The sequence below is a fragment of the Schistocerca americana genome, chromosome 5 (assembly GCF_021461395.2).
Source record: "Schistocerca americana isolate TAMUIC-IGC-003095 chromosome 5, iqSchAmer2.1, whole genome shotgun sequence".
In the NCBI taxonomy this organism is placed as follows: domain Eukaryota; kingdom Metazoa; phylum Arthropoda; class Insecta; order Orthoptera; family Acrididae; genus Schistocerca; species Schistocerca americana.
The window spans coordinates 472466182-472610360 of record NC_060123.1 but is presented as its reverse complement, the minus strand read 5'-3'; the positions used below and the strand labels follow the sequence as shown (position 1 = coordinate 472610360).

Below are 144179 nucleotides of genomic sequence, written 5' to 3'. Positions count from 1 at the left end.
TCTACATATTTCTAGCACATCGATCGTAGTGCGTAATTTACGATTACGATTTCCCATCTTACTCTATGTGGATGTGAGTCGTAGAGCATTCTCGCAGTCTTAGGATAAAGTTAGAAATTGAAAGATCTCCTTGCGTTGTCTTTGCCCAATCCTCCCTGCAGCACTGACACCGATTTAATTATCAGTAGACCGCTACATTTCACATTTCGTGAAGGAACAGAGTGAAGCGAGTACGTAACTGCCGTCTTGCTCCCATCCAAGTGCATAGGATGTCTCCAGATGCGCGAATGTTGAGGAAGTTAGCTCCCCTTATCGGTGTATAGTAGATACGAAAGTGATGTGATGATATAATAGACGGTTAAGAACAAGAAACAGGTGGTTTTTATGCGTGATGGAGCTGCAGACGGACGGAGTTTGAAGCATTTTACGTAAATCGACTGCGCTATCAATTCTAAAATATTGTAGCGTCTGGGTTTAGTACCAAGAAGGTATTGGTAAGAGAGAACATGCATTCCTACGGCTACACGGTTCTGCATTTAAAACTTGCTGTAATGTTAGATCGTTGCGGTTTCCGACCTACTAGTCGTGTGGAATGCAACACTGTTACTATCCCAACGTAAGAGCTATATTTCCAGTGCATGACATACATTCTCCTCGCAGGTTTCTCTACGATAAACTGCGGTGAAAAACTGTAAAATGAAAAAACTGCTTCCTTAACACATTGGTCTTTTTGATACATGCACAATATAGCTTTCCAGAGGTGTACAGCGCCCACTGTTCACATACGATCACTGTTCAGAAATTATACTATAATTGCATTAATCCTATAAAAAATTATCAACGTATGAAATTACACGTCTTGCCGCCACTAACTCCGAAAATAGGACATCTCTCAAGCAGATGTACACACAGGGATTGCAGTACCTCACAAACACCTGCCGCTAACTTAGAATCACCACAGTTATGAAACTGAAGACTTGATTTTCCGCCCAAGATGCGGCAGGAGAATGGAGTACATCGCTTGTTTCATCACACATGAGACGGAAGTGCCCTGATGACTCAGACGTTTGCTGTTAACGACAGCAAGTAGACATTGCTCTAAGTCACACACAGACCCATAGTTGTATAAGGTTCGAAAGCATGTTATGTCACACAGCTGATGCATCCCGACAGGACAACGGAAAAAGTGGTCAAATAATCTTCAGCAATATCTCCCTCTCTCTCTCCCTCTCTCTCTCTAGAATGCATCATCAGTCTACTATTAAATCCTACCTCGTTACACCTCCATCCCAACCGATCACTCCATCCATTCTCTGTCATCCTTTAACGCACATGCAAGTAAGTTTAAAGGCAGATGGTTCTCTTGTTTCCAGTATAGCGTTAAAGACAGCTGTCGACTCGCGTGTACCACTTTTACCTCAATAGACATTCAGTAGAATGTTGCCTCGACGAAAAATGACCGTTTCTCTGGTTCCCTGAGCTTCCATGTCAACTTTTTCTCGTATTCCTCTTGCTATCGCATACTCTTTCCCGTGTACAAGAATTATTGTGCACCAATCAGAAGACATGCAAGCACTCCCTCAATTTCCCCGCATTTTGTCGTTTTTTTCCTCACTTTACACGTATTTTCCGTCATTTTTCGTAATTTGATCGATTTTATGTCACTTCTACCCATACGATCATGACATCACTTCTCGTTTAGTATTCTAAAATTGCTTGTAAATGTAATACATTTGCCAACACCTAGCGAAAATGCAGTATTTTTCTGGTTGGGTGGCATAGTATAGCACTGTATTCGAATGTATCCAGTCACTTCCAACCACATATTCTACAGTTGCAGTGCGTTTGCTCTGTTTTCTGCGTGTCTGTGTTTGTGCATGAGTGGCGTATGGCTCCCATGACGCAGAGAAAACCTGGGTTAGTGTTCAAGTGTGGATCTGCCGCACGTTATATCCGGAGCGATTTTGGGATGCGGATCCACAATATTCCATGTCTTAGATAGGGTTTGAAGATGGATCCGCCACAACTAATATCCAGAGCAATGCTGGGATGCAGATCCACAATGCACCACATCTGGGATTTCAAGGTGGATGTACCAGAGTTATGTTCAGTGGTGGAACCATAACATGTCACATCTGGGATAGGACCCGAAGGTGGACCAACCATGTGTTACGTTTGGAGATGTGTTCTATGTCTGAAGTTGGATCCACCAGCGGGAGGACCAGGTCATGCGAGCCTTCAAACTCCGTCCGTCTGGAGCTCCATCATGCATAAAAATCACCCTTTCTTGTTTAACAGTCTATTATATCATCACAACACTTTCATATCTACTATACACCGATCAGAGGTGCTAATCTCCTTGATATGAGTGCATCTGGAGAATTCTGTGCTCTTGGATGGATGCAGGACAGCAGTTACGGACTCAGTTTGCTCTGTTCCTTCACAAAACGTGGAATGTAGCGGTTTACTTCTGGTCATCTGCAGATTAAATCGGTGACGGTGTTGCAGGGATCATTGGTCCAAGACAATGGGAGGGGATTTTTCAGTTCCTAACTTTGTGCTGAGAATGTGAGAATGTTCAGTGACTCCCATCCGCATCTGTAAAATTGCTAAAATTGATCACACTCTCAAGTGTGATGCTTATTACAGTACATCGCTGGTGTCTTTTCCATCCCATTCATCCACTGGTACACTGTTGATTTCCACATAATGATTGATTGACATCGCTTGTTTAAGATGGAGAAAGAATCTTGGTGGAGGGGCAATGCCTTCTGAGGATGGCTAAAATCGAAACGGTGATCGCGCACACAACTGCAACATGAGGGATCAATCGATGCAGAACAGTTGGCAGAACTAGGACAACATGTTCCAATTTCTACCGAGTGGTCAAAAGACGGTCCTGTCGTATTAACTCAGCTCAGCCTATTTCTACATGGGTTGCGGAAAGTGGTGGATACAGCACTCTCCGACTTCCGTTCAGTTTCGACTTAAATTGGAACGACCATATGGACGAAGCTGCAAAGAGGCCGGGGTAGAGACTGAGGAACAGTTATAAGATGCAGAGGAACCGACGTTGGAGCTTTGCTGTAGGAGATAGGTTCGAAAAAGGAGACTCGTTTCGAGATATGAGATGGCGCGAATATTATTCACCAGTAACTGTAATCATTAAAAGATGTCCCCATAGGATCCAACGCAAGTATGTGGTTGAGAGGAGAGACTTAATTCCAAATTGTAGAGAGAATTTCTACCAGAAAGTGTCACAATATTAACGACTCTTGAGTGTGCCTGTAGATCAAGACCACTTTTAATGCAGGGTGACGGTAGCATAGTCGCAGTGATCGTGCTTTTAATAGCGCGGTCCTTACGTTTAATGTCTGTTACCGGCAGTAGAATCCGTCTGTGGTCAGCTTCAAATGATAGTTCTCAGTAGTGTCACTCGGAAAGAACATCGTCTTCCCTCCAGGGATTCCCATTTGAACTACCTGGTGAGTGCAATCCGACTACTGATAAAGAAACATTACTCGTCATGCAAACTGACTGTCATGATCAGTTTAATTAATTTGCCTGTCAACTTGATATCAGTAGCATGCCACCTGCGAGGTGCAGGCGATGGCTAGGGCACCACGATCATGATTCTTCACTTAGCCCTTTTTTTCTACGCTGCGACGATATCTTTTAACGATATTTCAGTCATCCACCTACACAGGAGAGACAACCAACGAAATAAAACCAGATGGGTTATCGAATTTGTGATGTGATACATAGTATAAAACTTATATTTACAGCTTCTCTATGCTGTTACCTTAAGAGACTTCTTATGTGGGGAGACATTTGATTACCTTAAGAGAGAGTTCGAAAGTGATGAGGCGTCCTGTGACAGTGGTAGGCCTTAGCATTCCGTCATAAGCCAAAAATGAGTTTAATCGTCTACACCTGTGTTGCATGACGTGACAGATAAGACAAGATATTTTTCTACCGAATGAGGTTCAAAAATGGCTCTGAGTACTATGGGACTTAATTTCTGAGGTCATCAGTCCCCTAGAACTTAGAACTACTTAAACCTAACTAACCTAAGGACATCACCCAGATCCATGCCCGAGGCAGGATTCGAACCTGCGACCGCAGCGGTCGCGCGGTTCCAGACTGTAGCGCCTAGAACCGCTTGGCCACTCCGGCCGGCCTGAATGAGGGAATACTTAAGAGGAAATATAGCGTGTGCTATAGTCCTGTACAGAATTTGCACAAGTAACGATAGTTTAGCGACGTGATAACGGGTGTATTGTCCGATTTCTTCTATCTTCGAAAAAAACTCGTATAAACGGGATCAATCTATATTTCGCATGAGATTTCGAGGTATATGGTCAACAACATCGTTGCTTCGGAGTCTGTAAGTAGATTTTTAATTTGTTGGGTCTATGTCGGGGTGGAATTGTTTAGAACTACTGCATATGTCCTAAGCTGCAGCTGCTTATTCCACAGTGCACTGCGGTTGCATGCAATGGTGGTCTCGAGGAGTCGGCAGCCGGAAGTAACGGATTAGCTCAGCCTGTGATGTCTGCAAAGAATGCGCCTACCTGTCTGATCTTGCTCACAGTAGCGAGGGCTGGTGAAGTGGCCAGTGTGCTAGGTGAGTGCGAGTGAAGAGGACGTGTATGAGTTGCGTGACAGAATTGAAAATGATAGACGTTAGCGCTGGACGTATTTATAACATCCGAATTCCTGCCACTTCAATCACCCCTGCATGCCCCCCATGGCGGGGGGTGATGCACTGTGACTTATAAAAGTGTCCACTGACCTCTTTACGTCGGCAGTGACGGTGTACGATAGGGACGGGCGCGTTGTATGTGGACGTCTAAAAAAAATGGTTCAAATGGCTCTGAGCACTATGGGACTCAACTGCTGAGGTCATTAGTCCCCTAGAACTTAGAACTAGTTAAACCTAACCAACCTAAGGACATCACAAACATCCATGCCCGAGGCAGGATTCGAACCTGCGACCGTAGCGGTCTTGCGGTTCCAGACTGCAGCGCCTTTAACCGCACGGCCACTTCGGCCGGCTGTGGACGTCTAGCAGGCGAGTGCATGTGATATGCGAGTGTTCTCTGCCGTCTCCGACAGCTAGCCATCACAGCTTATTGCTACCGACTGGATCGTGGTTTAAGTGTGTCTTGTTTAGTGCTTCTCAATACATCGCAGTGGACTCTGTCTTGGAGTGGTATTTACTGTTGTGTCTCTTCCGTCGTGCAGTAGAACCTTCCTCCCTCTTTCCCAATGTAGAGGAGTGAGCCGATTGAGGAAATCTACAGAACTTTTAACAACCCAATAGCGACGTCAGATTCCCAAGTGATCAATTTATTCTTTCCGATAGTTATATTGCGAGTACGCATGCGTGCGGTACGGGCGGGCATGGCAAACGCTGGTGTGGGTTTCTTTTTCCCAGCCGGTGCGGATGGGGCTACCCTGCTGTCGGCGGATGGCGCGCTTCGTGATCGCGAGTTTGTCTGATCGTCAGGATTTATTTTCACCAAATATGTTTAGTGCAAACGTTGTGGTGGAGAAGAGCGCGCACAAGACCTCGGATATATCTAGCGCTACGATATATGCCTGATGGAAATTTCATTACTTGGTTTACATAATTTTTGCGTGTGGTACTCAAACGTTGAAAGTATGTTTTATTATGAAGAAGGATCATTGTAAAGTGAGTGTTTTAAGCGATCTATTTGGCTCCTGTAGATTTTTAAACAATTAATTTGACAGGGTAGTGCAAATAAATTATTCCACTCCAATTTTTATATCGAAATTGCGTCAGCTTTCCCTTCGTTTCCAGCAGAAACCTCCATCTTTGTGTTTGGAGACATTGGTTCACACAGACAATCAGAGAATGGCTTAATGAGAGCGACAGAGAAAGTGAGTCTGGAATTTCTCAATCATCAGAATGCCGCCACTTGATTCTTTGTTTGGGGGCCGCAAGATCAAAGGAGGCCGCTATCCCGTTCGTGTTCGATGATATTTAGTAAGGTGATCTATAATTAGGACATTGGGCTGTTTTGACCTTTGTGGCGGCGTCTTGAAGATGGACACACACGCGGGAGAACCCAAACACTGGCTACTATACCGCACTTCATTCCATTCCCTTGTGATTACAGTTATTACGTCATGGGGAGTAAGGGTGCGGGGGTGCAGTCGTGATGTCTACCCAAGTGGAGGAACCCCATCTCCCGCAAACTGATTAAATGAAGAATATGTATGAATATATTATTGGCTTTGATTTGAATTTCGTGTCTTGAGATGGTCTGAGCTCGCATGACAAGTTAGTGCTGGTCTGGGCAGCTACAGTTTTCGTGCGCTTGTGGATTCGGCCGGAAAATCCCTGCTTCCGGTGTGGACTTCACTCTGTGGTGATCTGCGGCCGCTGCCGTCGCGCCGACACGTAGCAGGTCCCCGAGTTACGACCATGCGTCGAGTAGCAAACTACTGTGATGCAGCATCGTCTTCAGAGTTTCGACGCAGTGAATTTGCGGTCATTTATTTTAGCGAGGTTTTTTGTTTCGAGTTTATTTTGCCGCAATGTATTTCCGTTCCATGGGCACCTGGGTAGACAGTGCAGCGTTTTGTGTGAGAGTGTATTTGAAACAAATTGTTTAAAGCAACATTTGCAAATGTATTGAGGCGCTAAACAGTTTACCTAATTTGTTTATACACGCAAATATTCCGGAGTAGAGGAGGAAGACTGAGAGGTTTCACAAGTGTGCAGCAATCTGTTTTTAATGTCAGTGGCGGTATACATCATAAAATTGAAGAAAACTGATATGCAGCGATCTTATTGAAAGTGCATTTAGAGACATATTCAATTGTATTTAGAACTCCTGACGCAACTCTTGCTGAAAGGCAAGGGTATTTCTCATAAAAACGCGTGAAGTGTCTCACTGATGGTATCACAAGTGTGTCACGAGAGTACGTGTTCAAGTGTGGCGGTGGTGGAATTCCTCGGATAAAATTGTTTAAATATTCTCATGTCATCTTCAAAGTGTCTAACAACCCTACCACAACAAAGGTCAAAAATTCATTATGATTGTAGTGTTGCTCACGCTGCTAAATATTGCATTTTCGGGCAACAACAAAGTTATATTATGTGGCAGGTGTCATTAGAGCACAGTTAATAAAGTCATTTCTTGAAATAACGGATAAAGTAGGCACTCATCTTTTCGTGTTTCCCACGTTGGTCTCGTTGTGAACTCATGGCTCAATCGTCGAAAATCTAGGTAGTGATGATTCCAAGCTCGGATGCAAAGAGGCCTAGGTGTTACTCTGCGATATTCAAAAGTTTTATAGATGTGTTTCATAAACCATTCTTGAAGATTAAAATTTTGCAAGTTAGGACAATGGTGATGTAAAAAAGTAATCAGCACTCCGAATTTAAGTTACACTTCTTTCTTATTACTTTTGTTGCAATATCACGTAACTCGTTCCAAAACATCACTTCACAATATAAAACATACTTGAAAATATCTTCCTCACCGTTAAAGTTCACATTTCATAAATTGACTACAATTTGCGTCTTTTTTAACATAACGACCAAAGCTTGACTCTCCAATAACCGCTTACGCGCCCAAAAAGTTACAAGTACGTCAAAGATCATAGTGATAACGGAAAAAATACACGTAAGAATAATATCATTGCAATATATACATATCGATGTATCGAAGTACCTCTACATTAATCAAATCTGAATGTTGTCACAGAAATATATTAACTATTTTACAGAAACACAGTAGAATATTGCTGGTATCGAGAGGTTGAGGTGAGGTGCCGTAATGGTTACGTAATTCAAGTACCATTACAAATGTTACATTTAATTCCTGTGACGTCTTCGAGTTTGTGACAACATTCTGCAACACCAGATGTAATAATTTCCAAAACAGTTCGTGAAATGCAACACAAGAAAGTGCACCAGGAGGGTAGGGGCAGTTTAGAGTCCATGGTGGAATCCATTCTCAGACAGGAATTTGCCTTGCAAGGAGTTCTTGTATGCGTCGGTATTCTGCAGGGGCTTACGGGGTAAACACTACTTTGTTTGCAGTTCGGTCCAACCGCGACCAGCAGCACGTGCAGGCTCAGCAGTAGGACGCTGTAGGAGGAGAAACAGAGAAAGACACGTGTTTCGACACGAATTTCTCGGGTACCTTTGTTCAGGAATTAGTGTGACAGTCATCCTTTCGCTCACAGGGCCCAAGCGGTCACCTCTTGGACACCAGCGCGAGGCGCGGCCGCTGACGGATCTGTTTAATTAAAAGTAGATTTTCAACTTCCCGCGGCGTAATGAATTGTCCATTACGTTTCGGGCATGCAGCCGAGAAAATAAAATTTCCTCCACTGATATTTCGGCCGCGTATCGTCCGGCCATCCTCAGAGTGAGTCACAAGACTGAAGACAAGCTTTTTTTTTTCCTTTATTGTATTTCAATGCTCCATCTGGGGCTGGTTGGCAGCAGCATATGCACTGCTCTTCAGCCGGAAGGCAATAATTATGCAAAGAAGACATTTAAAATAACAGAATGGAGAAAATATGGCGTACATAGATATTAAAAAATGGGGAACATTACGGAACAGAACAAACAAAAAGGGGGAGGGGACTGTAAAATGGGCCCTGTGAGCGAAAGGATGACTGTCACACTAATTCCCGAACAAATGTACCTGAGAAATTCGTGTCGTAACACGTGCTCTTTCTGTAAAATCGAGCGCACACGAAACAAAACCACACTCTGGATCATAAAGGTATCGACGAACGGCGTAGCACATAACAATCACTGATAAAATCACAGCTCTTGACACACAGGAGAACAACACCAAACACAACACTGACGTAGTACACTGATGACGATGAGCAAACACAGAGGATCAGCCAGGGGCACACAGACGAGGGAAGAGGGAAGAAGGGAGGGAGGGGAACAGATGTGGGGGAGATGGGCAGGGGGTGCGCCGAAGAGGGCCAGGGAGGGAAGGACGTGGGAGGGAAGCAGTCGAGGAGGGGGTGCAGGGACTAAGGGAGGTAAGGAGAGAAATCAGCTCTCGGAGAAGGAGGGGAGAGGAAAAAAAGGGGGCCTGGAGAGGGGGGGGGGGGTACAAGGCCAGGTTACAGTTGGAAAGAAGGGTAGATATCACAGCAAAGTTCAACATCTGGGGGGGGGGGGGGGGGGGAGGGGCTGTAAATTGCCCTGATGAAGGCGACATGGAGAGAGGGAGGGATACAGTGGTAGAGGTGTGGCAATGGTTGGGGGGTGGAGAGGAAGGAGGAAACCAGGGGGTGGGGAGGATCAAGCCTGCAGACAGTGTAAAGGATGTGGAGATGTTGGAGGAAAAGGAGGAGGTGGGGGGGATGAGGTCATACAGGAGCTGTGTTGAGGAAGGAAGGTGGATACCGAAGGCAAGGTGGAGCGCATGGCATTCGAGGATTTGGAGGGCCTTGTAAAAGTGGGTGGGTGCAGAGATCCAGGCAACGCTGGCATAACAGGGGATAGGACAGATGAGGGATTTGTAGGTGTGGAGGAGGGTGGAAGGGTGCAATCCCTGTGTCCAGCCAGACAGGAGTTTCAGGAGGCAGAGGTGGGAATGGGCTTTCTGCTGGATGGTCAAGAGGTGAGGGGTCCAGGTGATGTGACGGTCGAAAGTGAGGCCAAGGTATCTTATGGTGGAGGTGAGCTGTATGGGACGACCATAAATGGCGAGGTAGAAATCATGGAGATGGAAGGATGCGTGGTGAGGCATATTTCGGTTTTGGAAGAATGGCTCTGAGCACTATGGGACTTAACATCTGTGGTCATCAGTCCCCTAGAACTTAGAACTACTTAAACCTAACTAACCTAAGGACATCACACACATCCATGCCCGAGGCAGGATTCGAACCTGTGACCGTAGCAGTCGCGCGGTTCCGAACTGAGCGCCTAGAGCCGCTAGACCACCGCGGCTGGCGTTTTGGAAGAGTTGAGACAAAGGAACCACTGGTTGCACAAAGTGGTGAACTGGTCAAGGTGGGTTTGGAGGCTGCTTTGGGACCGTTAAAGGGTAGGATGGAGAGCCAGGCATATTGGAGAAGGTAGACAGGTGGGGTGGCTTCGTGAACCCAGCCAGGTTGCTTCACTTTGTTAAGAACGCTGCAGTAAATCGAATTTTACATAGGGCTGATTCTGCTATTGTCAAAGAAAGAATTCGTTTTACTGCTTGGACGTTGGACATTGTTTCTGAATACCTGTATCATCTGCATTTGAAGGTAGCAGCTGTTTTATCTCCTGACTCGTGGGATTGGATTGATGGCACGACATGGGCTATGTCTGTCTGGATTCGCAAAGTGACTACAGAAAGACAAATTGCCAATTACAGCCGACTAGACCAGCCTTCTCAGGTGGACTCTATATTCGACGTCCTGTCATAAATTTGATGGGTAAGGATCTGGACGAAGCTATGTTATCTATCTTAAGTAAAGGGCTAAATTTTGCACCTACTCCAAAGACTTTGCCGGTATCATCTTTCATCATTGTCATTGAAGAAGCTGTCCAACCACTATCAGAGGATTCTGCTGAAGAAATCAGACGAGAAACCTGTCGAGCAATTACGAAATATCGTCCACAAAGAAGCAATGTTTCCAAGGAAGAATGATATGCGATATGAAAGCTTTGTGAAGATACTGACACAGTTGTCCTGCGTGCTGATAAAGGTAATGCTACCGTCCTTTAGCCTCAGGAAGTCTACAAGGAAAAGATATGTGATCTACTTAGTTCAGGTGCATACCAGAAGACTAACAAAGATCCTACTAACAAGGTGACAATAAGGACTTCTGCCTTGCTGAAGGCTTCGTCACTACCAAAGGAAGTCATAAGAAATTTAAAAGTGCGATCTGCAGTACCACCGAGATTTTATGGTCTTCCTAAAGTTCACAAGATGGATAAGGATGGGCGTCTAGAGGACTTCTCTATGAGACCTATAACGACCACTATTGGTTCACCAACGTATTTTTCTGCCAAATGTTTAGCTTTCTTATTAAAACCATTCGTAGGAAAATGTAGTCACCACATTCGTAATTCTATGGATTTTATTCAGAGACTTAGCAGTGTCAGGCTAAATAGTATGGATGTGCTTGTTAGTTTTTACATGGTATCATTATACACCAAGGTACCTTTAAAGGACTCTTTATCTGTTATCGGCGAACGTTTTGATAAGAACATTGTGGCCTTATTTGAACATGTGCTTTAATCATCTTATTTTCAGTTTAATAGTGAATTTTGTGAGCAGATTGATGGCGTTGCTATGGGAAGCCCCCTCTCCCCTCTGGTAGCTAATTTATTCATGGAAAAGGCATTACACTCAGCAAGTTTTAAACCAATGGTCTTCTGGAGGTACGTGGATGACACATTTGTGATCTGGCCACACGGGATGGATGAATTACATCGACTTCTTGAGCATTTGAATTCTATCCATGCTAGTATCAAAATTACTACGGAAATAGAAAAGACGGCTGCCTCCCCTGTTTGGATGTTGTCGTTCGCTGTAAAGTTGATGGCACATCAGGACATGCCATATATCAGAAACCAACACACACAAATCTTTATCTACATCCCAGTAGCTGCCATCACCCTTCCTTAAGACCTTAGTGCATAGGGCGCACTATATATACGATAAAGATGATTTGCAAGTAGAGCTCAAATACCTCGGGAGCATATTTAAATCGAATGGATTTTCTCCACAACAAATTCATAGAGCATTCAATGCAAAACCTAGAATGCAGGTATATGATGGGCAAGAAGATAGTAATTTCTTCAGATCTAGTGTGTTTTTGCCCTATGTGGGTGCTCTTTCCTCGACGATAGGCTGTATTCTTGAGAAACACTGTGTTAAGGTGATCTTCCAGCCCCACATGAAGATTGCAGCTTCACTCAGCTCTGTGAAGGACGATTTACAGCTTCATAAAGAGGGTGTGTATCAGATTCCTTGCAGAAATTATGAGAAGTCATACTTAGGTTAAACAACATGCACCATTCATTAGAGGTGTGTGGAGCATCAAAGATACACACGTTTGTTACAGCCAGACAAGTCAGCTGTGACTGAACATTGTATTGATGAAGGTCATTCCATGAATCACAGTGATGTGAAGGTTTTAACATCCACCTCTTCCTTTTGGGAATCTGTCTTCAAGGAAGCTATAGAGATTAGATTAGCCAATAATTTAATAAACAGAGATAATGGTTTTAATTTGGACAAAGCATGGGGTAATTAAACTGCACAGAAGTCGTCATGGTGTCACCACAGCTGATCATACATCGATAAGCGAATCGAATGTCTGTATGCCATCGCCACAGGCAGTGCATGTGTAAGCACATTTCTTTGCTGCTGACCAGCATCTGTGACACACATGCGCAGTACTGTCACGGTGGAGCATATAAGGCCATACTTGTCATCTTGTTGGCAGTCTTGTGACTCACTCTGAGGATGGCCAGACGATACGTGGCCGAAATATCAGTGGAGGAAATTTCATTTGCGCGGCTACATGCCCGAAATTTAATGAACCATTTAATTAGATAGTCAGTCAAATTGTAGGAGGCGGCTATTCCAATAACTCAAGTCTGAAAGTCTACCTGTATCAGTGAGGAGGAGGGGGGAAGGTTGGAGGTTTCCTGAGGGGTGGGTGGAGGAGAGGGGCGGGTTGAGGAACAAGAGATTAAGGAGCTGTCAATGCAAAAAAAGGGTTATCCCCAGGGGATCTTAATCGTCATAGCAGAGCAATAGGTTTAGGACCTGTCGATCAAAAGGGAACAAAAAGTTTACACCTGGGTCCATACTTGCCCCTGAATGTAGGCAACATGCACAAACAAACTATTTCAGAACATACATTGCTTTACTACTGCTTACTGGTGTCCTAACAGTCGTGTGAAGTTAGTACCCTTTTTTCGAGAAATGTACATTTTTTTCATAGTTTTTGATAGATGTGCCATAGTTCTAGAGTTCTTTATACAAAATTTCAATAGTTCTGCAGAATTTAACGAAGAAAACAACAATTCTCGAAAAAAATTTCGTATCGAAAATGTTCTTTCTCAGTTTTCGCAAAATGTTAATTCATGCAACAGTTCTGGGGACAGTTCTGAACAGAACTCCAAGAGTTCTATCGAAAATCGTAATAACATTTTTTTGTGCAGCTAATAGTTAACGAGATAATTGCAATTTAAGGAGAGAATCTTTTCACTTCCTGTGAAGTTGGTACCCTTTTTTCAGGAATGTATATTTTTTTCAGAGTTCTTGATAGATATGCCATAGTTCTAGAGTTCTTTGTACAAAATTTGAATAGATCTGCAGAATTTAGTGAAGAAAACAACAGTGTATAAGATAGCTGCTTCAGGAACCCTTTCCTTCTGATACAATTCTTACTGTTGGCACAATAAATCACTTGTGCATAGATTCCAACTATATTGATCATTACAAAAATATAACCGTGGACCAACGGCACACATTTCTTGTAGCACTGTACAAAGCATTCAGCTTATGCATTGTAAAAATACAACACTTGACACTATTGTAAAATTTACAATGGATCACTTCCGTTTATCTCCAGTGTCAGCATCTATCGAATTATCTCCATGCAAACGCGTGCCGGGATCACACACTCCCCCTTTTTAGGTATGGAGGAAACTAGAGTTCAGTCTTGTGGAAGCCAAAAAAGGAACTGTGGGCATCTCATCCTTTACTGATAGCAAACTCTAGAGAAATCTCACGTTTGTTTTTCTTCATCGTGCCAACAAAAGAAAAATTCTCCCTTCATGGCTCTATTATCAATCCAATACTAGTAAACCAGTTGTGCTTTCATATTTTGACCTGACTGATGTATAGGTTTACACAGTCACAGAACAACATCGAAATGTTTATTGCTCAGTTGGTACAATCCTTCTGGTTGCTACACAGCGTATATTTCCAAATCGTACAGGTAAAATACTTAAGAATCCACAAAAGCATAGATTTTAAATCCATATTTATTTGTTTTGATAGGTACATACTGGCAAAAACTGCACCTTCCACAGAATCCTTCCAGCTTCTTGTCTACTGTAAAATTTTCTCCAAGGGTATAAGATTTCTGGTAGCTGTGTACAAACACAGTAAATATTTCCCGAATTGCTGTTAGCTTGTCTAATAGTCTACTTTCAACACAAATAGCGCAACTGTAAAATCTAAGGCACCTCACAATAAATTTGAAACGTTTTATGCTCATTACAAGGCGACATTTTTCAATGCCATCCCCATCAGTTCACACAGGTCTTCCAGGCTTTATCTGTTACTTTTGTTACAACAGTTAAAAACAATTCAATAACATAGATTGATTTTACCCCTCTCTCACGCCAAAATAAAGCTTTTGATGCACTCAAAATGCTGATTTGAATACAAAACTACAATAGACAAAGTGTCATCATCTATGAGGCAGTTACAGCATCACAAAGGCTGCTTTGGCTGCGCCTATTGGTACAGGTAAATTTCGATAAATATTATCCTCTTTGAACAATATGCTTACATGCTTTGGATCTCTTCAACATGATCTAGTACATCCCACTTGAAATAATAAAATTCCTATAAAATAACGCTATCAGGAGCAGTGTATTAATTTGATATTTGACGTTCAGACAGCAGACACTGACTATTAAACATTTCAAAAAGAGTTTAAGTGCATTTTACATTCTGGATTAGCTTTTTACTGCTTACTATGTTGATAAACAAATAAATTAATTGTTGAAATGAAATACAAAAGGGTGCAGTGGATAAAAATGAGCAGTTGGCTCATATCTCATCAACAGAGCACTAGCGTCTATGCTGAATCATCCAACAATGAAAAGCATACAGAGAAAGGAAGCTATAATGAGAAGGCGCCAGTCCTGCCAATTCGTGACAAGTAATTTACAGAATCACACAACAATGAAAAGCATTAGAAGAAGGGAGCCTATTAACGAGAAGGCGCCAATATTGCCAATTGTTGAAAACTAATGTAGAGAAAATTTCGACGTGTATCAATCTGAACACCTGCGCCCGATGGAATGATAATAAAAACTATATGTCCCTGAGACCTCTCAAGACCAAAAAATAATAAACAAAACACAGCAACAATGCAAAAGTTTTGGCACTACATCTGGAAACTATTAACACATGAACTGCCGCTTTTAAACAATCGGCAAGTGACGTCAGCGTAGCAGTTACATCAAAGCTTCTTGTGGTAGCATCAAAGCTAATGACAACAACAGCTGCATTTTTTAGGTTGCACTCGCCTCATCGTGTGAAGGCGCCTGTCAGCACTGCATTTCAAAAAAATGGCTCTGAGCACTATGAGACTTAACTGCTGAGGTCATCAGTCCCCTAGAACTTAGAACTACTTAAACCTAACTAACCTAAGGACATCACACACACCCATGCCCGAGGCAGGATTCGAACCTGCGACCGTAGCGGTCGCGCGGTTCCAGACTGTAGCGCCTAGAACCGTTCGGCCACTTCGGCCAGCGCTGGATTTCTCTTTGCCCCTAATGAGTACACATAACAATACTACTCACGCTCAGGCGAATAATCATTATGACCGTTCAATCAGAGCTCTTGTGCAGTCAGTGCCTGTTGTGCCGTCGATGCTGCTGTGTAAGTGATATTTATGAACCGTAAGACCCATAAAAACGTACAATCTACCAGAACTGAAACGTCTTCTCAGCATGGAGGAATTTAAAATGATCGATGATAGAGGCATTTAATTCACTCCGTCTCATCAGGTCTTCCGATGCCATGGCCGACATCAGCTTGAAAGGTCTCTGTTGGATTCCTTTCATGTTTGATTTCTTAAATCTGTTGTCATTTATGGAATAAATTCCTCTTCTAAATTTACTGTGGCGTTTCTGACTATCTGGGAGGAGACTGAGTAGTGGAACGTGTTACCTTTACACGTAGACAAGAACGATCTGCACACTACTACACTTTAAAGCACAGTTTATATGTAATTCTTATATGTAATTCATGTCACACAGTCTCATACGGAACCTACATCCGCTTTCTGTTATATACTGTATATGATAAGATACTGTCATCCCCCTTCCCTTTTGTGTGAGAGGATGAATGAGCATATGTATTTCTAGTTGCATGCTTGAGGGTAGCAGACAAGGCTGTCTGCTAGAGAACAGTAGGACCAACGTCGGAACAGGTAGCTACGCTTTCTTAAAGCAGAGAGGTTTCTATCCTTAGTATGGTTCTGTCCGTCCGTTGTCATGTTGGTATTGGAAGCTGCCCCTCTGGCCCCTTCCGTTTTGTCTTTGTGAGCCACCCTCAGGAAACACGCTCGGCAGTAGGCAGTTGCAGTCTGGCGGTGGCGAGCGTCTGAAGTGGTAAGATCTCCGGCTAAGCGCGTGTCTGCTAAGTCCATAGGACAATGGATTTGTTAAGTTCAGCCTAACTGAAAATTTAATCATCTTTATCTCGGGTTTAGCTCCAAAATATCTAAGGTTATCTTAAATTGCAGCGTAGTGTAATTCTCGTGTGAAGTTCAGATTATTTTGGGGTAGTTGCTTTGTCATTACTTTGCGAGTAAAGTGGAACCACGTGTTGATCAGTAACTCTAACTAAGTTCATCAATCTTAAATGTGAATGCTTGTGTGATTATAACGTCTCGTCTTGACAATATTTTACAATATAACAACTTTTCTTTATGCTTTTCTTTATGTTCAACCCACGTGGAGTGTACTTTGCGAGACCAGTACCACGTGCTTATATAACTGTTTGACCCATCAGGTTAATAGTAAGACGTTAGTAACCAGTTCAAGGTTTTGCTTTTGTCAATTGCTTTTCGATCTAAAGTATTTTAATTATCAAAATTATTGTGGAGTTGTACGCTTTGTGTAAACCAAGTTGACCACGTGGAGCATGTGGTGTAATCATCAAAGTAGCCCTCAGCTATTTCTTTTGGGAAGATTTCACAAAGAGTTAATATGAATTTAGTATACCAGTGTGTGGTAATTACATGACGGACAGGATTGTGGTATGAACGTAATTTCTTTGGGTAAAAACTGAATCTGTTGGTTGTGGTTAATTTCTTCTTGCTTATGTTTCAATGTTCTTCGTGAGTTATTTTATGAATGCAGTGTCGTATGCAGTCTCCCAATCTTGGCTCCATATTTTATGTGTTCCGTAAGATTACAATCTCACATTTTTCAATCGTAAATAAGGCACCAGCTCAGTTATAACTCACATATAATATGCTGAAATTTCAATGAACAATCATAAAATAAATTTCCAAATATAAACTGATTTCTTTCTTTTTATTTAAATTCTCTTATATATATATATATATATATATATATATATATATATATATATATATATATATATATATATATATATATTACCGGTTTTGTATGACTATTAAAAGATTATCATTAATGTTAGTCTGCTTGGTAAACCTAGACTAAGTATCTGATGAAACAGTTGCCCAGTAATCCACGGTTAACGTCCCCAGACAGATCACAGCTTTTAACCCGGTTTTATTGTCAGTCAGTACCGCTTTCATCATACCAAATTAATGTAGCAATATTACAAGCTCGAAAATGTCTTCAAAACATATTTTCACAACAATTAAAGAAGATCGTTGTGATCATCTTATTTTTGTTAGAAACATCTTAAGACTGGAATGTTTCGTTGAAGAAAAAGATGACGACAGAAAAGATGAATTGTGGAATGTTTTTGGTTCTTCGTGCAATAAGGACATGACAAAGCAATTTGACCTACTAATGTCAGCAGAAAAATGGTCTGCCACAAAACCAGCAAACGGGAAACTTGGAAAGCCTTCAAGACTGGAAATAGGGAAATGGATCGATTTGATGGCTGATAAAATTTATAAACATCACAAAATCCCATGTGCCTTTTCTTTCAAATACGCGAAAGTGTGTGATAGTTCAAGTTCAAAGTAGTTCTTGAAGATCAAAGGAAGATGTACAGAATGCGGAGCCACTTTCGAAGGGATTACTCTGAAGAAGCCAAAAGAACAACATCGACAGTAACGATGTCATATAGTCTCAAAGGTTGGCACTACCACCGACGACCGACGACAGCGCCCTCTAGCCGGTGAGCATCACTACAGATTCTGCCCATTTCATCAGGTGCAGCCAGCCAGGACACTTCGCTTCAGCATCGCACCTACGTACAAAGTTATGTAATCGTTATCACCTTGTTTTTGCACCAGTAAACCACTTTCTTGCAGTACCTACTTGTATTACCTTTTTCCGTTCCTATCCACGCGCCGCCTCCCAGGCGGGATACAAAAACGATATTATTCTAAACGGCGGACTTTCAAACTTTTCAGACGATAGTAATCATCTGAAAAGAAGACAACTTCGTGGCACGAGAAGACAATAGGGAGCTGCTAAATTGGTCGATAACAGGATGCCTGCAGCTCTTTGGCGAAATGATGAAGCGAAAAATATGTCTTTTGGAGACATGATTCCTCCAAATTTACCAAATGATGATGTCTTGGGAAAGGCTAAAGAAGAGGAAAGGGACAAGCGATTTGGTATAACAACTAGTAAAACTGTTGAAAACCTGCAAATTGCAAAACATACAACCTATCAGTACGAAATTCACGCAGTCAGATTGGACCCATTCTTCTGTATACATTGGCTGAAAGATCAAAGTCAGTTGCACAAATATTGACATCAAATCAATAGTAGTGTATACGATTCGGTAGATGATGCAGGTGGTGTCGCATTTCGAGTTATTTCATGATTTGGAGATATGTCAAACAGGGCTGACTGTGTGGAAATGAAGTCAAAGTACATATACCTGTTCAGTACATGTGCATCTCCAAAGTAAACATCACTAGTAAAGAGTCAAATATCGTCAATCGATCATCAATCAGTTGCCCAGCTTATTGATGATATCCTCTAGGCATGATGCACCATTCTTGTCATTTTTCTTTATGTAAATCGTCAGATCTGGAGCTTCCAGACCAAAAATCATGGTAACTGATTTTGGTAAGGCTTTGTTGGTTGCCATTTCTAGAGCAATAGACAATTACTCGGACTTAACAGATTATTTGAATAGGTATTATAGTCATATTGTTTAGCATGAAAGAGTAATTCTACCCTCGTGTTGTTTGAGAATAGATTTAAACCATTTTATGGTCATGATATCGAGGTGGAAATGCTTCTCAAGAGGTAAATCACAAGTCAAACAACTTTATCTTCGCGTTTGGGCCATATTTACAGTATGACAGATTTTCGTGATATCGAAAGTGGTTTGCGCTCACTTTTGGTTGTTGCGTTGAGTGAACATCTTGGTACTGACGAGTGTGCTCAAGAATATTCATCGATGGAACATCAGCGCCACCTTGATAACATTATCAGAGGTGGTCCACGTCATTCATATATTGAAGAAAAGAAAGATGATGACAAGAAAACTTATAATGTTGAAAAGAATGACGAATGTCTTTTGGAATCAATTTTGAACTCTAAGGAATCTACTACCAACGCGTAGATTGATAGGGCAAAACATATCTACAATGAAGCTAAAGTCATCGCGAATCAGACTAAGGATGACATTCTCTTTGATGTGAATCCGTACAACATTCCTAATGCTGCAGAGATGTTTAAAGAGTTGATGTACTACATACCACTGTGGACAGCTGTGATGTATCCTTCTTTCCATATTCCTTTATCTATTCGTTTGTCAGCAGCGACTGAAGGACAATTTTCAAAATTAAAGACAATGGGCTTTGACAAGCAACCCTTACGAGTAGACAAATTCATTTTTCAACATTTGAACTGGCTGTGTGAGGAAACAAAACTGTTAGTGGCACTTATGATGGAAAAACAAGATCCAAAGCAAGCTGTGAAGCACAAACCAACTGAAGCATCACTGCCTTACCATGAAGAAGAAAACTGGAGAGGAAAAAATAAGAAGCTGAAGATAAAAAAAAAAACCAAAAGCAATCTTCTACTCGCTAATTCGGAGACCACACTGAACAATACCTTAAGAAGTGAGACCCAACACGAATATGGCAATGAGACAAAGTTAAGTAAAATTTTTAATAGTTTTGAATACAGATTTTCTCCTACTTCGAGCTCACTTGTTATGAATGCGGAGAACAACAGTCTCTCAGTCAAAAGTGATAGCGTGTGTTTTCAGCGTTCTTCAGATGATAATTTACTGCCGAATTTGGACTCTAAAGAGATATTTCATTCCACAAAAGACTAGCGCAAATCATACTTCACAAGGGATGTCATTGAAATTTCATCCTGTGGTTCGAAAAGAGAAGAAAACCGAGAGACCTATAACAAGAAAATGGAGGAGAGTGCAATGCTGAAAAAGCTTCAAAATGAAATCATTGTCACATCAAGCATTCAAACTAAGAGCAAGAAAAACTACTTAGATGATTGCCCAAACTGGAATTCGACTAAGAAATTCATAAACATTAATTTGCCACTTTTCCCAAATGGGTCCTCAAGCAAATTCAAATCTGCTACCTACAACTTGAAGGGAACGTGCTGTTTCGATTCTTTGGTGAGCTTATTCATGCAAGCAATATCACTCAACGATGATTTCAAAAGTACCATTCAAATAGTGAGCCATCCATTTTTGGATCTGGCTTTAGATGTTTTGGACAAAAAAAATCATGAACTCCCAGCATTTTAAGCAGAGATTTGATGTTTTATATGTGATACCGTTCCTAAAAAAGGAGTAATCTCTCGAAAAATATCGTCTCTGCATGCAGAGTCGAATGCCTGGGAATTACAATATTAAAAGATATCCCGATTTGCAACAAAAAGATATCATGTCCGACATCCCTAAATTCACGCTATGTGAAACTACGCTATATTTCCGTTGATACGTATGTGATTTTCAGACTTGGTTATAACTTCATGCAAGAGGCTGCAGATGCAACAAATGGAACTCTAAAGACTATCATAAAATACAAAAAATGTAAAGGAGAAGCAGTCGAAGAAAAGGAATTTTGATGCTACTTGACGATGGATACTAGTATAACAACTTGTTCACTAACTGAAGATCAGTTTCCTCTGAACCAAAGCAAGAAATCTGTGTTGCAAACGATCTCGAAAGAAATTGTAGTCAACAATCAAGAATATACTCTCGCTCTCGTTGGTGCCATTCATTATAAGAGCTCCATCAAACACTACATGGCATGTGTCTTCGAAGCAGTACAATGACCTGTATAAAGATGTACAGAGAGTTTCAAAAGAAACGATAATTTCTCCACACCTGTTCATGTATGTCAAGACAGGAAAAGCTTCAAATGGCAGCTACAAGACTGAGAAGACGAAACAAGTAGTTCCTACAAAGAAACTTTGCTTTATAAGGCAAGCAGCTGCAAAAACTCGGTATCTAAATATTACAAATACGGCTCTTAGGTTAATTCTTAGTATCTTTGTTTCTGGAACCACAACCTTCCTGTTTTAGTTACTAGAATATGAGCATTTTATGCCTTAAATTTCATGTAGATATTTTTGTACCTATTTTTCTTAGTTGTTTCACATCCCATAATTCTATGCTTATTTATTACTGAATTCCTTACTAATGTATTTCCTTCTGTGTTTTAGTGTTTCCTGAAGAAGAGCTGTTAAGGGATCTGTATATCACGGCCTGTAGTTTTTATTGGTACTTTGAAATTCAGTAATGCAAGACTGTCAATAGATTCAGGAATGAAACTTTTATCAAACAATTAGTGTATTGTGAGCTCCAGATGAAAAAAAATTGTAAATCTGTGGAATACATTGTGCAGTGAATATTGATGTTTTTCTTACATACCGAATTACATGTAATTGTTATTTTAGGTTCAATGTACTTACACACTATTACAAATAAAAGGTAAATAACAAATTTTACTCTTTGAATTATTATCTTGTTGAAACAGTAAACCAGTACTATTTACCAGTTTCATGTTTTGATTATTTTTGAAAAAAATGTATTTTAAGATGCAATTTTTTTTCCTAATAATTTAAGAACATAATATGACATACTCCAGCTTAAAATACTTAATCCATTGTTGAATAATGTGGTTCAGTGTGTAGGCAAGCACTATATTATTATTCATCCATAACTTTGTTTACATAGATTTAATAGTGGATGAGATAGTGGTAACAATATCTCTGTATGCAAACACGTTGATTACAGAAAATTTAAACTAAAGATATGTACGTCATGTTCTTCTCAATGACGAGATTTCAAACCATTCCTGCTCCATAATCTTGTTGATTCATTTCGTGTCCTTCTCATTTTCTTTAGTTTCACATCTTTTCTTTGTTATTCTTGCCTCCTTTTTCATGCTTTCAGCACTTTTTTCAATTTCTGTGACATGTTGCCTGTCTGCTCATAGCAGCACAATTTTCATGTTGTTCCTACTTTTGATCCCTGGTCTGCTCATTGTTTTTAATCTGCTTTTTACTCCATCAGTAAAACATCTTAAGACATCCATCCCACCAATGTGAAAAGCTGAAACGGCAACAAAAATAGATTTCGGCAAGCGTTCCCAAATGCATCTGTTGAAACGCATTCTGATTTTGTTTTATGCCATGTAAACATTTTTCCTGCACATACGACAGTCGACAGGTTCTTCAAAGATATTACGTAAACGAGTTTCTATGGAAATTGCGGCGCCCAAATTAAACAAAATAACATTTAAGCACGAGAATGACGACGTACTGTACACAGAGTGTATATGTTTAGAATAAGGAAAAACCAGAAGAATTTTATTATGTAAAACAGTAATTTTTTGAGCTCTGGCAACATTCAGGACCCACTAACAGCTAAAAATATGCCTAGGACCCTCATGGATGTAAGTTAGGCGGCAACATCACCGGACTCCAGGATACAAAAAAACGTGCTGAGTGTAACGAGTAAATTTGAAACTGCTATCGTTAATATTGTTGCAAACATTCTAGTTAGAAAGGAAGTGTGTAAGTTTGATGAGTTACACTACAGCGAGAGTCAAAAGTCTTTACAATGTATACAAATATAAGTATATTTAAATGAATATATTGTACAAACGAACTAAGAAGTATGTTAAAATACTAATTCAGTACATAACTGATAGAGGTGTTATTATGTTGAGAGGATACATTATTAACGTTAATAAAGAGTTTGAAATTTGTAAACAAGAACCTCGTTTATTTGGCCCTCACTAATCCGGATTTCTAGCTTCTCCAGATTCATATTTTGTGTACCTTGGTCATTTTCTCTTTTTTTCTTATAACCCGAAAATGTGTAGTCAGTGGAGTACATAGGCTGCTTATCACTAGGCCGGTAATTTAGTCTTGCACCGAGTGATGGAGGAGGTCAGAGTGTGTGAATGACATTGTTCCTCAAGTATTGTAAATTAATATAACTGTGTATTGGGGTCCATCAAGCACAAGGGTTACTCTACAAAAATGCACACTATTTTTTTAAAAATCCATCTTTTATTCTACATGTTTGAAAGTTTTAGTGTGTAGATACATCATTTAGGAACAATATTTTCATTTCTCCACATAATTTCCACCCCTCTCAACTGCCTTACGCCATCTTGGAACCAAAGCCTGAATACCCACATGGTAAAATTCTGGACCAACCTGTTGGAGCCACTGCTTGGCAGTGTGCACAAGGGAGTCATCATCTTCAAACCTTGTTCCACGAAGAGAATGTTCCAGTTTCCCAAAGAGATGACAGTCACATGGAGCCAGGTCAGGACTGTAAGGCGGGTGTTTCAGTGTAACCATGCCAACAGTTCTCCCACCACAGCTCAATGGACCTCTAGTGCGCTCCTCGACAGGTGTAACACCATCTCGTTAGTGGCGCGTGTGAGTGTATCCGTTTTCTCAGCCATTTGTTTGTTTTGCACTGACGAGCCTTCTCTCTTTGAATCATCTAAGCGTGCACATCCCACGCTTCCACCTACAGTTACTACAGTCAGTGTTAAGAAGCTGTACCGGCATTTGTCCATTGCTGAACATTTAGACTTTTCGTATTTAGTGGAATATTTTCGCATTATCCGCACTTTCGGTAATCCGGATTACATCCGGTCCTATCTAGTCCGAATAAAAGAGCTTCTTGTGTACAGCACTGCGCATTATAACGTTGTTTATGTCTCACATAATTCCAAAATAAAAGTGAGAATTCGCGATCCATCCTCACAGATGAACTTCCGGCTTGCGTTTCAAACTTAACACAAGTTGTCCGACAAAAATTGCAAAAGTGGCACTCCTGGAAGCAAGGATTTTGTGAAGATATTACTTCGTCACAGCCTGGGGTTAAAGACCGGATCCGGCATACAGTTTTTACCTGCCAGCAAGTTTCACATCGGCGGACACCCACTGCAGAGTGAACACGCATCTATTTCATAAACCATTGGCACCATAAAAATGTTATGAGGGTTCTTAAAAAAACTCTTTCCAGAACTGCCAACAAAAAGGTTGGGCCAATTTATTATAATGTAGACCATGTGAGTCTCTCGTAAATGATATTATCTCATTAATTGTTATCCCCACAAAAAATGTTATAACAGTTTTCGGTAGAACTCTTAGGGTCCTATTAAGAAATGCCATCAGAACTTTTGTAAGAATTTATTACTTTTAATAACAATAGTGAGTCCCACATTAAAGTAATTATCTCATATAATGTTATCGTCACCCAAAAAATGTTATTATAGTTTTCGGTAGAACTCTGGGGTGCTATTCACAACTGTCATCACAACTGTTCTAGGAATTTTGTTTTCGTAGAGAAAGTGAGTATCAGATTAAAACAATTATCGCATAAACTATTATCGCCACAAAAATGTTCTTAACATTTTCCATACAACTCTTCGGGTGCTATCTAGAACTACCAACAGAACTGTTATACAAATTTATTTTTTTACAAACTGACAAATAGTTCTTTACTATACCAAAATTTTGCCGAGTTATTGTGTACTTCCTGAAATTCTATAGAACTATTCGTGTTTTGAGCAGGGAACTCTAGAACTATTGCATATAGGCCTATATCAATAACTATGAAAAAAAATTATGTTTCTCGTAAAAGGGGTGCAAACTTCACGGAAAATGCTCATAAGCATTCCTTATTAAATGCAGTTACTTCGTAAACAATTACCTGCACAAAATATATTTCTAGCATTTTCGATACTACTCTTACAATGCTATCCAGAGCTGTCATTAGAACTGTTGTACGAATTTCTTTTTTTCATGTAGAGTAAGTAAGTCCCACAATTAATCAGTTATCATGCAAACTATCATCACCACAAAACAATGTTATTACGATTATCGATAGAAGTCTTGGGGTGTTATCCAGAACTGTTCATCAAAACTGTTGTACGAATTTATCTTTTCTGTGGAGGAATTGGGTCTAACATTAAAGCAATTATCGTATAAGCTATCATCGCCACATAAAGATGTTATTAGGATTTTCGATAGAACTCTTGGTGTTCTGTTCAGAACTGTCCTCTCAACTGTTGTACTAATTTACAATTTGCGAAAATTGACAAAGAATGGTTTCGATACGAAAATTTTTTCGAGTATTGTTGTTTTTTTTTTCGCTAAATTCAGCAGAGCTATTCAAATTTTGTTAAAGAACTGTAGAACCATGACATATCTATCAAGAACGCTGAAAAAAATATATTTCTGAAGAAAAGGGGTAGGAGCTTTATGGGGTTCCTAATTAAGTGGTAATTACCTCATAAACTATTACCTGTACAAAAAAATGCTACTAGGATTTTCGATAGAACTCTTCACGTGGTGTCCAGAACTGTTGTACGAATATGTAGAGAAAGTGTGTCCCACATTAAAGCAATTTATCTCATAAACTATTATCGCCACAAAAAAATGTTATTGGGATTTCCGATAAAGCTCTTGTGGGTTCTGTTCAGAACTGTCCTCAGAACTGTTGTGCGAATTTACTTTTTGCGAAAACTGAAAAAGAATGGTTTCCATACCAAAATTTTTTCGAGTATTGTTGTTTTCTTCGCTAAATCCTGCAGAACTATTGAAATTTTGTACAAACAAGTCTAGAACTATGGCACATCTATCAAGAACTACGAAAAAAATGTATATTTCTCGAAAAGGGGTGCTAACTTCACTTGACTTGCCCTAATACTGCTACACACAGAAGCCTACATCTAAATACATATTCCGCAAGGTACTACCTTGTGTGGACTATGTCATAGCAGTATTTTCGATTTCCTTGTACCTTTTCCACTCACATGTCTAATGATTGAGTAAAAACAAATGTCTCTCTGTCACTGTATATTCACTAATTTCCTCATGATCCCGATGCCAGATACAGATTTTAAACGCCAAGAAAGGCATGCTGCTGCACTTTTCCTATAAGAAGACTGAACAAAGAAAATCAATATTAAATGCTTGTATATAAATATGTCCCTGTATGTGCCCTAATCTCCTTTATCATATTTGAATGATGCTAGATATGTGATGGTATCACTTATCATTGATAGCATAGTGGTTCATGCGAAATACATCACCAGTTTTTCAGTTGGGAGATACCTCCTTAATACAATTCTAACACTATCATAGAGCTTCCAACACACAAACTACTCACTGAACCATTTACATTGATGCAACAGCTTTGCACAGCCAGGCACAACTCAGAGTTACTGCAAGAGCAGGGGAAGATTCAGGGTTTAATCCATGCGCTCTTTGGGACTGAACCGACCATGATACAGCATTCCATCCAGAACAGAGTATGTGCACATGATAGGTACTGCATAGTGTAATTATTTATTTAGAAGCAAACTGAATACCTACTCGCTTATCTGACTATCGGACATCAAGAAACAATTAACGAACAAGTACAAGCCATACCAAATCAATGTCGATGTTTCCTCCAGTGACAGCAGTTATCTTAGTGCCTCTTATACCTTGATCCAAATTGTAGCACCACAGTCTCTAAGTGACAGTCAATGGGAAATGGAGGCCACTTGCGTCCTACATTGTCACTTCTTATTGGGTGGATTACATCCCCTTAAAAATCCATGAATTTGAGCCTTACTGGTTATGACCAGGCATCTTACTGCTGTTAACGCTTCCAACAACTGTTTATGGGATTTATAGTTCTATTAATGTGCAATATATTTAGTTATTAAGATCAAGTACTGGCCCCACCATAGGTCTTCCCACTTGCTTGCAGACAACTCCATCACCTGCAAACATCTTACATATAAAACAAACATGCTACAAGCTACTGAGCTACTGTACAATGCATGGTGGAGGATTCATAGAACCAGTATTATCGATTACCCTTCCAACACCATCTCACATGCTGATTGAGTAAAACAAATGGTTGTCTATATACTTCCATACATACCCTAATCCACCCTTATGTTTCCAGGAGAAACGGGTCATCTTTTCCAGAAATTTTTTTCTGTTGTATATTCAAATGGAGTATGCCAACCTACATGATTCTAGCAGTATCCACATCATGCTTTTGCTTTGTGGATCAGTCACATAACACAAACTGATGTGGGCTCCCATGATTGTTGGACATTGAATATGTAGTGTTGAGCTGCCAATTCAATGTTTCTGTTTACCATCATGTATCATTTAACCACGGATGGATCCATGTATGTTAATGTCAGTATAGCACCTGACAACAACTTCAGAGTTATAGTGGAAGTTGAGAATATGTGGTGAGGTACAAAGATGAGACTTGTTCAAGTAAGGTGGGTGAAGTATGTGTGGCAAACTGACACATATATCAAATAGCAGTTGATGGTTAAGTGCAACACCTTCTGTCTTGGCATTCCTATCTCCATTGGTAGCAGTGTGAGTAAATCATTACTTACCATGCTTGGTGTTAAAAGTGCAAGATCACTGCAGAGAATATTCCTAAAGCATCAAAGTGTCATGTACATATGTGGCCTGCAGGAATTGGTATGTGTGGTAGTGGAATGAGAGTAGATCTTTGGTATTATCTTGCTTAAATAATGGGAGCATTGAGATGTAGATGTGCTGTTTGTGGTTTCATTCACCCAATCTTTCTAAGATCAATGAAAGTTCAATGCAAGGTGGTATATTTACACCAACACATTTTGGACGCAATAAATGTAGAATTCAAAGCATTGAAAAACAATTATTTGTAAAATACTGTCACATAGTCTCCAAACATAAGTCAATGCTACTTCAGCAATACTGTGTGTGCTGTAATTTTCTTAGGAAGAAAAAACACTCAGTAATCCAGCGGTGCAGTGAAATGGAATGCATGTAACATAGGTCCCAAAAGACTGTCAGGACTATTTAAGTACAATAATGCCATGTGTGATAGTCTCTTCCACAATTAACAAATGTTCCATTAAAACTACAGTCCATACCACATACAACGCACACTGATTTTTGAAATGTACTCCCATATTGCTAGCATTAGCAGTATCAAACTCCCGTTTCCATAGTTATTATTCAAAGTGTGAAAACCAGGTTATTTTTAGAAGAGGAAGACGTAAATGCTTCTCCCGAACATTATGTAGTTGCACATATCCATTCTGAGTATCTGAATCCATAAGATAATAGTCAACTGCAGAAGGCCAGTGCAACAGTGCAAACTAATGGTCCATTTCAACATCAACCATTTCTGCTTTAGATTGATTTTTTAATATTCCCACTGCACCTATATCAATATGTGTGTAATGTACACCATGATCCTGACTATGGGAATGTTATACTATGTCTGTAGAGTGAATAGAATTCCTCCTATTAAAGTACCGATATATAACGTAATCGATAATACTGGTGCAATGAATCCTCCACCATGCATTGTACAGCAGCTTGTGGTATATTTGTTTTCTATGTAAGATGCTCGCAGGTATGGAGTTGTCTGCAATCAAGTGGGAAGACCTATGGTAGGGCTAGTACTTGATCTGAATTTAACTAAATATATTGCACATTAATAGAACTATAAACCCATAAACAGGTTTTATTGAGAGACAATCAGCAGATGTTCCATCTTTTGTTTTCTCAATAAATAAGACACAACATTCTTCTGTGAGTTTTGTGTGCCTCTAAATGGATGGACTGATTTCTTGATAGGAAGACTAAATTTACATCTACATCTGTATGCTTACTTCACATGTCATCATATGGTAAATGGTGGAGTGTACCCTGTATCACTAAAAAAAATTATTTACTTTCCTATTCCATTTACAAATAAAGTGAGGGAGAAAAAGACTATCTATATACCTCCACATGAGCACTAATTTCTCATGTCTTATTTTCATGATCTTTATGCAAAATGTATTTGACTACTTTACGAGAGTTTGAAAGTGAGGTAAAGCATGCTTTTAGCACTCTGCCATGAGCCAAAAATGAGTTTAATATTCTAGTCCTGTGATGCAGAATGTAACAGATATTAAGCTGATAAGAACAGATTTTTTTTTCCTGGACGAGAGAATACTTAAAGGAAATATAACCTATGCCATACTGTTTACAGGATATTCACACTGGGAGTCAACATGTAATGATATTTTAGCATTGTGGAACTGTGTGTACACTCCAATTTCCTCTGTCCCCGAAAATAATATGCATAAAAGGGAGGAAACTACGCTTCATGTGAAAATTTTGAGGTGTATGGACAACAATGTCCCCATCTTGGATTATGTAAAATAGATATTTTAAACTGAAGAATGTAAGTTTTGTGTGGAATTGCAGTTAGAACCTTACATCCAAGCCACACCTGTTTGTATGGCAGTATGTTAGGAGTTAGCGATGCCACTCTGCTGCCAGCTTCAGCCTTGGTCACAAGATTAGATTAGATTAGATTAGGTTAGTACTTGTTCCATAGATCATAAATACGACATTTTGTAATGATGTGGAACACGTCAGATAACAAGGACTTGGCCGACTAAAAGCTGTGGCCTACCCTGTTGTGACCAGCAGTTACAAAGAAGGGTTCCAGTTGGCCACCTTTTCAGGTACAAAATATACCCAGTGGATGGCACTGGACTAGACTGAAGGTGACAAGCCAGATTTTTCATCTTGAGAGGCGATGCTCAAGTAAGATAATGAGCACTACACTTGTAAAAACTATCACACGATGTATTTCCCACATTTCTGATGGTCAGGACATGACCTGCAACTTGTAAATAGGTATAAGTGTGTTTCATTCCCCAGTGCTGTTGCTACATGACTCCTGTGCATAGGGAGCATGGATTTATAGTCCCTCCCAGCAGCTATTTACTTGTAGATTGCAGGAGGCTACTCCCCTGCACTTCAATGATAGTTTGCTGTCATATTATTATTGCCACCCATCCTTTCCACATAGGGCCATTGTCTAGACCGGGTGGAGCAACTTTCTAGTGCTATATTAATAGCGAAAACATCCTTTCTTCATTCAACAGTGATGGGACACTTGCACATTCAAATGCTGCCAACTACCTGAAACTATGGCAAAGAACGAAGTGCTTCCAGTCTCTCTCAAAGGCCACCACACATATGTCCCAAAATGAAATGAGTGTTACCTTCTGGCTTATAGAAACCTGTACCATGCAGAACAAAGACATTGCATCCTTCCAGGAAGGACTGGTGGACACCTAGGGAACGTAAATGTTCCCAACCACCTGAAACACCAACAAAAGAACAGTGCATTCCAACCAATTTCTAGGTGGGGGAAGGGAGGCTGTTTTTCCCAGTGCCCTCTGGTGGTGGTGACGTGAAACTAGGCCAGTTGCTCTCTACATGTCAAGGTGAACACAGGCACAAGAAAATTTTTTAGGAATTTTCCAACAGGATAACACCCCAAAATAATGAAGAAACTATCCTTTGTTCTTCCACACCAACTGCTCAGTGCAGACTGGGTTTTTCCCGCCATTTCCAGCAGGATAACACCCAAAATAAAGAAAAAATAACGAGATCCTTCCAGTCCAACAGCTCAGCACAGACTGAACAATTTTTTCCACCAGTTTTTTTCTGAGAGTTTCAGAGGGGGAGGTGGGGAAGGGAGAGAGTGTAGGGGGAGGCAATGGGGAAAACCCATGACATCTTCCAGTGATGTCATCAATGCAACATTACTATATCTACAGTAAGTGGCAGGGGTGGGGGTGGGTCTACCATTTTGAATAAATTAAAACTGCAACTGTATCGCCCTTATTCTAGTACTGGTGACATTTTAATAAAATGAGTGCTGGTCCTCACATATTGCGTAAATTGAAACCTCCATACCTGTTTATTAGATCTCCTGACATCTTTATTTTGGTAGACTCCTTAATTATGCTGTCCCAGAAACTTGGCATTTGCACCATGATACTGGTCTCAACATATTTCATTTCATGTTTATATTCAAGGCCATCCTCAGTAACAGCTGACTTGCTTGGTTATTGTAGTCAGTTGTGGGGTCAATGTTTCTTGCACCTCTCCTCAAGTGTTGTGATACTCTGCCCAATGTAAGATATGCCACATTCATATGGAATGTGATAAACACCCAGTTTCAGAGAACTAGATTGTTCTTAACATTATAAAGATCACACTTGGATTTTGTAGACCTAGATTGTCTTTAACATTACATTATCATAGCTGAAGAGATGCCATGTTTCCATAGAAAGCCACCAATGTTTCTGGATACTGGACCAGGATAAAGCAGATAGGCAAATTTTGGCTTCTCTTCCTTGGTTTCAGTCCCATCCTCATTCACAGACCTTCTTGATTTTGACTGCATCACCCATTCTGAAGGTATAGGTACTCAGAGCTATACCAATGCCTCTTCTTTAATCTTTTTCTTCTTCTTGTTTATCCCAGTTTATTGAGATCTCTTGTGAAGAGACACGATACAAGAAGTTCTGTAGTGGTGTAGGACAATCAATGAAGTTACACAACAGTTAATAATTTAACTTTTGAAACTGCCAGTTTATTGGCATTTATGGAAATAAAAAAACACTCTCATGCAGTCAGCAAACTTCGTGTAACATTTTATGTGTGTAACAGGCCTTACTACGTCACAAATCGTTCTAATGAATTAATTAAGCTGCTTTACAGTGTTGCTAGGCAACATAATCAACAAGGTGATACACGTCTCAATTAAAACTGGACATTGATATTTTGTATAAACTTTCGGTTCATTTTTTGTCAAAATCAGCACTTGTCTCAAAATTAATTTCCAACTTCGTGCATTAAGTCCAAACACATTTGCAACTATTGTACTCGATTTACTGGACAGCTCGATCACGCTCTGGCATGTAATGTATTTCAAATCGAGTGCACAGATTTCAGTTTTCCTTAATGGGCTAAACGACTGTTTTGTAATAACATTATGTGTCTATCTCACATAAAGTTTAAAATGAAACTGGATTTACTCTCCATTAGGTCACAAAATAAAATTCACCACCTAGGTTAGCAAACTGTACATGTGCACTTTTAGCACTCTAAGTGATAACTTATCTCAGAGTAAAAGCTGTACATAAATTCACTTTTTTTATGCATACAAAATTCAAAACACCGTTATATTAAACAAATAAATTTTGGCATGTAATTACTAATTAAACATTTCAATTATGAATAAACTTCAAAAACCTGTATTTTGTAATCAATAAAATTTTATCGCCTGAGAGAAATTATTAGTTTGCTAAAACGGATGCATACTACAATCAACTCATGCCTGGATGATGACGTCATGAATCGACACTTGCATGGAATGAATGAAATACCTGTACTGAAAAATACTGTCTGTTGAGTAATTTACTGACTTTTATAACACATTTGGTTCCCCTTGAACTGGCAACTGTGTGCACTGTCCTGATTAAATGTAGTTTATGAATGTGCTTAAATTCAATAACCTCCCACCCCCACTGATTGTCATTCAGATTCCAATAAATACATAAGAACACAAGACAAGAACACAGGATAGAACCAGTACCTCCCCAAACCATTATCCTGGTACATGTATTCAATTCTGACATCAGAGGAAAAATGAGGGAGGGGGGCAGCCAAGGTTCTATTCACGGATAACTGCAAGTGCACTGTACATCACACAAGTGGCCCATTCCCTGACATGTTCATAAAACACTTTTTAAAAAGTGTGAATGTAAGAAAAGCAAGTTTAATTTACAGATGTTTCAGTATATATGTTTCTGTAAGAAATTGCTGGGAAAGAGCAAAGCAAGGCATTCAGTTATGGAGCATAGATCCCTTCTCTTCTGAGACATTCTGCCTTCGACAGTATTCTGATCGTTGCTGTACCATGGAACAAATGCTCGTAAAGACTGCAGAAAAGCCATTCTCTCATAACTCACTGTCTTCCATTATTGCCTTCTTCAACTTATTTACGTATTTATTCTTTTTCCATGAAGCCTAGCTTATAATTTTCAGATGAGAATGTTAGGTGCATCATACAAATTTATATGCACACAGACTAAGACTATTGTAACATTTATGTTCTGACTGCATATATCACATTACTTTACCCTCAATGTTTAATTACAATTTATATACAATAAATGTGTAGTAAAATAAAACAGGACTGAACTTTTCAGACACATAAAACCCACTGCTGGGCTACAAATCCACTGACTGGTTTGACATGGCCCAGCACAGACAGATACTGTATTGCTAGATCACTAATGCTGGCAGTGATTGGACACTAAACATTGGCCTGAAGTCACTCGAGTTCATCCGGTCCAGAACAAGAGATCACTTGTTTAGAGCATTGTGGACGAACTATCTGTGTATGAATGTACTTATCCATAGTTTGTTCAGTTGGTGAGGACATTGTGAGTGAACAAAACAGTATAGCATCACCGTGAGTAGAATAGTTATGGTGAACCCAACACACTTACTCCAGAGCAAACATAAATAAGTGAGACCCTAAAGCCATGCCACCCCCCCCCCCCTCATCTCTGACATCATCATCAAAGTGTACAAGTTGTGCCCCTTTCTATGAAGCCATCAAGCCATACCTCTATAAAACAAACAACCACAGTGCAATAATTTACTGGACATTAAAATGAAGCAGCTGATCACAATTTAGCTCCATACCCACCATTTTGGCCACGCAAAAAACTATCCAATCAGTAGTTTGCACAATGTTAAAAAGTATGAGAACACACAGTATTATTTATCAAAATATGTAAGCTTCACCTAAAATGCATTAAATAGCATTATGTTCAAAAGTAATCAAATTATCTGAATTTTATGCCACCTCCAGAAGTATCCAAACAATTTGAATTTTGACACAAGGTTAAAAAAAATCTGTTAACTCAATTTTTTGGACCATGCTCAAAGGTATCAGAATACTACAATTTTGCAACATGTTCAAAAATATGTAATTTTGCACTATGTCCAAAAATATCTTAACAATTTGGATTTTGCACCATGTTCAGATGTAACCAAACAACCTGAAATTTGAGCTATGTTAAAAAATATTTGATTATTTATCACAAATATGTGAAGAAATTGACAATATTGGTGTAACTTACAATATTTGCATGTCTAAAACATCTGTTTATTTGTCAAACTACACATGACACTAGTGTTGATTGAATTATGGACTGAGCAGCGGTTGATATTCGTCTTGGCTCTAAATGGTGCCATGTACCAAAATGAACCTGACCAAGCCCATAAATGTACTAAACACATGTTGACTTAAATACAATGCTGCAGTGTTAGTTGGCACAAACAAACAGACAACTTGAAATGCTGTTCACAACTTTCAGATACAGGAACTGTGCAGTTAATGGATAATCTACACTTGACACCTGAAAACATGATTGTGGACTCTCGAAGTAAATGCCACAATGATATTTTCACACCCTAATTGTTATATAACTGCACCAAATACATATGATCTACTAAAATAACATGGTAAGCAGACAGTTGACAGTTTGCCTTAGGCCTAAATGACACTATGTACCAAAGCAAACTTGACAGATCACTGTTTTAGGAGAGAAGAAGGCATTTTGATGAGATATTTACTGTGTTGAATCACTAAAACTACATATTTTCATAATTTGCAAGAATAATTTTGTAATGCCCCAAATATGAGATGTAAACACTTAATGTGGCAAAAGAGATGGACCAGGTTCCACATAGAAAGAAATGTTCGATATGTTAAAAATATGATCTTCACACCAAAATAAAATTATTTATCAAAATGCAAAAGATTTCGATTACATCTACATCTACATCTACATGGCTACTCTGCAATTCCCACTTAAGTGCCTGGCAGAGGGTTCATCGAACCATTTTCTTACTACTTCTCTACCATTCCTCTCTCGAATGGCTTGTGGGAAAAAGGAACACCTAAATCTTTCTGTTTGAGCTCTGATTTCTCTTATTTTATTATGATGTTCATTTCTCCCTACGTAGGTGTGTGTCAACAAAATATTTATGCATTCGGAAGAGAAAGTTGGTGACTGAAATTTCAGAAATAGATCTTGCTGCAAAGAAAACCACCTTTGTTTCAGTGACTGCCACCCCAACTCACGTATCATATCAGTGACACTCTCACCCCTATTGCACAATAATACAAAATGAGCTGCCCTTCTCTGCACTTTTTCGATGTCCTCCGTCAATCCTACCTGGTAACGATCCCATACCGCGCAGCAATATTCCAGCAGAGGAGGGACAAGTGTAATGTAGACTATCTCTTTAGTGGGTTTGTCGCATCTTCTAAGTGTTCTGCCAACAAAGTGCAGTCTTTGTTTCACCTTCCCCTCAATATTATCTATGTGGTCTTTCCTATTCAAGTTGCTCATAATTGTAATTCCTAGGTATTTAGACGAATTGACAGCCCTTAGATTTTTGCGATTTATCGTATACCCAAAATTTATCAGATTTCTTTTAGTACCCATGTGGATGATCTTGCACTTTTCTTTGTTTAGTGCTAATTGCCACTCTTCGCACCATACAGAAGTTCTCTCTAGATCATTTTGTAATTGGAATTGATTGTCTGGTGATTTTACTAGACGGTAAATTACAGTGTCATCTGCAAACAGTCTAAGGAGGATGGCTCAGATTATCACCTGGATCATTTATATAAATCAGGAACAGTAGAGAGCCTATGACACTACCTTGTGGAATACCAGATATCACTTCTGTTCTACTCGATGATTTACCATCCATCACTACGAACTGTGACCGCTCTGAGAGGAAATCATGAATCCAGTCACACAACTGAGAAGATACTCCATATGCACGCAATTTGATTAATAGTCGCTTGTGAGGAATGGTATCAAAAGCCTTCTGGAAATCTAGGAATATGGAATCGATCTGAGATCTCTTGTCGACAACACTCATTACTTCATGGGAACAAAGAGCTAGCTGTGTTGCACAAGAACGATATTTTCTGAATCTGTGTTGGTTATGTACCAATAAGTCATTTTCTTCAAGGTGATTCATAATGTTCGAGTACAGTATATGCTCCAAAATCCTACTGCAAATTTAGGTCAGTGATATGGGTCTGTAATTCAATGGGTTACTCCAATTTCCTTTCTTGAATATTGGTGTGACCTGTGCTACTTTCCAGTTTTTAAGAACGGACCTTTTGTCAAGTGAGCGGTTGTATATGATTGCTAAGAAAGGTGCTATTGTGTCTTCTTACTCTGAGAGGAACCTGATTGGTATACCATCTGGACTGGAAGACTTGCCTTTCTTAAGTGATTTGAGTTGTTTCGCAACACCTAAGGTATCTACTTTTATGTCACTCATGCTAACAGCTGTTCTGGTTTTGAATTCTGGAATATTTACTTCATCTTCTTTCATGAAGGAATTATGGAAAACTGTATTTAGTAACTCCATTTTAGTGGCACCATCATCAGTAACATTTCCATTGCTACCACGCAGTGATGGTATTGACTGTTTTTTGCCACTGGTGTACTTTACATACGACCAGAATCTCTTTGGGTTTTCTACCATATTTTGAGACAATATTTCGTTGTGGAAATTATTAAAAGCATCTCGCATTGACATTCGCACTAAATTTTGAGCTTCCGTGAAACTTAGTCAGTCTTGGGGATACTGTGTTCTTCTGAATTTGGCATGCTTTTTTCATTGCTTCTGCAACAGTGTTCTGACACGTTTTGTTTACCATGGTGGATCAGTCCCGTCTCTTATTAACTTATGCAGTATGAATCGATCTATTGCTGTCGATACTGTATCTTTGAATTTGAGCCATATCTGCTCTACACTTATAAAATTAGCTTGGAAGGAATGGAGACCCTCTCTTAGGAAGGCATCAAGCGAATTTTTATCTACTGTTTTAAATAGATATATTTTGCGTTTATTTTTAGTGCTTTTGGTTGATATGGTTTTGAGCCTCGCTACAATGGCCTTGTGTTCACTAATCCCTGTATCCGTCATGACGCTCTCTATTAGATCAGGATTATTTGTGGCGAAGAGGTCAAGTGTTTCTCCACAACCATTCACAATTTGTGTGGGCTCATGAACTAATTGTTCAAAGTAATTCTCTGAAAAAGCAGTTAGTACGATTTCGGAAGATGTTTTCTGTCTACCACCAACTTTGACCATGTATTTTCGCCAACAAATCGAGGGTAGATTGAAGTCTCCACGAATTATAACTGTATGAGTGGGGTAATTATTTGTAATGAGATTCAAGTTTTCTTTGAAGCGTTCAGCTATTATATCATCTGAGTCGGGGGAGGGGGGGGGGGGGGGCGGGGGGCGGAAGAAGGAGCCAATTATTATGTTGCTATGGCTGTTGAGTATAACCTCTACCCGTAGGAACTATCTATTTCAACTTCACTACAAGATAAACTGCTGTCAACAATTCGCAGGAACTATCTATTTCAACTTCACTACAAGATAAACTACCACCAACAGACACAAACACACCACCACCTACTTTATTTAATCCATCCTTTCTGAACACGGTTTGTGCCTCTGTAAAAATTTCAGCAGAATTTATCTCTGGCTTTAGCCAGCTCTCTGTTCCTATAATGATTTCAGCTTCAGTGCTTTCTATCAGTGCTTGAAGCTCTGGTACTTTTCCAACACAGCTACGACAATTTACAACTACAATACCGACTGTTGCGTGGTTGATTCTCATCGTTTCTTTGCCCTGTACCCTTTGAGACAGGAGCCCTTTTTGATCTTTCCCAAGACTTGAAATGATAATTAAATGGACACCCTAGCTGCAAACAGGCGTTGATGTACTTCATTGGGGACATGTTGAAAATGTGTGCCCCGACCGGGACTCGAACCCGGGATCTCCTGCTTACATGGCAGACACTCTATCCATCTGAGCCACCGCGGGCACAGAGGATAGTGCGTCTGCAGGGACTTATCCCTTGCACGCTCCCCGTGAGATCCACATTCCCAACGTGTCCACACCACTACATTCGTAGTGTGCCTAATAGATGTTTGCCCATCATACTCAGATGGTAGATTAATCTGCCACAAGTAATGAGTATAATGGGCAAACATCTATTAGGCGCACTACGAGATTAGTGGTGTGGACATGTTGGGAATGTGGATCTCACGGGGAGCATGCAAGGGATAAGTCCCTGCAGATGCACTATCCTCTGTGCCTGCGGTGGCTCAGATGGATAGAGCGTCTGCCATGTAAGCAGGAGATCCCGGGTTCGAGTCCCGGTCGGGGCACACATTTTCAACATGTCCCCAATGAAGTACATCAACGCCTGTTTGCAGCTAGGGTGTCCATTTAATTATCATTTCATTTCTAGCAAAGCTGCATGGTCATCCACGGTAACTGTTCTTTTGGGAACAGATACTACCGTCATACATAGTTTCCCAAGACTGTCTAACCTAAAAAACCGCCCAGTCAACACCACACAGCCCCTGTTACCTATGTAGCCACCTCCTGTGTGTGGTGGACACCTGACCTATTTAGCGGAACCCAAAACCCCAATACCCTATGGCGCAAGTCGAGGAATCTGCAGCCTACACAGTCACAGAACCATCTGAGCCTCTGATTCAGACCCTCCACTCGGCTCTGCACCAAAGGTCCACTCAGATAGCCACCGGAAACCAGAGAGAATCTCTTCTGAGACATAGCAACAAACATCATTAGTGCCGACATGAGCCACCACCTGCAGTTGGATGCACCCTGTGCCATTCATGGCATCTGGAAGGACCCTTTCCACATCTTGGATGACTCCCTCCAGTATGCACACAGAGCTCACATTGGCTCTCTTCCCATCCCAAGCTGCCATATCCCTAAGGGGCTCCATCACCCGCCTGATATTGGAGCTCTCAATGACAAGTAATCCCACCCTCGGCGCTTGCTGGACCTCTCAGGTAGACCGGCCACTGCCACAACAGGCGAGGCCGCCCTTACTGGCTCAGAAGTGCTTTCAGCAGTGGGCAGCAACTCAAACCTGTTACGGAGGCGTAAGGGTACAGCCTTGGGGCCAGCACCAACTTTCGCCTTCTGCCCAGGGATTCGCGACTCCGCCACAGTTCGCCAATCACCGTCAGGCAAGTGTCGACCGGCAGGGACGTCCTAATCCGAGGGCGCAGTAGGATCAGAGATCCCAGGCAATGCTACAGGTTCCAGAGGCACCAAAGCGCTCGCCTCAGGTGTCCCAATGTCACCGCAGCCCAGGGCAACAGCCTGGAGCCTGTCGACCACGGCCAACACAGCTTCCAGCTGTTTACGGACAGTGGCCAATTCCCTCTGAATCTCTACACAACAGGTGCAGTCCCTATCCACCCCTAACAATTTTTTTCCTCTCTTTTATCTCATAAGCCATTCAAAACAAACATATGACTGATGACTATGCGAATTTACACTATACACGTACTAAAACGCGATGGTACAACTCTCAAATACTATAATATGCCTGAAACTTGTGAATTAAACTATGCAAGTACCCAAAAACACGCAAAGAAATTAAGAATTAAACTATGAAACAAATAAGTGAGCTAAGAGTACGACTTGCTGTTGGCTGCTGCTTATTCATTGGCAGGTGGGAGCTCACGCCTTCTTCTTTTTTTTTTTTTTTTTTTTTTTTTTTTTTTTTTTTTTTTTTTTTTTTTTTTTTTTTTTTTTACACAGATATAGTTAGAGGTCTCTGATCATGTGATCATGAACAAGAATTACATCTTTGCACCAAAATAATATTATCTGCCTTATTTATCAAAATATGCAAAGATTTGGTGTACAAAACACATGTGGTATTACTTTCATTGCTTAATTACTCTATAAGATTAAAAAAATAAGCTTCTCTAGCACACTGGCACTATTGACACAAATTAAATGTCAAGCTACAATCAAGCTTTAAATAAATCAAAAAGGGTGTGTATTAATTGTCAAAAGATGTAAAGATTTGTTCTATAACGTCACAAAATATGCATGGATACTACTGCTAATCTAACTTACAGCTTAAAGTGTAACTGTCGATGAGAATAGTTTCATTATTGTACTACATTTTAACAAAATCAAAAAATTGCCTATATGATTTATCAAAACATATGTTGCACTACTGATCTAACTTACAGGTTAAAGTGCACTTGTTGAGCTAAGTAATAAGAAGATTGTAACAAACGGCTCCATACAGTGCCATGTTACATCAAAATTTCTTCAAACTGCTCCATTTATCACCATGTTACAGCAAAATTGTAACAAATTGCCCGATGTCGAAATGTTTGTAATTTCCACAGATAATGCTAACATATGCTATAGCACAATGGAAACTAGATAGCCAAACGGGCACGGTAATGATGGTTGACACAAAAATAGGCATTCAGAACTTCAGTAGTATTCTAATACCAGAAGCTGACGGTGTGTATGCACAGTGGATGTCAGCTACCAGATCTTAAAACAGTATTGTAACACCAACAGTTGACTGTGTTTATGTGCATTGGATGTCAAATACTGAATCTTAAAACTGCACTGGTACTGTAACACCAAAAGCCAACAGCACATGTGCCACAGCTTAACAGTAGGTGTCAGCTACTGGATCACCAATAGTATTCTCTGTTACAGCTAAGCATCAACCAATATTGTAACAAACTGTTCCATACATCACTATGTTATAGTAAAATTGTAACAAAATACCTGAAACATCATCATGTTAAATAATAAAATTGTAACAAATTGCCCCATACATTGATACACTGCTCAAAATTGTAACAAGTTACCCCCCCCCCCCCCCCCCCCCCCACACACACACACACACATCACCAGTGGGCATGAGCCACTTGATCTCAAATAGTATTCTAACACTAGAAACTAACACCTTGCGTGTGCCATAACATGGCAGTGGGTGACAGTTACTGGGACATAACATTTTATTCTAATACCAGCAGCTGACAGTTTATGCGCCTCTTCCTGACAGTGGCGTTCCCCTCCATGGTCAGTTACAGGCATTTCCTCCGTGGTCTGCACCCACCAGATGCATTCTTAGGCTTTCCATCTCCATTCCAGTGCACCTGTCACTGTGTTAGCATTCCATTTCAGTCCAGTGTGGTTCTGGATGTTACCTTTGTGGTATGAACCCACTAGATGTGATCTTAGGCATTCCATCTTCAGTCTGGTATGCCCGATGCTCTGCCTGGGATTCATTTCCCATGTCCACACTTACAGTATTGTTTTTGTGGAGTGCTTCTGCTGCACCCATTTCATTTTCATCCAATCCCATGCAGCATCCCAGGATATACCATGTTGGTACCAGTGTCATGGTTCATGAGGTTTTCTGTCACCTTTATCTCTATCAATTCTCTTACAACATTATCCCAGTATCTGGGAGTCTGTGCCAGAACCATGTTTCATCATAGTTCTTGGAAAGACTGATCTCCATACAGTGCTTGGCAATGGCAGTTTTAGTTGTATGTCTTAGTCAGATGTGCCTCTGACATTCTTTGTGTCTGATATCCACTGTCCTGGTTGTTTGGCCAATGTGACATGCCACACTGGAAAGGTTTATGATAAATTCCTGGTTTTCGTAGCACTAGGTCATCTCTCACCTTCCACAACAGTCCTCTGATCTTGCTAGGTGGACAGAAAACACTCTTGATGTCTCTGTTGGTTCACCATGGCCAGCTGGTTAAGTAATTGTTAATGTCAATAAAATTCACTAACAGCCATGTACTTTAAGATATTATTTTATTTTATTCACAAGGCTACCAGTTTTGGCATTTCATTATGCCATCTTCAGGCCCCATACGCTTCTATCCAAACAAGCGAACTTGTTGTATAGCGCCATAAATCACTGGATATCGTGAATTCAATTGTTACACAATTGCTTCATTAAAAGATGTGACAGCAACTGGTGGACATGGATACCACATCAAAACTGACCATAATATCAGATTCTGTTATATGTAGTTGCTTGTGGCATTGTAAGAAATCCTCCAAATTGCAAATGTGGCAAGAACACTTGCCCACTTATGGGAACAGTAGTTTCTTTAAGTACTTGGCTGTTGTACGAGTTGCATTCAAGTTCTAAGGCCTCCGATTTTTTTTCTAATTAACTGCTCACCCGAAATCGATGAAACTGGCGTTACTTCTCGACGTAATCGCCCTGCAGACGTACACATTTTTCACAATGCTGACGCCATGATTCCATGGCAGTGGCGAAGGCTTCTTTAGGAGTCTGTTTTGACCACTGGAAAATCGCTGAGGCAATAGCAGCACGGCTGGTGAATGTGCGGCCACGGAGAGTGTCTTTCATTGTTGGAAAAAGCCAAAAGTCACTAGGAGCCAGGTCAGGTGAGTAGGGAGCATGAGGAATCACTTCAAAGTTGTTATCACGAAGAAACTGTTGCGTAACGTTAGCTCGATGTGCGGGTGCGTTGTCTTGGTGAAACAGCACACGCGCAGCCCTTCCCAGACGTTTTTGTTGCAGTGCAGGAAGGAATTTGTTCTTCAAAACATTTTCGTAGGATGCACCTGTTACCTTAGTGCCCTTTGGAATGCAATGGGTAAGGATTACGCCCTCGCTGTCCCAGAACATGGACACCATCATTTTTTCAGCACTGGCGGTTACCCGAAATTTTTTTGGTGGCGGTGAATCTGTGTGCTTCCATTGAGCTGACTGGCGCTTTGTTTCTGGATTGAAAAATGGCATCCACGTCTCATCCATTGTCACAACCGACGAAAAGAAAGTCCCATTCATGCAGTCGTTGCGTGTCAACATTGCTTGGCAACATGCCACACGGGCAGCCATGTGGTCGTCCGTCAGCATTCGTGGCACCCACCTGGATGGCACTTTTCGCATTTTCGGGTCGTCATGCAGGATTGTGTGCACAGAACCCACAGAAATGCCAATTTTGGAGGCGATCTGTTCAACAGTCATTCGGCGATCCCCCAAAACAATTCTCTCCACTTTCTCAATCATGTCATCAGACCGGCTTGTGCGAGCCCGAGGTTGTTTCGGTTTGTTGTCATACGATGTTCTGCCTTCATTACACTGTCGCACCCACGAACGCACTTTCGACACATCCATAACTTCATCACCACATGTCTCCTTCAACTGTCGATGAATTTCAATTGGTTTCACACCACGCAAATTCAGAAAACGAATGATTGCATGCTGTTCAAGTAAGGAAACCATCACCATTTTAAGTATTTAAAACAGTTCTCATTCTCGCCACTGGCGGTAAAATTCCATCTGCCGTACGGTGCTGCCATCTCTGGGACATATTGACAATGAATGCAGCATCATTTTAAAACAATACGCATGTTTCTGTCTCTTTCCAGTCCGGAGAAAAAAAATCGGAGGCCTTAGAACTTGAATGCACCTCGTATATGTTGATTGACAATACTGTTGACAGTTTGGCATAGTAGCACTTCTTGAAATTTCAGCAGCCCATATGGTCCACGTGGAACTGGCCCTCTCAATTATAGTTGTTTCATTGTCCTATCAGGCACACCCATTTCCTTCAAGAGATCACTGATCTTCTTGTCTAATTTGACCATAGGTGCAAAAGTCTGCATGCTGCAGGATCCTCCAGTATTTGATGCATTACTCATGATAATCAGCCTGCTTCGAAATGATTGTGGAGTTAACTTTGTCTGCTGACAACAGTATGAAGCAACTGTCTTCCCAGAGCTTCTTGATTTCAAGCCTCTCACCACTTGAGATGTTTGACAAAATAGGCACATTTCTAGGAGTTGTGGTGAAGTTGAGACCCCTGTTAAGTACTTTCAGAGTGATGTCATCAAACTGTTTGCCGCTTAGGTTAACCATGGTGCGAATGTCCTCTATCTGCTATGCTTTCTTACTCATGTGGTCAAAGGAGACAAGGTGTGCAGATGCACACCTTATCAGACCCAAACAGTTTAGCAACAGAAATAGAGCATCTATGGCCAGTGTTCTGCAAGAATGGATTCACAGCCAAAGAGATTCAGAAGGCACTCCAACCAGCCACTCTGCCACATGAAATAAAAGAAGAAAGAGATGAAATAAAGACTATGGCATATCTGCCCTACATGAGGTCTATTTCTGCCAAAATCAGCATGATTCTCAGCAAGCATAACAACAACTGAGTGTTGTGTTCACCTAGCAAGATCAGGGGAATGTGGAAGATGACCTATGACTACAAAAACCAGGAATTTAATACATATCTTGCCAATGTGGCCTAGCATACAGTGGCCAGACAACCAGGACAGTGGATCTTAGATCCAGTGATCATCAGGACACCCAACTAAGACAGGCAACTAAATCAATCATTGACGAGCACTGTCAGGAACTAAATCATTCCAGGAATTATGATGAAATGAGGGCCCTGCCACAAAACCCCATGTACTAGGACAGTGTCATAAGAGAATCAATAGATATAAAGGTGACAGAAAATCTCACAAATTGTGACACTGGGTACCAACAAAGTAGTCTAGGATCCTGCATTGGAATTGCTGAAAACGCAGGGAGGGGGGAGCAGAAGCACTCCACATAAACAAGAACTGAGTGTGCAGAGATGAGAAATGAAGCCCATACAGACCATCAGCTGCATCGGACTGAAGATCACGTCCAGTGAGTGCAGGCCACAGGGGGAACACCCAGAACTGCACTGTACCAAAAATGAAATGCCAGCATGGTGACAGGCACACCAGGTGGAATGCCTAAGAATGTGTCCAATGAGTGCAGACTGCAGAGGAAATTCCTGGAACTGACCATGGAGGTGGAAGGCCGCAGGTGTAAATATTGGACCTGCTCCACTTGTGGGGAAGTCCCAGGTAGCACTTGATGGCGTCCCCGGTAGCATCTGATGAAGATAACAAGGTACATTAACACAGTAACATCCATGAACAATGCTCAGCACCTCAAAGATGTCAATAGATTGCAGGGATTTACATCAAGCAAAATCCTTAGTCAGATGTAAGATGTCACATGCATAGGTCAGAACCCAATCTAAAACATCACAAGCCATGCACCCTTCACTACAATGTCATCATGATGTCACATGTTTGTCATTGACTTTGACTGCATGATGGCATGAACCTGACCAAGCATTTTGCTTAATGGAGGAAGTCTTGACTTCGTTGGCATCTCAAATTGCTGACTAATCACTTTTGCTTGTTGGAATAAATCACAACTTGCCAGAAAACATCAGCTTTCTTATTTGGTGATGTATTGGGCAATTTGCTATAATTTTGTATAACAATGGTAATGCAGTGCACAATTTGTTATAATTTCATATAACAATGGTGGTGTATGGGAGATAATTTGTTACAGTTTTTTTTATGCTTGAGATCCAGGGGTTGATGCCCACTGTCAGATTATAGCACATACACTGTCAGCTTCTTGTGTTAGAATAGAATTTGAAACAGAGTAGCTGACACCAATATGCAATGTATAGGATAATTTCTTACAAACTTGCTGTAACATGTTGATGTATGTGGCAATTTGTTACACTTTTGCTGCGGCATAATGATGCGCAATGCAATTTCTTACAACATTGCACTGTAACATGTTGAAGTATGAGGCAGTTTGGTACAATTTTGTTTTAAAATTGTGGCGTATAGGTCAAAGTGTCTTGTATTCTCCCCTGTGCAAAGTATGGAATAATTTCTTACCATGTGGATTGACACTTAAATGTCACTGACAAAACTACTTGCGCTGGTACCTGACACCCACCTCCAAGTTATGGCACATACAGTGTCAGTTTCAGAGGTTACAGTACAGTTTTAAGTTCCAGTAGTTGATTCCCACTGCACATACACACTGTCAGCTTCTGGTGTCAGATACTATTTCAGTTCTGAATGCCTATTTCTTGTGTCAACTATCACAGTCTTGCCTATTTAGCATGTTAGTTTCCATTGTGTGATAGAATATGTTAGCATTATCAGCAGAATATGACAAATGTTTTGTACATGGAGCAATTTGTTATATTTTTAATGTACCATGAAAATATGTGGGGCACTTTGTTACAACTTTGCTGTGGTATGGATATGCATGGGACAGTTCATTACAATTTTCCTGGAACAAGGTGCTGTATAGGAAGTTTGTTATAATTTTACTATATAATGATGATGTATGGGTCAATTTGATACAATCTGGATGTAACTTGGAGGTGTATGGAGAAATTCATTACCATTTGGCTGCAACATAATGAAGTATGGGGTTGTTTGTTACAATTTTGTTGTAAAATTGGCATGTACGGAGTGAAAAGTCATGTAGTCTCCACTGTGCAATAATAAAAGTTAGCAACATAAGCAGACTGTGACAAACATTTTGTACTGCAAGATAAAGTTCTTTACTTAAATGGAATGCTGTTCTGTTGCGGTGACTTTGAAAAGTGGTTGGAATGGTTGCTTGAAAGCATTGCATACCTTGTTTTTTACCTACATGGATGTGTGTTACTACTGTTCAGTTTGGTATTTCGTTGAAGTCTCATGTAGTTTCTGCTGAGTGACAGCTTATATCAGTCCTTGACAAGTGCACTTTAACCTCCAAATTAGATGACTAGGGGCATGTATGTTTCAATAAATAATACATGCAGTTCTTTGGTTTCTGCAAAATATGGTGGAATGGTGGGACTATTCTCACTGACAAATGCACTTTAAACTGTCAGTTAGAACAGCATGTTTTTTAATGTTGTAGAAGAAATTTTCATGTAATCTGGTGAGTAAAACGCGCAACTTTTGATTTCTTTAAAGAGAGGCACAGAGATCAAACCATGCATGTTGACTGAGCTGTGAGCTATATCAGTAGTGCCAATAACTGTGGCACATGAATTTTGGTAAGAAATACAGGCACTTTAGATGTGGAAATATTAAACTGAGAGTTTATCGTACCGTGTTTATTTTTAAGTGTGGTACAGGTACTGAACTTTAGCCACTGGCAAGTGTAGCTTAATCTGTTGTTTGTATCAGTAATGCCAATATGCTAGCCATGGGTATTTTTTTAATCTTAAAAAACAATTAAGCTGTGACAGTAATGACACATGTGCTTTGTACTTGAAATCTTTGTGTACTTTCATAAATAATTTTATTTTGGTGCAACAGCAGTATTTTTGAGTATTAAACTTTGCTCTCCATGCGGAACCTGGTCCATCTTTTTCTTTGGCCATAATTTGAGCATTACAGATGAAAATATGCAGTTCAGTTTAAGTGATAAAACACATTAAAGATCTCATCAAAATTCTTCCTTCCATCCTGAAATTGTGATTGATCCAGTTCATTGTTTTGCATTGTCTCGTTGACACCTATAATGAACTATCAAGTGCCTGCTTACTATGTTCTTGCAGCAGATTACATGCATTTGGTATAGTTATACAACAATATAGATATATTACAATATAGATGTGGCAATATCATTGTAGCACATAACTTGAGAGTCCAGTCATGTTTTTAGATGTCAAGCATAGATTATACATCAAATGAACATTATCTGTATGTGGCACTTATAGAATAGTAACTCACATTGCCTGTTTATCTGTGACAGCTACCACTGTTTTGGAGGGTGTGGCTAGATGATGTCACATGATATAGATGTAGGAAGGCTTGTGACATTATGATGTTAACGCCCTACACAGGACAGCATGGCTTGAGACACTCACATGGGTATGTTTATGCCGCCATGCCAGTTATGCTGTGTTCTTCTGTCTACTACAATAACTTTGACGTACAAAGCAGGATGCTTTCATGGATCTCCTCTGTCTTAAGATACATGGTAAACTAACGATGCGATTAAGTTTTGCAGTAGTTGGAGAGGACGTGATTGTGCAACTTGGCTACCACTGGCTACATTAAGATCTACATTTCCCACACAACAAAATGAAGACCAATTGAGCCCCTCAACATATTGGTTTCATATTTAAAAGCGGCAGAAGCTGTATCCAGTGCAATGACAGGACTGGCAAATCTGCCGAACTTCATCCATTGATGGGATTGACAGTCAAAGAATTAATATCACATTACAATCAGCATAATAGAAGGAAGGGAGTGCACCTATCTATACAAATAGCAGAATGAAGTCCCAGAAAATAGGCCTAATCAAATCCTGCAGTGTTGCTGTATGTGTACATCAGTAGTGGACTTTGAAACATACAAACAAGGGGTTCTGATATTCTACGTATACCAAGAGCACATGTTTTAAATGTCATTAAGCAGTTAGAGAGGTTATTAAAAAAATTAGTAGAAATAACAGGAAAGTTATAGTACATGGAGGTTTCAAGATTGATTTCATCCAGAATAGTAATGATCAAAAGCACCTGGAGTTATCTGTCTCCAGTTTTAGTTTATTCCCCACAGTAACATCTATGTCAAACACAAGGTAGCACAACATCAAATGATAATTTCATTCTTAATCCAACTGTCTTTCATGAAACAGATGATAAACCCATAACTAACAGTTTATATGTCCACAATGGTCAAATGGTAACAATGAAACACCCCATCACTTATGTTTAGCTAACAGGGGAAAAATGTAATTTCACATACTTGTAAACATTGACTCAGTTGCACTAGTCAGATAGCATTTACTGGACGATAATTGGAAATTAACATAACAAGGACAAACAATAGATAAAAAATTTAATTTTTTCCTAACATTACTTATGTAACATATGAATTCAGTTTTCCTTTACATATCATGGAAAATTACAATGCAAGCTGAGAGAAAGTATCTTGTGTAAAGAAGGCACAGCTTTCTTTAGAGCAGATAACTAGATCTAATGAAGCACTGATTGGAAGCTAGCAGCAGTATTGGAAAACTGCTCACTGTGCTATCAAAAATGCAAACAAGCATGTGCCATACACAAATCACTTCAAAATTAAAACAACAACATAAAGGTAATTTTGAGCATAGTTAACCATAAAATGACTAAATCTGGTAGTGCAAGTGACTTTTAACTCCAGGATGGCAGTAGCAGTGGCACAGATAATGTTAAATTCAAATCACTGGTCAATAACCTCTGTGAACTCTTGCCAACAGTATCTGGAAACAAAAGGGAAAAAAAGTGGACCATCAAAAGCAGGTCAATTAGACTTACAGAACTAAGACACTCATTGAATAGGCCATCACCAGAAACCCGTTTTGTTAAATCAAATGTAAAACAGACCAAAAAAATCATTAGGTAACTGAAAAGTAATAATTCTTCTGATTGTCAGCATTTCAAGAAAAGTATTAAAATCTTGTGTTAAAATGGTAACAACCCTCCCCTTTCTCTAGAGTTACCTTTGTAAACAAAATTCCTCAATACTGAAATATGCAGTTGCAATATTAATACTTATTAATAAAAGTGGAAGTAAGCAACTGACTAACTATAGACCCATCTTTGTCCTTCCCCCATTTTCAAATTATTTGGAGAAGATAGCTTACAACATAATACTAAATCATCTTTCTGAAAGTAACATCTACAACTAAACTTCACAAGCCCCCTTATGGTTTGTGGCAAAGGGTAGCTCTGGTACTAATATTATCCTCTTCTCTGTTCTATTCACAAATGGTGTGTGGAAAGAAAGACTGTCTAAAATTTCCATAGCAGCTCTAATTCCTCTGGTTTTCTAATCGTGGTAGTTTCAAAAGGTATATTAGGGAGGAATAACATGTTATTCAACTCTTCTCCAAACTTCCACTCTGAATTTCAACAGAAACTCTCTCTATGATGCATAATGCCTCTGTTGTAGTAATTGCCACTGTAATTTATTGAGCATCTCAGTAACACTCTTGCTCTGACTAAAAGAGCCCTTGACGGAACATGCTGCTCCTCACTGAATCTTCTCTATCTCCTCTGTTAATTCCACCCCTTTAACAAAAGTCAAGTTCTGAGTCTGTGTAGGCTTGTATACTAAGAAAGCAGTATATTGTCTCATGAAATAAATTCTGGTTGAACAAGAAAAATTAACCAGTTGGCATTTTCTGTGGTTCTGTGAAACCACTAGATTGAGTATATTATGAATTTCTATTACAAAAATTAAAATAGTGTGGTGTTAAAGGCATTTCCCTTGCATGGAGATTCACATTTTAACAATGGAAAATGAGGGATTATATTTACAAATCATACCAAGTAACAAGACTAAATTTATTGTTTAGAAAGATTAGATATGGTGCCCGACAAGATTTGTTATTAGGTCACTCCTGTTTTCAACTTGCATAAATGATTTATGTGGGACACGGGAAGACTGTAGAAACTGTGATGTTCGCTAGTGACATTATGTAACGGCCGTAAATACAGGGTGATCAAAAAGTCATTATAAATTTGAAAACTGAATAAATCACGGAATAATGTAGATAGAGAGGTACAAATTGACACACATGCTTGGAATGACATGGGGTTTTTATTAGAACCAAAAAAATACAAAAGTTCAAAAAATGTCCGACAGATGGCACTTCATCTGATCAGAATAGCAATAATTAGCATAACAAAGTAAGACAAAGCAAAGATATTGTTCTTTACAGGAAATGCTCAATATGTCCACCATCATTCCTCAACAATAGCTGTAGTCGAGGAATAATGTTGTGAACAGCACTGTAAAGCACGTCCGGAGTTATGGTGAGGCATTGGTGTCGGATGTTGTCTTTCAGCATCCCTAGAGATGTCGGTCGATCACAATACACTTGCGACTTCAGGTAACCCCAAAGCCTGGGAGGCCAAGCATGACAAAAGTGGCAGCTGAGCACACGATCATCACCAAACGACGCACGCAAGAGATCTTTCACGCATCTAGCGATATGGGGTGGAGCGCCATCCTGCGTAAACACCATATGTTCCAGCAGGTGTTTATCAACCAGACTGGGGATGATGCGATTCTGTAACATATCGGCGTATCTCTCACCCGCATTTCCTCGAAGAAAAAAGGCCCGATAATGGTAGATGTGGTAAATCCAACCCATACCGTGACTTTCTCATTGTGCAATGCAGTTTCCATGACAGTTCTAGGATTTTTGGTAGCCCAAATTCTGCAGTTGTGGGCATTGACAGACCCTCGGAGCGTGAAATGAGCTTCGTCGGTCCACAATAAGTTACTCAACCAATCGTCATCTTCCGCCATCTTTTGAAACGCCCACACCGCAAATGCCCTCCGCTTCACTAAACCGCCAGGTAATAGTTCATGATGCCGATGGATTTTGTACGGATAGCATCGGAGGGTACGCCTAAGTGCCAACCAAACAGTAGTGTGTGGAATGCCGGTGCGGCGTACGACTGCACGAGCGCTGACTTCCCCATGCATAGACGAACCCGCTACAGTCTCAGCAGCATTACGCCTTGTGCTCGGTCGGCCACTACGGGGTCTATCGTCTAAACAACCCGTGGCTTTGAACTTCGAAATCATTCTTGCCACAGCTGCATTTGTCAACAGACCTTTACCCGTTTGAATCCCGTTCCTATGGCGATAGGATCGTAACGCTGAACTAGCACATTCCTGATTCTGATAATACAGCTTCACTGTTTTTGTTGTTGTTGTTGTGGTCTTCAGTCCTGAGACTGGTTTGATGCAGCTCTCCATGCTACTCTATCCTGTGCAAGCTTCTTCATCTCCCAGTACCTACTGCAGCCTACATCCTTCTGAATCTGCTTAGTGTATTCATCTCTTGGTCTCCCTCTACAATTTTTACCCTCCACTCTGCCCTCCAATACTAAATTGGTGATCCCTCGATGTCTCAGAACATGTCCTACCTAGCAATCCCTTCTTCTAGTCAAGTTGTGCCACAAGCTCCTCTTCTCCCCAATTCTATTCAATACCTCCTCATCAGTTATATGATCTACCCATCTAATCTTCAGCATTCTTCTGTAGCACCACATTTTGAAAGCTTCTATTCTCTTCTTGTCCAAACTATTTATCGTCCACGTTTCACTTCCATACGTGGCTACACTCCATACAAATACTTTCAGAAACGACTTCCTGACATTTAAATCTATGCTCGATGTTAACAAATTTTTCTTCTTCAGAGAGGCTTTCCTTGCCATTGCCACTCTACATTTTATATCCTCTCTACTTCGACCATCGTCAGCTATTTTGCTCCCCAAATAGCAAAACTCCTTTACTACTTTAAGTGTCTCATTTCCTAATCTAATTCCCTCAGCATCACCCGACTTAATTCGACTACATTCCATTATCCTCGTTTTGCTTTTGTTGATGTTCATCTTGTACCCTCCTTTCAAGACACCGTCCATTCCATTCAGCTGCTCTTCCAAGTACTTTACTGTCTCTGACAGAATTACAATGTCATCGGCGAACCTCAATGTTTTTATTTCTTCTCCATGGATTTTAATACCTACTCCGAACTTTTCTTTTGTTTCCTTTATTGCTTGCTCAATAGACAGATTGAATAACATAGGGGATAGGCTACAACCCTGTCTCACTCCCTTCCCAACCACTGCTTCCCTGTCATGTCCCTCGACTCATGTAACTGCCATCTGCTTTCTGTACAAATTGTAAATAGCCTTTCGGTTCCTGTATTTTACCCCTGCCACCTTCAGAATTTGAAAGAGAGTATTCCAGTCAACATTGTCAACAGCATTCTCTAAGTCTACAAATGCTAGAAACATAGGTTTGCCTTTCCTTAATCTAGCTTCTAAGATAAGCCGTAGGGTCAGTATTGCCTCACGTGTTCCAATATTTCTACGGAATCCAAACTGATCTTCCCCGAGGTCGGCTTCTATCAGTTTTTCCATTCGTCTGTAAAGAATTTGCGTTAGTATTTGCATCCGTGACTTATTAAACTGATAGTTCGGTAATTTTCACATCTGTCAACACCTGCTTTCTTAGGGATTGGAATTATTATATTCTTCTTGAAGTCTGAGGGTATTTCGCCTGTCTCATACATCTTGCTCACCAGATGGTAGAGTTTTGTCAGGACTGGCTCTCCCAAGGCTGTCAGTAGTTCTAATGGAATGTTGTCCACTCCTGGGGCCTTGTTTCGACTTAGGTCTTTCAGTGCTCTGTCAAACTCTTCACGCAGTATCATATCTCCCATTTCATCTTCATCTACATCTTCTTCCATTTCCATAATATTGTCCTCAAGTACATCGCCCTTGTATAGATCCTCTATATACTCCTTCCACCTTGCTGCTTTACCTTCTTTGCTTAGAACTGGGTTTCTATCAAAACTCTTGAAATTCATGCAAGTGGTTCTCCTTTCTCCAAAGGTCTCTCTAATTTTCCTGTAAGCAGTATCTATCTTACCCCTAGTGAGATAAGCCTCTACATCCTTACATTTGTCCTCTAGCCATGCCTGCTTAGTCATTTTGCACTTCCTGTCGATCTCATTTTTGAGACGTTTGTATTCCTTTTTGCCTGCTTCATTTACTGCATTTTTATATTTTCTCCTTTCATCAATTAAATTCAGTATTTCTTCTGTCACCCAAGGATTTTTACTAGCCCTCGTCTTTTTACCTATTTGATCCTCTGCTGCCTTCACTATTTCATCCCTCAAAGCTACCCATTCTTCTTCTACTGTATTCCTTTCCCCCATTACTGTTAATTGTTCGCTTATGCTCTCCCTGAAACTCTGTACAACCTCTGGTTCTTTCAGTTTATCCAGGCCCCATCTCCTTAAATTTCCACCTTTTTGCAGTTTCTTCAGTTCTAGTCTACTGTTCATAACCAACAGATTGTGGTCAGAGTCCACATCTGCCCCTGGAAATGTCTTACAATTGAAAACCTTGTTCCTAAATCTCTGTCTTACCATTAAATAATCTATCTGATACCTTTTAGTATCTCCAGGGTTCTTCCATGTATACAACCTTCTTTCATGATTCTTGAACCAAGTGTTAGCTATGATTAAGTTACACTCTGCACAAAATTCTACCACGCGGCTTCCTCATTCATTTCTTACCCCCAATCAATATTCAGCTACTACGTTTCCTTCTCTCCCTTTTCCTACTGCCGAATTCCAGTCACCCATGACTATTAATTTTTCGTCTCCCTTCACAATCTGAATAATTTCTTTTATCTCATCATACATTTCATCAATTTCTTCGTCATCTGCAGAGCTAGTTGGCATATAAACTTGTACTACTGTAGTAGGCGTGGGCTTCGTATTTATGTTGGCCACAATAATGCGTTCACTATGCTATTTGTAGTAGCTTACCCGTACTCCTATTTTTTTTATTCATTATTAAACCTACACCTGCATTACCCTTATTTGATTTTGTATTTATAACCCTGTATTCACCTGACCAAAAGTCTTGTTCCTCTTTCCACCGAACTTCACTAATTCCCACTATATCTAACTTTAACCTATCCATTTCCCTTTTTAAATTTTCTAACCTACCTGCCCGATTAAGGGATCTGGCATTGCACGCTCCTATCCGTAGAGCGCCAGTTTTCTTTCTGCTGATAATGATGTCCTCTTGAGTATCCCCGCCCAGAGATCCGAATGGGGGACTATTTTACCTCCGGAATATTTTATCCATGAGGACGCCATCATCATTTAATCATACAGTAAAGCTGCATGCCCTCGGGAAAAATTATGGCTGTAGTTTCCCCTTGCTTTCAGCCATTCGCAGTACCAGAACAGCAAGGCCATTTTGGTTAGTGTTACAAGGCCAGATCAGTCAATCATCCAGACTGTTGCCCCTGCAACTACTGAAAAAGCTGTTGCCCCTCTTCAGGAACCACACGTTTGTCTGGCCTCTCAACAGATACCCCTCCGTTGTACCTACGGTACGGCTATCTGTATCATTGTGGCACGCAAGCCTCCCCACCAACGGCAAGGTCCATGGTTCATGGGGGGGGAGGACAGCTTCACTAAAAGCGCCTTTTCAGGTAACGTTAACATGCTGCGACTGCTGGCGCATCTGATTCTCTCTCTCATTACAGCTCCTTTTATACACGATTGTCATGCGCAGTCACTGAATTTTGCTGTCCAGCGTCATCTGTCGAACATTTTGTGAACTTTGTTTTTATTTTTGGTTCTAATAAAACCCCATGTCATTCCAAGCATGTGTGTCAATTTTTACCTCTCTATCTACATTATTCCGTGGTTTATTAAGTTTTCAAATTTATACTGACGTTTTGATCACCCAGTACATCCATTTGACAGAGAACCTGAGCAGTAATGGCTCTGAGGACTATGGGACTTAACATGTGAGGTCATCAGTCTCCTAGAACTTAGAACTACTTAAACCTAAATAACCTAAGGACATCACACATATCCATGCCCGAGGCAGAACTCGAACCTGTGACTGTAGCAGTCGCGTGGTTCCGGACTGAAGCACCTAGAACTGCTCGGCCACCGTGGCCGGCAGAACAGTAATGAAACAGGCTTACAAATAGTTCACAGCTAACAGCTCAACCCTTAATCTTACAAAGGAACATATTAGGTAATTGGATAGATAAAAAATCTACTCACTAAGCGGCTGCAGAAGGAGACACATATTAAAAAAGTAGTAGGTATGCAAGCTTTTGGAGCCAGTGGCTCCTTCTTCCAGCGAAAGGGTTGAAGGATAAAGAAGAGGGGTGAATGAAGAGGGCTGGATAGGTTTAGGGAACGGAGCAGAGTTTGGAAAAGTCATCCAGTCAGGGAAGACTTACTAGATGGGATGAGAAGGAAAGAAATATATTAGGCACTTCCAAACAAATCAAAATGCCTTACAAGAACAAGAAGTAAAGATCAATGAGTATACACTGGATGAGGTTCTTCCTGTGCATCCACATTGATAATAAATTGAGGTAGCACCAGCACATAGTTCAATTAATCAAAAAGCTCAGTTCTGCCTGTTTTGCAGTTAGAAATCTCTCTCACTGTCTTGACCTGCAGAAAGGATTTCTACAATATGTTTACTCGGTTCTGTCTCACTGCATAATTACAATGTCAATACAAATAGCATCTGTAAATGTGGCCTACAGAAGTGTGCAGTAAGCACACTATATAAAGTTATTCGCTGAAAATCTTGCAGCAGCTTTTCCAGGGACCTGGATATTCTTACACTTACATGCCAAAATATACAATGGTGTCCAAAATTAAAGCAACACACTGCTATTTTCCCATGTTGTGTCTGACTTACAGTACAATCATATAAAATGCCAACAGATGTCTGCATAATCGTGTTCTGTATGGAAGATGGCATTCCTATCCATGGACAACATTCCGATATTGTCAAGGTACCTATCAAATGAGGTAGGGTTTGTGGGATAGCTCCACATCCACAGTCACTGTGTATACAGTCACAGGCAATGCAGTATGGCACAAGGAAGATGCCTACCAGAGACTCTATTGTGGAGCACCATAAGAAGAATGGAAGCAAGACAGTCGCAAACCGATGTGACCTGAAGGCTTCATGTGAATTGTTCTGTTATTTCTTGGATGTGTCGACAATTTATAGAGACCAAAACAGTGTCCTGAAGACTGGGGCAGGGCCGACCATTATGGGGATGGGCAAAATTATGTGAACACCTGCACTTACTAGGGAATGGTTTATCAATAAGGGGTTGGACCCTCATTTGCCCGTAATACAGCTGCGATTGTTCTTGGTATTCTGGCATATAATGATTGTATAGCCTCCAGTATAATGTTATGCCACTCTTCGATCTGAACCTCTACTAACTCCTGTGGTGATGAGGAAGGCAGAAATCTGCTCCAGAGTCTGCGCTCCGATACCACCCACAGGGGTTTCATAATGTTCGAATCTGGACTTTGCTGGCCAGGGAAGACGCTGCAGTCCAGTTACATGATCCTCATACCACGATTGTACTGTCCTGGCTGTGTGAATGGGTGCATTATTGTCCTGCAATATGGCACCATTGTTGGGGAACAGAATGTGAATCATGAGGCGCACCTGATCACCTAAAATGTTCACATAATCATTGGCTGTGACACGGCCTTTGAGATTAAAGATAGGACCAGCAGAATATGGCTGCCCACACCATCACACTTTCACCTCCATGTCTTACCATTGGAATCAAGCAATCAGGACTGTAGGATTCTTTTGGCATTATCCAGACGTAAACCTGGCCCGATGTTTGAAATAATGAAAATGCTGACTCATTGGACAATACGACATGTTTCCACTGATCAGCTGTCCAGGATTTATGCTTCTGACACCATGTTTTACACTTCTTTGCATTAGTTGCCATCACTGATTTCAGTATAGCAGCTCGTCCACGAATATTCACCTTACAGAGTTCTCGGCAGACAGTGCCGATACTGGGTCTCGAAGATGGCTATTGAGCTCTGCAGCCATTTTAGCTGGCGCAGCCTTTTGTTGTTTTGACACAATTCGCATTAGCGTATGACAATCTCTGTCATTTAGTTTTGATTTGCGCCCACTATTAGGTTTACAAGATGATGTCTTTCCATGCTTTGTGTAGGCTGTCATGACTGTTTGAAACAGTTGCTCTTGAAACATTCAGTAAGTTGGCTGTCTTGGTTACTGATGCTCCAGCTAATCGGGCCCCCATAATGTGCCCTCTTTGGAACTCGTTTATGTCCTTCATTGGACCTCAACCTCGACCTCTGAATACAAATATGAAGTGTGCAAAACTCAAACAACCTGCACTGATGCCTAGTCTGTACCACACACGTACAGTCCAGTGCAGCACGTGCCTTACCTGCGTTGTTGACTGCCAAACACAACCATCCCATTATTACCACTGTTCACATTATTTTGCCTATCCCCTGTACGACATCAAAAAGAGGGTGCAGTGATACCACCACAGTACTGCACGGAAACTGGCATCTGATCTCTCAGCATCCACTGGACAGGTTGTATCGAGACAAATGGTATACGGAAGGCTTCGGCAGAGTAGCCTTCATTGTCAGAGAACTTCTGTTTGTGTACCTCTGATGCATCTTTACAGAAGGAAACATCTAGAGTGGAGTCATCAACATGCCACCTGGACAGTTGAACACTGAGCCAGAGTTATTTTCGCAGATGAGTCCTGATTTGGTCTGGAGGAAGATTCTCAACGCATTCCCATCTGGAGGGACCGTGCAACACAATTTTGGAATCCAAGCATGGTGGAAAGACACAAATATGAAGAGGATCCTTAATGGTGTGGACATGGATTATGTTGACCACTGAATCGGCATGGTTTAACTGCTGTCAGGTATTGCAACGAGATCTTGAGACCTCACATGCGGTTGTTACGAGGTGGTGTGGGCCCAGACTTTGTGTTGATGGACGATAATGTTTGACCTCATAGGGCACAGGTGTTAGAAATGGAAGATACTACATGCACTGCATGGCCTGCAAACTCTCCCAATTTTAATCTCATAGAGCATGTCTGGGATGCGCTAGGGATACAGGTTGCATTATGTCAGCATCCACCAACCACTCTCAAAGACTTACAGGCAGCTCTGCAGTAAGAATGGGTGTTATTGCCTCAACATGAAACTGATGACATCACTCATAGCATGCCCTGACTTTGTCAGGCCTGTATTGCAGCCAGATGTGGTAACAACACCATGCTGAGCAAATTAACCAGTTCCAGAATGTCTGCAAATCTTTTAAGTTGGAAGAAATGAACATTTTTGTCTACCATTATCCATGTTGCAGTTGTTTACACTGTGTGTTCTTTACATTGTTTCTACTTTACTGCCTGTTTACAATGTTTTGTGGAAAAATAATTGCAACCTTGCAAAATTGTCGTTTGTTGCTTTAATTTTGGACACCAGTGTATATTCCTTAATGGGTCTGTGATTTATAACAGTGAATTTCTTATGAACTCACAAACAATACTAGAACTAAAAACAATTTCATTATAGGCTATGCACCACTATCTAGTGTTCAGAATGGAATTTTATGCTTTGGTGCAAAAGTGTGTAACAGGTTGCAGGTGACATAAGGCAGAAAACTGAAAATCTCCAAATATTCGGTATCAAAGAAGAAAGAAACTTCATCATCCACTATTACCATAACTTATCAGAATACGTGGCTTCAGGGACTTAATCTGCAAAACTCTAATGTTTAATACAAATAGATATCTTTTATTTCCCAGTTTAAAAACAGGTTATAGCAGTCTGTCTAAAATTACAAAAATGCTTTGTTTGAAGAACTGCATTAAAAAACCACAGGTGAGTAGTAAGACACATTCCCCCCCCCCCCCCCCCCCCCTTCAAAGCAGCTATTTTTCTCCTGATATACTTATGTAAAGTAATCTGTAAGTAGTTCTCTTCATTAGCAGTCTGAATAGATTACCTCCGATCATGATTTGCTAGAGTACTATACACAAGTAGCCTATGTTTCTCAGCTCCCATTTTTACTTACTAATTCAAACAAAAACAAAAAAATGTGCAAATGGCTCCAAGCACTGTAGGACTTAACATCTGAGGTCATCAGTCCCCTAGACTTAGAACTACTTAAACCTAACTAATCTAAGGACATCACACACATACACACGCGAAGCAGGATTCGAACCTGCGACTGTAGCAGCAGCGCGGTTCCGGACAGAAGTACCTAGAACCGCTTGGCCACAGCAGATGGCAATTCAAACAAAGCAATGTACAGTTTACTCTCCACTGTCTATATACTGGCAAATTCAAGACCTCTTTTAATACAATTACTAGTTGTGTGGAGTTTACATACTCAAGTACAACATTTTTTTTATAAATTGAAGGAGTGGCTGCTGAGGTATTCTTTTGCTTTGGTTTTATCTACCAGTAACCACTGTGAATCCCTGAAGAGATACAATGTCCATATGAAAATGACTTTGTTCCAATAGTGTGGTTGTGAATTGCACATTTCATCCTACTCTTGTAATGACCCAAAATATCATTCGAAAGTATATCTATTGGCATGCAAATTTAAAAATCTCTACACCCTTGAAGCGGCTTCTGTAAGATGTTCGGTTGTCAATTTCACATAATTTGCTTATTGCACACTCCTGTAGACTAAATAATCTTTTTTGTCTTTGCAGCATTGCCTTGTAGATTATGCCATAAGACTGTATAGAATGAAAGCATGCTAGTGATCCTGACTGCAGGTCAACACAATGAGAGAGACATAACCGCAAAGCAGGCAGAACTGTGTGTGTGCGTGCGCGCGTGTGTGTGTTTTGTAATTTTATCTATATGCTAGTGCTATCTCAATCTGTTATATATCTGGATGCCCAAGTAATTCACACATGAGCGTCATCCAGAGTAATCTTTTTGATCTTCACTTCTTGTACCTGTAAGTAATTTTGATTTGTGTGGGAGTGCATAACAACATTTGTAAGAGATAAAATGTCTGTGAACCGCTTGTTCCATTATTCTCCTGGCTGTGACTAGTATGGATGTATTTGAGCCCTTTATCAATAATGTCATCAGAAAACATTACACTTTTTGAATGGTCCTTGAATGTCCTAGGTAAATCATTTATGTAGACTAAGAACGGAAGTGCGCCAAGCACTGAACCTTGTGACACAATAAAGAGGTGTACCCAAACACAACAAGGAATGATAAGCATGGCTGAGAAATTCGTGCAACGATTGCTGAACAAAAATGAGGTCGCATGGAAGCATGCTCTGCTCTGAAAAGAGTCGCAAAATGATCCAACCTTTTTTTTTTTTTCAAAAATTATCACAGGTTACAAAACTTGATGCTATGCTTCAGATCCTGAACCGAAGCAACAATCAAGCCAGTCGATGACTTCAAGTTCACCTCGCCCCAAGAAAGCTCGTCAGGTGAAATCAAACATTAAAACAATGCTGATTTGATGTTATTATGTGAGGCGTCGACCATTGAGAGTTTGTTCTGCAGAGTCAGACAGTTAACCAGGCAATCTACTTGGAAATTTTGAAAAGATTATGTAACAGTGTGTTACAGAAGCAGCCCGATTTGTGGCAGTTAGGTGAGTGGTTTTTCCATCATGACAACACCCCTGCTCACACAACCCTGTGTACAACAGTTCTTGACTAAAAATGGTGACACCTATTCCTCACCCCCAACACTCACCCGACATTGCCCCATGTCACTCTTTGTTTTCTAGAATGGGAAGATGCATGAAAGTAATGTGTTTTGCTCATATTGCTGAGCTGCTGTCAAGCATCACTAAAGATGAATTTAAACAATGTTTTGAAAAACTGAATAACAGATTACACAAGTGTATTAGTGCAAATGGTGAGTACTTGAAGGGGACTGAAGGTTCGCGCATAAAATGTGAACAAATAATGTCAAAATGTTTCATACTTCCACAAGAAATTTAAGCCACCAAGATAGTTTAGTTCATCTGGACATCTTTATCATTTTGTCTTCTAAAGCCTGTTACATTATTTATAAATCTGGGAGTAATACTACAACACAATGTGAAATGGAATAAATATGTAAAATTTGTAGTATGGAAGACATGGATTAGTTGGAAAAATTGCAGGAAACTGCAGTTTACCTTTTAAATTTAACAATAGAGCTACCTGATCTACAATACTCTTTCCATCTTTTGACTCATTACCAAACTTGCCTGATGGAAGATGTTTAAAGAATTTGCAATATTCTGTTAGGATCATAATACGAAACCATATCAAATGGTAACAAAGACTAAAATTGAAATAGCTGGAAGAATGGTAATGTTCTCACAAAATCCTCTTAGATAAATTCAGAGAACCAGATTTGTGATATACTGTGCAATCACTCTATCTTCATCGTTTATTCTGGATAGGAACCATGAGGATAACATAAGGTATATTAATAAGCATATAGGAGCTCATTAAATCCACATTTTGCTCACTGCACACATGAAACAAGTAGGACACAGAGTAGTTAATAATGGTACAAAGCACACACTGCAACACTCTGTACAGTGGCTTATGGAGTACATGTGGTTGTAATCATAAATGCACTCATACCAATTAAAATTTAATATGTGAAATAAATTAATTATTTCAAAAACTTTCTCAAGCACAATTATTATATGAGGTTCATTCAAATGAAACCGGGTCAGTGCTTCTACCTTTGCCTTACACGTAAAGTGGCACCACGTAACTGCAGGCACGGTGGCGCCATGTGCACCGTTCGATGTTGCATAGCACCAGTGTGGTTTCACGCCAAAGAGAAGGTGGTCACACAAGTTATTGTCCACTACCGAACATACTGGCGAGTAAGCAGGAACAACGAGGAGTGATTCGATTTTTGGCGGCGGAGGGAGTAGGAGGCCGTGAAATGTATAGATGGATGAAGGATCTGTGTGGTGAGTACAGTCCGAGTCGTTCGTTTTGTGGAATGGCACAAAAAATTCCTACAGGGGCGCGAGTCACTGGAAGACTATGGTCGTCCTGGACAGGCTCATTGTGTTATAACACCGGAAATGGTTGCAGACGTGAATGCTTTAGTCTTGGAGAACTGCATAATCACTGTGGACGAGATCCATCGGTTACTGGTTATCAGCATCGGTACCCACCCCCATCCAGGCCTGGACCCGACAGCAGCCTACTAGCTTCTTCAAGGATGGAATCTACTGACTAGTGTCGCAATGGGATAAATGTCTGAACAGTTTTGGCGACTATTTTTTAGTATGTGTACTGTGTACAATTACATTTTTGAGTTAATAAAATCGTTACCTTTACTTTACACTAGTGACCAGCTTTCATTTGAATGCCCCTTACAAATAACTGTCACGGAACAGTTATATAATGAGATGTTGGTTACAAATTGCAGAAAATTTTCATAAAGCATTATGAACCTATCACAAAATAATGTTTATATGGTAACGAAAGTTCAACAGAATGCAAATAATTTAGAAGTAAATAGGTGAATTCACTGAATGGTGGGCATGTAGAGTCACTGACGGGCACAAAAAAAGAATGAAAACTTTGCTTGCTTTCAGATGAATTCTATGACAAGTTAGAACATGTGGGCGCACTTGCAAACACCAGGGCCACTACATGCATTCTAGCTCGTAAAAGGATCCATCCAGAAGCTAGCAAAGTTTTCGTTCTTTTTTGATGACCCAAGTCTGCCATTGTTCGGCGAGTTGCCCCTTTTACTCCTAAATTATTTACAAAATAATGTTTTACAACAATCAGCAACAAATCATCACACACTCTCATTCAAATTTGGACTATATTCAGGAAGAATGACTATTACTTTCTTTACAACAGTAAAACATTAAACCTTTATTGTATGCAGACTAATGAGCATTTATCATCATTGTTACCACAATGACAGACTTTAGACAGTATAAAGCTTTCCTCATTTATCTCAATACGAAAGCAGCAACCTTTTATTTGTCACTAAGTACAGTCTATATCCAATGATTATGTAAATCTTACAGCAAGTTAACGGTTCTAGAATTAGAGGCATTTTGCATTATTCAAATTTGATGTTTAATTTAGAACTCTAAAGCAGTGCTTGTCAAAGTTGCATCAATTTCTTATAGCTGCCAACACTGCTTGTAATGCATAGTTTTAATTACTGATGCATATATATGCCTTGCAGTTGCTTAAACACTGTTAAGCAATTGACTGACCTATGACTGTGTGGTTCAACACAACTCTTGAAAGAACACAAAGAGTACTAAAAAAACCACAACAATAATGAATTAGTCTTGAGGATATGCAGTTTGTTTATTGGTAATTCATTTGTTTTACATTTAATACTGAAACTTCTGCGATTGAAGTGTCATCGGCAGTACCTGAATCAGTATAACTGGACAGTCCTTCCACTCTTTGTCCTATACTAATAATCAATTCCTAGTACTTGTTTCCATGGTCAATAAATAAATACAATACATAAAACTATCACAGGTCATGCACATTTATTCAGGCAGCAAAATAATTTAAAAATGCCTGTTACAAACAAAATAACAAACAACTTTCACTTATTGATATAATGCTCCATAACACAGATTCATTAAATTGTGCAATGGCTGAGAGAAGTACAAAATGGCAATATAATCTATATTAATCTCTCTCTCTCTCTCTCTCTCTCTCTCTCTCTCTCTCTCTCTCTCACACACACACACACACACACACACACACACACACACACACAGTTACTTCCACTTACTTTCAAACTTAATTACACTTGCAAATTTGGAAATATAAAATGATCTTTACTCCAACTGTATACGCTATCAACATTAAGAGACGGGCACACAATTAAAGCTCCATCTGTGATTATAATTTTTTCAGTATTTAATATTACAACACACAAATGAAGCACTTTCCTGAACTACTGTAATCCAATAAGCACACAAGAGACTCCAGTAGGACAATACATCTGTAAACCACAACTTCACTGAACAAATCTTTATAAGACATCATACAGAATAAGGTACACAATACACATTAACTCATAATTGTTAAATAAAATTGGTATATGTCAAAGTAGAGCATTCAGAGATATATTATGTTTTTACACTTTTTATATTACATAAAAATATATTTTTAAGAAACTGTGTTCATTGCTAGTAAATACAAGATATTACTACTAAACAATATCATGGTCAATAAAGAACATGCAAACACTTTTACACATTCATTTGCAAACTATACATCTGAGAAAACAGCCAGTACAGCACAATATTACTGATATAAATTCTCATCATAGAGAGAACACAGGATGCAGCTCTCTTATCACCACATTCCTGTCCAGTGGTAACATATGCAGCAAGCTCTCACTAATGAAGAACTTTATTAAAATATATTTGCACATTTAAATATATGATAATCACATATTAAAACTTTTTTCTTTTTCTTTTTTTTTTGGTATTGTGTGACTGACAGTACTGAGACTATTAGGTTACCAAGCTTTACAATTTCTTTCACTGCTGCAACCACAGCTCTCAGTACTGCTTAGAGAGTGTTGATTTCAAACAAAACTGCAGAATTACAACCTTTAACTACAACAGTAAAGATGACATGAGGGATTCTCCAACTGCCAATGGTCCCCACTTTCATAAATAACCACAGTCCGTGAGATCTGCTGCACAACAAATTCAAAATATCAGTCAATCTTCACAGCAGCATAAATCTTCCGAATAAATGCATATGCTGCAAAAAAACCGATAGTTCCAGTAAGAAGCCAAAATGTTATCACCATAATAGCTGTGTAGCCGAAATATAACAATGTGGGAATGAACTCTGTTATTTCCAGCTTGGTGACAAAATAAAATACTGAATATGCAAAGACATATATTGCTGACCCTCCTGAAACTACAAAACTTCTCCACCACCAATGGTAATCCTGAAAAAAGAAAATGCACCAGTTACAAATAAAAGTCTTTAGCGGGCTGTACAGTAAACCAACAGACAGAACCAACTAACAGAAAACCAACTGACTTGCAGCATGTGTACATAAAAATATCTGGAGATCATAGACACTGTCCACGTCTGTGTGTGTGTGTGTGTGTGTGTGTGTGTGTGTGTGTGTGTGTGTGTGTGTGTTACTCTGTATTAAATACTACACAAGTAATTTAAAAAATTGGCATGACAATCCACGCACCCACGATTTTGAACATGTAATTTCTTCTTAAACAGCATACTATACTATGACAGTTACACAGCATACATTTCTGAAAGGTTACATCTCTAACTACAGTGGCTCTATCAGAGTACATACTCTGAATCAACATACACATTTATTAACAGTGAATATAGTTTTCCAAAAAGATTAACTAGTGTTCCTGCTTATATTAAATTCTTTCCTGTGTTTTCCTGCAGTTTAGGTATCAGGTAATAAACTAATACTTTACTGATTTTCTTAGAAGAAAAATGCACTGCTTACCTCACCACACAGCTGGAAGTACACCATTACAATTGATATCTGGGAGCATGATATCACCAAGATAATGAACACAAGGAACAGGAAACCAAACAGATAATAGAATTGATTTTCCCAAATTGCAGAGAATATGAAAAACAGCTCAATAAATACAGCTCCAAATGGCAGTACACCTGCCATTAAAGTGCTGAAAACAAAGGAATAACAAAAAGTTGCTTATTTATGAATACTCCAAACTTCAATTCTAATCACTAACAAGACTCTAATTCTAATTAAAAGCCGTTTTCTGTTGTGGAACAGCACACTGACTTCACAGTCATTTATGGAGGAGGAGGGGAGGGGGAGACTGAAGTTCAACTGGACATGAATAGGTGTGATATCTTTTTTAAGAGACTGACAAACATGACAGTGTTCACATTGAATGACTTCAGAAAATTCTAGGAAACCAAACTCCAGTTAGCTGAAGCAGGTTTCATTGGTTGGTTGGCTAGCTGGTTGGATGGCTGAATAGTTGGTGTATTAGTCACACATTCCATGGGCCACTTTAATAATATATTATAATCATGTGAAATGAGTACATTTACAGGTTAATAAATTAATTTGTGTTTAAATATTGCAAACCATTTACAGATGAGTCCACAAAATACATAAAAATATTTTAAACGGAATTATAAAACTTCATAGTACATAAAGTAGCAATGGCTGAAAATTGATTACCAGCTGTGTTATGCAGGAGCCAGTAACATTACAGAGTTTATAAGACTGCTCATGAAGATTATGGACACTTGTGAGTGTAACTCCAAGAGTAACAACTTTCTGATACTCATCATGAAGCATGCACCCATCTGAAAACAGCAAGCTATATTTGGATATCACACAACCCAGTATAATGACTTTCCAGTTCGGCAGCCTAATCATTTGGTCAACAACAACTGTACAATTCCAAGATTCAGACCAAACCACAATTTTAGTAATTATTTTTTGTTCTACTGTGTTAATTTGTTTGTTTATAGAAAACCAAAAATTAATACAATGAACTTCACAGTTCACAATAAGATTTTACCAGCCTTCAAAATAGCACTTGTGGTTTCTGTACCACTTAATGTCCTGTTCACAGTCCTTCCACTTCAATTACCATCTGCATCTGACAAAGTCTTTGAGCTGAGTAATAAGTCCTCCATTTTCTGCCACATCTCCCATGCATCACACATTGACAGAGGTCCTTGGCACGAAGTCAGGCTAGTTTTCTTGCATGGTCCATTTCATTTGCAACCGTATGTTTTCAATGGGCTGAGGTTCGGTGCAGGAGGAGGCTAGCTGAGAAGAAAAATCTCATTCTCTTCTCCAAACCACTCCTGCACTGCATCTGTTAAATGTATTGGAGGCTGCCGGAAACAGATTAATCCCTCAAGGTATATTTGTCACAAAGATGAGATCATAACATTATCCATAATATGAGTATATTGAGCAGCATTAAGTCTGCCATTTATCTTTAAGTGTCTCAACACCAAGGGAACACTTCCAGCACCAAACTGTCACCGACATAAAGCCGCTGCAAAATTATTCGGAGATATATCTGAGATCACAATAGACACATCAGTCACCGTGGAAAATACTGATTTGTCAGAAAATATCACATTCCACTAGTCATTTACTGTTCACATCTAACACAATCACCATTAAGTTCCATGTAAAAGCAGCTTTCTTCAGCTATATCTTGCTTTTCACCACTCTCATCATTCTTTCACTATTGATGGCCAATCCTCTTCAGGACAAAACACGCTCTTCTGGAACCATAACTGCCTGCACCTCTTTACTTTTTACTGATAAAATTGGTGCCAACAAATAACATCTAGCCACAACAGAAAGAAGAGAGGGCACTAGTCACAGACCTTATGCTCGAACATGCATTTTGAACTTAGTGCTCAAAGTATATCTGGGTGATACCTTATTTCATCATTTCATATCTGCTGACATGACGTGGGTGACATCTTGTTTCATCATGTCATGCCTGCTGATGCAACCATTTCTTGCAAATGCCTAAATACAAACGTCTATGTCCAACTAGCAATTCACTTATTGCTGCAAGTAATGTCTTCCCAACCCACAAAGGAAAGAAATAATGCATGAGGGCCATTTTGGGATCCTGGCAGTGGCTGTCTGTGTATATGAAATAAGCCTGAGCAATATTATAAGGGTACACTAGTGCAACCTTCCGGAAGTTATTTGAGGGGACGTACATTACGACACATGAGTTCTATCAGAATACTTTCAGTGTGACAGGAAGGTAAGTTTTCTGGTAAACAGCAATTTGCATTACTTTCTTAAAACTGCCAGAGTGACCTTTTGGATTAAATGGTCCTGGCTCAACCGCCTGGAGAACAAACATGAGTAAGTTGCTAAGTGAAGTACCACACAAACAGTATGTAGATTAAGTAACTAACTTTCAAAGCATGGTAAAAGAAACCCATTGATGGAATACACTCACAAATAATACCACACACATTAAATTTTATCTGTACATGCCGAGTATTTAATGTGGTCACAAAGATGTCAACCCCTCTAACATATAGAATCAGTCATAGATTTAATGAAGCTGCTGCAGTCATTACTCTGCTAATAACTATCACTGACAATGAAGAGGCAAGACAGCAAGTAAATAGGCACAACCGAGTAGACAGACATATGAACTGATTTTATTAAATGGATCTAGGCATTCTTTGTTGGAGTGTCTGCAATAAGAAATAGTGCAGATAATGAGCTAATGGAGGATCAGTGGATAACATAAAAATACAAGCAAGGGTTCCATAAATGCATAAGCCTGAAGATAATAACATGTGGTATCATATTGACATCCAGGAAATTACTGAAATCAAATGCAAGGACCCATAAAATCAGAAATGAGAAATTCTCACAATTTTAATTATGAGGGTAATCCCAAAAGTAAGGTTTCCTATTTTTTTTATAAGCATAGAACTCTGTGTGGCAGTTGATCACACTGTTATGAAGAGTGCTTCACACGCTTTGTGTTAACACGCACACGCCGCGCTGAGGTGCTCAGTCTTGGCTTGGCAGCCATTGAGAATGGAACACCCGTTGGATGTCACCGCCAAGTGCGAATTGCACACAGTTATTTGGTTTTTGAACGCAAAGGGCACTGCATCGATTGAAATCCATCGCCAATTGACTGAAGTGTATGGTGAGTTGTGCATGGATGTAAAAATGTTCGTAAGTACACGTAGAGAGTTTGTAGTTGGTCAGACCGAAATTCAAGGCGAACAAAGGAGCAGGAGACCATCAATTTCTGAGGAGACAGTGTTGAAGGTTGAGCAAAGCATGCATGAAGATCAGCGGATCAGGACGATCTCTGCACGTTGGTTCCTGAGGTTTCCTGAAGCACCACTCACAGAATTGTAAGGGAAACATTGAACTACCAGAAGGTGTGTGCAAGATTGGTGCCACGCATGCTGACTGAGGACCACATGCAGCAATGAGTTTATGCTTCCCGCGCATTTCTTCACTGCCTTGCAGCCGAACAGGGCAACTTTCTGGACTCAATTGTCACGGGTGACGAAACCTGGGCATACAACTTTACACCCGGGACCAAGCAACAATCACGCCAGTCGCGGCATCCTTCTTCGCCAAAGCCGCGGAAATTCAAACAAACACAGTATGCCGGTAAAGTCATGACAACTGTTTTTTGGGATCAGAAAGGGGTATTGTTGGTCGACTTTATGCCCATTGGGAGCACAATTAATGCTGACAGGTACTGTGAGACTCTGAAAAAACTCAAACGTGTAATTCACAACCGGAGAAGAGGAATGTTGAGCAAAGGCATACACATTCTCCTTGACAATGCTCGCCCACACACCACTCAGCAAACTGTTGCTCTCCTGCAACAGTTTCAGTGGAACATAATCACCCACCCACCCTATAGTCTTGACTTGGCACCCAGTGACTATCACCTGTTCCTTAAGTTAAAAGAACATTAGGCCGGAAAGCGATTCAGCTCCGACGACGAGGTGAAAGAAGAAGTTCATAACTTCCTGAACAGCATGGCGGTGAGTTGGTATGACATGGACATACAAAAACTGCCACAGCGTCTAAAAAATTGCATTGACAGAATTGGTGATTATGTCAAAAAATAGCTAAATTTTCAAGCTGTAAACTGATGTAAACCATTGCAGAAATAAACAGATCTGTGTACTTATAAAAAATAGGAGACCTTACTTTGGGATTACCCTAATTTTTAAATGCATTTTATTACCTTTAGAGCTAACCAGAACTTTTTAATTTACTATTCTGTTAACACCTCTATTCCATAACACTAAGACATACGCAAGACAGTTGAAAGTTTACCCCAAAATGTATGCAAATGCACTGAATGAAATAAGATACATTACATATTACTCAAAACATAGGCAAAATAAGTATTTACTTGTCACTAAAAAAATAATTAAGTCATTGATCACTCACCACAGGAAAGGATTCATGTACCAAAGTTGATCTGGGACTTGACGTGGAATCTGATTTGTCCGTACTGGATGCTGGAAAGGCTGTTTGCGAAACCCAAAGTAATAACCCAAGTATACAAGTGGTAAGGAAATGCCAAACCACATACATAACAGTGACACCATTGTGGAGAATGGTACTGCACCACTGGAATGTTTCCCCCAGATAAAAAAGTTTAAGAAGAAACAAACTCCAAAAACAATCGCTGGATAAAAAGTGGCAGTCTGAAACAGAACAAAACAGTTTGTGCTGAAAGCTGATACTTACACTATCAGTACAGAAAACGTAATGTACAAGAAACCAGTGAGCACAAAAAAAGGCAAATTCGTCGCAGTGTAAAAAGAAAGAGTAAAGATTAGGATTTAATGACCACACCAAGACACTTATTAGAGACAGAACAAGTTGGGACAGGAAAAGAAGGGGAAAGAAAAGTCCTATTGTCACGTGACATAGTACGACTCATTCTTCCCATCTTATGTTTTTCTATCCCCATAAAAAAACCAATTTTTTGCCAATTTTTATCTTGTCTTCAATACATTTAAATCTCAAGATCTTATTTACACCCAATTGTTCAGGCTATCATTTTGTTTGTCCTGTTTACAGTGATGTAATTAGTTTTCACTTAGACACACACAACCTGAAAATATAATTAATTGATGACAGCATTACAGTTCACAATATGTAAAACCTGTGAGTTAACCAATACATTTGAGAAAGGTGACCCACATCAACAGAAGATCTGTTGATAAAATACTCTGAATTATCAAAAACTAATTGACTGAAGAGAGAATTAGCATTCAAGTTCATAACCAGCCCAGATTTCATCATAACCATTGTTAGAGTCAGAACTTCGACTAATTTTTTGTTACTTTAATTTTTCTGTACAAAATGACAGATAACATTCATCAATTAACTAACTCATTAATAATTTCATGTAATTTACCCTAATCTCTATAAGTAAAAGGCAATGTCCCGACTGACTGACTCACTCACTCACTCACTCACTCAAACATCGTCCCCAGCCCAGACCACTAAGGATAGAAACTTTAAATTTGCAGAAGGTGTTTATCTTATCCTGCAACAGTTGTTTAAAAAGGGATTTTTTAAATTTCCATGTTTATGGTGGTGAAATAGGAAATGAAAGGTTTTTTGAAAGTATGTTGTTATTAAGACAATTTTTAAGGAAGACCTATGAAAACTGGTATCTGGTTCCTTAATGAGAAATAAAGAAACACACGTTTCAGCAGTTTTGGAAATTTAACCCCTACACTGGTGAAATAGTGGGTAAAAGACTTTTTTTGTCAGTAAATCATTATTATTAAAGAACTGCTTAAGTATTTTAAAAGCAACACTGATGACAACTGGTATTTGACATCTTATTTAGAAGTAAAAAAGAGAGGGAGAGGGAGAGAGGGAGGGGGGGGGGGGGGGGGAGAGTAAAATCTAGCCTAGCTGATTTTCAAAGCAGAATGTACTTTATGAAGTAACAATTTATTCTTACACCCATCTTTCAGTAATCCGTTGTCACCCAAAATTGGTAGCTCGCAGTTAGAAAGTCCGCAAGTAAAACCTATGTCAGGCGCAAAAATATGCGCACTGTCATCTATGGAACTAAGAACTTTAATATTTAATAATTTTTAAGTTATTACTGTAACCTATATTAATGAACATTTTAAGTGAATTATGTTATAATTAGCAGGAGTATGGAATATTATTTCCATCGAAACAAGAGCTTGTTGGACAAAGTGATGCTCACTAACAGAATTAGATTAACTACTGAGGGGTAATTCACTATAATAAATTACAACAACAGAGTACTAAGTGCAAAATGTAACATTTTCAAGCAAATGTGTACTGTATTTTGTGCCACAATAGAATAATTAACTTTGCCACTAGACTGAGATTGTTAGGTAATGTAGGTGCTGGTCTTGTTCAGTGAACTAACAATTTTTCACTGTTAACAAACAGGTCACTGTTATTCCTAATCAAACTTTGCAAGGAATAAATGTTTGTGTTAATGCAAACTAAATGGTGGTGATTTGTACATTTTTATGCATTCACAGTCCTGCCCTCATCTAAACTTTCAGCACAGCCGTGATCAAGAGTGGTGTTACTGAGGAGAGACTACAAGAACCAGGTCAGTGTCCTTTTCAACTGCATCATCGTGACATTTGCCTTAAGCAATTTAGAGAAAGTACCAAAAATCCTAAACCTGTATGGCCAGGCATAGATTTAACTGCCATTCTTCTGAATGCGAGTTAAGTGTCATTGCAGTACAGCACTCAATAATGGTCGTAGTTGGTGAAGGAGGAACAATTACTGAAGTGTACACGGTAAGGTAAAGAACTGTCTTGGTAAAATGTTTTATTGTTCCAGGTTCACTTAGCAGATCTCATGTATACAAGTTCTCAAAGTCTTTCTGAAGGGTGATGGCCAGTTCAATTAAGACTGAAGACAATTCTAAAAACAGAGATTTTACCCTCAATACGCACAGAGCACAGAAAGCCACAGTTTATTATGTTATATAAACAGCATTTTCTGCGAGGGAATAAAATTGTGCAATAAATGACCATGAGAACAACAGCTAATTCAGGTAATGTATTCAAAAGGGAATAACAGTGTAACTTAAAAATAAATACTACATAGTCAAGTATTACTTAGGTAAAGTGTAGGGAATGGTAAAAATCTAATATAAATTAATAATACAACACCTCTGACTTTTTACAACATACTAACATTAAAAATGGAATTGGAGACACTTTTCGAGTAATGTAACATTAAAAAAGGGTTAAATAAGTTTTGTTTAAAATTGTACTCACTGCCTCCCAAAATTACTTGTGGCAACATGCACATTGCCACAACCTGTAAAATGCTGCAATTTCAGCTACATGTTCTATAATTTTCTTTTGAAAACATGGATAATATGAAAAGATGACTAAAAAATAAGAAAGGGATATGTACAGCCTCCGACAAAGTTCGGTGAACAGTCCTGTAACATTAACGTAGATGACCTATGAACTACAGTTACCTTACTGTCCTTCGAAATAGTCACCTCCTACAACTATGCACCACTGAGCTCTGCACTTCATGTCCTGGAAACTTTGCATGAAATCCTCCTTTGTGATGGTGTTCAACAGCCGTGTCACGTTTCGTTGGGTGCCAGGAATATCACCAAATCTCTTTCCTTTCAAAGCGAGTTTGAGTGATGATATTGGCTGTGTGTGGGCAAGTGTTGTTGTGAACAAAAAAACAGGAACTTTGTTGTGCATACTGGGGTCGTATCCTGCGGAGACGTCGCATGAAACGGGTCAAAATTTCAACGTACTGTGCAGCGTTCAGTATTGTTTCCTCAGGTAGAAATTCCTTGTGGATAATTCCTTGACTACCGAAAAAGGTGATAAGCATTGTTTTGATGCGTGATTTTTCGGCTCTGACCTTTTTCAAACGAGGTGATGTTGGAGAACGCCATTCTATGCTTCACCGCTTCGTTTCAGAGTCGTACCGGAGACACCAGGTTTCATCCTTAGTGAATACGGTTCAAGAAATTGGGTGTCGCATCCATCATTTCACCAAAATCCTGTGAAGCCTCTAAACGTGACTGCTTCTGATCATCAGTCAAGTGATGTGGCAGAAGACAACACATTTTTCTCTTCCCTAACTCCTGGGTAAGGATTTGTCACACAGATTCACAGTTCACCTGCAGTTCATCCAATATCATGCGCACAGTTAATCAGCTGTTGTTCATGATTAATGTCCTCACTTTCTCAATGTTTTCATCACTGACAGCAGTCGCTGGTCTTCCACTATGTGGATTGTCAGAAACACTTTCCCAGTCTCCTTGAAAACGAGTGAACCATTCTTACACACACTTAATGGACAGTGCTTGATCCCTATAAACACGTACCAGCATTGCATGCATTTCTTTCAGTGTCTTACCAAGCTTAAAACAAAACTTTAAATTGATCCTTTGTTCATTCATTGTCCTGTTCTCAGTTCAGAACCAACGCACTAAAGAAGCACTTCGTCCAACAGGTCTAACATGGAACACACAGGGTGCTCAACTGAACTACGCTGGGGGCAGGTTACCAACACCGGGGGCTATGCAGGTGCAGCGCTGTGAGTTGCCAGTGTTGCCTGATTGACCGTTCTGACTTCATTCACCGAATTTTATTGTCAGAGGTTGTAGCTTGCTGATGACTTACAGAAAATATGGATGAGTCAGCTACCCAAGTAACACATTAATAACTCCTCCCTAGACTTTGCTGGACATTTCACAGACTCTTCAAAGTCGTGCCACATTTGTCTCATTGTCAACAAAAATAAAACTTAGGTCTACAAATACATCAGACACTACCCTAATGTCAGAAGGTAAAAGTAGTCAACTAAAATGTGGCACACTGTATTTGTACACCACAATCACCACACACTGGAAGGTCCTATCGTTGGAGTAAGAAGCCACGCATTATGCATTCTGTAGACAGGTGAGAAGGACCTCATCCCTTCTGCATGGTTGTAAGGAAATAAGCTACAGCCATGTTTGCTGATTTTGCTAACAGCAGTTTATTGTCCATCACTCCAACCATTCTTTTTCCCAACTAGACATGACTCTGTCCCCCAGAAGTGAGTTCATCACATGTCAGGGGGATGATCTATGAACCACCGTATTACCACTGTGTCTCTCCTTTGCTGCTACATCTGCCAATTCATTGCTATGAATTACCGTGTACCCTGGCAGCCAGCAGGACTACACCTCCTTCCCAAGACTCTGTATGTGAGAAAGGCAGTTCTGTACATTCTGCTGTATTGTCTGCTGAGTATAGTATTGTAGAAACAGTAGACCACTAAAGAAGAGGGAGCGGATGAGGAATATTTCAATCCAAATGCTTCTCATCTGCTCCAATGCCCTCGAGGCTACAGTTAATTGTATAATCGCAGAAATTCATGTAGTTACGGGAGCTTGAGAACACAATCAGGAAATATCACTGAGCCGAGACTTGTCTGTAAATACAGCTATAATGTACTGGTGCTCATATAAAATTTCTTAAAAAAGTTGTCCTAAAAACATGTACCAGAGTGCACTTTCTCTTTTACCTCACTAACTCTAAAAATTACTCAAGGCTGCTCCTGTAAGTTGGGTGGCAGTCAGTCACAATATGGAATATGGTTTGCTACTTGACCCACACAAAGTATCTAGTTCAAGCTTCACATAGAACCCAAAGGGTCTCATTGCTCAGAGACAATTTGAGAAAATTTCTTACATAGCAGGGCTAACAATGGTTTGGTATGCTCAAGACTGAAACAGAGAGAATCTTACATGACTGGCCCACCATTTGCTGCTTGATGGTAAGTGGTAGCCTCTAGCTTGAGCAGAGACTTGGTACAGGGCTCGTCCTGAAGAACGTGGTCAGAATCAATGGTCTGTAGGTAAGTAGGTGTCTATAATCCATATGCTGTGCATCCATAATCAAGCCAGAATCTCATGAAAACTTTATAAAACTCAGGCAGACATGCCCTGTATCCTATCCTGTTGTTGTTGATGATGTGGTCTTCAGTCCTGAGACTGGTTTGATGCAGCTCTCCATGCTACTCTACCCTGTGCAAGCTTCTTCATCTCCCGGTACCTACTGCAATCTACATCCTTCTGAATCTGCTTAGTGTATTCATCTCTTGGTCTCCCTCTACGATTTTTACCCTCCACGCTGCCCTCCACTGCTAAATTTGTGATCCCTTGATGCCTCAACACATGTCCTACCAACCGATCCCTTCTTCTAGTCAAGTTGTGCCACAAACCTCTCTTCTCCCCAATCCTATTCAATACCTCCTCATTAGTTATGTTCTCTTCTCCCCAATCCTATTCAATACCTCCTCATTAGTTATGTGATCTACCCATCTAATCTTCAGCATTCTTCCGTAGCACCACATTTCAAAAGCTTCTATTCTCTTCTGGTCTAAACTATTTATCGTCCATGTTTCATATCCATACATGGCTACACTTCATACAAATACTGTTAGAAAAGACTTCCTGATACTTAAATCTGTACTCGATGTTAACAAATTTCTCTTCTTCAGAAATGCTTTCCTTGCCATTGCCAGTCTGCATTTTATATCCTCTCTACTTCGACCATCATCAGTTATTTTGCTCCCCAAATAGCAAAACTCCTTTACTACTTGAAGTGTCTCATTTCCTAATCTAATTCCCTCAGCATCACCCGACGTAATTCGACTACATTCCATTATCCTCGTATGCTTTAGTTGATGTTCATCTTATACCCTCCTTTCAAGACACTATCCATTCCATTCAACTGCTCTTCCAAGTCCTTTGCTGTCTCTGACAGAATTACAATGTCATCGGCGAACCTCGACGTTTTTATTTCTTCTCCATGGATTTTAATACCTACTCCAATTTTTTTTGTTTTTTTGTTTCCTTCACTGCTTGCTCAATATACAGATTGAATAACATAGGGGATAGGCTACAACCCTGTCTCACTCCCTTCCAAACCACTGCTTCCCCTTCATGTCCCTCGACTCATATAACTGCCATCTGCTTTCTGTACAAATTGTAAATAGCCTTTCGCTCCCTGTATTTTACCCCTGCCGCCTTCAGAATTTGAAAGAGCATATTCCAGTCAACATTGTCAAAAGCTTTCTCTAAATCTACAAATGCTAGAAACATAGGTTTGCCTTTCCTTAATCTAGCTTCTAAGATAAGTCGTAGGGTCAGTATTGCCTCACGTGTTCCAACATTTCTACGGAATCCAAACTGATCTTCCCCGAGGTCGGCTTCTACTAGTTTTTCCATTCATCTGTACAGAATCCACGTTAGTATTTTGCATCCGTGACTTATTAAACTGATAGTTCAGTAATTTTCACATTTGTCAACACCTGCTTTCTTTGGGATTGGAATTCTTATATTCTTCTTGAAGCCTGAGGGTATTTCACCTGTTTCATATATCTTGCTCACCAGATGGTAGAGTTTTGTCAGGACTGGCTCTCCCAAGGCTGTCAGTAGTTCTAATGGAATGTTGTCTACTCCCAGGGCCTTGTTTCGACTCAGGTCTTTCAGTGCTCTGTCAAGCTCTTCACGCAGTATTGTATCTCCCATTTCATCTTCACCCAAATCCTCTTCCATTTCCATAATATTGTCCCCAAGTACATCGCCCTTGTATAGACCCTCTATATACTCCTTCCACCTTTCTGCTTTACCTTCTTTGCTTAGAACTGGGTTTCCATCTGAGCTTTTGATATTCATACACGTGGTTCTCTTTTTTCTGAAGGTCTCTTTAATTTTCCTGTAGGCTGTATCTATCTTACCCCTAGTGAGATAAGCCTCTACAGCCTTACATTTGTCCTCTAGCCATGCCTGCTTAGCCATTTTGCACTTCCTGTCGATCTCATTTTTGAGACGTTTGTATTCCTTTTTACCTGCTTCATTTACTGCATTTTTATATTTTCTCCTTTCATCAATTAAATTCAGTATTTCTTCTGTTACCCAAGGATTTCTACTAGCCCTCGTCTTTTTACCTACTTGATCCTCTGCTGCCTTCACTACTTCATCCCTCCAAGCTACCCATTCTTCTTCTACTGCATTTCTTTCCCCCATTACTGTCAATTGTTCCCTTATGCTCTCCCTGGAACTCTCTACAACCTCTGGTTTAGTCAGTTTATCCAGGTCCCATCTCCTTAAATTCCCACCTTTTTGCAGTTTCTTCAGTTTTAATCTACAGGTCATAACCAATAGATTGTGGTCAGAATCAACATTTGCCCCTGGAAATGTCTTACAATTTAAAACCTGGTTCCTAAATCTCTGTCTTACCATTATATAATCTATCTGAAACCCGTCAGTATCTCCAGGCTTCTTCCATGTATACAACCTTCTTTCATGATTCTTGAATCAAGTGTTAGCTATGATTAAGTTGTGCTCTGGGCAAAATTCTACCAGGTGGCTTCCTCTCATTTCTTACCCCCAATCCACATTCACCCACTACGTTTCCTTCTCTCCCTTTTGCTACTGCCGAATTCCAGTCACCCATGACTATTAAATTTTTGTCTCCCTTCCTTCACAATCTGAATAATTTCTTTTATTTCATTATACATTTCTTCAATTTCTTCGTCATCTGCAGAGTTAGTTGGCATATAAACTTGTACTACTGTAGTAGGCGTGGGCTTTCTATCTATCTTGGCCACAATAATGTGTTCACTATGCTGTTCGTAGTAGCTTACCCGCATTTCTATTTTCCTATTCATTATTAAACCTACTCCTGCATTACCCCTATTTGATTTTGTATTTGTAACCCTGTATTCACCTGACCAAAAGTCTTGTTCCTCCTGCCACCAAACTTCACTAATGCCCACTATATCTAACTTTAACCTATTGATTACCCTTTTTAAATTTTCTAACCTACCTGCCCAATTAAGGGATCTGACATTCCACGCTCCGATCCGTAGAACGCCAGTTTTCTTTCTCCTGATAACGACATCCTCTTGAGCAGTCCCCGCCCGGAGATCCGAATGGGGGATTATTTTACCTCTGGAATATTTTACCCAAGAGGACGCCATCATCATTTAACCATACAGTAAAGCTGCATGCCCTCGGGAAAAATTACGGCCGTAAGTTCCCCTTGCTTTCAGCCGTTCGCAGTACCAGAACAGCAAGGCCATTTTGGTTAGTGTTACAAGGGCAGATCAGTCAATCATCTAGACTGTTGCCCTTGCAACTACTGAAAAGGCTGCTGCCCTTCTTCAGGAACCACACGTTTGTCTGGCCTCTCAACAGATACCCCTCCGTTGTGGCTGCACCTACGGTACGGCTACCTATATCGCTGAGGCACGCAAGCCTCCCCACCAACGGCAAGGTCAATGGTTCATGGACATCTATAAATAAGTCACATCAAGATATTCACTGCCTTCAAGGTCCTTTAAGTGTGGAATCAAGTATGAGGCTCAGAAACAACAAAACTATGTCCCTCGTTGGCAAGATACCAAAAGATTTTGGGTACAACCCTGGTTTATGATCGCTCCAACTAGTGCCCACTACTGGTGGAGACTGAACAGAGTTAGTCCCACGAAGTGCACAACTAGCTCATTGGTGTCCTAGGTGTGCTACACATAATTGACTCAAGAGGGCACACAAGCACCCTTTTGGAGGTGGAATGTTCCTCAAAGATAATCTCAATTCAGTAGTGACGATGTGGTGTGCACTCTTTCTAAAGGTACTAGTCACACGCAAGGTGCTGCAGGCAAGTAAGTGAATATGACTGTACTTCTGAATAGTAGGTTTCCGTATCATTTGTTTCTAACAAACTATGGCAGATGTGTTAGGAGGCTTTTTCATCTAATGTAACCATCTCCCCCTCCCTATAAAACAAACCTGCTGCCTTGTGTGGTTTTCAATGTTCTGATACAACACATTGCCATCGGAGTGACCATTAGGCCACGTGGCCTGTTCTCGAACTTCCTGAGAGACCAACCATGGTGTTCCTGTGTCCTGTGACATGCTGTGAGCAAATGTGTAAAGGAATTGCATTAAACAGCAGCTGTTGTTACATAAAACCATATTTACTGTTACAATTAATTTCAGCTCCTAGGCCAATTTCAAGTAATCAGGAAATGGTTATCACAAAAGAAGTTTACAATCTGTTGTAACGAAAAAGCACCCTTCATATCAGGCTGGACAAATGACATGTTATTTTGTCCAACAGTGCTCCTTATCTTGGATATACTGCATAACTAATTACTAATCACTTGAGAATGGTCTAGAGGTCAAAACAGGTTGTAATAATAAAAAAGAGCTGGATTTTAATAATAACGAATAACAGGTAATGATGCACCATGTCCAAGATAAGGGGCATGTTAGATGAAACAACAGTATACAGTTCCCCTTCTATGCCCTTAATGAGGAGAATTTTCTGGACAGCATGGCTGCTCACCAGTTTTGGTGAACTAGCCCAATTGTTGCACTGTGGCACATCTATCTGCTATTATAATCTGCAATAATAAACAGTTACTCTTGTCAGACACACAGTTTTTCAAAACAGAGGTTTTCCTCTAGTCAAGCTACTCAAAGTACACCACTGATAAGGTGGAACATGAAAAGCTCCATATCTGCACGGTGTCAGAGAAGCTGTGCACCACACTTTGGATAACCACTTATGACCAGGCTCAGATCCATTGATACTTCTTTCCTTATCAATCATGCATGCAACTGTTCAACCAGTGGCCTATACAACGTCCGACAATAACCCAGTAACGTGACATGCTGAACGCCATTGTGGCAACAGCTCTCACTGATGCTGCAACCTTATGTAATTCATATGCTCCTGAGTGTACTTTCACATTATATAACAGCAACATAAAAAATTAAACAATGGATAATCCAGGATGGAATGTAACAATACCAGAGAAGGAAAGTTGCTACTCACCATATGACAGAGATGCTGAGTCGCGATAGGCACAACAAAAAGATTCACACAATTATAGCTTTCGGCCATTAAGTGTAGTTTCAGCTCTCTGAGACTGCAGACGTGTGGGCAAGTTGCGTTTGTGTGTGTGTGTGTGTGTGTGTGTGTGTGTGTGTGTGTGTGTGTGTGTGTGTACTGCTGACAAAGGCCTTAATGGCCGAAAGCTATAGTTGTGTGAATCTATTTGCTGCGCTGTGCCTATCGTGACTCAGCATCTCTGCTATAAGGTGAGTAGCAACTTTCCTTCTCTGGTATTGCAACATCAAAAATTCTCAGCTTGGCATAGAGACAACATTTTTTTTTATAAAAATGATAGATCACTATTCCCCACATAAAGGTGATGGTGAGATGCAGGTGGCAAATGGAAATACTGAACTTTTGAGCTGAGAACTCTCAGGTTTTCAAAACTCATCTAGTGCAGTCCCCATCAATCACTCTTTCCTTCCTGACTGGTAAGTTTCCCCTGCGCTGGGGTTCTGGGCAACTTTTCCAAACTCTCCCAGTTTCCTGCAGTTATTTTTCTTCACCCGTCTTCCTTCCCTTTCACACTTTGTCAGGAGGAGGAGCCACTGGTTCCAAAAGCTTGCAAATTTCAATACCTTTGTGTGTGTTTTCTCCTGCCACTGCTTGTTGAGCAGATTTTTTATCTACACAATTACATCAAAGTATATTTTCTGGTGCAACTTGCAATGTGTAAGGCAACAATATTAAAACTAGGAAAAAAAGGTTATTCTTGAAGTTATGTGGAACCAGCCAGCATAAGCCTTAAACAAGCAAAGTTTGATAATGTGAATGAGTTTTTAAGTAAATTAAGGATAACTGATGGACATTAGGTGAAGCTATTTTACAACAAAAATTCCCTCCCTCCCCCAAACTAAGGTACTGACCCATACTTCTGTAACTATAGCTCGTGTCACATACACTGGCCTACTACTGGCTACTTCATCTATAATTACCAGGATGAATTGTACTGTCCCTAAGACAGCAGCACTTGATGTATGGCAAGCTAGGTCAGTCTGTAAAAGTGTTATGAACTTAAAAAAAAAGACTGACTTGTAATCAAATGGCTGTGGCAACATACTGTATAAACTCTGTTCTGCATGGAAGTCAGCTTACAGGCACTGGAGCATTTTAGTAATCTCAGATGTTCTATGTAATCCATCAAAGAGAATCAGATTTGGCATAAAGATATATCAAGTATGCTCTTCTCTTCAGAGAATGGATACTGTTCTAATCGGAAGATACATGCTGGAAGAGAGGAACTGTGAGAGACTCTGGGGAACAGGGAACAATTAACATGGAACAATTAACATGGAACAATTAACATGGAACAATTAACATGGACAACCAGTGTAGCTCTACCAACCTGTTCAGGGATTTGCTAGGCACAACAATTCACTCATGCTCTAAGACCAACAAGAAAAAATACGCCACCCGTGCTCAATAGAACTAAACTGAGGAAAGAGGAACTAACATTTCCTTTATCAAACAATATTCTTGCAGTGAAATGGGTTGCTTGGAAAAACGTTCACCTAATGTCAACATTTAATGACAGACCAGAGTATTTGGAGATGCTGGACAAAAGGTTAAGACCTAACTGTTTTATCGACTACAACCAAGAAATGGGTGGAATTGACAAATGTGATCATCTGTCCTCATATCCACTTACGTGAAGATTTTCAAGGAGTATCAGAAGATGTATTTATATCCCTGGACACACCAATGTTAAATGCAAGCATAATTTGCCACATACTGAACCCAGCACCCAAGACAATGTCCATGACACTGGCTCATTGTGGCAGAGCAGCTCTTGAAGAATGCACTTTTCCATTCTACACTTGTAAGGGACAATAAAGTAATGTAGAAAATCCACTAAGGCTTCAGGCTTCAAGCAGCAAGCTGGAGAATTTTCCAGTGAAAATAATGCCAACTTGGACAAAAACTGATTGCTCTAGAAGGAGCAAAATATGTTATGAACGAAGAGATCATGGGGGAAACCTGTTTCAAATGTAATGTATGTTTAGTTGCCCTTCATGTGGATGAATGTTTCACAATACACCATACACAACTGGACAACATATGAATGTTTATGACAAATAAAAAACAATATCACTTTTTGTAAGCTGTAGTGCTAATGACTGGAATTACTGATTTAGCATAACCTGTGAGTATAAATTTACATATTAATCACAGAGTTTTCCCATCAAGTAAAAAATTGTTCTATATGTCTTCTGTCGCACTTATAACAAGGAATCCTCATATATACCTGAAAGAAAAAAACAATTCCCTAATACATCCTTGTTATGAATTACAGTGGTGTAAATGCGGCACAATACAAAATGCACAAATGTCCCAACAAATAACCTACCAGAAAAGCTGCCCTCTTCCATTCTCTTCCTTTCATTGTCTTATATAACCTTGCAGAAAAATAACCAGCAATCAGACCCATAAAGACGTAGAGAAAAATTGCTGCAGTCATGAGGGCTCCCCGAGATGCCGGTGAAAGCATGCCCAGCATTGCAAAAACTGAAAAAACAACACAATGGAATAATAAGCACAGATGTATGTATGCACAATGTAACATAAAAAAGTCAATACAGTTTAAGTCCGTTTAACACTGATGAAACACACACAGTCAAAAGACAAAAATAATTACTATATCACTGTCTGCTGGAGGCACACTTAATCATCTCATATTTGGAAAGACTTCAGTCTCATACATCTCAGGATGTGAATGTTTCGCTTATTCAAGTTCTGCAAACAAAACCAAGAAATAAACATTCTGTGGGAGGAACACCATGAATCAGATTAACTAACCTTGTGTACAATAGTGTTATTGTAAACACCATCTCATTCACAATTCAAAGAACAGAATGTTTCAACGACAAAAAATATGCAAATAAATAACTGATCATATTTTAAACTTAATTGACAAACTATTATGTATAAATCCGATGCAGAAGAAAAGAATTGTTATGTATTTAATCATAAGCTATCTCTGAGTTTAAGATATGATTACCTCAAACATTAACAAGAAAAGGAAATCATTTATGAAAATTGCAATTATATTCTCTCAATACTCACTCACACTCACACTCACACACACACACACCCCAAGAACAGTGTTATCTCCCAGTGTGGCGGCATGTTTCACGTAGGTCAGTGAAAATAACACGTAATTCACTTAATTTCTCAAGGCAAACGTTCACAATGTCATTATATGTAATGAACTATATCTATTTTCTGTATTCGTAACATCACTTCTATATCTCTTGTAGCCATACTCCATAGCAGTAAGACTGGAGTACAGATACATCTTGTAGTGCCCCCAGAATTTTACGAAAGTCTGGAGACACTTGTGTTCCAGCCGTTTCGAACACGCGTTATTTTAAAGCAGGGCGTAAGGATGAGCATGGGATACTGCACCCATTTATTGTTTGTGTATGCGAAACTGGCAGGGAAATAATTCGTCGGCGCTGGCAAGTGTTCAGCGCGACCTGTCAAGAATAAGCAAATACGGCCCAGAAGCTCCGTGGCCTGCTGCAAAGAGTAATGTAGTATTGTATTGTTAAAAAACAAACGGAGAGACTCGAAATAGTGACTGTTTATTAGACGTTGAACTGCTGTTGAGAGTACATGGACTGGGTGTGGATAGTCAGCCATGATAAAAGCTTATGTATTAATTGTGTTCAAAAATGTGTAATTAACTGATTGTGGGTGTCCGGTGATGTGTGGGCTTAGGTCATGAAGCTTTTTTTTTTTTTTACAAAGTGGAAATAAATATGTTCTGGTGCATTGAATGATATTCCAATAGTAGCGTATTTTTTAAATAAGAAGAGAGAGGAGAGAGAGTGAAAAAGTCCCCTTCCTAGCAGTGAAATCTTCAGAGAAGCGTCTGGTGTTAGCAGAAGACATCGGCGCTGCAAGAAAGCAGAACCAGCATTCTTCAACAATTAAGGCCACGAAAATGCTTAAGCTGTATAGAGATAGCTTAACATTACACCGGGCCACCACAATCTGTAATACTAAAACACTATGCTGGAACCTGATACAAGCTGTAACGTAGTGGCAAATTCAGTTTTCAATTTCGTCTAAATATTGACTGAATTTAAAAAGTTTTCATAATCTACTCATTAAGCAGTATAGTATTATGTTAACAATTCAACACAATAAGATGAATATTACAGTTCAAAACTGTGTCTTTGTCTTGAGGCAGCATAACGCATGGCACACAGATACCCAGACTTCATTCACCCATTATTTGAGAATGATAGCAATTAAGTGGCTTCCAACAAATTTTACACACACTTTCAAATCCCTATGAAACTTTTTCTCCCCCCCCCCCCCCCCAAAAAAAAAAAAAAAAAAAAAAAAAAAAAAAAAAAAAAAAAAAAAAAAATTTGATGAAAGGGATAATGTTTATCGCTTACTACATGTTTGCTGTTCATGTAACATCAGCATTAGACATGAAGGTTTAATTTATTTCTTCTTTACTACTCACTATATTTGCAAACAATATCTACATATATTATCACTCAATGTATCTGCAATATTGTATCATTGTACGTCACACAGTTCAGGAGACATGTAAAACATGGAGATGTGGAAAAACTAGCTTTTGCTTAAAACGGAGTGCAAATTACCCTGTTTATATTCATCTAGTGTTTCATAATGTGAGCTCTTAACAGCTACCAACAAACTTTAAGCACAATGTCAAATCTTCCCCAAACTTTTTCTCGCTTAACATGCTTAAAGGAAAACATGTGACACATTAACTTATTTATAATGTAAGCTGTTTTATATATGGGAGTTCGATTCTTCAAAGAAATGAAGGTTTTCTGATTTGAAATACTGATGCACTGTGCACAAATGTCAAATTCTACATCTAAATAACTAACAATGTTTGATTCATATAGAATCCCCTTTTCGCCATAGTTTTGTCTTCTTTAACAAGTACGCAATCTGACAAGAACCAGAACAAGCCCTACATTTTGAACTTAGGTTCTCTTTTCCTTCAGTCCCTACATTATTTCTGTTGGCCCTCTCTCAATGTTGACATTCCTGCCTCCTGTCCACCACTAGAATATCAGCACAGTCTTCAGTATACAACAAACGACTTTTACCATGTAACTCTCAGCTTCAATTTATTTTCATCTGTCTTCATGACTTCTACAATATGATCAAGTGCCCAACTTCCTGAATTCTGATGATGTTATTATAGCCCTTATGCTTCTGTCTTAAGCACTACTTAAGCTTATTTTTAACAATAACACAAACTCTTCCCTTTTACATTTATGAATTTTGTGTAAAAATCCTAAGATTCCCAATTCCAGGTTTAAGCAAAAATAAAAATGCCACCATCTATCACATAACTCTACAACCCTGTTGTCATGCTCTGAAATGAGAAATATCCTCCCCATCCATCACACATTGGTATGCTGCCAGCCACCAAACCTATGCAATATCCTTGTCTGTCCCTGTTCCACCCCTGCTCATATCCCTGCAATAGACCTAGATGTAAGACCTGTCCCATACATCCTCCCACTACCAACCACTCCAGTCCTGCCATCTTCTATTGTATCAAAGGCAGGCCACCTGTGAAAGCTACTATATGGTCCATCAACTTAGCTGTAATCGGTGTGACATGTTGTATGGGGGCAAGACCGCTCACAAAATGTCTGTCCACAAAAATAACAACCGCCAAACTGTGGCCAAGAGACAGCTGGACCACCCAGTTACAGAGCATGTCACCCATACTTGACTCCAACAGCTGCTTCACAGCCTGCGCCATCTGGATTCTCCCCACCTACATAAGCTTTTGTCAACTGTACAAGTGGGAACTATCCCTACAAAGTATCCTACATTTCTGTAACCCCTCGGATTCAACGTTCACTAGTCCCTGGCCTCCACCTGCCTATACTCTTCCCTGCTCCCACTCCCGCAAGTGCACCTAAATAGTCCTTTCCACTTCTCTACTCTCCCCTTCACTCCCTCTCCCCTTGCCCTCCAGCACAGCTACCCGATACTGCAACTAGTAGCCCACCATCCTGTCCCAACTACATCCTTCCATACTCCCACAGGCAGCACTAGCATTTTTCACCATCCCTTCTCTGCTAACCTTCCTGTATCCCCACTATCAACTTCAGTAAAAATCACTGCTCACCTCACACACAGTTGCACAAGGCATTTCCACCCACCCACCCACAGAATACAATGCCACTAAACCTTTTCATATTTTTGTTACTCCATCCCAGATTTTCCACATTTTGTACATGTAATTTCCACTATTAGATCTGAAATAATTGAGTGAATGAATTAATGATATTTTCCTCCGACTACGCCACAGAATCCAATGAAAAGTACAGTGAGCATCTAAAGAACACGTGTATTCCATTTCACAAACTCCAAACTCTTCTTTGATGTGAAGAATCCTGAGAAGGAGATTATCACACACTCAAAAACCATTGGAGAAAAAAAAAAAAAAAGTTTTCTTCCATCATTAAACAACCATGCAAAGCATGAAGGGTTGAAGGTGACTAATTTATGACACTGAAGTTCAATGTAATTTTAAGTTACCTCTGTAGAGGTCAATACATTATATGGAACCTACATTAAGATTAAATTATTTAATTGGATAGATAAAAAATCTACTCACCAATCAGCGGTAGAACACACACATAAAAGACTGTTGTGATTGGCAAGCTTTTGGAGCCAGTGGCTCCTTCAGGCAGAAGGGTTGAAGGGGAAGGAAGAAGGGTGAAGGAAAAGGACTGGAGAGGTCTACAAAAAGGGGCACATTTTGGGAAAGTCACCCAGAACGGGGATCAGGGGAGACTTTCCAAAATCTACCCCTCTTCCTAGACCTCTCCAGTCCTTTTTGTTCACCCTTCTTCCTTCCCCTTCAACCCATCTGCCTGAAGAATGAGCCACAGTCTTGTGTGTGTGTTCTGCCGCCACTTGGTGAGTACATTTTTTTATCTATCCAATTAAATAATTTTATCAGTAATTGTTTGTTTTCATTGTTCTACATTAAGATGAGATATAAACGTGTAAATAAACTGTGTTCTGGTTAATGCTTACTCAAAATTTTGATGTGTCATACTACTGAAGTTATGTATAGGTAAATGTACAGAAAACTTTCTTCTTTCTGTTCTCCCAGTAACAGTATACGACTTGAACCAACTGGTACAGTAACTGAATTGTCCTAGGCAACAAGCAGAACATCCTAGATTTTGTTTTGTGCCTGTTATCATGCTACAGCTCCGATATAAGTTGGGGTTACCTTTACTTCTCCCATCGTCAGCACTATACTCCGGATTTTCAACTAATACATGAAATGTTTTTCTTTAATTTCCGAGTGCTGTATATTCCTACATTTAATAACAATAGTTTGCTTCTAGCACATAAATGTGCATTTCTGAAAAAACAAGAGATTAGCCTAATTGTAGGTTTTGGTATTAGTATTCAAACACTCAGTAAGGACCCAACTAGACTGTACACAACAAATGATTTTCATAAGGTGATGCAAGTCTGAAGGGTTACAGAAAGTTCCTGTGAACCACTACTACCCAGCATGGTAAATCTAATACTACCTTCCATTTTTGAAATCTTAACAATTTTAGCTGGGAATATGCAAATTTACAGACAAATTGATTTTCAGATATATGATTTTGAAGGTGATAAACTTATTTTAACAAATAGATGATAACAGTTCTACATGAGCATGAATATGGACTACGTCTCATCTCCATACTCCTTCGGACAATTAATCAAGACAACAGCCACAAAAAGAAATGTACACTCACAATGTGAGAGCTCTGATGATCACATCTGCTCATAACACAGCAGACAATATGTCTTCTGATACAACAGATATGCATTGTCTAATGAATAAATATGGAGCAGTAACTTTTGTGGTATCGTGTATCAATACCACACCACGAGTATCATTGTTGGCAATGGAATTGGAAGTTTCCATCAGATGCCAATAGCGGTCATGCAGGATCAGGCATATCCATTGGAGCATGCTCCCTGAGCCATGCCTTCAGCGGCTCAGTACCACAGGTGGTTTCTGCCACTGCAATATAGACGGCTTGCGGCAGCCATACAGCCGACTCGTGCTCAGAGCATCTCCAACATCTGATGCTATGTAGAAGAGACTTGGTCACGACTCCAGAACCATCATTCATGCTTTAATTCAGAGAGCCTCCTCCTTGTTGACACTAACATGGCAGGACTCTACTTCGTGCTGCATTATTTGTAACGAGTCTTCATTCGCTTGAAGAAATACAAGTTTACGGAAATCCTCTGTTTACTGTGTTAAATTTTTCACTCATCATTTCTGCTTCTGTCCAGCTTTCCTACAACAGTTGCCACAACACTCTGGAGCCCGCCTCTCCTTACCATCGTGTACAAAGTCTTACACAACAACTTTCATTATCAATTTAACGGTTATTAACTGGGAGACTTTTGTGTAAAGAATACTAAGAATATAACACTGAACCTGACAAAGCTTTCATTTAAGTATTTAAATGATCTTTTGTTACTGTGCTTACTGAGCAACAGTAAACTTACTTCAGATCATACTGAATCCCTGTTTTTCAGATGCTAGATGAGCAAACTTCATGCTTCAAGCATATGTAACAACTGGTTTGTAACAACTTTCAGTTTTGTGATTATTTAATACTAAATCACAAACTGAAGAAGTTGTAGCAATTTATTTGGCCATTAATTTACAAAAACTATATGCATCTCACAACATTATTTAAACTCAAACTAACATGAAATGTAGTACTAACTTACATATTGTTATCAGTGCCATGAAAAATATCTGGATCCCACTTCCAATGACTGCTGCAAACAATCTTGAGTAACGTGGTGGTCTAAACACATCACCATGGACTAGTTTCCATCCAGTCTCTTCAATAGTTTCATCAGGTCCCTCATCAGCATTATATCTAGCAATGTCTCGCCGTAATGTCCGTACCATAATCATTGTTAATATGCCTGCAATACAAAGATACATTTCAGACTTTAGCTTCGACACCAAATCAGTAAAGACTCACATTACAAAAATTACAGAGCGATTATAAAATGCAGTCAAAATATAGTTTATACTTTCTCGTTTGTTTCGAGTATACTTTTCTATCAGATGCACCTTGACCCTGTGCCCAGCCAATGACCAAAACTTATTATTAAAACAGAGAACAGTGCATGTCCATGAGAGTTAACTGCCATTTAAACTGTTACAAACACAGTCAAACCACACACAATGTTTTTTATACATAATTTAAAACCTGGATGTAATGACCACTTGCTCAGTTCGTATGTGCCCTTGAGATGCAACTGACATTATTAAAACAAGGCTGGAACATGAACACAAGATAATGAAATCATCACAAACAAATAACTTTGAACTAGGTCCCTCACAAAGTACAAAAGTCTCTCGTTCACAGTTGTTTAACACAGTGACTCCAATTAGGTATAAGCAAAACTGGTTCATAGGAGAGGAACTGCATTATGATGGAAGATGTTTCTCTACATCCCATCCTTTGGACCATTTAGATTCTTGTACCTCTGGAATTATCACAGATTTCTCCAGCTTAGTTGTTGCCTGCATTGCAGATAGCTTAGGGCTGGTGTATCAGCAGTAAAATGACCTCTCTTGGATCTTTCTTGTAGTGGACACCACAGCCAAGCGTACTGAATGAGACACACACCACGATATTTTTGAGATCCTTTCCTACTCCTACACACAGTTTTTGTTTAAAAAGGGTGTTTACCCACACCAAGGTGCCATAGGTATGTAAATGGCACCATCTCTCAGTTAACTCTCAAAACTGCCATTTTAAGCCACAACTAGTTGTGTAACTAGGAAGAGATCTTAATAAATATTACAACCTAAGCAGAAAAATATATACCTCTTGGACTCATATTTATGTTGAAAGGAAGCAAAGAACTTCCCGACTGTTATGCCTCATGAAAAAGTCAGTTGTCCTGATGACTGTGTAGCTAATGAGAATGATTTTAACATAACTACTGGGGTAAATGTGGTCCTTGTCAGGTTTCCAGGAGAATCATCAATATCACAATCCTCTATGAATTGTCAGGTTTCCAGGAGAATCATCAATATCACAATCCTCTATGAATTGGTACTGCTAACTTAATTTCATTAAAGAGGCCGAAGAGGTTCACCACTGATCTTGTATAATGCATTGTAACATTCTAAAATAAATTTTAATACATCACAGCACACTGGCATGAAACTGGCAACCTAAAATCTGCCTTCCACATTTAAAACTAATAATTCACAGACTCAGTGCTGACTGAATTAACATTACAGTAGAGCCCCAGTATTCCAAACTAATTAAACTAATTGAGCCTGTCACATGTTCGGATTCAGAAATGTTACGATTGTTTGAGGGGAAAAAATTATATAAACAGCAACAAAGTAACCTAGCATAGCGATGTGAGGAAGTGGCAATGTTGCAAATACCACGCACAATACTCTCCAACAACACAACTACATAGCCGATCACATGTAGTGTTGCTAACTTGTTCAGAGGAGCTAAATAACAATAGTTTCGCTGCTGTTAATAGATATTCAAGTACAGTATTCAGAATAATTTGGATTGACTTACACAGTACTGTGTTCACTCTTATCACCCATAAATTAATACGGCACATATAAAACAAGTGTTATCCCAACCACACAGTACAATGTCAAACAAACGAAAACATAGTTCCTGAACATTAAAAGAAAAAACTGCAAGTGCTTAAGCTACTTGACATTAGGGAAAGACCTACAAAATTGGCTATTGAATTTGGTGTTTGGAAAGCCACCATCAGTGGCTGGATAAAATAAACCTCAGGACAATTGAAAGCTTCTGCAACACAACTGGTGCAAAAACTTTGGAACACCACCACAACTCCACCGTGTTGTCATACGATAAAACTGACACAGGGATTTTCTTGTGGTTTACTCAGAAAGGCAAAAAGGTGTTCCTTGTTAATGGTGAGCCAATATCTACTGCCAACAATGGGTGGTTAGACCACTGGACGAAGAGACAGGATATGACAATGATAAGTGGAGAAAAATTAGCAACCGATATTGCCACCAAGGATGCATTCTCAGATAAGTGTGTGAACTTGATATCATCAGAAAATTACTTGCCACATCAAGTCTAGAAGGCTGAAAAAACTGGACTGAATTTCAAAGGACTTCCTGCAAAAAGTCTTGCTTCAAAAAAAAGTCGTCTGAAACAGGTTTCAAAATGAATAAACAACACATTACTGTTTTAGCCTGTAGAAACGCCACAGCAATAAGCAAATTATTGCTCATGGTAATTGGAAAGTCCGCAAAACCAGGAGACCTAAAAAGATATGAATATGAAAGCTCTCCCTGTTTATTACAAAAATCAAAGTAAAGCTTGGACGACTGGCGTTCTGTTTAGCAAGAGGTTCGAGAAACAATTTATTTCCTTTGTTAGAAAATTCAGTGCAGAAAATTGATTGCCACTTCAAGCTCTACTTTTGACTGAAAATGCTCATTACACCCTTCAGAAATGCCGTCAAATGTAAGCTCTATCTTGCAACCAATGGATTAAGGTGTGTCACAGAACCTTAAGTTGGATACCAGAAAAATCCTCTACAATTTCTAATTGAAAGAGAGAACTGTTCCATCTTAGAAAAAAATTACAAAAACAACAGTAAAGAATGTTATCTGTTGGCTATTTGAGGCTTGGGATGAATCTAACAAAGATTTAATACAAATGTTGTTGAAGAAACTGTGGCCAAATACTGTGTTTGAAGAAACCCCATCCATTCTGCTATCAGACAATAATGATATCCATCAGTTTGCCCAAAAATCCCACGGTACGAATAAGCAGGGGAAAATTGCCTTCAAGAAGGGTATCAATCTATGATAACGGTTATCAAGAAGTGTCTGTTGAAGCCATTGTCTCCAGAGCCCAGGATTAACCCAATGACAACTCAGAAGATAAAGATAATAAAAGAGAAGACACCCCTGAACGTACTGTGTCATATTCTGACGGTGCAGATGCACTTGAATTGACATTATACTATGTAGAACAGCACACTGTTGCCACACCAACCAACATGATATTCACGTGATGCTGGCACGTCATCATACCATCAAGTAGGTTCTGTTCTTCATGGAAAAATAAGATTACCAATTTTGCACATTACTGTAAGTGAAAATTACAGTACTGTTTCATAAGCGTGACACCTACTGCAGTTACCAATGCAAGCATTTTGTCCTGAGAAACTGTATTTCAATAATTAGTTGTCCACTTCTACAGTACAATAAAATCATTTTTTTTACATTAAAAATAAGCTTTTTATTTATTTTTTCCTCCATCCCAGATTTGGTTCTGACTACACAAAATTTTGGATTTGCAGGGTTCCACTGCTTAATTGCTCTTCTCAACGAATATCAAATACCTTGATTTGCAGAAATTGTGATACTGGTCAAATGTTCTCTGACTGTTCAAATAAATGTTGTTAAGTATTAAAAAACATTTTTTACTTTGAATAAGTGTTAGTGACTGTCACACCTTTACTAAATATTGATCTAGTGGTCTGTCACTAACAAATTTCATGCAATTAATTAATCCCTACCAGAAATGTTATTTACATTTGATCTAGTAAGTCAGTTTTACAGTAAATTTGTACTGTAAAAGCTCTTTCCCCTACAACCACATCTGAGATTTCAAGAGAAGATAGAAAAGTGTCAAGATTACAGCAACATAAGAAGTAAATAGGTGAAATGGTGCCTGCAAGAGCAATACGGTGTACACGATAAATACAGCCATTGGAAATCAAGTTATTTAGCAACATTATAATGGACAGAAATTTTAAAATGGAGACAACACAATATCCTTAAGTAAAAAGTATGATGAGACAGTAACTCCACGCGTGCTCCTATTTTCATTTGTTTTCTGTCTGTCCAAAAAAAATTTTGTCTCAAACTGGGGTTAAATTACCCTTGTATTGTCTCATTTCCTTATCATCTCTTGACGACAGTAGTGTTACTTCCAGACCCATTCGATGAATGTATCTATGCCGGACCGAGGCAGTTCCACGTGTTAAAACTCTCAATATTTGGATGTCTTTGTGATCGTTTGATACTTTTTGCATTTCCTGATTTACTTCATGAGGCATATTAGAAGAATGATGATTTAACAAACATAATTTTACACTGCATTACAAGACACATTATCCAAAGACTCGATTTTTTACTTACCAGACAGAAACAGGACGACAACCAGAGAATTCACAATGGAAAACCAGTGGATCTGAACATCATTCATTCCTAAATATATATCCCATCTGGATGCCCAACTGATTTCTGATGCTTTCCATTCAACTGAATATGTGAAGAAAAGCTTTGTTCCACCGCGTTTATTAACAAATTGGGGCCTTGGATTCTCACGAATTATACATGTGTCACCAGTAACTGTTAAATCTGACTGATCAACACTTTGAGCTTCTACTTCAAACCCAACGACACGATAAACATCCCTGAAAATTGAAGTAATTCACATGTAGAGAATATAAATTTTGGACCTGCAATATACTTAGATTTAAATAAGTAAATTCTCTTACAGAAAAATATTACTCTCACTCTCACTCTCACTCTCTCTCTCTCTCTCTCTCTCTCTCTCTCTCGCACACACACACACACACACACACACACACACACACACACACACACACACACACACACACACAAAACAATGGTGGTGGTAGCAGCAGTATTAGAAACTGTCAATCAATGTAGTTGCAGCAACATTGTAGTAATTAGCTGCTGGACTAAAGAATTCTGAAACTGAGGGAAGCAGAGAGTCTACGAAATATTTATAGCAGCAAGGAAGAAAAGTTATCACATACTAGAAATGTGAATATGCCACTACAATAACATGAATACCAATACATTACATTTAACACATCAGACCACACTAACCCACTATATAACACTCGCAAGTGGGATACATAGCTCTACAGCACAATCAAATTGTGTTTCACGCTTCTCCTTATACAATCTCTAACAGAAGTCAATCACTACAATGCCTACTGTAATAAAATACATCCCACAAATGCAATTCATTTCACCAATGATGAAATGACCAACACAGAGGAGGTACAGAGAACTCCACACTGCCCCTGTGGCTAAGGAATGGATGTAAAATGAAAAGGTAGGAAGGAAAAGTATGGTTTAAGTTTCCACTGACAATGAAGTGATTAAAGGCAGATCACTAGGTTGGATTGGGGGCAGTCATGCCCTATCAAAGGAACTATTCCAGTGTTCACCTTAAATGACATAGGGAAATCAGGGAGAAACTAAATCTGGATAGCTGAATGGGGATTAGAGCCACCATCCTCCCAAATACAATTCCAGTGTCTTACCATTGCACCACATCAATTAGTAAAATGGCTATGGTGTAAGACAGGGGCGGGCAAACGTTGCACGCGGCTCATGAGCACACAGCGCTGCACGTGTGCTGCTCGCTTGCAATCGTCAAACGGGACAGTGACGACAGCCAGCAGGTTGCGGTAGTGCAGTACCAGGCTAAGCTGCGGACGTTGAAGCGAAGCGACCACTACGTAGTGAACGTTGTATTTCAAGAACCGGAAAATGCAGAATGAATCAAGGAAACGGAGAAGTGGAGATCTGCTATCTTTTAAAAAGGAATGGGAGAATCATTTTTTCTTTGTGCAAAAACGTGAAAATTCGAAATGTATAATATGTAACAGTATTCTCGGAGGTCAGCGGAAGTTTAATACTGAACACCATTATAATAAATTTCAATATGTTATCATACTTAGTGCAATAAAAGAGGAATTTTTCAAGTGATTTGGGGATATATCATACTTATCCCAAGCTTTTGAATAGTTCTCGTGACAATTTGCTCTTTCTGTAGACGATATTCATCCCAGTTTGCAAGTGGAATTAACAGATCTGCACTGTAGATTCTACAGCATAATTCTCGTCTGAGAGACAAGTTCCTTTTGGCAAGTCGTGTAATAGATTTTTATCACAACTTTCCACAGCAAGAGTTCCCTCATCTCCATCGTGAAGCCGCGAAGATAATGTCAATGTTTGGCTCAACATACGTTTGTGAGAGATTTTTTCTGTTATGAAAATTAATAAGTCTCGGTTAAAAGCAATCATCAGTAATGAAAATTTACGTAACTGTTTGCGTTTGTCTGTATGTAGAAATTTTGTTCCAGACATTAAACATATTGTAAACTCCACCTGTGATAATTAAATAAAACGTATCGTAGGTAATAGGTACTCTTTCAAACCACGATTTCTTTCAACCAGCCGGCCACGGTGGCCGTGCAGTTCTAGGCACTGCAGTCCAGAACAGCATGACTGCTACGGTCGCAGGTTCGAATCGTGCCTTGGGCATGGATGTGTGTTATGTCCTTAGGTTAGTTAGGTTTAAGTAGTTCTAAATTCTAGGGGACTGATGACCTCAGATGTTAAGTCCCACAGTGCTCAGAGCCATTTGAACCATTTCTTTCAAGCACTCCTACTAACCTTATTCCTTCATTCAATAAAGCAGGCCAGGAAACAAAACGCATTACAGAGGAAGAAGCGGAGAGACGGTATGGTGGGGAGCGGAGTGAAGCGGGTGGCCAGCTTGCCCCTGTGTGCACACAGAACACCTGTTAACTGCACACGTGCAAGTGCATCGCACACGTGCAGGATTCCTGCCCGCCCCTGGTGTAAGAGTTACTGACAAAGAACTTATTGTCCCCATTTCTAGCTGCTCTTTGCATTAATACACAGCTTGTCTCTGGCACAGTACAGTGACAATATGTAAGCAGTGCATGCTGAAATCTTCCATTTCTGGTACTGCTACAATCTAACTCTCTTTATCTCCAGTATGTTTTAGCATCTACACCAGCGATACTTCATAAAAAGATGTTTGGATCTCTATAAAGGTGTCCACGAATTTCAAGGTGATCTCTCTGCTTTTAGGAGCATGTTATGAGTTCTGTAAAAGACAAGGAATTTTAATTGATGGTCAAGGCAGGTGTACGTCCTGAAAACTACACAAATCAAGTAGAAGAAAGAGCCACTATGTTTGCCTTCATGGACAGATTTCTGAACACAACTACACCTGTATTACAGCTTTCAGTAAATTGCGTCAGATGATGGTAATGGTGTCAGCAAAATGAAACTGATTACACACACTGTGATGTGAAGCAAACATTCGATTTTACAAAATAAGTACTTTGCTAAGAGAACCAGTACTACGTCATTGTGCCCACATAACAGTAAGCGCTCTTTCACAGTGTGGCATTGGCTGTGGAGCCAAGGCCATAAAATTTTTGGAGACTGACTGTGAAAGCTGGAAGCCACTTTTACATACATTTAATCAGTAACATATGGGGTATTTCAATGGCAATGATAAATATTTCATAAGACAGTGGTTTCAAGTGAGAAAGGTTATACAAAAATGTGTCCAACTTTCAATGGATGTGGACGGCATCCTGAAGTTAATGTACACAGTTTGGGTGTCCATGCCTAAATCAAGCAGATAATCAGCACTCTTAACTCTGATGTTTTGGGCAAATAAGGCTGAAGTCCACTAAAAATTGCAGTGACTACCTAATATAATGGCACACATTTTTGTAGTTCCTGAATATGCTAACATGACAATTATTTACAGGTTTTAAATTAAATTCTCTTGCTGCCTGTGAAGACAATCACAGTACATTTCCTAACTACAGAGTAATGAGTTCACCAAGGTCCTCTTGGGTTTTCAGCTACATGGAATTAATGCATTTCCTAGCACATATTCCTACAGAACATGGCCTCAAATATCATAAGGATGAAGTGCAAGTTGTCATTGAGTCATAACAATTTAGTCCTAGTTGTATAGCCATTTAAAGTTGTACAGCCATTCCACTTAAAAACATACAGTAAACAATATGTCATAATGGCTTGTACTATTTTCATACCCAGTGGCTAGAATTTCCACACAAGAAATGAAGTTTGATGGTTGGAATTTTGTTGATACATAAATATTATTGATGTTATTCATTGATAAATTTACTTTCTTGTGCAATGGATCAACAGTACTGGCAATGTGATGAAAAATCATAACCAATGTGGAGGTATAGTTTCCACATCACTTCTCTATAATTACCTTATTTATCCATTTATAAGAAGAGGTTTTTTCCCCAAATTCATGATACAAAAAATACAGGTTCACCTTATATTCACAAATTAAACTATTGCTGCTGAGGTCAACATTTTTACCTTGTTTAGTACAGTCTATAGGGGTAATCTTATATTTGGAGATAAGTTTTGGATAATGATGTCATACACACATTTATTTTGAAGAATTGAGGAGGGTAAATAGCTTTTAAATTCTATTATCTTACAAACTGTTGTTGTATTTCAACATATTTGCAATAAACTTTCTCATAGATGTATGGATATCGTATACAAACATTAATGCCACTTTTTAAGTAAAGGTAAGAATCAAATAGAGAAATGTCCTTTGAAAAACATTAGTTGATTCAGAATCCAGATCAAAATTTTATTTGGTTGCAAGAGATCATAAGTGGATTGCAGGTCATGTATTAGAATACCAGGAGAAACATTACCAGTTTTCAATTGGCTTTAAAACATGGTGACAGTCAGTTGAAACAAAAAGGAAAATTAATCTAACATGAAATGTCTGACAGAGGAAGTACTTCATGTTAAACTGTCTGTAATTGTTAACGCAAGAATAATTTACAGCAGCACGACCCGTCATGGAGACAGTACCAACAGACAGCGGACAAGTGGAAGTTTAAGAAAGGGACTGAATTTTAGTTGCAATCTTTTATTTATGTATTGGTTGGTGTTGTTATATATGACCTGCACACTACAAGATATTGCAGCTTGTTTCTCACCGTTTCTCAAGTTCAGCATTTTGGAAGGGTTGGTAAGGGTGCAGTGACACCAGCTTGGCTGATAGCTAGGATGACTGCAGGGAGGGGAACAGTGAGCAAGCAGCAAATTTCTTTGTGTTGCCACTATGGGAATTTGTACCACATACTTTGTTTTTTTATGAACATCTGCCACATTTAAACTGCAGTTTGCCTGAATATATTTGTAGCCAGAATCGAATTGTCTTTAAAACTGGATGAACACTCAATAACAGTATTCATTTCTGCAGGAGAAGACGGAAGTGTAGAGAGGGGCTAGAGTCATACTTACATGTTTCTTGCTGCAATGTTGTCAACACTCACCGTGAAGTAGGATGGGAATGAAAGGGAGTGTGTCAGCTGCTGGCTCTGTGCAGCCATCAGGAGAGCAGGGAATAGACACTGCGTGTGGAAGCAAAAGACACTAACATTTTCACGCCAGAACAGAAGCAAAATCAGATACGTATTTGGATAAAAACAACTATGTTCTCACGATCCACTCTAACTAAAACCTCAGGAATAGCAACATATTCGGAAGAAACAGCCAAATTTTTGTGGCAAGGAAGATATATATTTCACAGCTGTGCTGTAAGGATGACGACGATTATTGGAAAGAGAGATACTACAGATGACTAGTGTTAGTTACCAAAAATGATAGAAAAATTAATGTAAACCATCTATTTGTTTACTTTATTTCTCCTAGTATTACCAAATTGTAGACAATACGTGGTGTAAGTTTAGAACAGGTATAATTTAATTTTTAGGCAGATACTTTATGTCAATAAAATACTTTGGAGTTTTGATTATTCACAGTATGTTAAAAATAAAATTTTCTCAAGCAGCATCTTTTTTTAAAAAAAAAAAAAAAAAAAATGAAGGGGAGGGGTGTCTTTTATCCACGATGGCCTTATACTTGGGTAAATAACGTTATGTGGTATAGTGTAATACACAATGTGTTAATTACGCTTATCGTCTTAAATAGTACTACACTGTCTTGCAAAGCTCATATACTGAGATTTATTGCAATGTTTGTGGCTTCTTTTGCTAATCATAGTGACCATGTTCTTTGAATTGTCAAAGGTCTCTACACTTTCTATGCATCAAACAACACATCATTTAAACCTAACATTTTCATAAACTGATGAAGGTGGTTCGATGAACCCTTTGCCAGGCACTTAAATGTGATTTGCAGAGTATCCATGTAGATGTAGATGATGAGTCATTTGGGCCACTTATCTTCATTGGCCAGCAAGGATACTGATTTTTCACATGAAGAACAGTGCTACATACAGGAAAGTGTGCCAAGAGGCTTTCAGAAAGCTATACATATTGCTTGAGAAGGGACTGACAACCTTTACTGAAATGGATGTTGGTATTTCTAGAAATTTAATCCAAGCTATTGTTAAATTATTAATGTTTTTCATCAATACATGGCTTCAATAGGTTACGCATGTACTCTATATTTTTGTGAAATTTTGTTCATGCTTAACAACACCCAATGAAAATTATAACTTCTCATTGTGAAAGTGTGTAGAAACCCCATATACCACAGTCTAATACACAGCATATTCAGACAACGCGGTATAAAGTTTGTCCCCCAAAACAAAATATAATTTATGAATGATTTCTGCACTTTCAATGTGTTTTATAAACTTGAAAAAAATCTTATTACTGTCTGCACATAGCTTTTCTGCAGTATAATTTACTGCTGCAACTCCAAGCTCTCTCAACAATATCAAAAATAGATGGATGTAATTAAACTAAACCTTTGGTCTGTCTTAACATATCAAGATTGTTGCTAGTCAGAAGCTTTGAATATGCATCTCAAGGTTAACATTGTGACTCAGTCAACAAAGTGACTACGCAACAGTGTTTGGCAATAATCTAAACTAGCACAACGATCATGATGATCATAAATTATTCATTGTCTATATTTCTGTGTGCTTGTTACAATGCCACAGAAATGGAAAGCATATTCTTTGAGTGATAAACTGAAAATTATTGATCATGTGAAGAATGGTTGAACTAAAGCAGTTTTATCACATGAGTGTGGTGTAGCTGAAGGAACACACTGAGGATGAGTAAAAGAAGAGAACGGACTTGGAAGTTTTGTAAAAAGAATGAAAGTGATGTGTAAATGGACAGAAAAAGGACTGAACTAGGAAAAGACAGTGAACCTGATGAACACCTTTAGACGTCATTTTTACTAAAGGCAAGCTGAAAATTTTCACTTTGATTTACATGGAAACAAAGATTTTGTAGCTTCTGACGGATAGTATTTTTACTGCTGGATAGTTTTCAAATTGAACCTGCTTCACAGTTTCCTGAAACTCTACACAAAGTAATGAGTAATGACAGATGAAGTTTAAATAGCCATCAAGCATGTAATTGTGATGAAACGGCACTTTATTATCGATTGCTTCCAACCAGAGAGAAAGGTAAAAAAAGAAATTAAAAAAGACAACTAACTTTTTTTGGATGGGGTGGGGGATGGGAGGGTGTCATCAGTCTTTTAACTGGTTTGATGTGGCCCACCATTAATTCCTCTCCTGTGCTAACCTCTTCACCTCAGAGTGGCACTTGCAACCTACGTCCTGGCTGTATTCCAAAATCTTTGTCTTCCTCTACAGTTTTTGCCCTCTACAGCTCCCTCTAGTACCATGGAAGTCATTCCCTGATGTCTTAAGAGATGTCCTATCATCCTATCCCTTCTCCTTATCAGTGTTTTCCACATATTCCTTTCGTCTCCGATTCTGCGTAAAACCTCCTCACTCCTTGCCTTACCAGTCCACCTAATTTTCAACATTTGTCTGTATCACCACATCTCAAATGCTCCGATTCTCTTCTGTTCCGGTTTTCCTGCAGTCCATGTTTCACTACCATAGAATGCTGTACTCCAGGCTTCTCAGAAATCTCTTCCTCAAATTAAGGCCTATGTCTGATACTAGTAGACCTCTTGGCCAGGAATTCCATTTTTGCCATTGCTAGTCTGCTTTTGCTGTCCTCTTGCTCTGTCCATCATTGGTTATTTTACTGCCTAGGTATCAGAATTCCTTAACTTCATCTACTTCATGACCATCAATCCTGATCTTAAATTGCTCGCTGTTCTCGTTTCTGCTACTTCTCATTACTTTCGTCTTTCTTCGATTTACTCTCAGTCTACATTCTGTACTCATTAGACTGTTCATTCCATTCGGCAGATCATGTAATTCTCCTTCACTTTCGCTCAGGACAGCAATGTCATCAATAAATCGTATCATTGATATCCTTTCACCTTGAGTTTTAATTCCATTCCTGAAACTTTCTTTTATTTCCATCATTGCTTCCTCGATGTACAGATTGAACAGTAGGGGCAAAAGGCTACACATCCTTGTCTTAAACCCTTTTTAATCTGAGCACTTTGTTCTTGATTGTCCACTCTTATTATTCCCTCTTGGCTCTTGTACATATTGTACATTACCCATCTCTCCCTATAGCTTACCCATATTTTTCTCAGAATTTCGAACATCTTTGACCATTTTACACTGTTGACTGCTTTTTCCAGGTCGACAAATCCTATGAATGTGTCTTTATTTTTCTTTCGTCTTGCTTCCATTATCAACCACAATGTCAGAATTGCCTCTCTCGTCCCTTTACCTTTTCTAAAGCCAAACTGATCATCATCTAGCACATCCTCATTTTTCTTTTCCATTCTTTTGTATATTATTCTTGTCAGCAACTTGGATGCATGAGTTGTTAAGCTGATTTTACGATAATTCACACACTTGTCACCTCTTGCAGTCTTCAGAATCGTGTAGATATTTTTCCGAAAGTCAGATGGTATGTCGCTGGGCTCATACATTCTACACAACAATGTGAATAGTCATTTTGTTGCAACTTCCCCGAATGATTTTAGAAATTTTGATGGAATGTTATCTATCCCTCCTGCCTTATTTGATCTTAAGTCATCCAAAGCTCTTTTTGTGGTGTCACCGCCAGACACCACACTTGCTAGGTGGTAGCCTTTAAATCGGCCGCGGTCCATTAGTATACGTCGGACCCGCGTGTCGCCACTGTCAGTGATAGCAGACCGAGCGCCACCACACGGCAGGTCTAGAGAGACGTACTAGCACTCGCCCCAGTTGTACAGCCGACTTTGCAAGGAACGGTTCACTGACAAATACGCTCTCATTAGCCGAGACGATAGTTAGCATAGCCTTCAGCTACCTTTGCTACAACCTAGCAAGGAACCGTATTCAATTGATATTGAGATTCTATTAATGTATCATCAAGAGCGATGTTCTACAAATGTGGATTAAAGTTAAGTATTCCAGAAGCTACGTAATTTTCTTTATAGCATTCATTACGTATCCTGTTTCAGGCCTCACGCCAGCCTGCGTGAGTTTAAGCGCGTGCCTTTCGGCTTCCTCTCATTGTGTCTAGGCTGTCTTGTCTAGACACAACACTTTTAAAGTCTGATTCTAATACTTGATCCCCCAATCTCTTCTAAATCGACTCCTGTTTCTTCTTCTATCACATCAGACAAATCTTTCCCTGCATAGAGGCTTTCAGTGTCTTCTTTCCACCTATCCACTCTCTCCTCTACATTTATAGCATTGGAACTCCCATTGCCACTCTAGCTTTTAATGCCACCGAAGACTGTTTTGACATTCCTATATGCTGAGTCTGTCCTTCCGACAATCATTTCTGTTTCGATTTCTTCACATTTTTCAGGCAGCCATTTCGTCTTAGCTTCCCTGCACTTCCTATTTATGTCATTCCTCAGTGACTTGTATTTCTGTACTCCTGAGTCTCCCAGAACATTTTTGCACTTCCTGTTCTCATTGATCAGCTGGAGTACTACTTCTGTTATCCATGGTTTCTTCGCAGTTACCTTCTTTGTACCTATGTTTTTCTTCCCAACTTCTGTGATGACCCTTTTTTGGTGATGTCCATCCCTCTTCAACTGTACTGCCTAGTGAGCTATTCCTTATTGCTCTATCAATAGCCTTAGTGAACTTCAAGCGTATCTCATCATTCCTTAGTATTTCCATATCCCATTTCTTTGTGTATTTATTCTTTCTGACTAATTTATTGAATTTCAACCTACTCTTCATCACTACTATATTGTGATCTGAATCTATGTCTGCACCTTGGTACGTCTTAGAATCCAGTATCTATTTCAGAATCTCTGTCTGACCATGGTGTAATCTAACTGAAATCTTCCCGTATCATGTGGTCTTTTTGAAGTATACCTCCTCCTCTTGTGACTCTTGAACAGAGTATTCCCTATTACTAGCTGAAATTTGTTGTTGTTGTTGTGGTCTTCAGTCCTGAGACTGGTTTGATGCAGCTCTCCATGCTACTCTATCCTGTGCAAGCTTCTTCATCTCCCAGTACATACTGCAACCTACATCCTTCTGAATCTGCTTAGTGTATTCATCTCTTGGTCTCCCTCTACGATTTTTACCCTCCACTCTGCCCTCCAATACTAAATTGGTGATCCCTTGATGCCTCAGAACATGTCCTACCAACCGATCCCTTCTTCTAGTCAAGTTGTGCCACAAACTCCTCTTCTCCCCAATTCTATTCAATACCTCCTCATTAGTTATGTGATCTACCCATCTAATCTTCAGCATTCTTCTGTAGCACCACATTTTGAAAGCTTCTATTCTCTTCTTGTCCAAACTATTTATCGTCCATGTTTCACTTCCGTACATGGCTACACTCCATACAATTACTTTCAGAAACGACTTCCTGACACTTAAATCTATACTCGATGTTAACAAATTTCTCTTCTTCAGAAACGCTTTCCTTGCCATTGCCAGTCTACATTTTATATCCTCTCTACTTCGACCATCATCAGTTATTTTGCTCCCCAAACAGCAAAACTCCTTTACTACTTTAAGTGTCTCATTTCCTAATCTAATTCCCTCAGCATCACCCGACTTAATTCGACTACATTCCATTATCCTCGTTTTGCTTTTATTGATGTTCATCTTATATCCTCCTTTCAAGACACTGTCCATTCCGTTCAACTGCTCTTCCAAGTCCTTTGCTGTCTCTGACAGAATTACAATGTCATCGGCGAATCTCAAAGTTTTTATTTCTTCTCCATGGATTTTAATAACTACTCCGAATTTTTCTTTTGTTTCTTTTACTGCTTGCTCAATATACAGATTGAACAACATCGGGGAGGGGCTACAACCCTGTCTCACTCCCTTCCCAACCAGTGCTTCCCTTTCATGTCCCTCGACTCTTATAACTGCCATCTGGTTTCTGTACAAATTGTAAATAGCCTTTCGCTCCCTGTATTTTACACCTGCCGCCTTCAGAATTTGAAAGAGAGTATTCCAGTCAACATTGTCAAAATTTGTTACAGAACTCAATTAGTCTTTCTCCTTTGTCATTCATTGTCCCAAGCCCATATTCTCCTGTAACCTTTTTTCCTACTCCTTCCCCTACAACTGCATTCCAGTCCCCCATGACTATTAGATTTTCATCTCCCTTTACATACTGTATCAACCCTTCAATATCCTCATATTTTCTCTCTCTCTTCATCTTCAGTTTTTAACGTCAGCAAGTATATCTGAACTATCATTGTCGGTGTTCATTTGCCTGAACTGTTCACAACAACACACTGTCTGCCCTACTTTCCTATTCATAACAAATCCTACTACTCCTGTTATACCATTTTCTGCTGCTGTTGATATTATCCTATACTCATCTGACCAAAAATCCTTGTCTTCTTTCCATTTCATTTCACTTACCCCTCCTATATGTACATTGAGTCTTTGCATTTCCCTTTTCAGATTTTCTTGTTTCCCTCACACATTCAAGCTTCCGACATTCTGCACCCTGACTCTTCGAACACTATCCTTTTGTTGATTATTCAACCTTTTTCTCATGGTCACTTCCCCATCAGCAGTCCTCTCCTGGAGATCAGAATTGGGGACTATTCCAGAATCTTTTGCCAATATAGAGATGATAATGACACTTTTTCAATTACAGGCCCCCATGTCCTGTGGATACAAATTACATGTCTTTAATGCAGTTGTTTCTGTTGCCTTCTGCATCCTCATACTGTTGATCATTGCTGATTCTTTCGCCTTTAGGGACTGTTTCCCACCCTTAGGACAAGAGTGTGCCTCAGCCTCTGTCCGTTGCTCCGCTCTCTTTGACAAGGCCGTTGGCAGAATGAGGATGACTTCTTATGCCGGAAGTCTTTGGACGCCAATGCTGATTATTAATCAAAATTTAGGCAGTGGTGGGATTCGAACCCAGGACGTTTTGATTACAGGGCATCATATGAGCATTTATGGCCATGAACTGCCCACTTCAATAGTAAATTCAAATGGGGTAACGGAAATTTTCTTCAAATCTGCAAATCTTGAGAGTGTTGCATATTCAGTAGGCCTGGCATGGCAAAGCATCAAAAGCATCGGTCCAACCACTGTTAGGAATTGCTGGAAGAAGCGTTCCATTGAAGAAAATGCAAAAGATGAATGGTGTAGTGACAGATTTCAACAGCAATGATATCCAGTCTGCATGTGATGTTCTGCAGATCTTTAAGACTTGAACCACAACGAAGAACCAATTTCAGAAACCACAGATGACAAGGAAATTTTTTATGGTGTTTGAAATGAAAGGAATGAAGCAGTCGAGGGTGAGGGTGATGAAGATGAAAGTATACATGATCTTCCCAGTACACGTGAAGTACTGGATAACATAAGTAAAGTGATTACATGGTGTAGTGCTTTGAGAATTTCCACATAAATTCCAGAACCACTCGGCCATCTCGAAGACACAATATTTTAAATATAAGTGAGAGAGAGCCTATTTACTGCGCATCACCTTTCTGTGTGTGCAGGTTTGAAGTTTATCGTGAGATGATATAGGTGTGGCTGTCGAACGGCACCAGCAAGTGTTTGCCGGTCGCGCCATGGAAGCCGTAGTGAAAGAACAAGGAGTGTTTATGCATTCTGTGCTGTTTTGTAACTTTGACGATTGTAATGGGAAAAAAGAACAGTTGAGATAGTGTTAATTAATGCTTGTTTTGGACTTTGAAAGGACAAGACGTGTATTCAGATTCATATTGAAAAAGAACATGGTTATGAAGCCAACCCTACCTTATTTGTAAATCTACTTTGTTTCTATGCTTTGGAGATGTGGAAACAGATTTGTAAAAGTCTGATGTTCAAATATACGTCAGTAAGTGAAGGAAAAGAAACTGCGTACATCTGCTTATTTTATAAGAAGAAAGAGTCTTGAGAAATTCCTGGTCCTAGCAAATATACTTCGGAGAAGAAGAGAAAAGGAGGTTGCAGCAGCAAGCTAACCAGCATGGAAAGTCAGTTGACAATCTCAAGTAAGTCGTATCGTTAAAGAAGTGGGTGTTTACACACATACTTCACCACTTAAAGTCGTTCAAAGCGTTAGAATGGATGGAGCGACAAAGTGAACAGAGTGACAAAGCGAATCAAACCAAATTGAGTAGCTGTACCTGATGAGTATAAAACAATAAGCACTAAGGAAACTGCATTAAATGACCTACCAAAGAAAGCTAACAGACTATTGAAAACAGCAGAATAATGACATACTGTAGCTTGTAGGCAGTGATGCAAATTTTCATACTGTACTTGACAGTGTACTTTATACACCGTACTGAAACTCTTGTTATTGTTTGGTCAATGTTTGAATGAAGTTTGTCTAGTTGCTGTACTCTACTTGGCAAGTTTCTGAAATGTTTTACTTCTAATGTTCTTTACAATTAAATACAGTATAGTACCAAGTGTGCAATATTGCATTACATGTTCTTCTCAACTTACCATGTGTAGTTTGTCATTACAAGCCTCACTCTCGATATACCATGTTGACGCTATAATGTGTGAGTAAAGCGTGTCACCCAACAACTGAGTTATACTGACTACTACTGTACGGGTATGTGAAAGGATCTAAGTGATTACGCCATTAGCACTGGAATCAGTCAACTGAGAATTATGTAGAAAAGCCCATCCGGTGTGATTCAATAAGAAATAACCAGACACATTTAGTTTTATGAATTACACATGCCAAACAAATCTACTGAACAAAACATAAAGAAGCAGAATTCACCCACAAAGGAGGCCACTTACAAACTTTCATCCGCGAGCATTTTTCATACTCTTGGTACCATTATCGATTCTCCTTCACTCCTGTCTCAGTGTTAAATAATTTCTCCTTAGATCTGTGAACACAGATACCTAAGACAGACACTAAGCGGAGAATTTTATGTTACGTTTGTGTGACTGCACAAATAGTTGCCACAAGATGGCACGTGAAAGCTCAACCTGTGAGCATATGTTACAGTCTACCTAATCTTGTGATCAGAAATCTGGTTTTCGGATCAGTCCACAAACAATGAATATACAGTCTGTAATAAATAAGCTTATGTTTGATGTGTGAAAGAACAGTTAGTGTCTTAGTGCTTTTATGAGCCTTGGAAACTGACAGTTACTGTGAGTTTCTTAAACCTCAATGAAGTTTTAAAATTCATAAAATTATTCTTCACTTTAAAATCAATCAAGTTCAAATTGAAATGACAACTGAATACTATCTCTAGTCCATTTAAAACCCTTTGTGTATGTAATAGTTGTGTGTGAGGAGGAATGACAGAAGCTGAAGCACTTTTCAAGCTGCTTATACGAGGGTCATTCAATAATTAGAAAGACAAATCGGTATCGAGAAAAAAGCATTTATTTTACAAAACAATACTTTTCCTACTTTTCAACATAATCCCCTTTAACATTTATGCACTTGTTACAACAGGCTACAAAATAACTCTCTATCTTGATGTTTGAACCAATTTCCCACAAACTTTTTCACGACCTTGTCGTCCTGGAACCTCTTCCCACGTAATGCCTCTTTCAGTGCACCAAACAAATGGAAATCACTAGGTGCTAAATCAGGACTGTAACGGGAATGGTCTTGCTCGAGAATCACACCTCTCCTCTGAGATCCACAACATGTCTCTCTCTCTCTCTCTCTCTCTCTCTCATGGCTGGCTTCACGCTGTTTAAAAGCAAATCGAGTGGTATTGGCTGTTCATTGTACGCTGCTCTTCGAGATAAGTCACAAAAAAACTGGACCTTCAGCATCCCAAAACACCATCAACATGACTTTTCCTGCTGATGATTGGGTCTTTAATTTTTTCTTGATAGCAGAGTTGGTGTGCTTCCACTCCATGCATTGTCTTTTAGATTCTGGCTCATAAAAGTAAACCCAAGTTTCATCACAAGTTAAAATTTTGTTGAGGAAGTGCTCACTTTCTATTTCATAACATTCCTTTAGCTCTGTGCACACTCTCAACCTTGTTTCCTTGGGTAGCTGTGTCAACTCCTTTGGGACTCATCTTACACATGTTTTGCATTACTTGAGCTTGTTACAGATAATGTTATGAACTGTACTACTACTACTACTACTACTACTACTACTAGTTTCCACAGTCACATGGCGGTCAGCACGAATAATGTCATCAATTTGACTTTCAAGTGAGGGAGTTGAAACTGCAACTGGTCGGCCAGAACGGTGTTCATCAGTCACTACTGAGTCACGACCATTTTTGAACTGCTCTACCCACTTGTAAAAATTTGCACAATTCATACAACCTTCACCATAATCTTTAGACATTCTACAGTATATATCCACTGGTTTCTCGCCTGCATCAAGTAAAAAATGAATAATAGAATGTTGTTCAACTAATGTGGAAGTTTCAAGCAGACTCACCAACTTGAAATGTACTTTTGAGGTTATAAACAAAACAACGTTGATATATCAGCTGATCAGGGCTCATCCCAGTGATGTCAACTTAAAGCCATAAAAGTACCAAACTTGCCCTACTAACAGAATTTTTCCCAGACCAATTCGTCTCCTTATTAATCAATGACCCTCATATTTTTGTCAGAAATAATTTCATTTAGTGATGCACTCCCTTTCACTGCATCTGTAAGCCAAATTAACACTCATAACTCCAAACATGAAAATTATATTAGACTAAGTGTAAACAACGTTTTGAAACTACTGATCTCAACCCACCATTAAAACTTCAGAATGTGTTATATAAAGATATCTATCTCACAAGCCAAAAAGTCTATCTACTGGGGGATGAGCATTCAACTGTCCTCAAAGCTTCAATGGTTTGGTCAATACATGCAAAATTGTTCTATTTTAATGTCCAAAGTAGTTGTGTCACTAACACACAATCCAGATTTTTGGGAATTAAATGTTTTCAATTGCATCTTTTAAAACATTCAATGCTCAAGTATAATTTCACGACAGAATAAAGGTACAGATAAAGCAACAAACCCAACAAAAAATGAAACTTATCTTTAAATGAACAGGAACAGAATATAACCAGAATATAACTTACTTATTCTCTGTGTGGTACAGCAGGATTAGCTTCAGATGATTATTAATATAAACTCCCTCACGTGTGCTACCACCAAGCCGGTAGCCATGCTCGTACTGCACTTCTCCAGTCTCAGGATTTCTTTTCTTTGTGGCACATGGGAGATTATCTACCAGCCTGTTGATACATTTTTTTAAGGAAACAACATTTCACTATAAAACACAGCCCAATATAAAAATATTTAAGAATGTTATTAAAACATAAAACTCTATTCTACAATTCCTGAGCATACATTCTCTCAATGTTAAAATTCCAGTGCATACTGACTACACCTACATCATTACCTTTACAGAATGACATAACACTTATCCATCCGACAAATCAGCTGTTATTATTTTACAATTGTGAAACTTTAATACAGCAATAACAGTCACCATTTACTTATAAAAATTAGTGAAGGGAGGTACTGTGATACCGAAAAGAATAATCTTATTAAATGAGAAACTACACAGTACTAACAGGTGGACAAAATATTCATGCTGTATTCGGTTGATAGCCTTTTGTGAAGCTTCAGCATCCCAGTTCATTGGTCCATGAGAAGGATGACACAGCAATCGACATTTAATGTTTTCAGCCATCCGAACTTCATATGGTGTGTTGACTATTCGATCGCCTCTTAACACTTCACCTGAAAAACAGATAAAAGAAGTCCATTAACCCCAAGTTTAAACAATGAAAACTAACTTCATTAATGTACCTTAATATACAATTCATCCACAACTGAATGTTTATCAATGACTGCAACTGATTATGCAATACACAGGAACAACTTTCGTTTACTGCTTCAATTACTTTTTAAATAAAAAGTCTTATGTTTTCTGGTCAAGACATCACCAGATGGATTTCATTCACAATTCCTTAATACATGTCATGTTATAACATTTACTGTTAATAAACCACTGTACTACCAACAAATACCATCTGGAGAAGAGAATGCATGATTATGAACAATTATTACAACAGGAACACACTGTTCATATAAATGGTAAATGTTGACCACCCACCAATATGAGTGCACTCACTGGATGACTTACTTCTTTCTTGCAATTTACAGCAGTATGTATACAAATAAACAACACTCCATAATGGAAAAGTAATCAAATTGCTTCACCATACAAGACGAAATTTGCTTGTGTTATAAAAACAAAATCTATCTGGATGTAATCCATGTAGACTGCCCTAATACCTCCATAATCCACTTGTAACACACAACTGGTATGCACATTTCAGTAGTCCAGAGAAATACAGATCACAGGAAACACGGCTTCGCATAACTGGCTTTTCTAAGTAACATCAAAGCATGTATTACCTCGTAAGTAACAACAAAATAATGCCAAGGGCAAGAAAATAAGAAGTGTGATTTATTGGCACTGTAATGTTAAAAATATTTCCAATTTGTCGTAAGACCACTATTGACAGCATGTGAGCATCTGACAAACCTAACAATAGAGGGAAAATGTGATTTAGTACTGTAAGTTCTTCCAAAAGTAATTCTAGGCATTTATTATTCATGAATTATCAATCAAGAAAAATTATCAATGAGACACGTTGCCGCAAGGTGTAGCATTTCCTTGGAAAATTTTACTCAAATGTTAACTTACAGGTATTGTCAAATGTAACAAAATGTTTATGGCACAAATTACTTGAATATGAAATACACCACTAACCAAACGTCCAACACAAAATACATCAAGTATTTTCTTCTGATGATACTGGTGGTTAAGTAGGCCTACAGAGGAACCAAAGGATGGGGCATGGGAGAGGGGTGTATTGTCAACCCAAATACAAATAAATTAAAGAAGGCACTCTGAAAATATAACAACAATAATAATAAAACAATTTTAAAAATTTAAAAATAATAAACAATAAAAAATTAAAAAAATGTTTTCTGTGGTAGTTTACTTTACTTCACAAATATCAAACAATAAATCAAATTGGGTTTCTGCTTATCAGGCATCATCTGATCCACGCAGAAGCAAAACCTCGCTTGAAGGGGAGCTTTCAGCAGGCAGCAGTTCCTACATACAGTAAAAAATATATATCAATAAATAAATTAAACCGATTTCATTCCTGTTGTGCCTCCCTAGCCATGAGTTCTCTATGATTTTCCTACTCAGCCCTTTATTAGTCCACTCCAACTGCCATGCAAATTAAAGGAAGACAAAAAATTGATTGCACCTAACAGCAAAAGTTTGGAAATACGGAAGCGTCCGATCCCACCCGTCTGCTTTGACCCATGACGTCACAAATTTGGTGGAAACAAAAACAAACACACACACTTTCCACAAGAAGCCTAATGACACTAACGGGACAAGCACGGGAAATGGGGTGTTTTGGGTGGGGGCAAACTAAATATAAACAAATTTAGACGCCTTGCGTAGCTACAACGTGTAAGTGAAGACAGCCATGCATGAATACCCACCCACCTCCCCAGGGGTCGTAACCCCTGCAACCCATAGAAGATAAAGATGCTTCAGTAGCTGATTAGTGTTTTTTGTCTTTTTTTTAAAAAAAATCTCACGGGATAGAACGAACAGGTCAGAAAGATAAATATAATAAACTAAAACATAAATTCGAGGAAACAGATAATCAAAATAAGTAATAAGTGTTTTTAAATTTTAAAAAAATCTCACGAGATAGAACGAACAGATCAGAAAAGTAAATAAAATAAGATAAAACAGAACTGGAGACAGCCACACTCAAACCAAACTCCGCACCGTCATGACGTCACACACTACAACACCCTTACGTCACGGGTCAAAGCCGACGCGTTGGATCGGACGCTTCTGTCGACCCAAAAGTTTTTAACAGAGCACATAAAGACCTAAGAAGAAGTGGAGTACAATGGCCGAGGGGTTGCAGAAGGAACAGGCAATTCCACAAGGTCGGCTACAGTTGTGTCTAGAGTTCCATTTCCCTGATAAACTATCTTTTTAATAACTGTTTTACATTTAACTTTCGCAAAAGGAGGCAAAGTGGAGCATGTGTGTCCACAGCATTCTCATGTTGAAATGTAAAATCCAATTTGGAAAGACAGACCCACAAAATTATCATTCAGGAAAGACTGTGGCCACGTGAGACTCATGATGAATCATCATGCAACCTATGTATGAAGTTATTGGATCAGCCACAGCAGCTAAGGTTTGTAATGTGATGGAAAAATTTAATTATTTATTTAATAATAATTAAAGAAAGTTGGTATACTACATTCTCACACACAGTGGCACTTTTGGCACTACAAAAGCAGTCAATTTTGACATAAAATTGGGTTCAGCACTGCATGCGCTCATTTACAGGCCCACTACTGTAGACAAGAGCTAAATGTAACCCCGAAGTCCCATACATTCATTACTAGGACCCAGATTTTAATGACTGAAAAAAAAAAAAAAAATAGCAAAATATGCAAGCATCTATAACCTAAAATTTGTACAAATATAACGTTACAAATAAAATATGACAATGTAAGTTTATTTAAAAACATTCTTGTTGAATTTTTTATATCTCATATAATACAAAATTTACTTGTGAACTAATTGTTAGTATAGTACTTACTTTTTGCAGTGTTTGAAACTGCAATTTATTTTTGAAATATCTGCATGTGTCTCAAAAAACACGAAGTACAGTGAAAACAATAACACCTATCCACACAATAAGACCACCTTTTTACTGCTGCACATCACCTGTTTGAAAATATTTCAAAATCGTTACGACATTGTGCCCATCTTTACTTTCTGCAAAGTTGCACTGGATCACATTGCGCATTTCCAAATTTTTTATTTTCAAAGATCTACAGTTGATGCAGAGGATAGCTTTTTATTTAGAAAAGCTCCTCTCCACATCACAGGAGTGTATCTGAAGGTGGTGAGATCACTGCAGGCTTGCTTTGATTCACTGCCTTCAAGTAGTGGCTTTTCCAGAAGGTCTGTCACTAATACTGCACACAGTATCCAGGATCCCACTGGTGAACATTTTGCAATTTGTCGCTCACTTTCTGAGCCCCATGACCAAGAGCTCAACCCAGCTCATTCTACACATGTTGCACAACAACCAGGGTGTCACACAATTGAGTACCAGTGGCTTCCAGTTTTGCAGTGGCTTTTGATAATACTGAAAAGTTGGCATTGATGTATGCCAAGTTTTCATACAAGTATCTGTAAAGGGTGCTTTCACAGTTTTGATAGTACCCAATTCATCGCTATCAATTTCACAAATGGTTATCTTTATTTTGGTGTAGCTGATGCAGTAATACTCAGTTGCATTAAGCCAAGAGGCCCATAATCTAAGAACAGGCTGAGGGGGGAAGGACAGTGAAGGTACTTCTCCTTTCATTTCTGCACATGTAGTGGAGCATTCTCTTAGATTTTCTTGCCACAGGAAATTAATCTGTCCACATCACAGTAATCTGACCACACATCATCTGCAATTTTGCACGCATGTGCAATGAAAAATCAAACTGGGGTAGAGACTCTGAAGCCCCTTTGCTGCTTTAGCCATCTCTTAGTAGCAGCAAAACACTGATTCTTTTCACAACAGCTGGCCACAGCAGCTTCATAGAGTTGTCAAACAAAATGGCAACTCTCTCAAGATCTTCACACATTAGGAGGAACATTGCTCCAGGTCTGCCAACTTTTAAAACACCACGAACAACATTTGCAACATAAAACCCATTCACATCAGTTGTTTCAACTATGGACATCCAAACCTTGTGGTCAGTAACATTAGTTTATATTTGTTGAGCTCCTCATCATACCAAACAGGTAAACAGTTATTTCTCAGTGTAGATTCACCTGGAACTTTATCTGTTGTGCTCTTCTCGAAGAACTGGCTGAAGTGTAGATTCTTCAGCTTCTCCAATGAGATGTAACAAGACACCATCATCTCACACAAGTCCTTGAAGAATAATTTCACAGTTGAAGTTCGACCTGTCCAATCAAATATAGCAATTGTCTGCTGTCATTTCCAGAACTTCTCTTCACACAGCTGCTGTGGTTGGTAATATTAGTGTTGTTGCACATAAAGTGCTTTTCTGCCCTAACCTTAACTTCACACAGATTACAAAATAATGTTTCCCCATTTGGTTAGTGCTGAAAAACTCTCCAAAATCGTGAACAAAATCTTGCAACTTCATGCTATTGGAGAACTTTACTTTTGGCAAGTTGAACCAGAGGGAGCTTATATTCAAACGGAATAGTATGACCACATGTGCGATGTTTATTATGTCAGAAGGCACTTTTGTTAGAGCTGAGATCGTTCTGTCAACACCCGTAAAAATGTCTTAAGTTCAGCAAACTAACTAGTCTGTTACGCTGCTTTTGTACTAAAGTTCTGATACATAAAGCTTTATCGTAATTGTGTTTGTGTTAATTTGTGACAATATCACCTGGACCACTGCAAAACGCATATAATTTTGGCCAAAATATGACTTCATATGCACAATAAAAAGAACTTCTTTCTACACTAGGCCTACAATTCCTGGATTCATGCAGAAACTGTTGCAAAATTCACTGTAACATTCAAGAAAAAGACTATGACTTATCATTAAAATCCAGGCACTATTCATTACTGATTCTAAGTGCACTAATTTAACAGCAGGACACAGGGTGAAGGAACCACCACCATTACAACCACCAGAAGCACTATGCATAGCAGTAGTTTCCATTTATACAAAACACTTCCAATACCAGACTGACTTTCCATTTTCTCATACTGGCTGGTCAACACTCTCCTGACAGTGAGTGGCCAACAGCAGAGGGGTCGCAAATCTCTGGGTGGAAGGCAGAGGTGGGTATTTGCCACATGGCTGCCCTTTATGCCTCAAAAATAGGTTTGAAGTATTCCCCATCACTGAAAGCACAATGATAGAGGGTGTAAAAGAGGTGTCCTGCTTCACGGTGTAGTTTCCTGTTAAAATTACTAAACAAATCAGCCAATATATTACTTCCCTCTACGTATATCTCAAGAAAAGACCATGAACGTTAAATCAGAGAGATTCAAGCTCACAGAGGTTTACCAACAATCATTCTTCCTGAAAACCATTCACGACTATAATAGGAGAGAAAGTGACAGAGGTGCACAAAGCAACCTTCATCACACACACCATGAAGTGGCTTGATGAGTGACTGTAGGTTCAACATAAGGAAAACACAGAATAATCTAAACAAAAGTTTGATTCAACGGGGATGTAAATCCCACTTCTTCCAAGCATCTTAATGACTGCTGTTTTTTTGGACAACTTGACAACGGATAAAGAATCAACCACAAAGGACTGCTAAAGTGACAGTCTGAAACTATCATGCAAATACATACAGCAAAACTGATGTTTGGGCAGTATCACTGACTCCACCCACTTGTTTGTGACAACAGTGAGCTGTCCAAGCTACAGCTGCAGACAGTTTATGGATGGTTGACAACCACCAGAACTCTGAGAATTTTCCTCCAGTTGATTGTCTCACACATTTGAATAGCTGCTGTTTCTTCCCATGTTTTGTGTTTGCTGCAAGGCACTCAAACTCTGCTTTGAGTAATATTTTTCAGATAAAGCAATTAAAACTTTTTAAACTAATCTTTGTATTTTATTTTCTTGTTGTGAATTATAAAATACATTATTTTCTATTAGCCAGTGGAAATCTCTGTCTTTGGAGTGTAAAGCGAAGAAAAAATTATCTTAGGGATGAAATGTTACAAGGACAAGAACAAAAAAAAAACATTATAAAGGTCATATATTTAAACTGACTGCTTTATATATACTTAAATGTATGTGTATTTCTACACAACTAATCATCAATACAGTACACTGGCAATGTGCACTAGGAAATGTTGCTTTATATATGCCAATGGACTGCAACACAAATTAAATACATATTTTCCATTTATCTAATTATTTGTGTGTTTTGGGTAACTGGTTAAATTTCTGAAATTCCAAGATATTCTCTCCTGCCCCCCCCCCCCCATTTTTTATTTCCAATATGGTGATCACTGAATACTATCATCATGTTACCTGCTTTCCGCAACTCCCTTTGGGTTTTTAGAGAATGAGAGAATCTTTAATCAGTCTTTGGTGCAGGTTCTCCAACTAGTCTCTGAGCAGAGGACAACAGAAAATATGCTTATAGCCCTACGGAAACATGATGGTTACAGCTTGAAAGATGAGGCACTACAAATTCATATTCTTCTGCTTTGGTGCCATCTATACACCACATCCCAATTTCTATTGAAATCAGTCCCACTAACAACACCTACACTACTACTGAAAATGCAACTTCATGGAGGACAGTAAAACAATAAATTTTACGTACTGTGGGTATGCAGTGTAATATAAAAAGTGCACAACTAAATTTGTACGGAATTTGGGGATGTACATCCTGCAAAATTCAGCACACAGAACTGACACCTCAAGCAGCAACAATGGCCCTAATCTGACGGGACATTGAACTGAACCGAGTTTAGGTGGCCAATAGAGGAACGACATTGCTGCCGCAACTCTGCACCCCATGTGATTGATTACAATGGGTAGTGAGTGCTGGTGCACCAGTATCTTGATAATCCTTTACCAGATGCTTTCACTGGGCGAGAGATCTGGAGAACTGTTGGCCGAGGCAAAAGTCGAATACTCTGTTCGTCAATGCTGTTCAGGAAAGCATGGGTGACAAAATCCCATATCATCTTGCTGAAAAATAATGACATGTAGGACACAATGACAGGGCTCAACCACCACCCTTAACAGTTCAGAAATGTAATATTTGTAGACCAAATATCAGTTGTTGTAAGAAGAGGTGATTGTATTGTAGATCAGCAGTTCCCGATTGATGGGCTGCAGGCAGTGTGGCAGTGAATGCTGGTCAAGAGTCAAGGACAAGACAAAAATTATCAGGAGCCTTAGGGCTTTCACTTGCCAGTCATCAAGCCAATGATTAAAGAATGAAATAAGTGTTAAAATACCCTCTCGGTATCCTATACTACTCACAAGGGAATGTTCCATCCTGTAATGCCAAAACCTATCTTGTCTCCCCCCCCCCCCCCCCCCTCCTGCCAACAGGATGAATGAATTTAAAGAAGCTGCTATGACGGACTGCCAGTATTTTTTTAAATGTTGCAAATGATCAATATCGTGTGCCACAAGGCAGCTGGAAGTGTCCACTCCTACAGACTGCGCTACAGTGTTGGCGTGCAGTATCGGCTGGCTGCTCACCATTGTTCACAAAAATGACTTGCTTGGATCTGTTCTTCTAACATCGAGACACAACAAGAAGAAAGGTTAGCGTTTTATGTCCTGTCCACAGTTAAGACTGTTAAAGACAAAGCTTGGCTCTGATTTCATATTATTGGAGAGGAAAGGAAGTGGCGACGGCTCTTTTAAGAAACGATCCCAGCATTTGCATGGAGTGAATTGGATGACCTTTGAAAACCATTATCTGGATGGCCAACCCGAGATTGAACCCAGCATTTTCCTATGCCAGTTGAGGGTGTTAGCCACATCACTAACTCATTAAGTCCTTGTGGAGATAATGTAAACTAGTTATCACAGAGTTTTCTTCATAACTCTCAGCTAACAGAATTTTGTGGAACTGCAACAGAGAAAGTGTACTGGTCTACTTGTATGTGTTTATTTTTAACTTTTATATTTTAGTTACAGGGGCACTATGCTTTCTTCACAGTTTTTGTGATGCTGTATGCACAGCCAGTGCTCACCTGTAAAGATAATGTGATGCTACCCCAGTGTCAGTGTTGCCAGTGGGAAACCCCTGTTGGCCCACCACATTCCACTGCCACATCAACAGAAGCTATAAAACGGACACTGTACTAACAGTATGTGGTGCTTCCAATAATGTGGTGATGTCTATGTGGATATTTGCCTTGCTGCAAACAAACCCATTTCCTGATTCGAGGTATGTGACATGGCTTTATGATCCTGTATAGCTGAGTGAACCATGTGACTGTCCTTTTAGGTGGCAGCCCCTTGGGGCACTTGAAATGATGCATGACATTGAGCATAGCCTTCCTGAATCCACAGATTCCACATAGGCTCATAAAACAAATACCAGCAATAATCACTGGTATTTGTTAGCCTTTTTTTTCAGTCTTGTCGCCCCACCTCCCCTGTGGGTTTGTAGGTTTCCTTTTGCTTCCTTTTCACTCTATCTTTAATCCTATACTTTGCACAGCCATTTTAATGTTGATATTTTCTTACCATACTTTGCAATAAGTGCCGATTATACTGACTTTTGGTTCTGTCTAATGAACTATAAAACTAATTTATCAGCATTGCAGTACATGAAAAAATAAAGTCAACATATTGGAAAACCAGGTTGCTCCCAGTGCAAGTATTAGGCTACCTGCATTTAAGAGCATAGCAGGAGCTATGTGATACACACATACAAAATTTCAATCAAAGTAAAGGAAACTTAAGAATTATAAATTACAAGAAGGCAGGCAGAGAGACTTACAAAAGATTACTGACACCTTAAGTACAAGATTTACACAACAAAGTAACTGCAGAAGAAACATATTGCTCTAAAAGTCCTGCAAAACAATTTATAAATTAAAGTGGATTACCTAAATTTTCTGATTTGTATACAATGGTCCCATTCTTTGGGCGACAAAAATCCAAAGAATAATATTCATATGGTAACTGTGTGTGAGTACTGGTCATTTTCACTGCCTTAACATCTATCCGAGATCCCTTCTTGAATTCCACAGGTGCAACACCTGGTATGTAAAATGCTTCTCCAACATGACAGCACACTAGTACCGAAACCAATGTCAGATAACTTCTCACCATTACCTGTAACTAGAGAAATGAATCAACATAAACACAAAGCAACAAAAGCCAAGATGAACTATAAATACAACCAAAAAACAAATAGCAATAAAGGCCAAGCCCATGACCAAAACACTGTCATACTAATTTATTTATTTATTACCACTTTACAGTAATTACACTTTTTGTAACAGCCACCATAAGAAGCAAAAACAATATATGAAATACGCAAGTGTCAAGAGGAATAGGATAAAAATAGTGTAATACAACAATGAGCTTTATGAACGACCTTTGCTCGCTTCTACAGAATTTTATTTTAAAAAAAAGTTTATTTCTACACGGCCAGGTTGTCTCTGCAGTGAGGGGTGAGGCAGGGGGGAACAGTTATCGAGAAAAATGCCACATGTCAAGCACATGGAACTTCGTAAATGCCCCTACAAAAAATTCCAACTAACGCGAATTAATTACGAATACTTTCTTAACCTCAACGATAATACGTGAAGTTTACAACAAAGAAGAACAAATCAAAATTACGTCTTTCACGCCGTACTACGAGAAAAACTATTGCATGAAATACTGTATCCCGTCAAGGAATCTGTTGACTACTTAAGTGTACAAATTCTGAAAAAAAAGAAAAACACGAGTAAGGCATCGTATAACTTTCATAAAACGGTGAGAAGAGCTGTAAGCAAACATGCTAAGGCACGACAAAGGGTTGCCGGCTTTCACGGCACCTAACATATATACTCAAGTAAAATGCCAAATTATCCATCTTTAAAACTTCTATTGGTTGAATCTCTCACATTTTAGTAAACGGTATGCTATGCGGTAACGTCCTGTCATTGATATCTCACACTTGCTCCAACAAACTATCACTATGTTGACAAATATGATTTAACCAGTCATAGGATAAGCTGAGTACATGGCTACGTATCCACCGGTTCCCTGTCTAGTGAAATGAAAATATCACAGTGGAACAAGCAAATATCGTAGAATTCGGATAACAACTTCCATAAGGTAACGCTGCAGCTAATCTGTATCATTACGACAGTAGAACATACGAGATCCACTAACCATAATTAACAAATATTCACACCAACTTTAATTGCCACCGTGTCATAAAACTACTGCTACAACCTCATGACCAAAACACTGATTACGTTCGCATGTATATTTCGTATACACACAGGCGAATAGCTTGGAAGAGATATACATACACCGACTCCCATCACTGACGTTTGTATAAGCGATATATTGCAATCGATAAATAGTTAAAAACATCACAAAAAAGGTTAGAATATTTATAACTTATTTGTTGTAATTAGGTCTACTAAATCATACAAGGCAGGGTATATCACAGAGTGACTATATAAATTATTCTTCAGGAACTGACACGACATTTTATTTTAGTTCATAGTTAAAAATTAACTTCATAGACAACGCAGTATCACAGTTGTGAGATTTTTTTAAATTCTTTTTCATATCTGAATTGCATGATGACCCATAGTGTTTTTACTTAAGCCAGTGTAGTTACATCTGTTTATCAGTTCCGTCCAGGTTACATTGTTTCAATTTTGTATGAAAGAGACCAATTTTATAATGAATGAAATATGTTTTTGATCACATTCTTTCGAGTTGTCATTTTCACGTCGTGGTACAAGGATCTATAGCAATTTCTAACAGTTAATTGATGTTTATTATTTAAGTTGCATTGTTTACGACAATAGCAGTATAACTTTCGAAAAAAAATCGGATAAAACGCTACCAACCAAATTTCAAGACGGATGAAATTTCCTTGTGCCAGAATTGTGAAATGCGTAGTGCCTGTGAAATTCGGGATGAACTTATTAAGTTCTAATACATACACATTTTGCTCATATTATATTTGTCTATGTTCGAGTTACATTGATGTTAGCACAATATAGTGTAAAAGGCGGAGTATTGTATGTGGACTGGAGAGGCATATTGATTTTTTTTTAAATTTGATAAATATTTCTAGCTACAAATTGTAAACTCTCTCTCTCTCCGTCTCTCTCTTTCTATCTATCTGGCTATCTGTCTATCTACCTACCTCTTCCTTTCTCTCCACACATGACAATTCCTGTATCATTTACATTAGGATGAAATAGAAGACACTACATTAACTGAAATAACATAGTAGCAGTCGGTCATATGGTTGAAACAGTTCGCCTCCATAACTTAGTGGTTAGCATGTCTAGCAGCTGTGTGGAGGATCCAGGTTCTATTTCCTGCAATGAGAGGAATTTTTCCTTAGTTGCAGGACTGGAATGAGGTATACTCAGCCTCGAGGCTCTAATTCAGAGCTATTGGAGTGAGAACCAGCGGCTCCATAGTGAGAATAGTCGGTAACGTCTGGTACAGTGGTGTGTTGGCGCCACACCCCTCCATATTGCATCCAAATGACGCCACTGGCAGAATATGACGTGGCAGTCGGTCGATCCCCATTGACCTACGTGGCCCAGAATGCGAATCTTTTCTTTGCTTTGTGTATAGTAGGAATATCTATGGGGTGAACAGGGTGTGCTCAGCATGTCGCCAATATAGCCAGCATCAGTTTTGTTAAGGATATATGAACAGTAATTTCGTATGTGAAAGTGTATGTGGCAAAGTTAGCTCAACTACCGATTGTAAATGCGTTGTTCTATGTAATGGATTTTAAAATATTGCTTGCGTTATTAATGCATTTTCCGTATTCAGAATTACCACCAGTGAATGCGCTGCATGGAGTATTCTGACATATAGAAGGAAATGTCGTCGAAACAGTCCTGGAAGTGCGTAGTGACAGCTATCGGAACGAGCGTAGTTTAATACTGTCTTTACAAACACTAAAAGTAATTGTGAAAATGAGTGTGACACAAATACTGCAGATAGAGAGACTTGTAGGTCGCAAGAACTACACTATATGGCAATTTGCTGTGGAACCATACTTATGCTTGGATGATTTACTGGATTAGTGAATGGTACACTGAAGTCCACTGGGTAAAATTACGCAGGTAAGGACCGGAACGCGAGATCAAAAGTGGTGTTATTGATTGATCTAGTGAACTATATATACGAGGGTATTTCGGAAAGTAAAGATACACTGTACGCCAGAGCAACAGAAGAGTTTTGGAGAGCAAGTTGGCAACACTGGTGTTAACCTTGAACCGTTAGCTTTCTCCTCGCGGTCGTTCGGCAGTTGAACGTTGCTTCCGTTTGGAGTAGGTCGTGTTTAAAATGGCTGCGCCGATTCAGAATCCCGATAAATGCGAAGTGCGCTGCGTCATACGTTTTCTTCATACAAAAGGTCAGCGACCAGCGGATATTCACAAAGAAATTATTTCGGTTTATGGGAACATTATGAATCGACAAAATGTAACGAAATGGTGTCGTCATTTCTCTGAAGATAGGACCGAAGTTCATGACGAACAAAGAACAGGTCAGCCATCTGTGATCTCTGATACCCTTCTTCGGAGAACGGAGGAAGCAATTTGCGCGAATAGACGTCTCACATTGAAAGAATTGCTTCAGATCATACCGAACGTGTCAATGACAACTCTTTATGACGTTGTGACTGTCAAGTTAGGGTACAGGAAATTGTGTGCGGCTGCGTTCCAAAACTGTTAACGGAAGAACACAAAAAGAAAAGGATGAGCTTTGCACTCGACTTCCTCACACGCTATGCTGAAGCAGGTGTTGAGTTCCTTGATCACATTGTGACAGGTGACAAGACGTGGGTTTATCACCACACACCTGAATCCAAGAACAATCAATGCAATTGCGCCATTCGAATTCACCAAAAGCCAAGAAATGCAAAGTGTCGATTTGAGCGAAGAAAATCATGGCTTTTGTTTTTTGGGACAGACAAGGCAGTCTTCTGTTGGAATTTATGCCTCCTGGAACGACAATTAATGCTGCTGCATATTGCCAGACTTTGAAACGTCTTCAAAACAAACGCAGGGGAATGCTGACAAGTGGAGTCCACTTGCTTCATGACAACGTTCGGCCTCACACAGCGCTCGTAACCATACCACTACTCAAACAATTCAAATGGGATGTATTGGACCATCTGCCATACAGCCCGGACCTTGCGCCCACCGAATTCCATGTCTTCCTTTACCAGAAGTCACATCTTGACTGGATAACTGCGAGAATGTGGACGAGTATCTCAACAAGATAACATCCACATCGAATCGATTAAGGAACATTGGGTTCGAGATTGCCGATGAACGGGTATTCACATTATTGTTAGCAGGGCTGCCCGAAAAATATGCACACATGATTATAGGCTTAGAAAGTGTAGGCATACCAGTTACGAGGGACACCATAAAAGTGAAGATCCTCCAGGACGTGAAAAATACGTCAGCGTGTCTTAACTTCAGAGAAGGAAACAGCTACAGCACTTATTTCAAGAAGAAAAAGGAAAAACCAGTCAAGAGCTAAAACTGTCAGAAGATGAGTCACGTCGTATCCCACTGCCACCAAAGGCCAACTACGAAGGAAAAAAGCTATGACGCAAATAGTCCAGAGAGGAGAAATGCTGATCAACCTAAGGCACTCTCCATTTATTACTCTTTTGGAGTAATGAGTAATATAGAACCAGAATGGAGATTAGATTCAGGAGCATCAGTACATATTATTAGAGACAAAACTCAAGCAGACAAGCCCTCTATCCTATCCTGTTGTTGCTTTTGTTGTTGTTGTTGTGGTCTTCAGTGCAGAGACTGGTTTGATGCAGCTCTCCAGCTACTCTATCCTGTGCAAAGTTGTAAGAGGTATGCGCTGCCTGCGATATGTAAGCTATAAGAGAATCTTAGAGCAAAGAGCAGTGTTGTATGCAGTAGGAACTGTGTAGCAGTAAGTTGTTGCTAGCGAGCAGTCTGGTGTATCGTGTTGGCTGGGCCGGTCGTGGTGCAGCGATGGCGGAGCCTGAGCATTATAGTATAAGGTAAAAGCAGCCTCGCGCATATCTAGTAATGTTATGTGAACTCCCATGTAAATCCTTTAAAAATGTCCTAATAATAATCTTTGTCATATAAAGTAATTTCTAACAAGCATTCATTTCAATTTAAAGAATTTACTAATTTCTCCAATCCATGATCATTCCGATTGTTGCAAAAGAAAAATCAGTTGCTTCCTTTCATAAATGACAAATCTATAGGCCAGCAATGCACAGAGCTGTGCCGCAAAAAGCTATTGTAAGAGCAGATAGTTGCAGACTTTATTAAGGTAAGAATTTTTGTTTTTTATTCAGAATGATCTTATAGGGCCATGACGCAGCACTGCTGTCGTCCAAAATTTACCAGGTTACTGAATTTATTTTTTTATTACGAGGTTTAGGAATTTTTCTGTTTCGAGCTTACATTAGATGAGAAAAGAATTTTGTGGGTACATTAAATGGGAAACAAATTTTGTGTGGAGGTTAAATGTGAATGAATTTCTGTAGGGAGGTTATAAATGGGAACCAATTTTGTTCTGAGGTTACGCAAAAAATAGAATCGTATTATTATTATTATTTATTAAATTTTGTGGGGAGGTTACACTTGGCGACAACCGGCCAGGATCGTATTTCTTTGTGAATCTCTGAGAAGTAGTCATATATCTGCTCTTATTTACTTAAATGTAGTTTGCATCTGGCACAACGCATTTACTAATTTGTCACGCTTTCTTTCACAGATCATCGGCAATTTATTGCTCTTTGTTGTAATTGTGTTTGTTCCATTTTTGCTTTGCCTTTGTTTCATTTTTGTGCTCAATTTTGATTTGTGAAAAGTGCCGCGAAAAACTCTTAACAGTACATCGCGATGTGCAATGAGTGAAATAGCCGACTCGAACAATTTGACCGATAATACTTGCGGCACTCGGTGTCTTAATGTTAGTACTCCATGTAGAGACAATCAATGCGTACCGATCACTAGTAATGATTTTAATTCTAATGATGAGCAAACAAATTCAATTATGTCCAGAGTAAATGCAACAATTGATGACGTGGCACGTTCCGATACAATGAATGCTGCTCAGTTTGACACACCTAATTTGCAAAATTCACGTAGCGAACAGATAATTGTTTCTAAAGAAGGTGAACAATGTACTCAGAAAATGTCAGATTTATTTGATTCCGGTGTACTGACCAATAGTGCACATTCAATTGGCAAACCTTTTCAAGAATTACAGAATGACCAAATGATTACAGAAAACGTGACAAATGCAGATACACCAACACACAGCATAGAAAATAGAGTCGCTAATTTTGGCTGGGATCAAGTTATGGCAGTATTGCTACAACTTAATGAAAATATAGACAACAATTTCAAACAGTCGAAGAAAGAACAAGACGACAATTACAAACGACTCAATGAATCGAACAAACAACTTAATGAAAATCTCAAACAACAAATTAATGAAAGACAAGACAACAACTTTAAGCAACTTAATGAAAAAGTAGATAACAATTCCAAACAGCTTAGTGAACCGATTACAGCCATTGCGGTGCAATGTCATGATACTAAAGAACAGTTACCTGAGGAAATTACGCCTTGTGCAAGGAACAGTAGTGAAGAAATTAGATCTGTGGCACAAGAATTAAGTAATACACATGCAGCCACAACTAAAATACTTAGAGACGAAATTAGTGCAGTCGCTAAACAATGCTCTGAAAACGCAAAACAGCTACGCGACGAGTTTAAATTAATGTCAGCAGAACTTTCACACACACTGGACGTGAAAGTAGATACGAAATTTGACCAACAGAACAGCCAAATTGACGAAATTTTTAATCACCACCTAGAAAACAGTGAAACACGTTACCGTAAATTTATACAGGAACAGAATAAAGTAAAGCGACAAGTCATGGAAACAATTACTGCACAAAGACAGGAAGATAAGCGTAAATTGTTTACAAAAGCAAAAACATACGTAGACAACAATATTGCTACAGTATCAGACGAAATTAATACTATCAAACAGTTGAACACCGAATTACATGATGACATCTCTGATCTTAAAACAAAGACAGACACACACACACAGTGGACTTTCAGACAGTGACCAACAGACTTCAAAAGTTGGAACTAATACAGGAACCGGATGCGATCAAAGCAGACGTTAATAAACTGAACAAAACCAAACGTGAAATACAAAAACAAATTAATGCTTGTGATACTAAAAACGATGATCAGGTAAAAGCACTGACTGAAAAATATGATGAATTGGCCAGTCGTGTTGACGTTATCGAAAGTAATAATGACACCAAATCAGACGATACGTCACCAGTTTCGTTTAATCAAACACCCGAATCCCAAAATTTACAGCAGACGATCAGTGAGATAGGTTCGTCCAATAATACATGACGTAGAAAATTGTCGTCGTTACAGCACGAAGTGACGGAGATGAAAAATATTTCAGCCTTTAACACATCACAGCATATGCCACTTTGCGAACATTTGTCAGACTCACACAGCAAGTATAATTTAGGTAATTTACAAAGAGTACGTGAGTTAGATTCCGAACAGTCACAGACAAACAGATTATCATACAATGCTGAACCTGTTCAGACATACATAGACGATAATTTTGATTACAAGCACTTTCTATCCGTGAGAAAATTTAAGGTATTTAAAAATGACAGAACACAGATTCACCCATTGGATTGGATATAGCATTTTAGCTTTGCTTTTCCACCGACTTGGCCCGTAACACACAAACTTGAATTTACTTGCAGTTTTTTGGAAGGCGAACCGGCAACTCGTATGAGACCGATCGCGAGACAATGCTATTCGGTAGAAGAATTTCAGAATGCTTTTCTGTCAGCGTATTGGTCGAAGACGACATAGCGCGGAATCAAGGATCAACTAATTAGTTTACCGAATTATGAGAACTCAAATTTTTCCACTGACACGCAATTTTTTGAACACATGGTCCAACAAAACCAGTACTTAAGTGAACCACACAGTGAATCTGCACTTATTCAATTATGTATTTCTAAATTAGCACGATCATTAGGAGTATCACTTTTAACGGGTCAGCAGAAAGAAAATATTTCGGCATTCAGAGATCTGTTACAGCTTTTGGAAGTTCAGCAATCAGATTATTCCTTCATAAACAAAAATTTTTCATGTAATAACCAAGGCCAACAAGCATACAGCAATTACGATCAGCCACGCTATTTCAATAGCAAAGGTAATAGACGCTTCAGGAACGACAACCACCAGAACTTTAACAACAGACAAAATTTTAATTATCAGTATTGTCAAAACTATCAGCAACAGGAACCACATTTTGGTAACAATAGAGGTTTTTCCCAACAACAGCAACAAAACCAACCGGTTAGCATACCAAACCAACAATGCAGTCTGCAAGGTCAACCAAGCTTTAATGTTTCGCCGCCTATACGTATAGCGTTGGGTCCGCCAAATAGTAACGCACAGCAACAAGGAAATCAGTACGTGCAGAAAACACACCATTTCAACTCATATCGCTATGCACCGTATAGAAATGACTATCATGACAGACGTAAAAGTAATGAGCACAATTTTCAGCGTACGTTTAATAACAGTCGGTCTTACCAGCAGCAAAATCATCCGCAACAACAGATTATCATGAATGAACCAGACAGTAGATATCATCCCGAACGTAATACGTCAGGACAAAATAACAGAACAGTTCAAATAGTCGAAATGCCACGGCATCCTCCCGCAAATAACAGCACGTCAGATAGAATTTGACTAGATACAGTACAGGTTGCATCTTCCAGCAACGCAAGCAATACTTTTGACATGCAGATTCTTGTTCACGAAAATGTTATTACTTTTGACGACATCCGAGACACTCTTTTGCAGGAAAGACCAGTTATTCGAAAAACCATTTCCCTCCCTGTCATTGAAGTAAAGATTGGATCATCCAAATTTTCAGCAGTAATCGATTCTGGATCACCTATGTTAGTTATAAATGAGGAAACTTTCAACGAATGTAACAAAGAGAATACCTATCCTACGTTACCATTAGGCAAAACTAAAGTAAAAGGAGCAGTATATGATAAAGGAGTAGATGTAAAATTACAGACACATTTATCATTTTGTATTGCAGGTCATACATTTCACTCAAATTTTTGGATTGTTCCCTTATTGACAACAGACGTTATTTTAGGTACGAATTTTCTGGTAGAACACGACGCAATTATTGACTTTCAAAACTCCTATTTAATGTTAAAGGATGAAAATGTACAACTGGCTTTAGAATTTCAGCACTCTTTATCTGCAGAAAAACAAACAATTAATCGTACTGAGGTCATTTCCACATCACGTAACACAGACTGTCATTCCACATTGTTCACAGATACGTACGTACACAACTATAATACGCCAGTCGAAGCCGACTATTACGTTATACAAATGATTTCTGATAAAGTTAAACAGAGCAGTGCAAATACAGACGACGAACGCACGCAACTAGGCAAAATTCTTTTACAGCAAGCTCCAGTTTTTGACAACGTCCCTGGTACTATGTCCGGTTTTATGTATGAATTTCAAGTTAAACAGCACGACACGTTTAAAGCCAAACATTATCCCATTCCGTATATTCACAGAGAACAAGTTAAGAAAGAATTGCAAGCTATGCTTGACCAAGGAATTATTGAACCGGCAGTTAGTCCGTACATAAACCCGCTCCATATTGCTAAAAAAAGGATGGTTCACTTCGTCTCGTACTTGATTCGCGCCACATCAGTGACATTATTATTAATGAAACAGATCGCCCTCAAACACTAGAAGAACTTCTACAGAAATTTCATGGTACTGCTGTTTATTCCACGTTAGATTTGAAATCGGGATTTTGGCAAATTCAGCTTCATCGTGACTGCAGAAAGTACACAGCTTTTCTCTGTTTTGGTGACTGTTATCAATTTTGTAAATTACCGTTCGGTTTAACTATTTCTTCAGCAGCATTTATTCGCAGTTTGAATACTATACTCCCGACAGAACTTAAAGGCAGAATCATAACGTATGTAGTCGACATTCTTATTGGAGAAGCTAACTGGTCTGAACACAATCTGATTCTTGAACAACTGTTACGAACTTTTCGTGCACTAGGACTCACAGTTAATCTCAGTAAATCGCACTTTGGCAAAACTTCTATAAAATTTCTTGGACATGTAATTTCAGCAGAAGGCATTGTGCCTGATCCGGAAAAACTTCAAGCTTTACGTGACATTACTGTACCTACGACGGAGAAACAACTAAGCAGCTTTTTGGGTTTAATTAACTTTTTTCGTAAATTTATTCGTTACTCTGCTTTAGACACCCCTAGATTATGTCAATTGACGGGTAAAAACACTATTTGGTCCTGGGATAGCCAAGCACATTCTGAATTTGTCAATCTGAAACAAGCTTTGTTGAATGCACCACTTTTATCACATCCAGATCTTACTAGAAATTTTTCCATTGCCACCGACAGTTCTAACACCGCTTTAGGCGTACACATTTTTCAGGAAATTGGAGACGATGGTACCACAGTAATTAAAAACATCGCCTTTGCGAGTCGCATTCTGTCACCTGCTGAACGCAATTATTCTGTCACAGAACTTTTGAAACATTATGTGTTGTATGGACATTCACGAGATTTCGGCATATTCTTTATGGAAGACATACGACCATTTACACAGATCATAGAGCGATACAGTTTTTACTTTCAGCAAAATTTACACACGACAGGTTAAGCAGATGGAAACTTTATTTACAGGAATTTAATTTTACAATTGTTCACATTCCCGGTACACAAAATATTGTAGTAGACACACTATCCCGTTCTCTCAGTAACAATCAGCAAGACATCGCAACCAACTTCTGCAAAGCAAATTTCAGCGTCATGTATATTCAACAAGTTGCATTTGAAAATTTCATTTCGTCGTCATTACGAGACATAGCACAAGAGCAGAGTAAAGACAACGTATGGAAAGAAATTAAACACCTTTGGCAAGATAGGAATAATGTTACCATTAGAAACCATTACACTGTACGCAATAATATTCTGTTTCGTCGCTCTCACCCTGACAGCAACAGTTGGTTATTATGTATTCCCGACGAGCTTGTTAACAAATTAATTTGGTATACTCATTTAAGTTACGCACATTTACGGAGCCAGAAAATGTTTTCTTATACTGAGACAGAACTGTTATTTTGCCAACCTGGAGAAACGTATTCGACGAGTTTTAGCGTCATGTAAAATCTGCCAGAAAGCTAAGTCAGATACGACTTCACATATTCCTCCGTTACATCCCATTGTACCTGTTAAATTGAGACACATGGCCGCTGTAGACATTTTTGGTCCGATTCCTAGAACTAATAGTGGTTTTTGCTACATCTTTGTCGCAGTTGAGCTCACTTCGAAATTTGTTACCTTCACTCCATTACGCAAAGCTACTGCTAAATCTGTTTCGAAAGCATTTATAAAACATTTTCTATTTCATGTAGGACATGTATTGAAAGTAATTTCAGACAATGGACCACAGTTTCGATCTGCTATATGGACACATATGTTACGGGCTAGAAACACTTCTCCGATCTATATATCCAAGTATCACGCTTCTTCGAACCCTTGTGAACGTCTAATGAAAGAAATTGGTAAACTGTGTAGAATATACTGCCATAATAGACATATTGATTGGGACACACACATACTCTCATTCCAGTATGTAATTAACTCCATACCAAATGAATCCACTATGCTATCTCCGACTGTTATAATGAAAAATGTTGAACCACGTAACAAAATTAAAGAATTAGTATCCTTTCCTACATCTCGTCGACTACGACACCATGAAATAATTGACATTGCGCTGAACAACATCAAACGTGCCGCAGAGCGCTGGAGAAGACAGCAAAAACAGGTTTGTACACGCCGTGACTTTCACATTGGACAGAAGATATTAGTATGTACACACTATCTATCCAATAGAGGAAAGAATAGATGCAGTAAATTTGGGCTTCAATACGCAGGTCCATATCGAATTCGCAGCATTCCTCACCCTAATGTAGTACACGTCGAAACTTTGAGAACCAGAAAAAGCAAAGGCAATCACCATGTCTCCAATATTAAACCCTTTATTGAATGAACATACTTTATGATTTATCACACTGTAATGCCATTTCCTGATTTTTATATGACCACTTATGCAATTATATTTATATATGAATACTTACTGATGATTATCGTATTTTATTCTTGGCAAGTGCCCGGCAAGGTAAGGTTAGCAGGTCGCTTTTCTAGTCGTTACACATAAGACCGTGCACATTTTTCCAGATAAACTTACATATTTTATGACCAATTATGCAATTTTATCTAGTGACATATTAATTTTATCAAATTCTTTCTCCATTAAAGTCTTCAACTCTCGCCTCTATCAACTACACAACATACAAGCTGAACACAAAGAAAGTCATTTCTTGTCGTTATATATCAGACTGTGCACATTTTCCATTTTTCATGTATGTATGATTGTTTTCCTGTTTTGTTTGTATGCACTATGAAATGTTTAAGATGTAACAAACACCAGTTGACTTTGACATTTTGCCTTACGATATCTCAACATCGTGACTATTTTACATTTTTTTTTTTTTTTGCTACTACATTATGATGGTCTGTGTACATTTTTGCACCTCAACACTGTCTATGTTTTCGAAATAAAACGTTTTCTGTCATGCTATGCTGTATGCTTAATTATATCACTAGAAACTAGTTTTTATTTAATGGGTATATGATTTAAATGCAAGATATTAATGCCTATTCATCATTTTCAGAAAGCAATAATGTGTAAAAGAAATAAATTAAACAAACCACAGTGGATTACTATGAAATGGGAATTTCACCTTCGGAATGAACGAAAGAAGATGGAATACCTCGTCATGAAGAGTAAATGGATCAGAATTAAAAACACTAACAAGAATACACTATACACATCGTATGATAGCAGTCTTAACTAATTTTTTCTTTCAGAATACGAGGCGATTGATGCAGGCTGTCAGACAGAACTACACATCTTAGTTGGTTGGTTCGTTTAAAGATTAAAGGGACCAAACTGCAAAGGTCATCGGTCCCTCACATCTTAGTTTTAGTGATGAGATATGCTAGAAATAAGAAACTCTATACTATGAATAGTTGTATGAAGTAAATGGTAATATGAATAATGAATAATGAAGTGTCTTGCAGCTAATAATGAATGATGATGAATAGTTATATGAAGAATATGCTAATATGAATAATGAAGTTTTTCTTTGCAGGTGATGATAGTAATGAAGTTATGGTAATATGAATAATGAAGTTTTTCTTTGCAGATGAGAGAAGTTTATATATTTACTATTAGTTAAGAAATGCTATGTAGTTACTTAAGTATTTGTTGCAGTTCATTTTGACAGTATGTCTTATGTCGCATGGTATAATGACTGAATGTTTTGGAAAGGACAGCTAGAGTACATACATTTTGAGTACTCGTTTCATTACCTGTTAATTCGAAGTTCACTACTTTTCAGCATAATATGTGTTTCTTCTTTCAGCTTAATAATCCATTTTGTATTTTTTTCTGGAAGAAGCTATTCATGAAATTAATGTGCTATAAGCAGTTAGTCATTAAACCTGTTCTAGTAGTTGCATTTTTTTACACATTTGTGTGTGTCATTCATGAATGTGATCACATATACTCCACTTGTTTCATAACCTTGCTACAGCTGACTCATGATGAATGATGTTACTAATCGTTATTTGCAGCAATAAGTCAAAAGCAAATCTTTTCATGCCCCAGCAATTAATTATCGATCCCAACGCAATGCATTGCTAGGACAAAAAAGAAAAATGTATTACCAGTCCCAAATAATGCTACCAGTTTAAGAGAGTTCTGAGTAATACCGAATGATGTTTTCTAACCACAGATCTTGAATAATAGTTACAGTGTGTTACATTTTAAATATGTCTTATGTCACTGGAATGATGAGTTCTGAGTAATACTGAATGATGTTTTCTAACCACAGACCTTGAGTAATAGTTATAGTGTGTTGTATTTTAAATATGTCCTATGTCACTTGAATGATGAGTTCTGAGTAACACTGAATGATGTTTTATAATAATGCATAAATACTATGCCAATAATTTCTGTAAATAATATTTTTGTTATACTCTATAAATACTATGCCAATAATTAACTCTCATTTTGAATGATGACTTCTGAATAATACTGAATAATGTTTTATAAAAATATAAGAATACTTTGTAACTGGCCAATGAGTGCCAATAATTATTTTAAATATCTCTTATGTCACGTGAATGATGAAAAATGTTTTGTAATATTCAATACTTGCTATATGTTTAGTAACTGGCCAATGAGTGCCAATGATTACTATAATTAGATGAATTATGTAAATACTATGCCATTAATTAACTCTTGCTTTGAATGATGACTTCTGAACAATGCATAAATATGATCTGTAACTGGCCAATGAGTGCCAATATTTGGTGTCATCAGATGACTTATGAATACTGTTCTGTAATACTTCATACATAGTACAGAAATGTTTAGTAACTAGGCGATGAGTGCCACCAATTACTCAAATCGGTTGATAGACTAGTGCAATCCTCAATGATGTCCAGCATAAGACTTAATGTCCTTCACCTTCTGACCTAATTACCAGAAATTACTGCAATAGCCGTTTGTCCTGTCCATCCTTATGATCATGGAGCACTATATTTGGATTTTGCACTAATTCTACGTTGGTGAAAAAGTATCAATTCTGCAGGAGTGTGGTGTTGACACATCATGCTGTCCACCACCTTGAACGATGGAGATGTTATTATGGTCCCACTGTTTGGTGTACCTAATGTACTACCAAAATGATAACATTGAATATTAATACGACATTTCAGTGCCTTGGCTACACTGATTAATACTTCAGGGAAGAGAACTTCAGATAGTCTCACTTGGTGATGTGCTTCTGTAGAAAGATATGGACTTTCAGTGCAGCTACGTGCAACCTACTGTGCTACAACCATGATGCAATCCTTCCCATTCCTTTCCTAGTTCTTGTAAAAATGCTAAAGACTTCTACAGTACGTGTGCACTTTATTTCACTCCATGATATGTTATGTAAAAATGCTAAAGACTTCTACAGTGCGTGTGCACTTTATTTCACTCCATGATATGTTATGTAAAAATGCTAAAGACTTCTACAGTGCATGTGCACTTTATTTCACTCCATGATATGTTATGTAAAAATGCTAAAGACTTCTACAGTGCATGTGGACTTTATTTCACTCCATGATATGTTATGTAAAAATGCTAAAGACTTCTACAGTGCGTGTGCACTTTATTTCACTCCATGATATGTTATGTAAAAATGCTAAAGACTTCTACAGTGCAATTTCTTGATATTTTCTGTACTCAGTGCATGTGCACTCTATTTCATTTCATGTTCTGCACTTATATATATATGTATATACTCTGTGACTGTCAACTTAGTTAATTAAGTAGATTTTAGAAAAATTTGTTGCTCATGGCAAGTCCAATTGACTCACCATCACTGCCAAATTTTTGCCCCCCCAGTGGAGGGTTATGTAAGAGGTATGCGCTGCCTGCAATAGGTAAGCTATAAGAGAATCTGAGACGAAAGAGCAGTGTTGTATGCAGTAGGAACTGTGTAGCAGTAAGTTGTTGCTAGCGAGCAGTCTGGTGTTGGCTGGGCCGGTCGTGGTGCAGCGATGGCGGAGCCTGAGCATTATAGTATAAGGTAAAAGCAGCCTTGCGCATCTCTAGTAATGTTATGTGAACTCCCATGTAAATCCTTTAAAAATATCCTAATAATAATCTTTGTCATATGAAGTAATTTCTAACAAGCATTCATTTCAATTTAAAGAATTTACTAATTTCTCCAATCCATGATCATTCCGATTGTTGCAAAAGAAAAATCAGTTGCTTCCTTTCACAAATGACAAATCTATAGGCCGCATTGCACAGAGCTGTGCCGGAAAAAGCTATTGTAAGAGCAGATAGTTGCAGACTTTATTAAGGTAATAATTTTTGTTTTTTATTCAGAATGATCTTATAGGGCCATGACGCAGCACTGCTGTCGTCCAAAATTTACCAGGTTACTGAATTTATTTTTTTATTACGAGGTTTTTCTGTTTCGAGCTTACATTAGATGAGAAAAGAATTTTGTGGGTATATTAAATGGGAAACAAATTTTGTGTGGAGGTTAAATGTGAATGAATTTCTGTAGGGAGGTTATAAATGGGAACCAATTTTGTTCTGAGGTTACGCAAAAAATAGAATCATATTATTATTATTATTATTTATTAAATTTTGTGGGGAGGTTACAAGGTTCTTCATCTCCCAGTACCTACTGCAACCTACATCCTTCTGAATCTGTTTAGAGTATTCATCTCTTGGTCTCCCTCTACGATTTTTACACTCCACGCTGCCCTCCAATACTAAATTGGTGATCCCTTGATGCCTCAGAATATGCCCTAACAACCAATCCCTTCTTCTAGTCAAGTTGTGCCACAAATTTCTCTTCTCTCCAATTCTACTCAATACCTCCTCATTAGTTATGTGATCTACCCATCTAATCTTCAGTATTTTTTGTAGCACCACATTTCGAAAGCTTCTATTCTCTTCTTGTGTAAACTATTTATCGTCCACGTTTCACTTCCATACATGGCCACACTCCATACAAATACTTTCAGAAACGACTTCCTGACACTTAAATCTATACTCAATGTTAACAAATTTCTCTTCTTCAGAAACGCTTTTCTTGCCATTGCCAGTCTACATGCTATATCCTCTCTACTGCAACCATCATCAGTTATTTTTCTCCCCAAATAGCAAAACTCTTTCACTACTTTAAGCGTCTCATTTCCTAATCTAATTCCCGCAGCATCACCCGATTTAATTCGACTACATTCCATTATCCTCGTTTTGTTTTTGTAGATATTCATCTTATATATTCCTTTCAAGATACAGTCCATTCCGTTCAGCTGCTCTTCCAGGTGCTTTGCTCTATCTGACAGAATTACAATGTCATCAGCGAACCTCAAAGTTTTTTATTTCTTCTCCATGGATTTTAATTCCAACTCCGAATTTTTCTTTTGTTTCCTTTACTGCTTGCTCAATATACAGATTGAATAACATTGGGGAGAGGCTACAACCTTGTCTCACTCCCTTCCCAACCACTGCTTCCCTGTCATGTCCCTCGACTCATGTAACTGCCATCTGCTTTCTGTACAAATTGTAAATAGCCTTTCGGTTCCTGTATTTTACCCCTGCCACCTTCAGAATTTGAAAGAGAGTATTCCAGTCAACATTGTCAACAGCATTCTCTAAGTCTACAAATGCTAGAAACATAGGTTTGCCTTTCCTTAATCTAGCTTCTAAGATAAGCCGTAGGGTCAGTATTGCCTAACGTGTTCCAATATTTCCACGGAATCCAAACTGATCTTCCCCGAGGTCGGCTTCTATCAGTTTTTCCATTCGTCTGTAAAGAATTTGCGTTAGTATTTGCATCCGTGACTTATTAAACTGATAGTTCGGTAATTTTCACATCTGTCAACACCTGCTTTCTTAGGGATTGGAATTATTATATTCTTCTTGAAGTCTGAGGGCATTTCGCCTGTCTCATACATTTTGCTCACCAGATGGTAGTGTTTTGCTGGACTGGCTCTCCCAAGGCTGTCAGTAGTTCTAATGGAATGTTGTCTACTCCCGGGGCCTTTTTTCGACTCAGGTCTTTCAGTGCTCTGTGAAGCTCCTCACTCAGTATCGTATCTCCCATTTCATCTCCACCCAAATCCTCTTCCATTTCCATAATATTGTCCCGAAGTACATCGCCCTTGTATAGACCCTCTATATACTCCTTCCACCTTTCTGCTTTCCCTTCTTTGCTTAGAACTGGGTTTCCATCTGAGCTCTTGATAGTCATACAAGTCTTTCTTTTTCTCCAAAGGTCTCTTTAATTTTCCTGTTTGCAGTATCTATCTTACCCCTAGTGAGATAAGCCTCTACATCCTTACATTTGTCCTCTAGCCATGTCTGCTTAGCCATTTTGCACTTCCTGTCGATCTCATTTTTGAGACGTTTGTATTCCTTTTTGCCCGTTTCGTTTACTGCATTTTCATATTTTCTCCTTTCATCAATTAAATTCAATATTTCTTCCGTCACCCAAGGATTTCTATTAGCCCTCGTCTTTTTACCTACTTGATCCTCTGCTGCCTTCACTACTTCATCCCTCCAAGCTACCCATTCTTCTTCTACTGTATTTCTGTCCCCTACTCTTGTCAATTGTTCCCTTATGCTCTCCCTGAAGCTCTGAACAACCTCTGGTTTTGTCAGTAAATCCAGGTCCCATCTCCTTAAATTCCCACCTTTTTGCAGTTTCTTCAGTTTTAATCTACAGTTCATAACCAATAGATTGTGGTCAGAGTCCACATCTGCCCTGGAAATGTCTTACAATTTAAAATCAGGTTCCTTAATCTCTGTCTTACCATTATATAATCTATCTGACACCTTTTAGTATCTCCAGGGTTCTTCCATGTGTACAACCTTCTTTTATGATTCTTGAACCAAATGTTAGCTATGATTAACGTATGCTCTGTGCAAATTTCTACCAGATGGCCAGATGGCTTCCTCTTTCATTTCTTCCCCCCCCCCCCCAATCCATATTCACCTACTACGTTTCCTTCTCTCCCTTTTCCTACTATCGAATTCCAGTCACCCATGACTATTAAATTTTCGTCTCCCTTCACTATCTGAATAATTTCTTTTATCTCATCATAAATTTCACCAATCTCTTCGTCATCGGCGGAGCTAGTTCGCATATAAACTTGTACTACTGTGGTAGGGTTGGGCTTCGTGTCTGTCTTTGCCACAATAATGCGTTCACTATGCTGTTTGTAGTAGCTTACCCGCACTCCTTTTTCCCTCTTCATGATTAAACCTACTCCTGCATTACCCCTATTTGATTTTGTATTCACCTGACTAGAAGTCCGGTTCCTCCTGCCACCGAACTTCACTAATTCCCACTATATGTAACTTTAACCTATCCATTTCCCTTTTTAAATTTTCTAACCTACCTGTCCGATTAAGGAATCTGATATTCCATGCTCCGATCCGTAGAATGCCAGTTTCCTTTCTCTTGATAACAACGTCCTCCTGAGTAGTCCCCGCCCGGAGATCTGAATGGGGGACTATTTTACCTCTGGAATATTTTACCCAAGAGGACGCCATCATCATTTAACCATACAGTAAAGCTGTAAAGCTGCATGCCCTTGGGAAAAATTACGGCTGTAGTTTCCCCTTGCTGTTAGCCATCCGCAGTACCAGTACAGCAAGGCTGTTTTGGTTAGTGTTGCAAGGCCAGATCAGTCAATCATCCCGACTGTTGCCCCTGCAACTACTGAAAAGGCTGCTGCCTTTTATGATGTTACTGATAAAACACAGTGGATGGTTCCAAGTTACAGTGTGAGCTTGCTGGGAAAGTTGATCTTAAGATAACTGTAAATGGAGAACAACAAAGTACTATGGCACATGACGTTTACTATGTAAAAGATGTCGCAACTAACTTGTTATCTGTGAGATATTCAGGAAGGGAAACAGAGTAACCTTCGACATAATGGAGCAAAAATAGTTAATCAATACAGGGAAGTTATAGCTATGGCGATAAATGTAAGGAGAATTTTGAAGTTAGATACTGCTAAAGATGTAGATGAAGTTGAAAATTCTGTGCATTCTGCAAAAAGTTTATTATGACACAAAAGATTTGGGCACCTAAACAGAAAAGGCATGTCGTTACTAATGGATGTGATGACAAGACTGGAAGATTGTGGTAAACGTAAAAAAATACGTGAAATATTTGTACAGGGAAACAGACTAGACTAGCCTTTAAAAGTCTGGCAAAGCAAAAGTACAGACATCTTGCAATTAATAAAAGCAGATGTTTGTGGTCCGATCGACTGTGAATCTATAGGAGGAAGCCATTATTTTCTGCATCTACATCTACATTTAGACTCCCCTAGCCACCCAACGGTGTGTGGCGGAGGGCACTTTACGTGCCACTGTCATTACCTTCCTTTTCTGTTCCAGTCGCATATGGTTTGCGGGAAGAACGACTGCTGGAAAGCCTCCGTGCGCGCTCGAATCTCTCTAATTTTACATTCGTGATCTCCTCGGAAGGTATGGGTAGGGGGAAGCAATATATTCGATACCTCATCCAGAAACGCACCCTCTCGAAACCTGGACAGCAAGCTGCACCGCGATTCAGAGTGCCTCTCTGCAGAGTCTGCCACTTGAGTTTGCTAAACATCTCCGTAACGCTATCACGCTTACCAAATAACCCTGTGACGAAACGCGCCGCTCTTCTTTAGATCTCTATCTCCTCTGTCATCCCAACCTGGTACGGATCCCACACTGATGAGCGATAATCAAGTATCGATCGAACGAGAGTTTTTTAAGCCACCTCCTTTGTTGATGGACTACATTTTCTAAGGACTCTCCCAATGAATCTCAACCTGGCACCTGCCTTACCAACAATTAATTTTATGTGATCATTCCACTTCAAATCGTTCTGCACGCATACTCCCAGCTCTTTTACAGAAGTAACTGCTACCAGTGTTTGTTCCATTATCATATAATCATACAATAAAGGATCCTTCTTTCTATGTATTCACAATACATTACATCTGTCTATGTTAAGGGTCAGTTGCTACTCCCTGCACCAAGTGCCTATCCGCTGCAGATCTTCCTGCATTTCGCTACAATTTTCTAATGCTGCAACTTCTCTGTATACTATAGCATCATCCGCAAAAAGTCGCATGGAACTTCCGACGTTATCTACTAGGTCATTTACATATATTGTGAAAAGCAATGGTTCCATAGCACTCCCCTGTGGCACGCCAGAGGTTACTTTAATGTCTGTAGACGTCTCTCCATTGAGAACAACATGCTGTGTTCTGTTTGCTAAAAAAATCTTCAATCCAGCCACACAGCTGGTCTGATATTCCATAGGCTCTTACTTTGTTTATCAGGCGACAGTGCGGAACTGTATCGAACGACTTCAGGAAGTCAAGGAATATGGCATCTACCTGGGAGCCCGTATCTAATATTTTCTGGATCTCATGAACAAATAAAGCGAGTTGGGTCTCACACGATCGCTGTTTCCGGAATCCATGTTGATTCCTACTGAGTAGATTCTGGGTTTCCAGAAATGGCATGATACGTGAGCAAAAACCATGTTCTAAAATTCTACAACAGATCGATGTCAGAGATATAGGTCTACCTGTGCTCTTTTCCAATCATTTGGAACCTTCCGTTCCTCTAGAGGCTTTGGTACACAGCTGTTAGAAGGGGGGCAAGTTCTTTCGCGTACTCAGTGTAGAATCGAATTGGTATCCCATCAGGTCCAGTCGACTTTTCTCTGTAGAGTGATTTCAGTTGCTTTTCTGTTCCTTGGACACTTATTTCGATGTCAGCCATTTTTTCGTTTGTGCGAGGATTTAGAGAAGGAACTGCAGTGAGGTCTTCCTCTGCGAAACAGCATTGGGAAAAGGTGTTTAGTATTTCAGCTTTATGCGTGTCATCCTCTATTTCAATGCAATCATCATGCCAGAGTGTCTGGATATGCTGTTTCGAGCCACTTGCTGATTTAACGTAAGACCAGAACTTTCTAGGATTTTCTGTCAAGTCGGTACATAGAATTTTACTTTCGAATTCACTGAACGCTTCACGCATAGCCCTCCTTACGCTAACTTAGACATCGTTTAGCTTCTGTTTGTCTGAGAGGTTTTGGCTGCGTTTAAACTTGCAATGAAGCTCTCTTTGCTTTCACAGTAGTTTCCTAACTTTGTTGTTGAATCACGGTGGGTTTTTCCCGTCCCTCATACTTTTACTCGGCACGCACCTATCTAAAACGCATTTTACGATTGCCTTGATCTTTTTCCATAAACACTCGACATTGTCTGTGTCGGAACAGAAATTTTCGTTTTGATCTGTTAGGTAGTCTGAAATCTGCCTTCTATTACTCTTGTTAAACGAGTAAACCTTCCTCCCTTTTTTAATATTCCTATTTACTTCCATGTTCAGGGATGCTGCAACGGCCTTATGATCACTGATTGCCTGTTCTGCGCTTACAGAGTCGAAACGTTCGGGTCTGTTTGTTATCAGTAGGTCCACAATGTTATCTCCACTAGTCGGTTCTCTGTTTAACTGCTCGAGATAATTTTCGGATGGTGCACTCAGTACAATGTCAGTCGATGCTCTGTCCCTACCACCCGTCCTAAACATCTGAGTGTCCCAGTCTATATCTGGTAAATTGAAATCTCCACTTAAGACTGTAACATGCTGAGAAAATTCATGTGAAATGTATTCCAGATTTTCTCTCAGTTGTTCTGCCACTAATGCTGCTGAGTCGGGAGGTCGGTAAAAGGAGCCAATTATTAACCTAGCTCGGTTGTTGAGTGTAACCTCCATCCATAATAATTCATAGGAACTGTCCACTTCTACTTCACTACAGGATAAACTACTACTAACAACGACAAACACGCCACCACTGGTTGCATGCAATCTATCCTTTCTAAACACCGTCTGTGCCTTTGTAAAAATTTCGGCAGAATTTATCTCTGGCTTGAGCCAGCTTTCCATACCTATAACGATTTCAGCTTCGGTGCTTTCTATCAGCACTTGAAGTTCCGGTACTTTACCAATGCAGCTTTGACAGTTTACAATTACAACACCGATTGCTGCCTTGTCCGCAAATGTCCTGACTTTGCCCCGCACCTTTTGAGGCTGTTGCCCTTTCTGTACTTGCCCAAGGCCATCTAACCTAAAAAACCGCCCAGTCTACGCCACACAACCCCTGCTACCTATGTAGCCACCTGCTGTGTGTAGTGGACTCCTGACCTATCCAGCGGAACCCGAAACCCCACCACCCTATGGCGCAAGTCTAGGAATCTGCAGCCCACACGGTCGCAGAACCATCTCAGCCTCTGATTCAGACCCTCCACTCAGCTCTGTACCAAAGGTCTGCAGTCAGTCCTGTCGATGATGCTGCACATGGTGAGCTCTGCTTTCATCCCACTAGTGAGACTGGCAGTCTTCACCAAATCAGATAGCTGCTGGAAGCCAGAGAGGATTTCCTCCGATCCATAGCGACACACATCATTGGTGCTGACATGAGGGACCACCTGCAGATGGGTGCACTCTGTACCCTTCATGGCATCCAGAAGGACCCTTTCCACATCTGGAATGACTCCCCCCGGTATGCACACGGAGTGCACATTGGTTTTCTTCCCCTCTCTTGCTGCCATATCCCTAAGGGGCCCAATTACGCGCCTGACGTTGGAACTTCCAACTACCAGTAAGCCCACCCTCTGTGACTGCCCGGATCTTGCAGATTGAGGGGCAACCTCTGGAACAGGACAAGCAGCCATGTCCAGCCGAAGATCAGTATCAGCCGGAGACCGAGCTGAAACCGGTTCGTCAGACAAACTGGAGAGGCCTTCTGTTCAACCTTCCGGAATGTATTTCACCCCCTGCCACACCTCGAGACGACCTCCCACTCTACCACGGGTGAGGGGTCAACCTCAGTGTGGGCAGTATCCCGGGCAGCCACAGCCGTAGTCCGATCGGGGGATGCATGGGACGAGTTGGCCATCCCTGACAAACCCCCAACTGGACCCCTATAGTGATGCCCATTGGCAACAGCCTCAAGCTGTGTGACCGAAGCCAACACTGCCTGAAGCTGGGAGCGAAGGGATGCCAGCTTATCCCGCATCCAAACACAGCAGTCGCAATCCCTATCCATGCTAAATACTGTTGTGCAAAGAACGTCTGTACTAATCTACAGAGAGCACAAACAATTTGACACAAAATTTAAACGGTTATTATAATACAAGATTGCCTAGTGAATGCAGTAATGCTGCTACTTGCGCAATGCTGACACACTACTCGGCGGCAGAAGGAAACTACCCGATTTTACACTATTCAGGTACTAAAGCGGGATGCTACAACTCTCAAATACTATAATACGCCAGAAATTTATGGATTAAACAATGCAAGTACCCAAAAACATGCAAAGAAATTAAGAATTAA

The 144179-nt window shown here is 39.3% G+C and overlaps 1 protein-coding gene, 2 non-coding genes and 1 pseudogene across 3 annotated transcripts; 1 reads left to right on the top strand and 3 right to left on the bottom strand.

Moving 5' to 3' along the window:
- Window positions 1-29245: 29245 nt before the first annotated feature.
- On the bottom strand, window positions 29246-29421 carry LOC124617247 (annotated as a pseudogene).
- An 8733-nt stretch (window positions 29422-38154) lies between these two features.
- On the bottom strand, window positions 38155-38229 carry Trnat-ugu. The gene has a single exon. It is a non-coding gene; the product is annotated as a tRNA-Thr (tRNA).
- Window positions 38230-38500: 271 nt separating this feature from the next.
- Trnat-ugu lies at window positions 38501-38575 on the top strand. The gene has a single exon. It is a non-coding gene; the product is annotated as a tRNA-Thr (tRNA).
- A 25206-nt stretch (window positions 38576-63781) lies between these two features.
- Window positions 63782-121295, bottom strand: LOC124615546 (transmembrane 9 superfamily member 4). Its single transcript, XM_047143519.1, has 10 exons — window positions 121142-121295; window positions 119863-120097; window positions 110770-110938; window positions 110272-110427; window positions 94198-94475; window positions 89736-89939; window positions 83302-83459; window positions 70441-70700; window positions 65968-66151; window positions 63782-65427 (listed from the first exon to the last, which is right to left on the bottom strand). Exons 1-10 carry the CDS (start codon window positions 121142-121144, stop codon window positions 65188-65190), a joined length of 1887 nt encoding a protein of 628 aa, XP_046999475.1. The 5' UTR covers window positions 121145-121295; the 3' UTR covers window positions 63782-65187.
- Window positions 121296-144179: the final 22884 nt, after the last annotated feature.

What these genes read in the sequence shown, in the direction of transcription:
- LOC124615546 (XM_047143519.1), bottom strand. An exon ending in CATGAATATTTTGTCCACCT is followed by an intron (nt 110,428 to 110,769) that starts GTTAGTACTGTG and finishes ATGTATCAACAG; the next exon opens with GCTGGTAGATAATCTCCCAT. An exon ending in TACATGAATCCTTTCCTGTG is followed by an intron (nt 66,152 to 70,440) that starts GTGAGTGATCAA and finishes CTTTGTTTTCAG; the next exon opens with CACTTTAATGGCAGGTGTAC.